General features: G+C 45.5%; 6 protein-coding genes and 1 pseudogene across 12 annotated transcripts in view; 4 read left to right on the forward strand and 3 right to left on the reverse strand.

Moving 5' to 3' along the window:
- IL19 (interleukin 19) overlaps nucleotides 1-3,668 on the forward strand; it is an 8,663-nt gene extending 4,995 nt beyond the window's left edge. Inside the window, exons 4-6 of one of the 2 annotated variants that reach the window (XM_045396116.2) lie at nucleotides 544-696; nucleotides 1,693-1,767; nucleotides 3,213-3,668. In XM_045396116.2, coding sequence (XP_045252051.1) covers nucleotides 544-696; nucleotides 1,693-1,767; nucleotides 3,213-3,308 — 324 coding nt within the window. In that variant the 3' untranslated portion in view covers nucleotides 3,309-3,668. Of the gene's footprint in view, nucleotides 1-543; nucleotides 1,016-1,692; nucleotides 1,768-3,212 lie in introns of those variants that run through there. The other variant, XM_065540944.1, reaches the window with a different exon arrangement.
- Nucleotides 3,669-27,042: 23,374 nt separating this feature from the next.
- IL20 (interleukin 20) lies at nucleotides 27,043-30,470 on the forward strand. Its single transcript, XM_045389223.2, has 5 exons — nucleotides 27,043-27,201; nucleotides 27,511-27,576; nucleotides 27,700-27,852; nucleotides 28,589-28,663; nucleotides 29,691-30,470. Exons 1-5 carry the CDS (start codon nucleotides 27,043-27,045, stop codon nucleotides 29,766-29,768), a joined length of 531 nt encoding a protein of 176 aa, XP_045245158.1. The 3' UTR covers nucleotides 29,769-30,470.
- Nucleotides 30,471-45,393: 14,923 nt separating this feature from the next.
- FCMR (Fc mu receptor) lies at nucleotides 45,394-82,055 on the reverse strand. Of its 5 annotated transcripts, XR_006699469.3 has the most exons (9): nucleotides 81,932-82,055; nucleotides 73,740-74,075; nucleotides 72,905-73,018; nucleotides 71,704-71,926; nucleotides 70,150-70,280; nucleotides 69,665-69,808; nucleotides 69,426-69,484; nucleotides 68,496-68,670; nucleotides 62,581-65,151 (listed from the first exon to the last, which is right to left on the reverse strand). XR_006699469.3 is itself a non-coding variant. In XM_045396132.2 (8 exons), exons 1-8 carry the CDS (start codon nucleotides 81,966-81,968, stop codon nucleotides 46,814-46,816), a joined length of 1,065 nt encoding a protein of 354 aa, XP_045252067.1. In that variant the 5' UTR covers nucleotides 81,969-82,055; the 3' UTR covers nucleotides 45,394-46,813. The 5 variants fall into 5 exon arrangements, 4 of the variants coding, with proteins under 4 accessions (XP_045252067.1, XP_005540711.1, XP_015304689.1 ...); XM_045396132.2 differs by lacking the exons at nucleotides 62,581-65,151; nucleotides 68,496-68,670 and adding an exon at nucleotides 45,394-46,834; XM_005540654.4 differs by lacking the exon at nucleotides 68,496-68,670.
- IL24 (interleukin 24) lies at nucleotides 59,048-63,928 on the forward strand. Its single transcript, XM_065537133.2, has 6 exons — nucleotides 59,048-59,117; nucleotides 59,292-59,524; nucleotides 60,318-60,380; nucleotides 61,524-61,682; nucleotides 62,020-62,094; nucleotides 62,998-63,928. Exons 1-6 carry the CDS (start codon nucleotides 59,048-59,050, stop codon nucleotides 63,079-63,081), a joined length of 684 nt encoding a protein of 227 aa, XP_065393205.1. The 3' UTR covers nucleotides 63,082-63,928.
- On the forward strand, nucleotides 67,602-68,232 carry LOC102133838 (large ribosomal subunit protein uL13-like; annotated as a pseudogene).
- An 8,034-nt stretch (nucleotides 82,056-90,089) lies between the features above and the next one.
- On the reverse strand, nucleotides 90,090-107,993 carry PIGR (polymeric immunoglobulin receptor). Its single transcript, XM_005540664.5, has 11 exons — nucleotides 107,863-107,993; nucleotides 102,091-102,186; nucleotides 100,734-101,078; nucleotides 98,695-99,351; nucleotides 97,083-97,415; nucleotides 95,997-96,323; nucleotides 94,546-94,726; nucleotides 94,011-94,132; nucleotides 93,222-93,353; nucleotides 93,048-93,106; nucleotides 90,090-91,965 (listed from the first exon to the last, which is right to left on the reverse strand). The coding sequence occupies exons 2-11, from the start codon at nucleotides 102,131-102,133 to the stop codon at nucleotides 91,870-91,872; spliced, it is 2,295 nt and encodes a 764-aa protein (XP_005540721.3). The 5' UTR covers nucleotides 102,134-102,186; nucleotides 107,863-107,993; the 3' UTR covers nucleotides 90,090-91,869.
- An 11,562-nt stretch (nucleotides 107,994-119,555) lies between these two features.
- On the reverse strand, nucleotides 119,556-131,924 carry FCAMR (Fc alpha and mu receptor). Of its 2 annotated transcripts, none has more exons than XM_065541002.2 (8): nucleotides 131,762-131,924; nucleotides 131,548-131,678; nucleotides 128,531-128,591; nucleotides 127,269-127,412; nucleotides 123,784-124,122; nucleotides 122,021-122,792; nucleotides 121,290-121,408; nucleotides 119,556-120,140 (listed from the first exon to the last, which is right to left on the reverse strand). In XM_065541002.2, coding segments are annotated over exons 2-8 (1,476 nt in total). In that variant the 5' UTR covers nucleotides 131,587-131,678; nucleotides 131,762-131,924; the 3' UTR covers nucleotides 119,556-120,138. The 2 variants fall into 2 exon arrangements, with proteins under 2 accessions (XP_065397074.1, XP_015304733.3); XM_015449247.4 differs by having other exon boundaries at nucleotides 119,556-120,145.
- Nucleotides 131,925-141,657: the final 9,733 nt, after the last annotated feature.

The following is a 141,657-nucleotide window of genomic DNA, read 5'->3' on the forward strand; positions in this document are numbered from 1 at the left end:
CAGCGTGGCCCAGAGTAAGGTGGCCAGAGTGAATGCAGTGTGATTACAGTTGGAGGAATGCATACCTAGCAGGATGACTGGCATGCAATAGCCCTTGTGTGTTGCCAGACAGAAGATGTAACAGAGAGGCCGACTTCAGCCCCTGTAATGTAAGGAAGTCCTTTTCCAAAAAGCTGCTCAGCCATCAGTGCTTTTAAAAAGGAGGCAACTGGTTCCTGGAAAGATTTAAGTGGAAGTTAGTGATGACACGCTAGGGATACTGCAGAGAGAATTAGTCTATGATGGATTCTGGGCCCCATCCTTGGTAAATGTATTTCTCGGCCATACAAAAGAACGGGGAGAACTGGAATCTCTTCTCACCATTTTTGTCATAAGTAGTTTTGCTGGGAATAAGAGAGGATGAACACTCTGAGACCATTACGAAGTTTTCCAAAATGACTTTTAGTTTTCTCATGTGCTGCTGACCCCACTCAAATGGACTGCCCTGGTCTCTAACATAATGAGAGAATAGGCCTCCAGTGTTTCTCTAATTTGTGTTTGTAGCCCTTAGATGTGTGCTGCGTGACCAAGAACCTCCTGGCGTTCTATGTGGACAGGGTGTTCAAGGATCATCAGGAGCCAAACCCCAAAATCTTGAGAAAAATCAGCAGCATTGCCAACTCTTTCCTCTACATGCAGAAAACTCTGCGGCAATGTGTGAGTCACTGGGTCAGGATTCCAGCATCTGCTCCCCTTCTGCCCCGGGAGAGGCCAGGATGTGCTGGCCCCCATCGGCCTCCTGATATGGTGCTTGGAGTCAAAGGAAATTCTCTGCCCACGTCCACATGGAGAACTGTTGAGAACCTCTCCCAGTGGCCATTGCTTCCCCAGGGCTCCCTGCCTGCTGACAACTCCTTAGACGGTCTCCTCCTAGATAACCCTCCTGGGGTGACCGACTTATGTCAACATATTCCTTAGTAAGAGGCATGGCAGGGACACCAGTTCTACTATAAGCATACCCCTGGTTTCTTTATTTCTGGCCCTTTGGTGTCTTTACATCAATAAACTTCTGGGTAGGTCCTTGGTATGGCCTATCCCTAAAGGTCACCTAGAAATTCATTGCAATCTATTCAAATCCAACATCAGAAACAAAACCAACACAAAGCAACAAAAACTTAGACCAGGAGAGAATCTGGGCTCTAGCCCCATTCCTGCTAATGATTTCCTGTGAGACTTTGTGTCAAGTGACTTCACCTCTCTGTGCCTCAGATTCTGAAATTGTTAGAAGGGTTGACGGTCCCTGCCCTACTTGCATTAATATGATAATAGACTCAAACGAATTCATCTAACCAGTTATTTAATTAATAATTGGTTAAATATTAATTATCTAATTAATATTTAACAAACGTTCATTGAGTGCCTACCCTGTGGGAGGCAGCACTCAGAGTGGTGATAAGACAGATATGGTGCCTGCTTTGCTAGTGCTGACAGTCCGATGGGCTCTAAATGCAGAAAAAACAAAAGGCGTGGGCAGATGCAGGTGATTCTACAAACAAGCTCTCTTCTTCCATGGCTGTTCCCACCTGAGTTTACTCATCTGCCTCTCACTGTGGGAGGGAGGAGAAATGTCACTTCTCATGCGGGCAGGTAGGAATAAGAGAGGGCCCGAGTGGAAAATGTCCTCTGATAGGAGCTTCCTCCACTTTATCACAGCAGGAACAGAGGCAGTGTCACTGCAGGCAGGAAGCTACCAATGTCACCAGAGTCATCCACGACAACTATGATCAGGTAAGATCTGGGAAGAGGATGGGGAAGATGGAAGATGAGAGGTAGATCAGGAGGGTGCCAGTCCTTCAGCCTCCTCTCCACTTAAATTCATACATTCACTCTATAAGCAGTCATTGTGGGCAGGCCTCAATTCTCTGTGTCTGTAAAGAGAGTTTTGATCTTACCTCATTTGCTAACCTCCTGGGCTCCCCATCTCCATCATTCCTCCAGCATTTTCTCATACCCTCGTATATCAAGCCTGACCTGTATGATTTGGGGAAAGTGCCCACTGCTTAAGATGGGATGACACAGAGGGAGCAAAGATCCCCCATGAAATGTGAGCTATTATGCATAAAACGTGTTACCTGCATGCTGTCACTGCGATCACTACCTGCGCCGCCCCCCCCATATTGTGTGTAGTGATGAAGACACGGCACTTTTCATGTTAATGTTGGTGTAAAATGCACATCTCACGTGGATGTAGAGGGAGAAGCAGTGCTTTTCATGAGCATCAGCAGAAGATCTTGTTAAAATGCAGATTCTGGCTCAGCAGGGCTGGGGTGAGCCTGAGTTTCTGCATTTAGATCATACTGTCAAATGATGCCAATGCTTTGAATAGCAAGGAGTTGGGGAGCCTATTATGGGCTCTGCTTCTTTGTGGAGAGCCTCTGTAAGATAATGTTATAGCAATAGCTAAGGATTACATGGTTCTTACTATAAGCCAGGTATTGTTCTAGGCACACAACAAGTATTACACATTTGTCCTTCGGAACAATGCTATGAGGCATTATTTGCATTGGATACATTAAGAAACTGAGGCTCGAGCAGGTGCAGTAACTAAACTAAGTTCACACTGCAATTGCATGGCAGAGGGAGGATTCAATCCCACGCTGGCTGGCTCTGCAGGACATGCTAAAAGCATGAACTCAGTCTGCTGGGGAAGGAGGTGGAATAAGGCAGGAGACTTGGGTTTCAGTTCCAACTCTGTTACTAACTGGCTGTGTGACATTGGGTAGGACACTTGCTCTTAGGGGCTTTAGTGCTCTAATATGTCAAATGGGGACAACATGCTCTCCCTACCCGCTGTCCAGCACCACAGGGACGAAGATGTTCTGGGATAACAGAGGCACTAAAGCAAGCTGATGTGGAGAAGAAAATCAGCAGAACTGGCCAGTAAGGCAGATTTTTTTTCCTGTGAAAAACAGAGGAAAAAAAAAAAAACACCTGAGGGAAAAGAATGAAGAATTTGAAAGTTTTGTTTATAAGGAGCTGACATGATTTGCTTGCTTGTTTGTGGGGAAAAAAATTGGTTGCCTGCGAGGAAAATAATACTGAGTCTGTATGTTATGCAAATATATTTCGCGACAAAAAACAAAACCTTGTGGGGACCAGCATGTGAAGAAAGTGACTTGAAAACCATTACACGGTCTAAAAAGGTGGGTTCTTACAATGATCTCTGATTTCAGCTGGAGGTCCGCTCTGCTGCCGTGAAATCCCTAGGAGAGCTCGACATCTTTCTAGCCTGGATTGCTAAGAATCATGAAGTAACGTCCTCGGCCTGATGACAAGGAACCTGTATAGCGATCCAGTGACGAACATCCCCTGTGCGGTTTACTGTGGGAGACGGCCCACCTTGAAGGGGAAGGAGATGGGGAAGGCCCCTTGCAGCTGACAGTCCCACTGGCTGGCCTCAGGCTGTCTGATTCCACTTGAAAATAGTCAAAAAGTCTACTGTCGTATCGATACTGAACTCTATCTGCTGAAAGGGCCTGCAGGACCTCCTGGGAGTAAACGGCTGCCTCCCCTCTAATTTATTGTGAAGTCATATAGTCCATGTCTGTGATGTGAGCCGAGTGTGATATCCTGTAGTACACATTGTACTGACTGGTTTTTCTGAATAAATTCTGTATTTTACGTATGAATGGAAGGATCTTTTCATTCAGGGAGAGTCAGTCAAGACTGAAGACAGGGCGTTTCTGACAGAGGAATGGTTGCCATGGTGACAAAGCTGAACAAGCGCAGCCACAAGTAAGTGGAGAGGCCACTGGGTAGAGGGGCCAAAAAGGGCACCAACATCCAGATGGACACCGCATAGATGATTCAGAGCACAAATGCCTGTCTTTCAGATTTCATATCACATGCTTTAATGGAAAGAACAAGACCTCTGAAGTCCAACAGATCTGGTTCCAATCCTATGTGACTTCGAACAAAGCACTTAACGTTTCTAAGACTCAGTGTCCTCTATTGTAAAGTGAAGATATTAACACCAGTCCTATAGCGTTGCTGTGAGCATCGAGTGAGGAAAAGTTCTCTCATGACCTCAGCAGGGTGGGAGACAGCACAGTGCAGTATAAACACTGCCGATTCAGGGGCCACCTTCTGGTTCTAAGGCGTCTCCTGCCATGAATTTCCCAGGGCAGGTCAGTACATTTCTTTGGTCATTAGTTTTTGGTGGTGTGGATACTGACCCTTCTGTACTACCTGCTCCATATGATTATTTATTTATGGAGACAGGGTCTCACTCTGTCACCCAGGCTGAAGCACAGCGGCATGATCATAGCTCACTGTAGTCTCAAACTCCTAGCTCAATCAATCCTCCCTCCTCGGCCTCCCAAAGTGCTGGCATTACAGACGTGAGCCACCACACCTGCCTCTATATAATCATTTAAAAGACGGAGTCATTATGAGGGCTTTGACAATCCTAATATCTGCACACACACCCCTCCTGGCTATTTCCCTCGACTGTGCCCCTGCTGCTTCCCCGGGCTCGCTCTGACCCAACCATAGTGTTTGGCTCTGTATTTCTCAAACACACCAGGCATGTTCTCACCATACAGCCTCTGCACTTTGTGTACATGCACAGTCATAAACTGAGGTAGGGTTAAAAAATAAAAGAAACCCTCCACACGTTATGCGTTAATGGGATTCATAGGCTATTAGGGAGCAGGGTTGTTTGCTGAGCACCTAACCTTTCCAAAGTGACCTTGGATGGGCACCCACCCTGAGCAGGCTGGGTGATGGTAGGATGATGGTAGTTACAGCATTTTTGATCTTTTATCACTGCCCTGGGATGTGCTTCCCCAGACACCTGTATGGCTTGCACCTCCACATCTTTCAGACCTTCACTCCAAAGGTCTCCTGTTGGAGGATAACCCACCATTTCCACGTTCAGCACACCTCATACCACTTTTCTGTTTATCTAGCATCCTATTTTGTTTATTAGCTCTTTCTCCATATGAATGTAAGCTTCATGAGTGTAGGGATGGTTTAGTTTGTTCACTGCCTGGCACTTAGTAGGTGTTAAATTCACAATTCACCCAGATTATTTATTCAAGAAATGTGAATAACCACAAACACATATATAGTGCTTCCTATAGGCAAGCTGACAGTCTAAGAAATATACTTCTTGTAATATAACATAAGTGTATATGAGATATATATATATATATATCGTTTACTTCTCACAACGATCCTATTTTAGGGTTTTTAGAATGAAATAAAATGAAAAAGGCCACCTCGTTGATTGCTAGCAGTACAGATAATTAAACCCTAAGAAGGAAACTAGGCACAGAGAGGTTAACTAACTTACCCTAGGCCACACGTTGCATAAGTAGAAGAGCTGAGCTTCCAATCCAGGCAGCCACATTCCAGAATGAACTATAATGTCCACAATAATGTCCATATGGTGAGTTCATCATGTGCCAGGCACCAAGGTGAGAACTTAACTTATGGCTCCTCCTTTACTCCTCATGATAGTTCTCTAAGGTAAGATTATAATTATAAGGTGAAGAAGTCTGCACTTTGGGAGGCCGAGGTGAGCAGATCACTAGGTCAGGAGTTTGAGACCAGCCTGATCAACACGGTGAAACTCCATCTCTACTGAAAATAGAAAAACTAGCTGGGCGTGGTGGCAGGCGCCTGTAATCCCAGCTACTAGGGAGGCTGAGGCAGGAGAATCACTTGAACCCAGGAGGCAGGTGTTGCAGTGAGCTGAGATTGTTCCACTGCACTCCAGCCTGGGCGACAGAGCCAGACTCCATCTCAAAACCAAAACAAAACAAAACAAAAACGTCTGGAGATTAGTGAGTTTGACAATATAACAACTCCGGGTGTCCTACTCCAAAGCCTGAGTCCTCCATCATGATGGTTTGTTGTGGCTTGTGCATCTTGCTCATGTGGCAAGAAGCCCACAAGAGAAGGTGATTTACTGGCAATAATGACCTGCACCTGCAGGAAATATTGTTATTATCAATGGTGATAGAAGTACTAGTAGAAGTGGAGGAGGAGCAGGAGGAAGATAATTGAAGAAGAGCTCACTCATGCTCTCTGAAATGGCTGGTATCTTGCTTGAAACTCTCCTACATCTCTTGTTTGCTTGCTTTCCTTATCTACCTTTCCTTTCTCTTTTTTCAGACTTGAAGAATATGTCCCAATGCTTTTTGAGTTCACAGTAGTTCTGGCATAGTGGTGTGTGTGTGTTTCTTCACAGAGCTGGTGCTTAAGAAATACATGCTAGGAAACCAAGAGTAATATTATCTCCCAAACCATGCTGAGTCCTCTGTCAGTCCCTAGTAGGTACCCTTGAAAAATGTGGAGCTCACTTCCACTGCTAAGGTGCAAGGGAAGGGAACCCATGTCATGTACCAGGGCCATGACAGGCACTTTACACATAGGACCTCATTCAAGCCTCAGAGGAAGCCAAGGGGGTTGGAGTTCTTATCCTCACATGGTCAGTGAAGGCATCTTAGGCTCAGGGAGGTGGGGGAGCTTGCCCAAGTCCACATAGCTTTGGGATGGCAGATCCAGAAAATGAATCCAGGCCCCATCTTCCTGGCTTTGGTGCCTTCTCCTCTTGCTGCTAGGGGAGTTCATTTCATCCTGGACAAGACTGTATAACCTAGGACCCAGGTTACTATGCTGAATGCCAGGAATGCAGATAAGTAAACCCAGATGCACCAAAAGGGGCTTGGACTAACTAGCCACAAACTTCTGAAGTTACCCACGAATTTATGGACCAACACAGAGCAAAGGAGCAGAGGCCAACTTCTGAGTATGTCACGCGATGTTCCCGGCCCAGCTGAGGCCTGGGCTCCTCCTGGGGATGCTCTATCCTCCTTCCATTTTCCAGAGCAAATTGTTAACAGCCACATGTTCATACTACTGAAACTTCATACTGCTGAAAGAGGCACTGAAGAGGTAGGAAAAACAGTCTTGAATCACTGATGTCACCCTGTCCCCAATCCCCCAGCGGTGGCAGTGTGGTGCAGAGAGCAGTTTTGTGTGCTGGGGAGAGGGAGAGCACAGCAATTGTGAGGCGTTGAAATCAGTACTGTCCTTGTTATAGAAGAAAGCAAAACTGGAACACATTCACCTGATGCCCACCCATGGAGGGAGATTTAAACCAGCCCTACCCAGAGGGGAGTCACTGACCCCAACAGTCAGAACTCGAGTTTCTGCAAGACTTACCACTGTGGGCTGAAGTGCTCTGGGGTTCTCAGTAAACTTGAAATTCAGTCTAGGCCACAAGGACTGCAACTCTTAGGCAAGTACTAGTGTTGAACTGGGCCCAGAGCCAGCAGACTAGGGTGTGAGGGCACACAATATACTGAGTCACCAACCAAGGCAGCTAAAGTGGTGCCAGCATTACCCCTCCTCTAACCCCACGCTGCACAACTGATGGTTCAAAATAACGAGACTCCTTCCATCCACTTGAGGAGTGGAGACAAAAGAGTAGGGAGGACTTTGACTTATATCTTGAATACCAGCTCAGCCACATCAGGATAGGGCAATGGTAAGTCATGAGGCCCCCTTTCCGGATCCCAGCTCTCAATTGACATTTCTAGGCACCCCGTGGGTCAAAAGGGAACCGGTTGCCTTGAAGGGAAGAACCCAGTTTTGGCAGGATTCATCACTGGCTAACTGAACAGCCCTTGGGCCTGAATAACCAGCAATGATATCCAGGTACTATGTCAAGGGCCTTGGGTGAGACTGTGAGACTTGCTGGCTTCAGATGAGACTCAGCACATTCCCGACTATGGTAGCTATGGGGTGAGACTTCTTCTGCTTGAGAAAAGTGGAGGGAAACGTAAAGGGGACTTTGTTTTTCACCTTAGGTACCAGCTTGGACACAATGGGGTACAGCACCAACTGGGCTCCTGGGGTCCCTGATTCTAGGACTTGGCTCTTGGATGACATTTCTAAACCTGCCCTGGGGCACAATGGAGGCCATGGCCCTGAAGGGTGAGTCCCAGGCCTAGAAGCATTCACTGTAAGTTGACTGAAGAGCCCTTGGGAACATTGGCAGTAGTGTGGCAGTACTCTCTGTGGGCTTGGGGTGGTGGTAGCCATCCGATGAGGCTCTCCTGCCTTTGGAAAGGGGAGGAAAGAGTGGGAAAGTCTACATCTTGTGATTTGAGTGCCAGCTCAGGTGCAGTACAATAGAACACAGAACACAGGATAGACTCCTGAGATTTTTGACTCTAGTCTGTGACTCCCAGATAGCACCTCTGGGGACCTGGGGGAACTTGTCCCCCTGATAAGAATGACGGAGGCCTGGCTTGCTTTGTTACCTGCTGATTGTAGAGCCCCAGGGCCTTAAGCAAACAGGCGGTAGCTAGGGAATGGTTACAGAAAGGGTGAGACCCAGTGCTGTGCTGGAGTCAGATCTGACCCAGCACAGTCCTTGGTGGCCACAGGGGTGCTTGTGTCACTCCACCCGGAACTCCACGTGTCTCAAAACAGAGAGAAGAGACTGTTTGGGAGAAAGTAAGGGAAGAAAACAGGAATCTTTGCCTGGTAATCCAGAGAATTCTTCTGGATCTTGTCCAAGACTGTCAAGGTGGTACCTCTACAAGTCTGCAAGAATCACACTGTTACTGGGCTTGAGGTGCCCCCTAAAGCAGATAGAGCTTAGATCACAACGCTCAAGTCCTTTTGAACATGTAGAAAGCCTTTCTAAGAAGGACAGGTACAAACAAGCCCAGACTGTGAAGATTACAATACCTAACTTACAATTAATAGCTAAATGCCTAGACACAGACAAACATCTACAAGTATCAAGACAATCTAGGAAAATATTACCTCACCTAGTGAACTAAACAAGGCACCAGGGACCAACCAATCCTGGAGCAACAGAGATATGTGACCTTTCAGAAAAAGAATTCAAAATAGCTGTGTTGAGAAAACCCAAAGAAATTTAAGATCACACAGAGAAGGAATTCAGAATTCTCTCAGATAAATTTAACAAAGAGATTGAAATAATGAGAAAAATAATGCAGAAATTCTGGAGCTGAAAAAAACACTTGGCACACTGAAGAATATATCAGAGTTTTTTTTTTTGAGATGGAGTCTTGCTCTGTCGCCCAGGCTGGAGTGCAGTGGCGCGATCTCAGCTTTCTGCAAGCTCTGCCTCCCAGGTTCACACCATTCTCCTGCCTCAGCCTCCAGAGTAGCTGTGACTACAGGCGCCCACGACCATGCCCAGCTAATTTTGTTTTTGTAATTTTTGTAGAGATGTGGTTTCACCGTGTTAGCCAGGATGGTCTCGATCTTCTGACCTCGTGATCTGCCTGCCTCGTTCTCCCAAAGTGCTGGGATTACAGGCGTGAGCCACTGCGCCCGGCCACGTCAGAGTTTTTTAATAGCAGAATTGATCAAGCAGAAGTGAGGCTATTTGAAAATATACAGTAAGAGGAGACAAAAGAAAAAGTAATAAAAAACAATGAAGCATGCCTACAGGATCTAGAAAATAGCTTCAAAAGGGCAAATCTAAGAGTTATTGGCCTTAAAGAGGAAGTAGAGGGGTAGGGGTAGAAAGTTTATTGAAAGGAATAATAACAGAGAACTTCTCAAGTCCAGAGAAAGATATTAATATTGAAGTGCAAGAAGTTTATAGAATACAAAGCAAATTTAACTCAAAGAAGACTACCTCAAAGCATTTAATAATCAAACTCCCAAAGGTCAAAGATAAAGAAAGGATCCTAAAAGCAGGAAGAAAAAAGAAGCAAATAACGTACACCATAGCTTCAATACATCTGGCAGCAGACTTTTCAGTGGAAACCTTGTAGGCCAAGAGAGAGTGGCATCATGACCTATTTAAAGTGCTGAAGGAAAAAAACTTTTACTCTAGAATATCATATCCAGTGAAAATAGCCTTCAAACATGAAAAAGAAAGAAAGACTTTCCAAGACGATCAAAAGCTGACCTGTCCTTCAGGTCATCACCACCAGACCTGTCCTGTAAGTAATGTTCAAGGGAGTGCTTTAATCAGAAAGAAAAGGATATTAATGAGCAGTAAGGAATCATTTGAAAGTACAAAACTCACTGATAACAGTAAGTGCATAGAAAAATACAGAATATTATAACACTGTAACTGTGGTGTATAAACTACTTTTATCTTGAAATGAAAAATTATGAAAAATAATAACTTCCACTTGAGGAGTGGAACAAGTTTTCAAGACAGCAAGTGTTAGAGACACAGACAGTGCAATAAGATATAAAGAGTAACAACAAAAAGTTAAAAAGTTTGGGGACAAAGTTAAGGCTTAGAATCTTCATTAGCTTTTTTTTTTTTTCTTGCTTGATTTTTGTTTCCTTGTTTATGCAAGCAGTGTTAAGTTGTTATCAAGTTAAATCAATGGATTATAAAATCATATTTGCAATCCTCATGGTAACCTCAAACCAAAAAACATACAATGGATACACAAACATACACAAAAATAAAAAACAAGAAACTAAATTATATCACCAGAGAAAATCACTTTCACTAAAAGGAAGACAGGAAGAAAAGAAAGAAGAAAGGGAAGATCACAAACCAGCCAGAAAACAAATCACAAAATGTCAGAAGTAAGTCTTTACTTATCAATAATAACATTGAATGTAAATGGACTAAATGATCCCATCAAAATACATAGAGTGGCTGAATGGATTTTTTAAAAAAGACCCAATGATCTACTGCCTACAAGAAACGTACTTCGTTTATTAAGACACACAGAGTGAAAATTAAGGGATGGAAAAACATATTCCACACAAATGGAAACCTACACTTAAATCAGACAAAATAGATTTCAAGACGAAAACTCTAAGAAGAGACAAAGAAGGTCACTACATAATGAAAATGGGTCAATTCAGCAACAGGATATAACAATTTTAAATATGTATGCACTTGATACCGGAGCACCCAGATATACAAAGCAAATATTAGAACAAAAGAGAGATAGACCGTGATACAATAAAAGCTGGAGACTTCAACATCCCATTTTTGGCATTGAGAAGATCTTCCAGACAGAAAATCCACAAAAAAACCTAATCTGCACTATAGACCAAAAGAATCTAATAGATATTTACAGAATATTTCATCCAACTGCTGCAGAACACACATTCTTTTCCCAGCACATGGCTCATTCTCAAGGATAGACCATATGTTAGGTCACAAAACAAGTCAAAACATTAAAAAAAATTGAGACACCAAGCATCTTCTCTGACCACAATGGAATAAAACTAGAAACTAATAGCAAGAGGAATTTTGGAAATTACACAAATACATGGAAATTAAACAATATGCTCCTTAATAACCAGCGGGTAAATGAAGAAGGAAATTGAAAAATTTCTTGAAGCAAATGATCACAGAAACACAAGATGCCAAAACCTATGGGATACAGCAAAAACAGTACTAAGAGGTAAGTTTATAGCTATAAATGCCTACATGAAAAAAAGAAGAGAAATGTCAACTAAATAACCGAACAATGCATTTTAAAGAACTTGAGAAGTAAGAGCAAACCGAATCCAAAATTAGTAGAAGAAAAGAAATAATAAAATCAGAGCAGAAATACATGAAATTGAAATGAAGAAAACAATACAAAAGATCAATGAAACAAAAAGTCGGTTTTTTGAAAAGTTAAACAAAATGGACAAACCTTTAGCCAGACTAACTAGGAAAAAAGATTCAAATAAATAAAATTGGAGATGAAAAAGGAGACATTACAACTGATACCACAGAAATTCAAAGGATCATTAGTGAGTTACTATGAGCAATTATATGCCAACAAATTGGAAAATCTAGAAGAAATGAAAAAATGAAAAGATTTCTAGACACATACAAACTATCAAGCTTTTGAAGAAATCTAAAACCTGAACAGACCAATAACGAGTAACATGATTAAAGCTGTAATAAAAAGTCTCCAGTGGAAAAAATAAAGCCCAGGACCCAATGGCTTCACTGCTGAATTCTACAAGCATTTAAAGAAGAACTAGTACCAACCCTACTCAAACTATTCTGAAAAATAGAGGAGGAGGTAATATTTCCAAACTCATTCTATGAGGCCAGTATTATCCTTGGCTCATTCTCAAGGATAGACCATAATGTTAGGTCACAAAACCAATCAAAACATTAAAAAAAAAAAAAAAAAAAAAAGAAAATATCAAGCATCTTCTCTGACCACAATGGAATAAAACTAGAAACTAATAGCAAGAGGAATTTTGGAAATTATACAGACACATGGAAATTAAACAATACACTCCTGAAACACAGAAATTCAAAGGATCATTTAGTGGCTACTATGGACCACTAAAGACAAAACCAGACAAAGACCCCTCAATAAAGGAAAACTACAGGCCAATACCTCTGATAACTATTGATGCAAAAATCCTCAACAAAATACTAGCAAACCGAATTTCACAATACATTAAGATCATTCATCATGACCAAGTGGGGTTTATCCGTGGCAGGCAAGGATGTTTCAACATATGCAAATGAATCCATGTGATACATCATATCAACAGAATGAAGGATAAAAACCATATGATTATTTCAATTGATGCTGAAAAAACATTTGGTAAAATTTAACATCCCTTCATAAAAATCCCCAAAAAACTGGGTATAGAAGGAAAACACTTCAGCATAATAAAAGCCATATAGGACATACTCACAGCGAGTATCATACTGAATGAGGAAAAACTGAAAGCGTTTCCCCTAAGATCTGGAACACCACGAGGATGTCCACTTTCACCACTGTTATTAAATGTAGTACTTGAAGTCCTAGCTAGAGCAATCAGGCAAGAGAAAGAAATAAAGGGTGTCCAAATTGGAAAATAAAAAGTCAAATTATTCTTGTTTACAGATGACATAATCTTATACTTGTAAAAACCTAAAGACTCAACCAAAAATTATTAGAACTGATAAACACATTCAGTAAAGTGGCAGCATACAAAATCAGCATACAGAAATCAGTAGCATTTCTCTGTGCCAATAGTGAACAATCTGAAAAAGATATCAAGAAAGTAATCTCATTTACACTAGCCACAAATAAAATTAAATACCTAGGGATTAACAAAAGAGGTGAAAGTTCTCTATAATGACGACGATAAAACACTGCTAAAAGAAATTGATGAGGACACCAAAAAATGGAAAGATATTCCATGTTCATGGATTGGAAGAACCAATATTGTTAAAATGTCCTTACTACCCAAAGCAATCTACAGATCCAATGGAATCCCTATCAAAATATAAACATTCTTCATAGAAACAGAAAAACGATTCTAAAATTTATATGGAACCACAAAAGACCCTGAATAGTCAAAGCTATCCTAAGCAAAAAGAACAAAACTGGAGAAATCATATTATCTGACTTTAAATTATATTTCAGAGCTATAGTAACCAAAACAGCATGATACTGGCATAAAAGCAGACATCTAGACCAATGGAACAGAATAGAGACCCCATAAACAAATCTACACACTTATAGTGAACTCATTTTTGCCAAAGGTGCCAAGAACATACACTGGGAAAAAGACAGTCTCTTCAATAAGTGGTGCTTGGAAAACTGGATATCCATATGCAGAAGAATTAAATGAGACCCCTATCTCTCACCATATACAAAGTTCAAATAAAAATGGATTAAAGGGCCGGGCGCGGTGGCTCACGCCTGTAATCCCAGCACTTTGGTAGGCTGAGGCGGGCGGATCACGAGGTCAGGAGATCCAGACCATCCTGGCTAACACGGTGAAACCCCGTCTCTACTAAAAAAAAAAATGCAAAAAATTAGCCGGGCGAGGCGGCGGGCGCCTGTAGTCCCAGCTACTCGGGAGGCTGAGGCAGGAGAATGGCGTGAACCTGGGAGGCGAGCTTGCAGTGAGCCGAGATCGCGCCATTGCACTCCAGCCTGGGCGACTAAGCGAGACTCTGTCTCAAAAAAAAATAAAAATAAAAATAAATAAATAAATAAAAATGGATTAAAGACTTAAATCTAAGACCCCAAACTGTGAAACTACTACAAGGAAACATTAGGGAAACTCTCCAGGACATTGGCCTGGGCAAAAATTTCTTGAGCAATATTTCACAAGCCCAGGTAACCAAAGCAAACATGGACAAATGGGATCACATCAAGTTTTTGTGCACAGCAAAGAATACAATCAACAATATGAAAAGGCAATTCACAGAATGAGAGAAAATATTTTAAAACTACCCATATGACAAGGGATTATTAACCAGAATATATAAGGAACTCAAATAACTCTTTAGGAAAACATCTAATAACCCAATCAAAACATGGGCAAAAAATTTGAATAGACATTTCTCTAAAGAAGGCATACAAATGACAAACAAGCATATGAAAAGGTGCTGAACATCACTGATCATCAGAGAAATGCAAATCAAAACTACAATGAGATATCATGTCACCCCAGTGAAAATGCCTTATATCCAAAAGACAGGCAATAATAAATGCTGGCAACGATGTGGAGAAAAGTGAACCCTCGTACATTGTTGGTGGGAATGTAAATTAGTAACCACTATGGAGAACAGTTTGGAGGTTCCTCACAAAACTAAAAATAGAGCTGCCATACAATTCAGCAATCCCACTGCTGGGTATGTACTCAAAAGAATGGAAACATTATATTGAAGAGATATCTGCACTCCCATGTTTGCTGTAGCTCTGTTCACAATAGCCATGATTTGGAAAATAACCTAAGTGTCTGTGAACAGATGAATGGATAAAGAAAATGTGGTACATATACACAGTGGAGTACTATTCAGCCGTAAAAAAGAATGAGGTTCAGTCATTTACAACAACCTGAATGCAACTGGAGGTTATTATGTTAAGTGAAATAAGTCAGACACAGAAAGACAAATATCACATGTTGTCACTTATTTGTGTGACTAAAAAATCAAAACAATTGAACCCATGGAGATAGAGAATAGAAGCATGGTTACCGGAGGCTGAGAAGAGTAGTAGGGGGTTTGTGGGGAGGGGAGGATGGTTAATTGGTAAAAACAACAAAAAAAATTGAATGAATGGGACCTGGTGTTTGATGGCACAACAAGGTGACTATAGTTAATAGTAATTTGTCTGTGCATTTTAGAATAACTAGAAGAGTATAACTGGACTGTTTGTAACATGGGAGATAAGTGCTTGAGGGGATGGATGCCCCATTTTTTATGATATGGGTGTCACACATTGTATGCCTGTATCACGGCATCTCATGTGCCCCATAAATATATACACCTGCTGTGTACTCACAAAAAATAAACATTTTAATAAAAGATGATTTTCGTATTTAATGATTCCCAACTTTATGATTTTATTTCCCACATAATAATGTTGTTTTAGGAGAGTTTTACTTGTACATTTATTTACTTATTTATTTATTTATAACTAGCAAGTATGAAGGCAAGAGACTCTGGCCCAGGGCAGCTGTACTTTCCTCGAGGTCTGCATCTCCAGATGGCTCTCTGCCGCATCCTGGCAATGGCTCTTGCAGTTTCTGCATGGCCAGCCAGGCTCCAGGTACCCTTCCTGGTTCTCCCTGCTACTCAGGTACCCCTTCTGCAGGCTGACCCAGTGCTCTGTTCTTCCTCTGTCACAGTACTCATCAGTGTAGGACTCTTCCCTTGACTCTATACGGATCCCTGCTTTGTTCAGCACTGATTGTCATGCCTAGAATAACCCTTGGCACATAAGATGCACTCAATACCTCCCATGCAGCCATGAGCAATGCCTGACTGTGGGTAGCAGGGCAAAGCAATTATTCCTGGATGTAGGTCTACAGTAGGGGTCAGCATATCACATTTGGCCAAGGCCTTTGGGAGAGGATAAATTCTTTAAAAGTTGCTATGAGCTCAAGTTGCATGGGTTTTTTTGTTTGTTTTTGTTTCTTAAGCAGCGAGACAAGGCATTCCAGAGATAGAGCGTTCTTTTTGTTTTGATTTTTTTTGAAATGGAGTCTTACTCTCTCTACCAGCCTGGAGTGCAGTGGTGTGATCTTGGCTCACTGCAAGCTCCACCTCCCAGGTTCAAGTGATTCTCCTGCCTTAGCCTCCCGAGTAGCTGGGATTACAGGTGTGTGCCACCATACCTGGCTAATTTTTGTATATTTTTAGTAGAGACGGGGTTTCACCATGTCGGCCAGGCTGGTCTTGAACTCCTGACCTCAGGTGATCTCCCTGCCTTGGCCCCTCAGAGTGCTGGGATTACAGGTGTGAGCCACAGCACTCGGCCCGAGATAGAGCATTCTCTAGAGCAGCAGTCTCCAACCTTTTTGGCACCAGCGACTGGTTTTGTGGAAGACAATTTTTCCACCAGGTCAAGGGTGGGGAGGGCGGATGGTTTTGGGATGAAACTGTTCCACCTCAGATCGTCAGGCACTAGTTAGACTCTCATAAAGAGTGCAACCTAGATCCCTCACATGCACAGTTCACTGGGGTTCACATTCCTATCAGAATCTAATGCCATCACTGATGTGACAGGAGGCATAGCTCAGGTGGTAATGCTCGCTGGCCTGCAGCTCACCTCCTACTATGGCCTCATTCCTAACAGACCACCAACCAGTACTGGTCCATGGCCTGGGAGTTGGGGACCCCTGCTCTAGAGCATTCTACAGACGTCTATATACTTCACATTCTGTTACTGAAAGATATTCAATTAGTTCAGTTTCAGAGCTCTGCCACAGAACCACCTTCAGTGAAGATTCAAGTGCTATAAATGAGGCTGGATCCAGCACTAGGGAGTGGGAGTGGGTTCAGAATCTAGCTTTCATATCAGGAGATAAGTATGACTCAGCACACTCTCGTCTGGACGCCTCTGCTGATCACTTCCCTAGACATTCTAACAGCACTCTGTGCCTCAATTTCCTTATTTGGAAAATGAAGAGAATAAGCACATATACTTCATGGGGTTGCATGAGAATTAAAGGAACTAGTATTTCATGAAGTACATAGTGCCTGGCACACAGTAAGTGCTACAAACAAACAACAAAAGAGCCTGTGGTCACCTTCTAGTGCATCTTAACTCTACCCCCATCACAGGCTTAACTTCCCAAGAACTGCAGCCCTTCCCCCAGGGCAGAAAGCAATCTTCCTCTTGCTCCTTCCTCTCTACCTCCACTCCTAGTTGTGTTCCTTGGGACCTGGAATGGTTTTCCAGTTCTTGACAAGTCAGAGATATCTCAGTATCCATTTCCTATCTCCATATTCTGAGCTTCTGAGGGCACAGCTACTTTGTAAATGGCTGCACTCAGTATATAAATGTTCATTGAATGAATGAATGCATGCATGAAGCAAAGGCAGAGCCCACTTAAAGGAAGCCTGTGACTTTGTCGTTGGTTTTGGAACCTCTCAGCCTTCCTTTTATCCTCCACTCGCATCCTTTACCTCTGTTCCACGTCCTTTGTTTCTAGCTCCATGGCAAAGGAGTCAATTTTCTGTCTGTCCTTCTTGCCTTTCATTTCTCTTTCACCCCTGATTATTGTCCTATGGTCCTTAACTTCACATCCTGAAGCCTGAAGATTAATGTCTCCACTCAACTCCTCGGCTGGCCAGGGCTCTGCGTGTCTTGCTAACTGGGGCCCTTCTCACCTAGGAGTGGTGCAGTCCCAAGTCTGCAGGCTAGAGGGCATCATCTGCTCCAACAAGGTCAGCAGCAGCAGAAGCAGCACCTTCTCACTTGGGCCAGAGGTTCTCAGCTTTTTCAGACCAGCCACCCTATGAGTGAGGAGAAAGAACTCAAGACTTCACCTCTTCTTCCTCACCTCCTCAATGGCTCCAAAATGTCCCTCACACCTGGCTCAAGAAGAGCAAGGTGTAAGTCTAGATAAGATACCCCTTAGGCAGAGTGCAGGCAGGGTCCTTCCAGTACCACTAGGTGGCTAGAAATGGTGTCTAATGTGAAAGTTGTTGGATAGTAGAGAGCTCAGTCTCTGCAGGAAACCAGTGAACGAAAAAGTACTTTGAAGGCCAGAGTTTGAGACCAGCCTGGGCAACATAGTGAGACACCATGGCTACAAAAATAAAAAATTAGCCAGGCATGGTGGTGAATGCCTGTAGTCTTAATTACTAAGGAGGTTAAGATGTGAGGGTTGCTTAAACCCAGGAGTTTGAGGTTACATTGAGCTATGACTACACCACTGTACTCCAGCCTGGATGACAAAGCAAGACCCTGTCTCTATATGTCTCTCCCTCTAAAAAAAAAAAGGGTGCTTTGAATTTGAAATTAGGGACACATGTCAGTAAGCAAGTCAGTTGACCTATTGTGATGTATGATGTTGGCCTAGATTCTGAGTGGGTTACCAAAGGAAAACAGTCACTGATTCTTAGAACGTCTCAGAGTGTAGTTTCTCAAGTTCATGCTCACAGTTCATTGCAATTCCACCATTTTTTTCAACTCTCTTCAATACCTGCTCCTGAACCCCACCCAACATCCACGAGTCACCATCCCTCAGGTACGGGAGGTAGAAGGGCTCTCTGGCCTCAGGAATTTTGTGCCATCTTTTCTTGCTGGAAGGAGTAAGCGTTCTTCTGACCCTGCCACATTCTCCATCCTCAAAGCTCACAAACCCATTAGTCTGTCAAGGCCTTGCTCAAACCAAACTTTCTCTAAGAAATCTCAGATACCCTCCTTGTCCCTCAGAAGGAATCTCAGTGCCTTTCTCCTCTCCTCACCCAAATGCCTATTATGAACATAGACTCTGAATTTTTTAGGAATGTCCTGATAACAAATTCCTTCCCATCATCCCCTTAATGTCATCTCATTTTTTTCAGACTGTGTGTCACAACTGGGGAGTTGTGGTCACCATGCCCACAGGTATTACAGCAAGGCCTCTTAACCTTTTGTGTGCCATAGATTCCTTTGGCATGCCAGTGAAGCTTATGAACTCAGAATAATATTTCTAAATGCATAAAATAAAAGAAGTAGGGTTATAAAGGAAACTAGTAGTAGTAAAATATAGCTATCAAAATATGGAAATGACAAATAGGTAATATATATGTGCTTCTTTACTAATGCATTAATGCATGATCTAGCAGTAGGCCTACGAACTGCTGACATTTCTAAGTAGTAATGACTATAAGTGATATTTTGAGAACCTGAAACCACTGTAATGTGATACAAAAATATTTGTGATTTCCATCAGTGACAAAGTCATTGGTACTGTTAATATTATTGTGGTTTGTATTTGTTGCCTATGCTTATAATTGAAGAAAATGCTGAATTTCAATTAGGGGTTAGCAAAAAGAAAAGATGTAGTGTCTTCCCATCTACCTTCTCCCAAGTTAAGAACTCCTGCCTTAGAGCGTCTGTTGCCTTCATGACGCTATGAGGTCCCATGGAGGGGGATCCCAAGAGACCATGTCTTTTCCACTTTGGTAGCCCTTCGGTCAATCCAGCTTAGTGCTCACACATGGGAGACTCTCTGTGCTTGTTTATGAAATTGAAAGGAAAAGAACTGGCCTGGCGTGGTGGCTCACGCCTGTAATCCCAGGACTTTGGGAGACTGAGGCGGGTGGATTCCTTGAGCCTAGGAGTTTGAGACCAGCTTGGGCAACAGGGTCAAACCTTGTCTCTACTAAAGACACAAAAATTAGCCAGGCATAGTGGCATGCACCTGCAATCCCAGCTACTTGGGAGGCTGAGGCATGAGAATTACTTAAACCCAGGAGGCGGAGGTTGCAGTGAGCAGAGATCACACCACTGTACTCCGGCCTGGGTGACAGAGTGAGACTCATTCTCAAAAAATAAATTAATAAAATAAAAGGAAAGTAACTGGTACATCCTTACTCTCTCAGGTGAAGAAACTGTTAAATCAAGTCCTTCTCTGGATTTTTGTTCCCAACTCCAATTCCAGAGGAGGAAATAAATGCCCAGTGTCTCTTGCTCTGCAGGCAGGGGGCGGGAGGAATTAACCAACTTTGGGGATCCGGCTATGCCAGAGGAAGTCTCAGGAGAAAGCCTGGAAACAAGTTGAGCTGGTTAAACAGAGCATGATGAAAAAACGCAGGAAAGGGAAATGACGTCACTCATGCTGGCAGCTTTGAGGACAAGGAACCGAAAATGTATGCTTTTGATAGTCAGCTACCCCGCCCATCCCACCCTGCTGTCTCCCAGGAAGGTAGCTGGAATTGCAGGCGGGGCAAAGCTCCCAGCACTACCAGCCTGGGAGTGGCAAGGGCCTTCACCTGCCCACCTTGTGAACTGAGGTTTTTTTTCCTCCAGCAGAACTGAAGGCCCATGTACTTCCCTGCAAAGTGATGCAACTGGGCAGGAAGCTCAGATGTCAGCAACTGTGACGTCCTAGACAGGGAAAACCCTGCACTGCAAACTCAGGTCTTGCTTTGGAAAAAAAGGAGCGGCTGGATTTTCTCCTTGCTGTCTAGAAAATTGTTTCCTGCCCAAAAATGGCTTGGTTAGGAAGCTAAGTTTGTTTCCTAGGAAGGGATTCTCCTTCTCTTCCTTCTGCCCGGCTTACCTTTACAATGCCACTGGCACTGATTATAGCCTGACTCCCGGCTTTGGAACCTCACTTTCTCAAGTTGGCTTGAAGTGCCCATGAAATGTACCCCTGGCTTCTCTAACACAGCTGCATCCCCCATCTGTTCCATTTGAGCACTAGCAAGGTGCCAAGCACTTGCTGCCCTTGAAGACCCCATGGTTCATGCACAGCTATTCCCACATCTCTCCCCCACTGTAAGAGTCTTTAGTGGCCCTATGGCCTTAAGGGGGAAAAGTCAAGAATTACAGAATTAAGAAAGCCAAGTAGAAAGGGGTTTAATAAATCATTTAATTTATTTTCCCATAATTTACAGATAAGGAAAGGAAGTGATTTTACCAAGATCACACAATGAGGTGAAGGTAAAGCTAGAGCTAGAACTTAAGTTTCTAGACTCCCAGGTCAAATTCATATTCCTTGGTATGGTATTCTTGGTCGTTAATATTACAGCCATATTTCCAACTTTATTCTCCATGGCTTCTCCCCATGAAACTGAGCTCCAGCCTAACAAATCTATTTGCCAGTCCTCAAGTACCTTGTGGGTCTTTCTGTCCTCTCATTTCTATTCTGAATGTCCTTTGTTCAACGTCACCCTCCTCTCTACCCCTCCCCAGCATCTCTGCTCATTTAAATTCTGCCCACCCCTCAAGGCTCATCTCAAGCTCTCTTATGTGATAGTGCCCTCCTCTGTGCCCCTTGGCACTTAACTTTCTATGCGCTCAGCAGTATTGATCTTGGTTCTGCAAGCATACCACTTATCCTCCAAGGCTGTAGGCAGGCAGTGGCCAGAGACCTGCCTGGGGCATCTCTGCAATCCTTACAGCATTCAGCACAGTGTCTTGCACATAGTAGGCATTTAATAAATATTTATTGAAAAGATGGCTTTTAAGATCTATCAGACACAAGGATGATAAAAATGATCTTTTGTGTTTATAGGTTTATATAAATATGCATATATATATATATATAAAAACTCCTGCCAACTGGATGAGCCAGACAGATGATGTAGGTGTTATCTCCATTTTATTAATGAAACTCTGAATTCCTGAAAGGTGTAAAAACTAGACTTGGGTCACCCAAGTTCACCCTGAAAATTGGTGAGAAAGTGAGTATTAGGACTGGGTCTTCTGGCTTTCGGTCCCATGTGATCTTCAGTGCTAATACCCTCTACCCTGTTTCCACTGAAGCCTCATTTCTTCTACCAGAATTATGAGATGGGAAAAGCTTCCTTCTCAGTCTCATTTTAAGAAAAGCTATTTACTATAGGAGTTTCTCATGCATTAAGAGTGTCATGTAGTGGAATGAACACTTGCTGAATACAACTTTGGGGTCTGCCTTTTACCAGCTGAATGACCTTGGGCAAGTTACTTTACCTCTTTGAACTATGGTTTCCCCATTTATACAATGAAGGAATTAGACTTGTTGTTCTTAAAACTCACTTCTTGCTCTAACAGTCCAGGAGGAACAGTCTATCATTAGATAAGGGAATTCTAGCCATTGAGGTAGAATTCCTTAATTGAAACAATCTGTGGACCTTCCAGGACTTACTGGAGAAGATGTGTGTCAGGGGAGCCCCACGGTCCCCTCATAAGTTAAAAATAGAGCTCATGCTTTAGAACAAAGCAGAAAGAAGGAAGAGTGAGAAATCAATATATTCATTCCATAGTCATCAAATGTTCACTGAGCACCTACCAGGAGCGTTTGGGTGCTGGGACCAAGAAGATGAACAAGGAGCTCTCTATTTGTAAGAGATAGAGACACGCAACTAAAAAATTGTAATTGACTGTGATAAATACAAAAGCAATATACAAGGTAAAGTTAACGTGAAACGGTGTGAGGAATCAGTTTCGCCTTGGGAAATGGGGGTGAAGAGAGAGATTAGGGTGAGGCAGGGGAAGTTTTGCAGAGGAGATGAGGTAAGTTGGTATCTGTACAGAATGTGATATGGAATGTGTGCAGTGAATTTTAAAAGAATGAAGTATTTTGAACTGGGTGTGGGATCACACCTGTAATCCCAACAATTTGGAAGGCTGAGGAGGGTGGATTGTTTGAGCCCAAGAGTTTGAGACCAGCCTGAGCAACATGGTGAAACCCCCATCACTACAAAATATAAAAAAAACTTAGCCAAGTATGGTGGCACACACCGTAGTCCCAGCTACTCTGGAGGATAAGATGGGGGACTACTTGAGCCCAGGAAATTGCAGTGAGCTGTGATTGTGCCACTGCGCTCCAGTCTGGGAGACAGAGAGGGACCCTGTCTTAAAAACAACTCAAGGCCAGGCGCGGTGGCTCAAGCCTGTAATCCCAGCACTTTGGGAGGCCGAGACGGGCGGATCACGAGGTCAAGAGATGGAGACCATCCTGGCTAACACGTGAAACCCCGTCTCTACTAAAAAACACAAAAACTAGCCGGGCGAGGTGGCGGGCGCCTGTAGTCCCAGCTACGCGGGAGGCTGAGGCAAGAGAATGGCGTAAACCCAGGAGGCGGAGCTTGCAGTGAGCTGAGATCCCGCCACTGCACTCCAGCCCAGGCGACAGAGCAAGACTCCGTCTCAAAAAAAAAAAAAAAACCTCAAAAAAAAAAAAAAAAAAGTATTTTGAGATAGGAAAAGGGGAGACTTGATGATTAAAATAGAATTGGGAAGCCAAGACGGGCAGATCACAAGGTCAGGAGATCAAGACCATCCTGGTTAACATGGTGAAACCCCGTCTCTACTACAAATACAAAAAAAATTAGCTGGGCGTGGTTGTGGGCGCCTGTAGTCCCAGCTACTCGGGAGGCTGAGGCAGGAGAATGGCATGAACCCGGGAGGTGGAGCTTGCAGTCAGCTGAGATTGCGCCACTGCACTCTGGCCTGGGTGACAGAGCGAGACTCTGTCTCAAAAAAAAAAAAAAAAAATAGAATTGGGATTTTGTGTGAATACTAAGTTTAATTAATCATTACAGGTAATTTAAAACAATGCAATTGGGTTCTTCTCAGGTAATGAAAAGGAATTGACTGACATGACTGGCTTATACAAACCTAGATTTACTGAAAATCTTGATTTCAACTATTCTCATCAGACCACATCTCCCAATTTTACTTTAATCACACTTAAGAATGATCATGAGAAATGGTTGACTTGGCACCAATGATGGAAAAAATAGGCATGAGCTTAAGTAGCTTAAGAGATATTTAGATTAGCTATTTGTACATATTTTCAACATTTATCAAGCATTACAATAAAAAGCCATGGTCTTTATTTTCAGGAAACTTTAAGAAGATATCAAAAGATGCTGAAAAGAACATTCTGATCCAAAAGGTAGAAACACAAAGAGTCACTGAATGTCAGAACAGGAAAAGACATTGCATACTGTTTAGTCTGTTCCTCTCATTTTACAGATTTGTAAACTGAGATCCAGAAAGACACAATCGTTTGTCAAAGTCATCCTTTAAACTGTGGAATCTTTGGACTCAAATATAAGACTTCAGAGTTTTAGATATTTAATTTTTAAAAAGTTGATAAAGAACATATGATGGTCTCTACCACTTTTATGATTTCCAAAGTGTTGTCTGTAATTCATCCCAGGTTCTTTGAATTTAATTTTGTCCGGGAGCATGGTCCTACATGATGGACTAGTCCCAACCTAAAAAAATTTTCCATTGTCACTTGGGAGAAAAGACCAAGTTCCATGAAACAGAGGACAACATTAGATGCTTTCACTGCCAAAGAAAAAATGTGCTATTGAAAGTCAGAGAAGGGAGGGATTGGTGTAGCTCAGAGTTGTTCAGGAAAAAAGATTTGGGTCTCCTCTTTAATGATGACTAGAGGGAAGGGTGGCCATGTTGGAGAGCAATGGTGGGGATAGCAAGGGCTGAGGAAAAACAGCAGGAATGAGCCCAAAGTGTCTGGAGTTGCGGAGAAACTTGGTTAAGGGGAACTGGGTTTACAGGAGAGGGCAAGAGAATCCCCCGAATTCTTTTTGGTTCAGTAACTCAGATCTTCTCTATCCTATCATTTTACCAAGCAGGAAGGTGGAGCCAGAAGGAGGCACATACTTTATCCACAGTACAACCAGTAATCCCCTCAGGCAGTGCTTCTTCCAGGAGGAAGGTGTTGGGGTAATCTGTCCTGCAATTAAGCTGCTGCAGCGCTTAAGGAAGAGCAATGCCACCAGAGAAATTCCAAGGGAGTTCCAGCCCTCACCTGCCTGAGCTCACTTCCTTCATGTGACATATATATATATATAGATACAAACAATTGGAAGCCTTTCAACTTGAAACAGGCTTCTAGGAGACCAGAAGCAGCAGCCCTTCCTGAGCTCAGGTAAGAGACCTTACCCTCTACTGACACTGCTCACATTGTTCTGGGGATCACCTACTTCTCCCAATCATTTACCCAGGTTTGTTCAAGGTTACATCTAAAGGACCATTTTCCATGAGGACAAAATCTCTTTGAGGACAAATAATCATCATGTTTATCTTTGTACTTCAGTACCTAGCACAACATTCAAGACAGTGGGTGCTCATTAAATGCTCATCAAATTGTTAGTTCAAGACAACTAATATCGATCTCTACTTAAAATGAATTGATCACTTACTCTGTACTAAGTGTATAAATCATAGATTATTTTATTTAAATGTCAAAACAATTTCTGGGTTAAGTTTAATTATCACCATTTTGGGGTTAAGAAAATGAAACTCAGAGGTGAGCTGACTTGTCCAAGATCACACAGAGGTAGGGTGGCCAACTCATTCAGTTTACCTGTGGCTTTTCCAGTTTTAAAACTGAAATTTCTGTATCTCAGGAACCACTCCCCACCCCCCAACCTCAGTCCTGGGTAAACTGGAATGACCCACATCAATGGGAACTAGTAAAGCAAGGATTTATTTGGACCCAGCTCTCTTGTCTCCAAACACAGAGTTCTCTCTGATTCTTTTGGGTTTGGTTCGCTTTTTTCCTTTTCCTACATTTGACAGTATCTCGAGTGGTCACAAATGTAAAAAATGTCTAGCATATTGCCTGGCACATAGGAAAAATTCAGTAAGTGATAATGATTATCAGTGCTGTGCCAAGCTATGGAGCCAGTCATATATATATGGATGTGTACATACATATATATATATATAATGTGTATGTATATATATGTCTTTATACATTTTATGTATGTTATTTCTTTCAAAAATATTAAAGTAGTTGAAAAAATTGAAAAATTAAAAAGTAGGTTTATTACAACTCATGACTTTAAGTTTAAATATTTTATTTATGCCCCAAACAAAATTTATTATAATTTTACTGTCCTGGTTTTAAGGGAAAGAAACTCATCAATAATATTTTCATTATATACTTTTGAGAAACAAAGTTAACCATTAAGAATGAAACATGAAAACATGTGAATAGCGGTACATATTTTTCCTTTTGCTTCAATATTGCTCAGCATGGCACAGTCGAATTTTGTCTTTATTTAAAATTTTGATATTTTGTTCCTCATAAACTTTTAAATTCATTTTGATATTGCATTAAAATATTTTTACCTTGATTACTGAGGTTTTTTAGTGCTCCTTTAAATTTTGCACCCAAAATGAGTGCCTCAATTGTTTTACCCTAACCCCAGCCCATTATCATTTTATCTTAAAATTCAGCAAACACCCTAACCTGCTCTCTTACTGAGGATCCTCACACAAGAATAAAGAGTTCCGTCATTGCCTTTCTTCTCTGACTTTTGGGACCATTTGCTTGGTCTAGGACCTGAGTTGCAGGGCCAGGAAAGGATGTACTCTCGAATCCACCCAGGAGTGCCTGACTACAGTCCTCCTGCAGAGGACGCTGTAGAGTCCCAGACACTTGAGGGTTAGGTGGAATCAGGCTGATTGCCCATCCACGTCTTGCCTTTCCCTGGCAGTAGGCTTGTTATGAAATCATTGACTTTCTATTTGCCTCTGGGGCTTAAGCGAATCTGTTATTCTCAAATAACCTATCTGATCTCAGACAAATGCCAAAGAGAGCTCAGTTTATTTGCCCTGTGGGTGGCCATAAAATCCAGACAATTTCCCCCCAGGTGTTTTCCATGGCGCAGCCACAGCTTCAGTGAGATTCCGTTTCTCCCCAGTTCCCCTGTAGGTCTGAGGGGACCAGAAGGGTGAGCTACGTTGGCATTCCGGAAGGGGAGGCTATATGCGTCAATCCCCTAAAACAAGTTTTGACATTTCCCCTGAAATGTCATCCTCTGTCTAGTCACTGCAAGTGCCTGCTGTTCCAGGCCTTACCTGCTGGGCACTAACGGCGGAGCCAGGATGGGGACAGAATAAAGGAGCCACGACCTGTGGCACCAACTTGCACTCAGACTCTGAACTCAGATCTGAAAGCTTCTCTTCACGGGAGGCTCGGCAGTTTTTCTTAGTAAGTTACGTGGATGGGCCACACTGCTTGAGGCCAGATAAGGCTGTTCTGTTCCCCTGTCCCCCTACCCTCCACCCCGTGGACACTTGGAGGAGGGGAAATCAGTAAGTCATGCTCTCTTTGAATTCCTAGCTCCTGTGGTCTCCAGAATTCAAGCATAAGATGAAAGCCTCTAGTCTTGCCTTCAGCCTTCTCTCTGCTGCGTTTTATCTCCTATGGACTCCTTCCACTGGACTGAAGACACTCAATTTGGGAAGCTGTGTGATCGCCACAAACCTTCAGGAAATACGAAATGGATTTTCTGAGATACGGGGCAGTGTGGTACGTAAGCGGGTATCTACCTCTCCTGGAAGCCTCTTCCTTCCTTGTCCGTTTCTCTTTCCTGGCAGTCCTGACAGTGTAATCATGAAAAGAGGCAGGCTGGGGACTCCTTACCCGGCGGGGGGGTGGGGGCGGGGCGGGGGTGTGGGTGTATTCCCAAGAAATAACTGTAGTTCAAATATGTAAAATGTTTTGGGAAAGGACACCTCCCACTAGTTCTTGGCAAGCAGTGGATGAGAAGTCTTGATATTGAAGACCCTGGCAGCAGTCACTGACTCATCCTTGTTCACTTTGTCTTCTTTTGTTTAGCAAGCCAAAGATGGAAACATTGACATCAGAATCTTAAGGAGGACTGAGTCTTTGCAAGACACAAAGGTATGCGCTTGGCCCAGACCAACTCTGGGAGGAGGTGTGGAGTGGGAGCATCTCCATCACCCTGGTCTTGTCTCTGCTCTCCCCTTTCCCCTCACCAGCACACCTGTGTTTTTTTTTTTGCAGCCTGCGGATCAGTGCTGTCTTCTACGCCATTTGCTACGACTCTATCTGGACAGAGTATTTAAAAACTACCAGACCCCTGACCATTATACTCTCCGGAAGATCAGCAGCCTCGCCAATTCCTTTCTTACCATCAAGAAGGACCTCCGGCTCTGTGTGAGTGTGGATCTTGGGTAACAGGATGCCTCTCAGCACACAGCTTCAATGGCTTAGCAACTAAACTCTCTTTCCTGCCTCCATTTAATGGAGGGAGAAACTGAGTCCAAAAATTCTAATAATCTGTGTTGAGGTTATAACACAGGTTATAATATAGGTTATAATAACTCAGTTTTATTGACTTTTGGGTATATGCTCTGGACAAAAAGTACTCTTTGCAAAGTCTAAAGAACTATAAGGTGTTACTTGATATTAATGATAACTCTATTATCTTTGAAATTATACTTTTCCTGTAGGTGAGGTATTCTACAGTATATTAGTGCATCCTCTGTCTAGGCAGTCAATTAATAGACCATTGAACTTGACCTAGGAATTCAAATTTCTTTTTTTCCTTCATGGGGACTCAAAGAGCTCTGGGATAGAGCTCCTAGAGTACAGCTGGGGGTTGTGGGGAGGCCAGATGGGGTACGGGAACGGCAAATGCCTTCAGCACTGCCTGCCTGTTTCTAAAAAAGAAGCAATGAGTTCCATGTTTGAGCCTAAAAGGTAGCTTCCTCTCCTAGCTGATGATGAACTTAATGATTCCAAATGTGAGGTCTGAAAGAGCTTCTCTATAGGAATAAGCATCCTCAGGGTTGTGGGTGAAAGAGTATAATTTCTACCTGCTTCATGTCAATGGCAAGGGCAAAAAATCAGAATCTGTAATATAATCTATTATTCTTTGGGTCCTTCCCAGCATGCCCACATGACATGCCATTGTGGGGAGGAAGCAATGAAGAAATACGGCCAGATTCTGAGTCACTTTGAAGAGGTATGTGCAATTTTGGCATTGATTGGGATGGGTGTGTTTTAAGAACTGAGATCATAGGTGGGTGGGATGGATATTGCAGACACCTCTTAGACATCCTGTAGCCTTCAGGTTCATAGCCCTCTGAAATCATGATGCCCAGCCCTTGCTTTAACCCAGGGGACACCCATCCAGGCTCTAGAAGAGTACCCTCTCTGGGTGATGCTCTGGAAATGGAAAGGGAATGGCCATGATTCCAGAAGCCACTACAGTGACATTTGGATCTTTTAGCTGCACAAACCAGAGGCAATAGTTTTTCGATGTTCACACACTTGTACGTACCTTTGAAACCTCACAATTTCACACACACCCATGCCATTCAATTTCTCACCTTCCCACCTTCTCATGTCTGCCAGGAAGGCCTGGAATTCACTCCTCACTGACTAAATCCTACTCATCCTTAAAGACTCAGCCTGGGCATCACTTTCAGGAAGGTGTTGGCTCCTTCTCTCAGAGTTAGAGGCCTCCCACATCATCCTGTGGGAATTTCATCCCTTTATTCACCACACTACATTTTAGTTGCCTGTTTTTGCCAATCTCACTCAACTGTGGATAGGGATTGTGCCATTCACCTTTTCATCTCTAACCATCAGCCAGGTGATTGGCATAATCAATATCAGTTCAACTGATGTATGCACAGTAGGCAACCCCTACACACACACACACAAACGCACAGGTGCACACACGCACACATTTCTTAAAGAAAATAGCTTGATTACTTTGATCTCTGTGATACAAGAGTCTTAGGTAGCAGTTTTGCTTCTCTATCCCTTTGCACCTCAGTTTCTGTACATAAGACCAGGGTGATGACCTCAATGATTTCCCTTCCTTGTGTGAGATCTTGAGATTCTATAACTTCTTCAAGGGCTTCATCTTGAAAAGAATGCTCTGCTCACAATTGTCAGCAGACCTATACATAAAAGAGAGAATTAACCGTGGAGCAAATGTTGTCTCATGAGTTGCTAACAACATGGGTGTGTATCTCTTTCAGCTGGAGCCTCAGGCAGCAGTTGTGAAGGCTTTGGGGGAACTAGACATTCTTCTGCAATGGATGGAGGAGACAGAATAGGAGGAAAGTGATGATGCTGCTAAGAGTATTCGAGGTCAAGAGCTCCAGTCCTCAATACCTGCAGAGGCATGACCCCAAACCACCATCGCTTTACTGTATTAGTCTAGTACTGGTCACAGTGTATCTTATTTGTGTATTGTCTCCTTTTGTGATTATCTTTATGCATCCCCCATCTTAATTGAGACCGTACTTGTATAAGATTTTTGTAATATCTTTCTACTATTGGATATATTTATTAGTTAATATATTTATTTATTTTTTGCTATTTAATGTATTTATTTTTGTACTTGGGCATGAGACTTCAAAAAAATTCACAGATTATATTTATAACCTGACTAGAGCAGGTGATGTATTTTTATACAGTAAAACAAAAACTTGTAAATTCTAGAAGAGTGGCTAGGAGGGTTATTCATTTGTATTCAGTTAAGGACATACTTACTTATTGCTGATGCTGTGTGAGATATTTGAAATTGAACCAATGACTTCTCAGGATGGGTCGTGGAATAAGTTTTGATGTGGAATTGCACATCTACCTTACAATTACTGACCATCCCCAGTAGACTCCCCAGTCCCATAATTGTGTATCTTCCAGCCAGGAATCCTGCATGGCCAGCATGTATTTCTACCAATAAAGTTTTCTTTGCATAACATCTGTTTGGAGTTTGCAAATGTTTCAAGAGCAGAGACCATGTTGAGGGTAAGTTTGAATCTCATTTCACCCCAGGTCCTCTTGCTCCTTTGAGGAAGAAGATGTAGGAACCTTCCCTCTCCTGCAGATTTCGTCCTCAGCTCTGTCTCCTAATTCACACTGCTCTGACCCCATGACTGCCCTCCTCTCAAAACGACTGTGACAGTGAGGGGCTTCAGCCATCTCTGCTTTCACCTCATTAGCTTGGAGCACTGACCTCTCTATACCTCTGTTTTCTTTCTCACCCCATACTCTTGCAACACAAATTACAATGGGCATGAGGCTCTATTATAAAGGTTAAAAACACACAGGTACAAAGTGTAGGTCTAGAGTCTTGCCCAGGGTGTATGAGCCCCCTTTTGGGGCCCTCCCATTTTGGATTCTGTCGAGCCTCAGAGTTTAGGTTGTTACCAGATCAAGTCCTTATCTTTGTGTCCAACTATTATGTCAGTGTTTTCTTTCCAGGCCCACTTCCGGTTAAGTGTCCCTGGACATCGAGAAGCCAGAGTTCTGGCCTGGCCTGGTTCCTTCCTTCTTCCCCCACCTCACTCTGAAGTGCACCCCCAGTTTAGGTGCTTAGTTTTCTCAGTCTCAGAAACAACAGTCTCAGGCTGATTCCCTGGGTCCTAAAGATAACTCTCCTTACTGCTTTAATTTCTACTCCCTGTTCTTAGTCCGGGCCCTGATATAGATTCAATGACTTTAACTTTTAATAACTCTCATTATACAAGTAACAACTGCCCAACAGAAAAAAATTTTGGAAGAAAACAGAAATATAAAGAAGAAAATTAAAATCGCCATAATCTCACCACCCGCAGACAACCACCTTTTAACATTTACACTTATTTTTTCCAGATCTTTTGTGATGGGTTCAAATCATGACTCAGCTCTCATTACCTGAGCAATTTGTGGGGGCAAAACTGAACTTTATTTGGACTTAGTTTCTTCCTTTGGGAAACAGAATGGTAATATCTACTTTACAGGGTGACGGAAGAGGTGGTCTTTTATGTTCCGTTGATTTACTCCCTTGCTTTTGTTAAGTTCTTACTCCCCACTATTGTTGCCCGTTTTTGATCAGGTTTTTACCCTTTTCACTCGTTATCTATCAGATTTTTCAGTTGCATGTTTCCTGATTCTCTCTGACCAATCTGATAAACAACTCGGCTTCAACTCTGAAGAAACAGAGTTGAGAGGTCAACTGCATGGAACTCAGTGCTAAAATTAGAACACATGTAGCATCACCTCTAAGGGATGCTACATGGCAAGGAGGAAGCTGCTTTCATCTGCTAAGGATGTGGTGTCTCCCAGATGGCCATGTCTGAGTTTGACCACAGAGCTAAAGACACAGCTACTCTATTTGCTTCCTAGGAAACCTGTTTTTGTTTGTTTGTTTGTTTTTGAGACAGTTCTTGCTCTGTTGCTCATGCTGGTCTTGAACTCCTAAGCTCAACAAATCTTCCCACCTCAGCCTCTCGATTAGCTGGGATTAGAAGTGCATACCACCACACCCAGCCAATTTTGTATTTTTTGTGGAGACAGCCCATTGCTCTGGCTGGTCTCGAATTCCTGAGCTCAAGCGATCCACCTGCCTCGGCCTCCTCAAAATGCTGAGATTACAGGACTGAAGACACCATGCCCAGCCTTAGGAAGCATTTTTGACTCTCTGAAAGTCTGGAGGATAGGAAGCCTTGGTCTTTGGGGACTCCATGTCAGTATGTTGCCACTGACTTGTTACCTCTTTGCCTGTCTATTCCTTTTCCCTGCAGAACCCATCTTCTCCTCTGAGTCATTTGTCTCTTCTCTTTGACTTACTGTAGCACTACATAAGGGAACTCAACAATGTTGAATAATGAGGAATTCAACAATGGAGACATCAAACTAGACTGGAGGTTAAGGGAAAACTGCACGAAGATGGGACCATTGAGGACAAACGCTGAAGAATGGTTTATGGTAGTCACTTCTGATTACAATAACCAAAACGATTATTGTCAAGTATTAAGCACTTAGCATGTGCCAGGCATTGTAATGGAAACTTCACATATAGTACATTATTTAATCCTTAAAACAACCCTAGTCTTATTAAAACAACTAATCTTATTACCAGTTTGCAAATGACAGCGTGCTCACAAGTGGTAAGTAATTTGTGCAAGGTTTTACAGCTAATAGAAGTCAGAACCAAGATATGAATGTGGGTGGTCTGATACTACAGCCCTACATACTTTTGGACTTTCTTGTCCTTTTTCCCAGCAATGGCATCTTGTATTCAGAAGCACAGCAGAAAGGAATAATGAGCTTTTGTTTCTTAGAGACATGAGTAAACATTCTGACTCTGACTCTCACTATCTGCAAGGTGGGGATATTACTTGCCAGACTGAATGGATATGAGGACTAAATGAGATTGCAATAGCTAATTTGTACCAGTACTTATAATGTAAGTATTCTAAGTGTGTTACAAATATCCACCCATCTAATTTGCACAAGAGCATGATGAGATATTTCCATTATTATTCCCATTTTACAGATGAGGAAATTGAAGATGAGAGGTAAAATATCATGTTCAAGTTCACTAACTACCAATGGTGGAGATAAAATATGAATGCAGGTGGGAAGAATGGAGAGCTATGCTTTTAACCCCCTGACTCTGCTGGATGGGTAGAATGCCCAGTACATAGAAAGTCCCTGACCAGTAGCAGCTCTGGCCATTATCAGAGGCAAATGACGAGGCTTCCTACCAAGCTACAGCACTAACAATTAACTTCCTGGTGCAACTTACCTCTGTGACATCTGTGCTGAATTTTGTTTCTCTATGGGTTCAAATCTTGTTTCTTCAACAAGCAGAGCATAAATTCCTTTGGAGATGACAAGATAAACATGTTAAATCTCAGGTTGACCTGTCATCTCTGGTTAATATTAGCGGTTAGACCTTAGATAGGCCACTCCCCTTCTCTGGAAGGAGTACATATTCTGCTGAGAGACTGAATACACAAACAGATAGTGGCCAGGCCATATCTAAAAATAGAACTCTGAGGCACAATCTGCAACAATCAGCCCAGGAAACCAATCCATTATCTACAGTAACCAGTCTAGGAAGCCAGCCTGCTCTCACTATGTCAGACTCGCAGGAAGTAAGATCACTGTCACCAGCAATGAGCCCTGGAAGCAATAACACCTTTAACAATTGCCCCCGAATGGGCAGGACTTGGTTAATAATTGACAGCTTCCCTGATTTTTGTCCCTGCTTTCAACTTAGGATCGGCCAGAGAGAGTAAAATATATAAACCCCAATCACATAGGATGTTCACTTCTAGTCAGCATGCCTACAACTTCTCCATGCAAACAGCCTCCAGTCAGGGGATACCTGAAGCTTTTCTTCATTCAGCTTTAAAACTTTCCTACTCCTCTGTCTGCCTTGACATCTCTGCCAAAATGCAGGTGATGATAGCTGACTCCCTCGCTAGAGGAAGCTCTGAATAAACAGACTTTGCTTGTTCTCATTTGGGTGATTTTCAATTATTTCCACACTGCATTTGTAAAATGACAGGGTTGGGACAGATGATTCTGGGTTCTAGAAACTAGATGTGTTACCACTGTCTCAGGGAACCAGATGTAGCTGCTGCCACCACTGCCTTCCATTGGCGAAAAGGAACCTGCATCGTTTCTGTATCACAGCTTTGGATTCAGAGTTCGATGAATGCATCTGATTGCACAGGCTGAGGTGAGGTCATGTACTCTGGACGACAAGAAGGCTGGACAAGCTTCCTCTGATGAGAGACAGGCTCTTTCTCAAAAGGAGAGACATCCCAAACTTAGGAATGAGGTCCATGCCCAGATGACCAAAAAGACTTAAAAAAGTCTACTGTATCCCTCATTTCCACCATGGCTTGGGGTTGCTCAGATTCCCTATTTGCAAAGATTCAGGTCTTTTCTAACATACTCCACTGTAACTTTGTCTGCCTGTCCCTCTTCATATGGACGGAGAACAAATGAACCATTTCCTCGCTGGACTCTTAAGTTCCTGGTGATAGAACTATGTTGTCTTTTTAGCTTTTTAGCCTGCCACACCCTACCCCATCTCAGCACAGTATAATACTACATTATTAATAAAGACTGAATCTGAAAGCAAGATAATGGAAAGTGTTTTTAAAAAATATATCAAATGTAATTGCTTTTTATTTGTAAATGGCTGTTAGCTAATTTTTTCATGAGTTAAAGGCCTTTGGCTTTTGTTAGAAAACAGATAAACAACCCTGCTCTGCAAACTGGGCCTTGTTCACGAGAGGCAGTACAATAAATGGTAAAAGAATGACTGAATATAGCCACTCCCTTATTTCACTGGGAGATTGGGAACAAAAAAAGTGACTTTGCCAGTTCAATTCAACTCTCAGGAGCACAGTGAGTCAATCACTTAACGGGAAGAGAGTAGGACTCAGAGGCCTGGAGGCAGGAAGCCATGAATTGTAAGAGCGCTCACACCTTTCTGTGTACACTCTTAGTCTTATAGAATGTTAGAAGTGGGAGAGAACGGTCATAGAGAATATGCAGATCTACATGGAGAATACGCAGATCATTTTCGAGGGTCCAGAGAGGAAAAGTGATTTGCCAAAGGTTATACAGTGAGTTATGGCCGAGTTAGCAATAAAATTCCATTCCTGGCTGGGCATGGTGGCGCATGCCTGTAATCCCAGCACTTTGGGAGGATGAAGGGGGTGGATTGCTTGAGCCAGGAGTTTGAGACCAGTCTGGGCAACATAGTGAGACTTTGCCTCTATAAAAGAAAAAAATATATAAATAAATAAAATAAAATTAGGCGAGAGGATCTCTTGAGCCTGGGAGATTAAGGCTGTACTTAACCTTGATCCTGCACTATACTCCTGACTGGGTGACAGAGTAAGCCTCAGGAAAAAAAAAAAATTCAAGTCCCTGTACTTCCACGTCCAGTAAACCTCAGTTCAATTCAATAAGAACTAAATGTTATCCAGATTACAAATGAAGAACGTATTTATTCATAGATGACATAATTATCTAGGTAGAAATATCCAGTAGAATTTACAAAAAGCAGCAAACTATGTGCAATGGCTCCTGCTTGTAATCCCAGGACTTTGAGAGGTCAAGGCAGGAGGATCACTTGAGCTTAGGAGTTCGAGGCCAGCCTGGGCAGCAGGGTAAGGCCCCGTCTCTACAAAAAATTAGCTAGGTGTGGTGTCAAGCGTCTGTGGTCCCAGTTACACAGGAGGCTGAGGTGGGAGGATTGCTTGGGCCCAGGAGGCCGAGGATGCAGTGTGCCGTGTTCCCACCACTGCACTCCAGCTTTGGTGACAAAGGGAGACCCAGTCTCAACAACAACAACAAAAGCAACTAGAACAAATAAGAAAGTTTAGTGAAATTGCAGAATACAAGATCAATATACCAAAACAAATTGTATTTCCATACACCAACAATACACTATTGGAACTTGAAATTTTTAAAGATTACTAATTATAATAGCATAAAAAAATGAAAATACTTGGGGATAAATTAGGGACAGAAGATTTAAAAGATCTCTACTGGAAACTGCAAACCATTGCTGGGAGAAATTAAAGATGATCTAAATAATAAATATATACCATATTAATGGGTTAAAAGATTCAACATTATTAAGATGTTCTCCCCAACTTGATATATAAACTTAAGGCATTCACAATAAAAATTCCAGAAGCTTTGTTTTAGGTAAAATTTATAAACCAATTTTAAAATGAATATAAAATGAAACAGATTAAAAATGGCCAGAACAATTTTTAAAAAGAAAAAAGTTGGAGGATTAATATTACCTGATTTCAGATTTATATAAAGCTATGGCAATTCAGACAGTATAGTATTGATGTAAAGATAGAAGATAGACAAATAGATCAATGAAACAGAATAGAATGTCTTGAAAAGACCCATGTATATATGGACAATCGATTTTCAACAGAGTACAATGGCAATTTGGTTAAGATAAAATAGTCTTTTAAAGAGATGGTGCTATAGTAGTTGGGTAGCCAAACAGCAACAAAACAAAACAAAACAAAAACCAACAAACAAAAACAAAAAAAAAACCCAAAAACCAAAATCAAAACCAAACAACAACAACAAAAACCCTTGGGTTCATATCTCACTTCATAATTAAAACTTAACTAAAAGTGGACCCTAGATCTAAATGTACAACTATACAACTTCTCAAAGAAAACCCTTGTGACTTTGGATTAGTCAAAATTATTTAGATATGACGGCAAAAGCGTAATCTATAAAAGAACAAATTGATAAGTTGTACTTCATCAAAGTTAAAAATTTCTGTTATTCAAAAGACATCTAAGAAAATGAAAAGATAATCCATAGTCAGGGAGAAAACATTTATAAATCCTGTATATGATAAACAACTTGTGTCCAGAAAACGTAAAGAACAATCAGAACTCAATCACAAGAAAACAATGCAATTTTCTAAATGAGTAAAAAGTTGGGACATCAATAAAGATAAACAAATGCCTGCTTCCACCTCCCCCCTCCCCCAAAAAACACATGAAAGGATGCTCAACATCATTTGTCAGTATGTAAGTGCAAATTAAAGCCACAATAAGATAGCACACCTATTAGAATGGCTACAATTATAAAGAATGACCACACTAAGTGCTGGAGAGGTTGTGGAAGAACTAAATGTTGGGGTCCGCGGGTTTCCTAAACAAAGGAATGAACACACAAGACAACACAAGACAAGACAAACATGGTGGCCACCTCAAATAGCGCGCTCTGCTTTATTTTATACAGTCGTTTGTGGAATGTTGCCAAGTCACAAGACACATTGTTGTTTTTTCTGACCTTTCCCTGACTTTCTGGATTTTCAAGATGTTTGCACATAAACAAGCCCCCAATGTCCTGCTTCGTTTGCAAGAGCGGGACTTATCCGGAACGCCTCGTTTGCGAGCACATAGTCCTCTACAACTAAAATTGTCTTATAGTGCTGATGATAAGAATGTAAAATAACACAACCACTTTGGAAAACAGTTTGGTGGTTTCTTAAATAACTGTATGACCCAACCATTCCACTTCTACATATTCATCCAAGAGAAAAGGCAGAATATGTCCATACAAACACTTATACATGAATGTTCATGTCAGCTTTATTTTTAAAAGTCAGCAATTTGAAACAATCTTAATGTCATTAACAAGTGAATTAACTAATTGCCTTAGATATGTGCATTATCTTGATGGTGGTGAAGGTTTTATAGGTGTATACATATGTTGAAACTTATCAAACTGTATACTTTAAATATGTGCAGTTTATTGCATGCTAATTATTGCCCAGTAAAGCTGTGAAAAATTCAATTCAAGATAATTTCTTTTCTAGGTATTGCAGATGTTACAAATGCATAAAGACAGTATGTGGTAGGGCAGTCACTGTCCAGCAATACAAGGCCCAATGTGATTAAGGCAAGACGTTCATGCAGGGAGGTCAGGGAAGGCTTTCTGAAAAATGGCTCCTTAGATTGGACTTTTAAGGTCCAATTTGATGTCAGTGAGTGGCATGGGAAAACAGAGACTTTGAAGTCCTGCTAGCCCAGGGAAGTGGCTCAATTCTGAACTAATATCAATATTCCCTATCACATTTATAGCATATAGTAGTTCAAAATACTTTTATTTAAATCATTTAATTTGCTTCTTTATGTACCATCTCCTATGAAAGTGATTGAGAGAGACTTATATGAACACATGCAATACAAAAAGAGTTAAGGCAAATAGATGAAACACTTGGAATACAGACAATATAATGAAATTGTGCTAAGATCATTCCACAAAGGATATATGATAAGGTTCTGAATCATAAGTTGGTAGAAGGATTAAAATTTGGCTCTGAACTTTCTAAAGGATGGAACAAAGAGAGAAGCATGATCATTACAACAAGTACCAAGTATTCTTTCCAACAACTTGGAAAAGGAAAAGAAAAAAGGAACAACTTACCAAGCACTTTGTCTAGGTTCTCTCATTCAAACCTCCCATACTCTGAACAGTGGGCCTATCTTTACAACCGATGGCAGAGACCAGTGATTTCTGGAGCTGTTATGGAGATGGTTAATATATGGAAGTAGCTGCATCTTTGTCTTACATAAAGGAGGGAACCGCTGCTGGTCTTTAAATGAATCTTTTCACTGAGAAGGATGCAGAAATAATCTGAAAAATTCTTTTCAGAGACAGAAAACCAGCTTTGGGGCCAGGGCAGTGGCTTGTACCTGTAATTCCAGCACTTTGGGAGGCCAAGGTGGGCAGATCACTGGAGATCAGGGGTTTGAGACCCGCATGATCAACATGGCAAAATCCCATCTCTACTAAAAATACAAAACTTAGCCAGGTGTGCTGGTGGACAACTGAAATTCCAGCTACTTGGGATGATGAGGCAGGAGAGTCTCTGAGTCTCTTGAACTGGGAGGTGGAGTTTGCCGTGAGCAAACATTGTGCCACTGCACTCCAGCCTGGGCAACAAAGCAAGACTCTATCTCAAAAGAAAAAGAAAAAGAAAAGAAAAGAAAACCAGCTTTGGATCATCTCAATCTATGATTAGATCAAGGTGATATGGAATTACTAATCCCCTAGCTTTCTTCTAGAAGCAAATGTAAATCCACCTCAGAGGAAGATACTATTACAATATGAAAAAAATCTGAAAGTATTAGAGAGGTAACAAGACAGGCATAACTATAGGGCCAAGGTTTGGGAGATGAAAACCCACAGAAGTGAGCCCAGTGTTGGGGGATGCTTTTCCCCTAGGGATGTAATCTAAATTCACAAAAATTAATGTAAGTTTGGAAGACTGAGAGGCTGTGAATAAAGGTATTTTTCTCACAGCCTGCTAAAGAAGGCTCTGGTAACCTCCTTTCCAGGTTTTGAGTTGGGATCTCAAAGTGCTACAACCTAGGAGTGAAACTGCCTTTGCAAAAATTATGATAGCGAGAGAAATCTGATAGAAAAATTATGACAGTGAAATAAATCTGACATAACTAATTCCATCTTTCTTGTAATCTTCAAGCTGCCCTTGTCCATTTCTGGGCATAAGCCAAGCTAACTATGGGAGGAATTTAGTTTACAGTTTAACTTTAAAACAAAGGTGATAATACCCTCTTCCTGAAACTAACTCACTCCTTGCTCAGGGACTGAAATTACCTGTGCAAAACTAAAATTAGCAATAAGGTTAGAATTATAGTTCAGGAGTCATGTAGCCAGAGGTCACAAAATTTGTAACCTCCCCGATTGCTCCTATAGATAACATTATGGTTGTCAAACCTAAGATTGGTATTTGAGGTATTATCCAGACCCTGCATTTTGATGGACCAGCTGATGGTCCACCTGAACCAGTAACCCATACCAAGAAACTTGCCCATTTGGCCTTGTGACTCCCACCCAGAAACTGACTCAGCATAAGAAGATGGCTTTGATCCCCTATGATTTCATCCCTGACCCAACCAATCAGCATTCTCCATTCCCTAGACCCCTGCCTGCCAAATATCCTTGAAAAGCCCTAGCCTCTGAGTTTTTGAGGAGGCTGATTTGAGCAATAATTCCTCCCATCCATTTGCTTGGCTATCTAGCCCTATGATTGTTAAACTCTTTCTCTGCTGCAATATCACTGTCTTGGTGAATTGGCTTTATCTGTGCAGTAGACAAGAAAAACCCACCTGGTGGTAACAGGAGAAATGGTAATTCATAAATAGGCTAGTTATACCAGGAACAGAAAACCAGCTTTAAATCATCTCAGTCTATGATTAGATCAAGGTAATATGGGATTACTAAACCCCTAGCTTCCTTCCAGAAGCAAATGTAAATCCATCTCAGAGGAAGATAATGTTAATCCAAGTTTAACATTATTTTCATAATTTTTAATATGCAATATCTGGAATTCAAAGACAACATATGAGGAGACAAAATAATGTGATACAAAATAATGGAAAAAATAATGTTATTTTTCAAAGAAAAACACAATAGAAATAGGTATACAGGGAGTGTGGATAATAGAGTTATCAAATATAGGCTTTATAGTAGCTATGAAAAATATATGTAAGGGAATAAAAAGCAAGACCATTTCAACAGAGAACTGGGAACTATAAAAAAACTTATTTGAAATTCTAGAACTGAAAAGATAATACAAATTTAGAATTCAATGGATGAAACTTGACAGAGATTAGATATAGATAAAGACAGAAAATATCCAGAAAAAAAATAGAGAGGCAAAGAAATGGAAAATATAGAAAATCATACAAAAAATAGGGAACACAGTGAAGAAGTCTATATACATGTAATTGAATTCCCTGAAAAAGAGGCAAAGAAAGTGGGGCAAAAACAATATTTCTAGAGATAATAACTGGAAAATTAAAAAAGCTGATAAAAGGTATAAGATCACAGATTTTAAAAATTCTACAACCCCAGCCAATCAAAATACAAAGAAAACACATCTAATCGCATTATAGTAAAACTACTGAAAATTAAAGACAAAAATATAATTTCAGAAACAATCAGAAGAAAAGAAAAACTAATTTCAAATGACTAAGATTAGCAACTGTCTTCTCAACAAAAACAGGAAAAGCCATAAAATAAGGAAATGATATCTTTGAATTGCTGGGAGGAAAAACAACTAAAAAGAAAAACAGGTACTGTCAACCTAAAGTTCTATAACCAGAGGAGATATGCTTCATAAATGATGGTGAATACAGATATAATATACTCTATCAAAATCTCAACTGGCATATTTTTTTTTTTTGCAGAAATTAACAAATTAATCTGTCTTAGTCAGAGTTCTCGAGAGAAACAGAACAAATAGTATATATGGATTGTAGAAGCTGAGATGTCTTGAGATCTGCAGCTGGAAAGCTGGAGACCCAGGAAAGCCAATGGCATAGTTCTAGTTTCAATATAAAGGCCTGATAACCAGGAGGGCCAATTTTATAAGTTCCAGTGTGAGTACAAGTCTGAAGGCAGGAGAAAACCGATACCTCAGCTTGAAGACAGTCAGGCAGAGAGTGAATTCTCCATTGCTCAGGGTTGTTTTGTTGTTTTTGTTTTTGTTCTGGAGACAAGGTCTCACTCCATGATGGAATGCAGTGGTGCAATCACAGCTCACTGCAGCTTTGACCTCCTAGCAGTTCAGGTGATTCTCCCACCTCAGCCTCCTGGGTAGCTGAGACTATAGGTTCACACCACCACACCTGGCTAATTTTTTATATTTATTATAGAGATAGAGTTTCACCATGTTGCCCAGACTGGTCCTGAACTCCTGAGTGCAAGTGATCCTCCCATCTCAGCCTCCCAGAGTGCAGGGATTACAAGCATGAGTCACTGTGCCCAGCCTCAGAGCTTTTATTCTATTCAGGCTTTCAGCAAATTGGATGAGGCCCACCTACACTGGGGAGGAAAATCTGCTTTACTCATTCTACTGATTCAAATGTTAACCTCATCCAGAAACACCTTATAGACATACCCAGAATAATGTTTAACCACATTTCTGCATATCCTGTGACCCAGTCAGGTTGACACATAAAATTAACATCACATGATCTTAAATTCATATGAAATTAAAGGAACCCAGAACAGCCAAAATTATCTTGAAAAAGATAAACAACGTTGGAAGAGTCACATTTCCCAGTTTCAAACTTATTACAAAGCTATGGTAATTAAGACAGGGTCGTACTGGTAAAAGACTAGACATGCAGATCAATGAAATAGTGTTAAGATCCCAGAAATAAATCCTTACATTTATGGTCACTTGATTTTTCAACAAGGGTGACATTACTATTCAATGGGGAAAATAATAGTCTTTCCAACAAATGGTGCTGGGACAATTGGATATCCACAAGTAAAAGAATGATGCTGGACCCCTATTCACAACATACACAAAAATTGACCAAAATGGCCGGGTCTGGTGGCTCATTCTTGCAATCTCAGCACTTTGGGAAGCTGAGGCAGGCATATTGCTTGAGCCCAGGAGTTTGAGACCAGCCTTGGCAACATGGTGAAACTCCATCTCTACAAAAAATATAAAATAGTAGCCAGAGGTGCCAGCACGTGCCTGTAGTCTCAGCTACCCAGGAGGCTGAAGTGATAGGATCACCTGAGCCCGGGAGAGTGAGGTTGCAGTGAGCTGTGATCGCGCCACTGCACTCCAGCCTGGGTAACAGAGTGAGACCCTACCTCAAAAAAAAAAAAAAAAAAAAAAAGTAAGAACCCAAAGTATAAAACTTATATAAGAAAGCAGTAATTCTTTATGACCTTGGATTAAGCAAAGGTTTCTTAGATATGACACTAAAAGCACAAGCAACTTGAGAAAAAAATAGATAAATTGGAGTTCATGAAAATTTTAAACTGTTGTACTTTAAAGGACACCATTGGCCGGGCATGGTGGCTCACGCCCGTGATCCCAACTCTTTGGAAAGCTGAGGCGGGCAAATCACCTGAGGTCAGGAGTTCAAGACCAGCCTGGCTAATATGGTGAAACCCCATCTCCACTTTTTAGTTGAATTTTTTGTACAAAAATTAGCCAGGCATGGTGGCCTGTGCCTGTAATCCCAGCTACTTTAGAGGCTGAGGCAGGAGAATCGCTTGACCTCGGGAGGCGGAGGTTGCAATGAGCTGAAATCATGTCACTGTGCTCCAGCCTGGGTGACAGAGTGAGACTCCATCTCACACACATAAATAAAGGACAACAACAAGAAAGTAAAAGGCATTGACAGAATGAAAGAACGTATTTGCAAATTATATTAGATGAGGAACTGACGTAGTTTGGATATTTGTCACCTCCCAAATCTCGCGTTGAATTATAATGCCCAATGCTGGAAGTGTGACCTGGTGGGAGGTGTTTGGGTTGTGGGAGCATTCTCTCATGGCTTGGTGCTGTCTTCATGACTGTGAGTGATTTCTTGCGAGATCTGGTTGTTTATAAGTGTGTGACACCTCCCCATCAGCTCTCTATCTCTTGCTCCTGCTTTTGCCAAGTAAAGTGCCTGCTCCTGCTTCACCTGCTCTGGATAAAAGCTTCCTGAGGCCTCCCCAGAAGCCAAGCAGATGTCAGCACCATACTTGTACAGCCTGCAGAACCGTGAACCAATTAAACCTCTTTTCTTTATAAATTACCCAGTTTCTGGTATTTCTTAATAGCAGCACAAGAATAGCCTGATACAGGAACTTAGCCTACAGAAAATATAAGGAACATTTAAAACTCAATGATAAAAAGACAATTCAGATTGAATAGACATCTCACACACACAAAAAAAGATATATGAATGGCCAATAAGCACATGAAAAGATGCTCAACATCATTAGTCATTAAGGAGAGTCAAATCAAACCTACAATGCAGTAACACTACACACCCACTAGGATGGCTCAAATATAAAAACATAGACAATAATTAGTGTTAATAAGGATGTAGGGAAGTTGGAACCCTCATACATTGGTTTACAATCCCATTGCTTGTGGGATTGTAAAATGGTGCAGAAACTTTAGAAAACAGTCTGGCAGTTTCTCAAAATGTGAAACATGGAGTTACCATATGACTTAGCAATTCCACTCCCAGGTATTGAAAGGGAATTGAAGAGATGCCCACACGAAAACATGGACACAACTGTTCATAGCAGTATTATTCATGATGGTCAAAAAGTGGAAACAATGCAAAATCCTTTAATTGATGAATGTATAATGAAATGTGGTACATACATACAATAGAATGTTATTCAGCAATAAAAAGAAATGAAGAACTGATACATGCTACGACATGGATACACTTGGAAAACATTAAGCTAAGTGAAGGAAACCAGTCACAAAAGCTACATAGTATATGATTCCATTTATATGAAATGTTTATAATATGATTCCATTTATATGAAATATGTATTGTAGGATTCCATTTACATGAAACATTCAGAACAGGCAAAACATTCAGAACAGGACAAAAAGTGAACCAGACTTCCAGCGACTAAGGAATGGGAAGAGTCGGGAATGATTGCTAATGGGTATGAGGCTTCTTTCTGGAGTGATGAAAATGTTCTGAAATTAGTGATGCTGATTGCACAATTCCGTGAAACTACTAAAAACTGCTCCATTGTATACTTTGAAAGGATGAATTTTATGGTATGTGAATTATGGCCCAATAAAGCTATTATTAAAAAATGAAGATGAAATAAAAACATCTTCAGATCATCAAACATTAGGGGAAAGTAGAAATAGTTATTTAATTTGCAATGATTTTAGAACAAAATGATTTGGCTTGTTAGAAAATGATTGCATTCACATCTACTTTCATTACTATTGTTAATCAAAAAAGAGCTTGCTCAATGAATTTGGTCCTGAAGTTTTCATGTCATATTCTCTTATGACTTGTTTTGGTATTAGATTCCTGTTATCATTTTAAAGCAACTTTACAGTCTGCTGAAACAGACTGGTAAGAACTGGGATTAACCACAGTATATTTTGTTGTTTCTATCTGGGTTACTATTATGAACATTTTATCGAGTAGTTATCTTTTAAAAATCATACAGTTACAGGGTGAAAAGTTGCTTGTGATTGTCTAGCCTCTCTGATCTAGGCTCTTTTTGTTAGGGAAAGGCATTGAATGTGGCACAGGAATACATAAAAATAAAATTAGCAATTGTTAATAATAGCTAATTTTAATTTTTTTTCTTAAGTATTAAAAAAATAGAGACAGGGTCTCTCTATGTTGCCCAGGCTAGTGTCAAACTCTTAGACTCAAGGGATCTGCTCACCTTGGTCTGCCCAAAGTGCAGGTATGAGCCACCACTCCCAGACAATAATAGCTTACTCTTTCTAGTGCTTACTAATGTGTCCAGCTCTCTTCTCTGTGCTTTGCCTGTATTTTCTCATTTAACTCTTATAAATACTTATGAAGTGGGTGATACTGTTATTCCCACTTCACAGATGAGGAAACCGAATCAAAGAAGAATCAAGTAATTTATTCAATTATTTGAATAATTGTTCAAAGTCACATAGCTAGTAAGTTGCGGAGCCAGGAATACAAACACACAGAGTGACTCCGTAGTCTGCATGTTTTCCAGAACACTGTACTGCCTCCCAAGTATTTAAACTTGGAGTCAGAGATCTGGAATGAATTCTAGGTAGTTCCATTTTCTAGTTCTATGGGCTTAGGCAAACCACCAAATTTCCCTTTGCCTTGGTTTTATAATCATAAAACAGAGATAATGATATCTACTCTATCTTATAGGGTTTTTATGGATATCAAATTGTGGAAGTACTTTGTAAAGCTCACTGGACTAGAGCTGAAACTCCCCTGCTCCCTGCCTCAAAGAAACCCAGCCAGTAGAGCTAGCTCCCCTTCCCCTACAAGTATTCATTTGCCTCCACTGAATTACAGAGGGGCTGAAGAACTTTCTGGGGAAAAGGCTTGAACTCTATTCATACTTGGGATTCAACACTCACAGACATGGCTGATAGATCAGAGAATACAGAATCCAGATTACAGGGGGTTAATGGCAACCCCTACCCCTTAAATAGGATACACCTTGAGAAATAAAGGAGTGTGACGTGGTGAACTGTGCTCAGTAACAGGAACCAATGTCACTGATATTGATGAATTCCGGTCCCATGTTACCAGAAACTCCTCCAAACCAACTACTATGGAGGTATGTGAGCATCCTGAGGCCAAGAATGGCTCAGAGTGTACATTGAGAAAGCTGCTTCACTGAACTCTGCAACACTTTGAACTCAATCTCCTTATTGGGGTGAATGTGACCTCACAAAATTTTTTGGCAGGAGCAAATTAGCACTGAGAAGCTGCTGAAGAGAATCCACTTCTCACCACCAGTGGGGTCACACATGGAGCTTGCAATAGCTCGCTCAGCCAGCCCTGAAAGCACAGACTGCATCATGGGCTTGGAAGAAACATCCCTTTGAGAATTCTCAGAACACTCTAGGGAGAGACTCTGCAAGAACCTGCTATGTTTATATGAGCAGATGGAACCACAGAATTTCAAGATTTTTCATTTCTAATTTTTAATCACAGGCTGTGGAAATATGAACATTCAGGTTATGCTATTCCAAATTATTTTTATTATTTTATTGTGGGAAAACAGAATTCAGTCAACCGGGATTAAGCAACAAAATCCACTTCCTTGTGGGATCATCTCTCTGGGCTGGGAAGAGGGATGAAGGCGTTTCAAGGCAGAGATTACTCCATGGAGGAAAACACCCTCTCTTCATTTTCATGAGTAATACGTTTTCCAAGAGGATATTTTTTGGAAGTTGAAGGCAGAGTTTAAATGGAAAGCCCCACCCACTGCTGCTGGAAGCAACTTCTCTTCATCCTTTCTTCGACTTTTGATGCTTCCCTGGATCTGATTATTTAGCGGCGGGCAAAGGCTGGAGATGAGAAGCCAAAAGATGAGATTTCAGTGTAAGAACCCAAGTCATTTTGCATTTCAAGTACCATATGTAAGCTTTTTCAGGACACAAACTCTAGTTGCTCTTATTCTGGGGCAAGCTTGGACCTGCCAGGCCTTAGCCTGCCTTTCTTTGCCAGTTTTAAAATCCATGTAGTAAGTGAGTGTGTGCTGTGAGTCTTCGTGTGTATGAGTGTGTGTGTTTGTGGCTGCTGGCTCATCCTAAAGCTTTTACTGGCATCTTAGGCTTCTGCCAGTAGAAGGCCCTCTACATTAGGGGGTCCTCAACTCCTGGACCACAGACCAGCATCCATCTGTGGCCTCTTAGAAACCAGGCTGCACAAGAGGTGAGTGGTGCCTGAGTGAGTGGAGCTTTATCTGCATTTACAGCCACTCCCCACCCCTTGCATTCCCACCTGAGCTCTGCCTCCTATCATATCAGTGGCAGCATTAGATTCTCATAGGAGCACAAACGCTATTGTGAACTGTGCTTGTGAGGGATCTAGGTTGTGCGCTCCTTATAAGAATCTAATGCCTGGTGATCTGTCACTGCCTCCCATCACCCCCAGATGAGGCTCGTTGCAGAAAAACAAGCTCAGGGCTCCTAGTGATTCTACATTATGGTGAGTTGTATAATTATTTCACTGTATGTGACAATGTAATAATAATAATAGAAATAAAGTGCACAATAAATGTTATGCTTGAATCATCCTGAAACCTAATCCCCCAACTCCTGTTTGTGGAAAAAAATTGTCTTCCATGAAACTGGTCCTCGGAGCCAAAAAGGTTGCAGACTGCTGCTCTCCATCACTCCTACCAGGAGCGAAAGAAGCTTTTCCGCAGGTCAGCTTTCAGTCTTCCATCCATCATCCCTTCCAGAGCTTTCTTCTCATTATGTGACCCCTAAGTGAACTGAGCAGCCCATTACTAAATCCTAAAGTGGTCAGCATCATGCTATAACCTAACCTCACCCAGCTGAATGCATCACTAACTCTGTGTTCAAGGAGAAAGCAATGCTTTCCATTAAAGAAGGAATTTGAGAATCTCTGTGACTTATAATGAGTTGACTAAATAGCATATAGAATCAAAGTTTTACCTATAGCAGAGTCTAAATTCATTGAGCTTTCTAGAACTTTATCCTGAGCAGTCTAAATTCATTTGCTCATAGCAAAGTCTAAATTCATTCTAAACACGTAAAGTATTTAGAATCCTTCTCCCTTCTAACATCCCTTCTGCATTAGTCAGGTTAGGCTAAGTTATGCTGTAGTAGCAAACAACTCCTTAAGGTCTCTCAGCAGCATATTACAACAAAAATTATTTCTCACTTATTTTATATATGGAATAGATGTTAGCATGGGGACTCTCCTCATCATGGGTACTCAGGGACAGGCTACAGGAAATGCTACCATCCTGTAATAATGCTGCCATCTCAACATGGCAGGGGATGAGAGAGTGTGGACAATTGTGTGCTGGCTCTTAAATGCTTCCTCCAGGCATGACACGTGTTTCTTTCACTTATATTTCATTGGTCTAAACAGCCACATGGCCATGTCTAACTTCAACGGAACAGTGTAGTGCAATTTTCCTGTGTTCCAGGAAGTGGAAGACTATAAATGTGAGGGAACAACTGCAATGTCTATCATACCTTTAAGTGGATATCCAGCCTTGAATACCTTCAGGTTTAAAAGTCTTTATTCCTGCGGTGATATTAACCTGCCAAATGCAGATTTCAAGTCATCCCGAACACTTCTCACATCGAGCATCTTACTCACGATTTGTTTATTTAACAAGCTGCTACACGGTGCTGAGCAGTGTGGCCAAAAGAGAGGAACATCAGATCTGTTCCTTTGTCCTCCCATGATCTTAGCCCAGGAGAGAAAGAGAGAGAGAAGACTAGTGCCACAGAAAAGAAGTTCAAATTCTACATTGTTTAGAGGTGACAGAAATTCCTTGCAGCTTTTGGGAATGGCTTCAAGGAATCAGCCTTGAAGTACTGCTAAAAAAAATTTTAATGTAAGTCTCAACCTCTCTTTCTAAACTGGTGTTTGTAGAATTCTTTTATTCTTTTTTTTTGCAAATACAAAACAGCTTAAAGATGAAAATAAAAGCCCGCCAAGCCTGCAATCTTATTCCTTCAAAATAAGCATCCTTAAAAAGGTGTGTGTGTGTGAGTGTGCATTACACATATGTACACACATATATGCTTATATATTCATATATACACATATACATACATATACATGTAATCTGCCTTTGACAGTCAGCAACATATGCCATGTTTCTATGTTGAAATAATAAAGGGGTGGCTAGTGTTTGGCTGGTGGCAAGATCATTACAGATCCAGTTGAACAAAGGCATAGAAGCACGAGGTGAAGATGAACTTCTCAGTTTGGCTGACATCATGGTGTGTGGAAGTGTGGAAGAGAGAAAGCTGGGAAGGTGAATGGATTGGGTCTCAGAGAATGTGCAGCGCCAGGTAGCGGAATTTCAACAATTTTCAGTGGGCAATAGTGAAACTAAAGGTTTATTTAAATTTACAATAACTTTTCTAAAAGCCTCGCATTTTGTATAACTTGGAAACTGCAGTTAAGCTATAGAGAAGGAAAACTCCCATGATCTCACCACTCAAAGATAATCTTGTTAACATCTCAGCATTTTTATTTCTAGATCATTTTCAACACTTGTGCCCATTTTATCTTTTACAAAAGTGGGATCCTACTGCATATGCCATCTGTAACCTGATTTTTTTAAACCTAAAATTTTATAAAAGTTTTTTTAAGAATATAAATATAAATTATTTTGAGTGGTGGAATAGCATTCTATTACATGGACTTTTGCCCATAGAAATAACTGATTAAGGATCACACAAAAGGAAAAGCAATTGAATTATCCTCTTCCTTAAATACACTTCATTTACCTGGTTTTGAAATTAAAAATTGATTCATGAACATTTAATGAACATGAATTTCATGAACATATACATTCTATAAACCCTTCCCACCCACCCAGTGTGCTGTGTGTGGGGAGGGTTTGCAAAAGTAGGACAAAAGAGCAATGGGTGGTGGAGAGAGGAGGAAGAAACTTTCCTTATCAGAAACCAAAAATGATTTAGGGGTTGAGGAATAATATGATCAGACTTGCGCATTTAGAAGAATCTCCTAAATGAGGGAGAGGGATTTTAAAGGGGAATGAAACTGGAAGAGAGTCTATAAGATAGATGGGATAGGGATCATTTTCCTTCTTGGACAGAATGAGGCAGGTGGCACAGAGAAAGTAAGTGACTTGCTCAAGGTAGCAGGATATGGCTGCTCTAGGGATAAGACTATGATATCCTCATCCACAGACCCAGAACTCTGTCCTGTGCTGGCCTACTCGCAGATTCTGTTTCCCTGGCTTTTTATGTCCAGATGGGTGGTCATGGCATCACTTTTGGATTTTTACTCTTACATTGGGAGCACGTGCAAAGTGGATCAGTGTTTAATATGTATGTATGCCATTGGATGCAGGCCACATCTCAGCCTGTAGCCATTGCCTGAGCAAATATGAGAAATATTTGGCAAAGATCTCTGGGCAAACAGCCTGGGAGATAATTTGACCTTGTACATAATTAGATTTGTGAACCGGTCTAATTTCATAGTAGTAATTATACTACTAGACTCACACCAATACTTTCCACCACCAAATGTGTGAGCTTTTTTCTCACACTAACCAATTCTCCAGTTCTCGGTGGACACCAAATGGATGGCTACAACTCAATTAAAGTCTGACACTGTTTACTCGGAGATAGCATCAGATCCCACGGGTTAAGGGTTCAGTCTCACAAGACTGCTCCCATTTCAGACACCAACCACAATTCCCAGTTATCACCTGTGCTTCTGACCAAACAGCTATAAATCGGAGGTTCCCATGACACTGTCTTCTGGTTTGATCATATGCTAAAATGGCTCACAGAAATCAGGAAAATAATTTACTTATCAGATTACCAGTTTATTATAAGAGGATACAACTTAAGAACAGCTAGATGGAAGAGATACATTGGGCAAGGTATGGGGAAAGGGGCACCGAGTCCCCGTGCACTCTCTGGGGCACCCCCCTCCCAGTAGCTGCACATGTTCACCAACCCAGAAGCTCTCCAAACCTCTTCCTTTATGGTTTTTGTGGAGGTTTCATTACAGAGACATGACTGATTAAATCACGGGCCATTGATCATTGACTCAGCCTTCAGTCTATCTCCTCTTCCTGGAGGTGGGATGGGGTGGGGTGGGATGGAGTGAGTAGGGCTGAAAGCTACAACCCTCTCATCTCATGGTTGATTCTCTGGCAAACAGCCCCCATCCCTAGGCTATCCAGGAACCCCCAGCCGTCAGTCACGAATTAGCATAAAAAAGACACTATCATTGGTAAGATTCCAAGGGTTTTAAAAGCTGCCAAGAAAGGGAGAGGGTTATGTCACACCAGCCAAATAAAATTAACTATTTCAACAGATGCTTACTAAGCTCCTGTCCTGTGCCAGGTTCTGAGGGGAATTCTGAGATGGACAAAACTCAGTTCTGGTGCCCAGGGAGTTCACAGCTTGGCAAAGGAGACACAACCAGGGTGCAGGGAAGGATCGCCTGGGTGCCATCAAAGGAGAACCTAGGAGCACAGGAGAGGGGAGATTAACACTGTCCAGGAATCTGAAAATCTCTTTGTAGGTGTGGAGAATGGACTTGGATAGGAGGAAAGAGAGGGTGCGATTTTAAGAGTACAGTAGTCCCCCCTTTATCTGTGGTTTTACTTCCTGTGATTTCTGTTACTGACGTCAACGGTGGTTTGAAAATATTTATTACATGAAAATTCCGGAAATAAACAATTCATAAGTTTAAATCGCGTGCTGCTCTGAGTAGCGTGATAAAGTCTCGGGCCATCCCGCTCCGTCCTGCCTGGAACGTGAGTCCTCCCGTTGTCCAGCGCATCCGACTGTCACAGTACGGCAGTGCTTGTGTTCAAGTCACTCTTATTTTACTTAGTAACGACCCCACAGCACAAGAGTAGTGATGCTGGCATATTGTTATAATTGTTCTGTTTTACTATTTGTTATTCTTGTTAATCTCTTTCTGTGTTTAAACTTCATCATAGATATGTATGTATAGGAAAAGATATCAGATACGTGGGGTTTGGTACTATTTGCAGTTTCAGGCATCTACTGGGCATGATCCGCTGATCCATGGTCTTGGAACGTGTCTCATGGTTAAGGGAGGTCTACTGTATGGATTCTGATTAATGCCTGAGAATGGGATGTTATTTCATTCACATCAAAGCCTTTTTCCTTTCTTCCATTCTTTCTTCCTTTTTAAAAAATTCTCCTTCAGGAAAAAAAAAAAAGCAACCCTGGATATGAGACAGGGGGACAGGGTGACGCAGGGGAAATGAACCACAATCCTTTACCTGGATCTACTCTGAAGACTCTGTAGCTACCATTTCCCCAACATGTACCATGCCATGTATTTATTTGAATACTCATGTCCTTGTGACTCAAAGTTGATGTTCTACAGGTCGTGGAAGGTACAGGATCCTGACTCTTGGGAGGCAGCTGCAGTTCAGAACTTGCCTTCTCTTGTGGTTCTTTTTTCCGGCAATTGTACAGGAGGCTTGGCTTAGAAAGTTGATACCCTGGCTCTTCTCCCCTCCCCATTCCTGTCTGCAGTCCTGTGGGGTCAGTAGCACCCTAGGTCTCCTTGGGACCCCTGAAGTTGTATTTACATAGCTTGTTGCCATTGATTTCCACAAATTATAACACGAAAGAACAATCAGTGGTCCTCTCTCTTCTAGCAGCTTCCAGAACCGCCTTCTCTTTGGTCCCGTCCAGTAACTATGTGGATGCTGAATGTGAAAGCTGCCGGGGTCTCCAGCAAGCACCTCTCCTGGCTTTATTTTTGCTGGTGAACACCTAGTCAGGCTTCAGACTTCAGATTGAATGTCAGTTCTATTGGAAAGCCTTTCCACAGCTTCCAGCACTGTGCCAGCACTGAGGGAGATTCTGCCTCACCTTGCTGTTGCTACAGGCTCCATCCTTCTGTTAATGGCACCTGTCTTAGTTTGCTTCTGGTTGCTTATAACAGAATACCTGAAATTCGATAATTTATAAAGAAAAAGAATTCATTTCTTATAGTTATGGAGGCTGGGAAGTGCAAGGTCAAGGAGCCACATCTGGTGAGGGCTTTCTTGTTGGTGGAGACTCTGCAGAGTCCCAAGGTGGCACAGGGCATCATATGGAAAGGGGGCTGAATGTGATAGCTCAGCTTTTCTTCTTCTTATAAAGCCACCGGTTCCATTCCCATGATAACCCATTAATCCGTGAATAGAGAAGTCAGTTTGTAAGAGTAGAACCCTCATGACCCAACTGCCTTTCAAAGACCCCACCTCTCAATACTGCCACACTGAGGATTAAGTTTCAACATGAGTTTTGGAGGGGATGTTCAAACCATAGGGGTACCCATGACACAGCATTGCCATTTATCTGTGTGCAAGTGTATCTCCACTCTACTGAGTCATTAAAGCACAAGGACTGTGTCTTAATTTATTTTAAAATAGCTTTTTAAAGATACAGTTTACATACCATAGGTTATCTGTTTAAAGTGTACAGTTCACAAACATTTCCCAGCTGAATGGGGAGATAAAAATCTGTTTTCAAGTGAAAATTAAACTCAATTCACTGGAAGAAAAATGATGATATAATTTCCTCTTATCTTTTTGCTCTCAGGAAATTCTAATTAATATGCTAATTACTTGTGTTTTGCAGGGCCTTTGCATCCATCAGAAAGGGGAGATTCAGGTTTAAGAGTGAGCTCTTCATTGCCTCACACAGAAGTGGTAGTGGAGGAGGAACTCCATGGTGGCTCAGTCCCTTTCTCTCCCTTTAGGTTTAGAAGACTTTGTAGTCTTCTAAATGTGAGTATATTTATTTAGAATATACTCTAATTCTAAATAATTATATTTATTTCTCAAATGTGAAATTCAGGCTCTACAGAGAGATATACAGGACAGAGATGGGATGAGATTATTAGAATAAAACCTCTGAATCTAATAAGGAATATTTTGGAGAAAAAAAAACGGTCTTGCATGTGAAGATTTATCTTTAGATAAACTTTTCTTCCACCCAATATTTTTGTAAAACTCCCCAAGTTCCATCCTTTCGTAGAGGTTAGTAGAGCCCCAGACCTTGGTCTGGTACAGGAGAGAGTTTGGATAAAAATATATGAATCTGGACAAAAGGGCCAGCCCCACTTCCTTCAACCTCTTGAAGTCTGAGACTTGGGGCTTCCCTAGAGGTGGACCAGTGAGCCAGGCCTCCCCACCGTTTCCACCTGGTGGCCTTTGGGCACTACCTTCCAACTTGCCACCTTGTTTTTCCCACTCCCCTGATCATCTGATCAGCCTACTGCCTTCCTTCCCAATAAAGGTCATGTTCTTCTCTTCCTCTGTCCCTATTCCAGCAATTTCCCCCATAGCCACTGCTTCCTTCTTATCCAGGGTTTCTTACCGTCAGCACTATTGACCTTAGGTCATATTGTTCTTTGTGGTGAGGGGCTGTCCTGTGCCCCATAGGATGTTTAGCAGCATTCCCAGGCCATTTCACTAGATACCAATAGCACCTCCAAGTTATGACAACCAAAAATGTCTCCAGACGTTGCCCAGTGTCCCCTGAGTATAAAGTCACCTCATTGAGATCCCCTAAACCAGTCCTTTCTCCCTTCATCTGGGGCTCTTGTTTATTAAGCATTCCACAGAGAAGACACTAAATTAAATCTTTCATGTGTTTTATGCTGATGGTTCTCAAAATGTAATGAACATAAGCATCACCTTGGAAGGTTCTTAAACTGCATATTCTAATTCAGTCATTTTTTTTTGGAAGGGCTTGAGATTCTACTTTACTTTTATTTCTTTTTTTTGAGACAGGGTCTTGCGCTGTCACCCAGGCTATAATGCAGTGGCAAGATCATGGCTCGCTGCAGCCTTGACCTCCCGGGCTCAAATGATCCTCCTGCTTCAGCCTCCCAAGTAGCTGGGACCACAGGCATGTGACATCACAACCAACTAATTTTTATTTATTTTTGTAGACAGGGTCTTGCCATGTTGCCTAGGCTGGGCTCAAACTCCTGGGCTCAAGCAATCCTCCCACCTTGTCCTCCCAAAGTGCTGGGATTACAGACGTGAGCCACTATACCCAGCCCAAGATTCTACATGTCCAACAAGGTCCCAGATAATGCTATTACTGCTGGCTCATGGGCCACACTCGGTGAGCAAAGCTGCAGGTCATCACATCCTCATGGTCATATGAGGACTCTATTTCACAGATGAGGAAGCTGAGGCTCAGAGGGCTCATATGTGGCTCGATCACATTTTGAACCCAGGTCTGCCTGCCTCCAAAGCTGGTGCTCATAACTAGATTCTCAGTTGATGTTGGGCCAAGGTGCCTAGGTTCTCTCCTTGACCTTCCTTCTCAAGTAATGATGCTATGATAAGCTCATCGGAGGCTAAGGCCCAGGCACGTGTTTACCTGAACTATCTATGTTATATGATTCCTTCCTCAGACAGAGTGAGCTACTCACAATCCCAGGTGTATCCTGAGGCCAGCCAAGGTGTATCCATGACCTCATGCCTCTGTTCCAGCCTGCCCTTTGACAGCTCATCCCACCTGCCTGCCCTCCCTGCCTATCTGCAGACGGTAGTCTAGGATTGCAGCTGCCCCGGGGGCTCATTTTCCCTCTCAGCTTCCTGCCTTAGCCGTCTCCTGCCTCCCACTCACCTATTATTCCAGCACTCTCACCTGGTCTTTTCTGTCTCATCACTGCCTCTTGACATCTTTATCTCATAGCAGTTAGTTAGGGGTTCTTGGTAATGCCCTAAATCCTTATGGCAGGCAGAGGGGAGTGGGGAAAGAGAGTGTGCTGTGCGGCTGTGCCTACTTCTGGAGGGTAAGACTCGGGCCCTCCAGGAACAAAGGATTCCGGGTGGTGGCAGCTATAGCCGAGCAGGATGCTGGCCAGGGATTACACAGGAGTATTTTGTTTGCTTAAGAAAATAAACAACACTGAGTATGAGATGGAGGGAGGAGGTGTTGGTGCCAGAGAGATTGGGAAGAATCTGCCAAGAGAGTGTTCTACTCACTCTCCTCTTTTCTTTAATCTCCACTGAGCTGGAGGCAGTTATCCTGTCCCCCACATCACATTCCTACTCCTGTTTCCCATGCCTGGACCCAGGTTGGGCAAACTCTTCCTGTAAAGAACCAGACAGGAACTATTTTAGGCTCTGTGTGCCATATGGTCTCAGTCACAACTACTCATCTCTGCCTCTGTAGCACGAAAGCAATTAGCGACAATATGTCAACAAACATATGTGACCCATGAGAACTTTATTTATGGATACAGAAACCTGCAAATAATGTCTTTCTTTTGATTTTTTCCCCAATCATTAAAAAATGTAAAAAGTACTCTTAGGTCGCAAGGTTAAGCCATTCTCAGCTTAGCAGTGGCAGGCTGGATTTGGCTTGTGACCTACAGTTGGCCAATCCCTGATTCCCAAAATGTATTCCTCAGGGATGTGGGCAAATACTTATGGGAAATGCTGGATTAAACAGAGTTAAGAAGCATCAGACATTTCCAGGACGGGCTAGCACATGCCAGGGCTCTCTAACTGACTTCATTAGGATTCATCTGTTTCATGGAGGATCTTGCAAGACCAGAATTCCTCAAGCCTAGAGTCTGAGGACTGTGCTTTGGGAAACAGTGCTCTGCTTGATGCTCTCACTGGGCACATGGTAGAATCTAGAGCTGAGTGCCTTGCTAGCTGGAGATAGGGTCAGAGCTCTTGACTGCACTGGCACTCTTGACACATCACACTCTCGGTGTCCCCTGAGTGGTTCAGAGCCACACAGGCCAAGACTAGCCCACCAGAACACCAGGCCTTCCAGCTTTCTGGGCTTGTCCATGCATACACTTCCTTATTCTTCCAGGTTTCCAGAACCTAAGGAGAGGCACATTTTGATTGAGTGATTATAACCTAAGGACCAAGGGTAGCTGCATGTCAGGAAACACTCCTCAACTTCCTGGCCCTGACGGATTAAAGGAGAGGTACTTACAGGTGATTCCTTCTCTGTGGACTACTGTCCCAGCATGAATAAGGCATCATTATTGAATTATTTTGACAGGAAGGAGACTGGTGCATGCTGCACAGTAATAATGTATTAACATGTGTACAGTTTACCTAGGACCTCTGTGTTGTTTTTGCATTTGTTTATTACACTTGCCCTTGGGGGGAGGTGGGACAGATTTTTAAAAAATTTATACATGCAGAGACTGCAGCTCAGAGAAGCTAAGAGACTTGCCCCTGCCCACACAGCCTGTGGTAGAGCCTGAACTCAGATCTAGGTCTCATCTCACCTCAGGGGCTGCTTTCCCCATCGCCCTATTGTCTTAAAGTGATGGGTGACTAGGCAATGAAGTAATTCGCTAGGAAAGCATGACCAATTTCCCTTTCTCCACCTCCCTCTTTTTCCTCCACCCCTCCCCCCTCAGCCCCCATATATATGCCCAAATCTCCACAAAGCCTTGCTTGCCTGCAAACATTTACTTCCGAAACGACTTCCACGGCTGGGATGGGAACCTTCCACCCACAGCTACGCCTCTGATTGGTGAATGGTGAGGGTGCCTGTCCAACTTTTCTTTTCTGCAAAGAGAACCAGCCCTCTCCAGGCAGCCAGCCCTCAAGCATCACTTACAGATCCAGAGGTGAGCATGGGGATTCTTGGGTACTTTTCTTTGAAGGACTAGAGCTCTGCTTTATTTGTGAAAGGGGGTCAAGGTGGGGACAGCAGAAGTCAATTTTTTGAATGTTGATGTAGGGACAAGACATGACTGTGATGAGGAGCTGCTTTTGCCAATTTAACACCAAGAAGAATTGAGGCTGCTTGGGAGGAAGGCTGGGAGGAACGCGAGACTGAGAGATGAATTTTCAACAGAGGCTGCAAAGCCTGTGGAGTTTAGCCAGGTGCGGTGGCTCGTGCCTGTAATCCCAACACTTTGGGAGGCTGAGGTGGGCAGATAATTTAAGGTCAAGAGCTCGAGACCATCCTGGACAGCATGGTGAAACCCTGTCTCTACTAAAAATAAAAATAAAAAAATTAGCTGGGCATGTGTTTTCGATATTTTCAGATACAAAAATCCCAGCTACTTGGGAGACTGAGGCATAAGCATCACTTGAACCTGGTAGGCAGAGGTTGCAGTGAGCCGAGATCATGCCACTTGACTCCAGCCTGGGTGACAGAGTGAAATCCTGTCAAAAAGAGAGAGAGAAAAAAAAAAGCCTGTGGACTTTGAAAGAACAGAATGAAAAGACATTGTGAGAGATGCTGAAGCATAGCCCCTGTGCCCTGTGACCCATAACCCAGGGGTCGCTGCCTCCCTAGCTCAGCAGAACCGGGTCTTCTCTGGTCTTCCTCCTGGTGTAGGGGTGGGAGGCAGTTTCTTTAGGTGTCAGACCAGTGCCTGGAGTAAGAAAGGTTCTTAAATGATTGTGTAAAGAAGCACAAAAGAAAGGGAGAAAGTGAGAAAGGGAGGGAGCCAGAAAGCAAGGAAGGAAGGAAGAAAGAAAGGTAAGGAGGGAGGGAGGGAGAGGGAGGGAAAGAGCAAAGGGCAAAGAAGGCAGGTGGAAAGACATTCTCTGCATCGGTTATAATAAATACATAATGGCGTTAGGTACCCCAGCTTGGAGGTTCTGCACACAGTCCTTTCCAACCGGCACTTCAGAGGAAGGATTTAGAGATGATTCATTGGGAAATCTGATGCCTCTCTCTTATTTGGTAAAAAAAAAAAAAAAAGTGAATTCTTAGACTCAAGAATGAGTGGTTAGTGGAGGTGGCAGAGTCTGTGTATGACCCTGACCTGCCCTCTGTGTCCCTCCCTGGGACCAGGATTAACCCCTTGCTCCCTTGTGATGAGGAGTGAGGGACAGCCGTCTCCTGGGGAGAAGAAAAAGACCTGCTGTCTATGTGTGCCTAGTGACTTCAGGGCAGAACTTCGACACGCACATGTCTAGTTCAGCTCTTTGTTTTCCTAGGTTTGGGCTCCCCAGACGAGGCACATTAGAACCTCCCATTTCTCCACTCTTCTGGGTCAAATTCTGACTTGTAGGTTGGAGGCTAGAGAGAACTGCGATGGAGAAGGAGGAGGTGCAGGGTGTGCGGGTGTGGATGGGCAAGGTGGGGAAGAGCAGGTGGACTGATGGTAAGACCAGCAGCTTTAAGTCTGAGGGGCAGGAAGACCCCTGCTTCACCCTCAGTGCACCCTAGCAAGGCTGCCGGTTTGCAATAGTCTCAACTTTCCCATTGGAGAGCCCCCAGGATTGGCCTGGGGACACTCTCAAAGCATTTTCCCAGGGTATGTCACTCTGGGTCACAGGGCCGGCCTCACAGGCTGCCTCCCTTTCTTTCAGCAGACCCTTCTGCCCTCCTTTGCTGGCGACGGTCTCCCAAATGCAGATGGCTGTGCTCCCTTGCCTGGGTCTTATCCTGCTTCTCTGGAGCCAGGTGCCAGGGGTCCAGGCCCAAGAATTCCAATTTGGGCCCTGCCAAGTGAAGGGGGTTGTTCCCCAGAAACTGTGGGAAGCCTTCTGGGCTGTGAAAGACACTGTGGTGAGTAAAGAGCTGTTCTGGACTCAGCTGTGGGGGCTCCTAGGGGCAGTGGGCCGGTGGGGTGAGGGGGGAAGCTATTTTATGATTCTTGAGTCCTTCGCAGCTTCCTAATCAGTTTCCAGTTTCCCATGTGATAACTCTGTGAGGTCAGAAGGCACCACAAGCCCCATTTACACATGAGGAAATTGGGGCTCAGAAAAAATGTGAGCAGAAAAAATTGGGGCTCTGTGAAATAAACAGAGCCCAAGGGAAACCATGAAGAGAGCTAGATTCATCCAGGCTTCATCCCGAATGGAGTCTTCGGCTCTAAATCTAAGAACTGGAATGAGTGGCTGGGCTGTGGAGGAAGCTCCAAGGGCAAGAGAGGCAGTTCTGGCATACAGGCTGTCCTCCCCCACATCCTGCTTCCTCGCCATGTGCAATATGGAGCCCAAATCCTGCCCGTAGTGGTTCTCAAAGCAGATAGGCTTATTTCCTCCCATGTCAAATGACCAGAGGCATCAAACCACTTCCTTATCAAATCTGTGTTCAGGCTCTAAGAATAAGAAGAACTCCTGGGACTCCATTTGCTCCTGGGGGGCCAAGCTTAGTTATTTTCATGGCTGCAACCTTGTCTCCCCTCCCCATGGGCCAGTTCAGCCCAGCCCTTCCTGGGTCCTCCTTTGGTCCCTCTGGCCTTGGAGATCTCATAGACTGGATAGATTTAGGGGTCTAGGGAAGCAGCACATATTTGCAGAGTTGGTTTCTATGCTGATCCCTAACATGGAGACGTCTTTTCTTTCTGTTTGCAAAGCAATCTCAGGATAACATCAGGAGTGTCCGGCTGCTGCAGCAAGAGGTTCTGCAGAATGTCTCGGTAATCAGACCTCGGGGACACCACCCTCTGTGCGTCTGGTCTACTGTGTGTGGGTGGGAGTGCAAGGTTTTCTTAGGGGAGGTTGATGAAAGCCCTTCACTTCTTCCCTGGACTGACCTTACACAGGACAGGGCTAGGCTGTGAGCCAGGGAAGTCAGTGTCTGGGGTTACTGCTATGTGGTATGTGTGTGCAGTGGTACTGGGAGATGGAGAGGGTGGAGGCTTGTAAACATCTTTCTCCATTTAGCCAGAGAATTATATATTTCTCTTTTACTTCTGTAGGCCCAATGGGCATCTACTCAGGTTCATATCCCCTCTTCCATTTTCATGCTTTTCTCTGTGTCCATTTTCCTGGGTCCTCCTTTGGTCTTTCTGGCTTTTGGTATCTCACAGACTGGATAGATTTAGGGGTCTAGGGAAGCAGCACATATTTGCAGAGATGGTTTCTATGCTGACCCCTAACCCAGAGACAACTTTTCTTTCTTTTTGCGAAGTGAGCTCATGACTTAAAATAATACCTAACAAAAGGATTCATCCTTTCTTTCATCACGATCAGGTAGAGTATGTTATCAAGGATGGGTCACCATCTTCTCATCACCCATCTAATGAGCACAAACCTGCTGAGCCCTGAGCCCTGAGCCCTGAGCCCTGAAAGATGTGGCACTTCAGGAGCTTGAGGGGGTTAGAGTGCAATTGCTGTGTCCAAAGATATTAGTTTCTCCTCATTTCTTCTGTTCTCAGTCATTTTCTAGCCAACTCTCTATCACCAAGTCCAAGTTCAAGCCCTTTTCAGGGCCCATCACATCCCCAAAGCTGTTAAAGAGACCATGTGGCATAGAAGAAAGAGAATATTAACCAGATGGGCAGTCAGGAATCCTGAGAGCTAGGCTGTGTCTGCCACTGACTGACTGTGTGACCTGGGGCAGGTCATTTATCTCCCTGGGTCTTGGTTCCTCCTGTCAAACAAAGATGCTGCTCTCCATGGCCCCTGAAGGCTCCTACAGATCTTAGGTTCATCATCACCTCCTAGAAGATCCCTATCTCTGCTGTGCTTATCTTGCCTTGGGTGGCATGTGGGTTGTTCCTTCAGGGGGTCAGGGTGGCCAGAGGCCTTGGCTCAGCAGTGACCCCGACCTTCCCCAGGATGCTGAGAGCTGTTACCTTGTCCACACCTTGCTGGAGTTCTACTTGAAAACTGTTTTCAAAAACTACCACAATAGAACAGTTGAAGTCAGGACTCTGAAGTCATTCTCTACTCTGGCCAACAACTTTGTTCTCATCGCGTCACAACTGCAACCCAGTGTGAGTAGCACAGGCTCTGGATACTGGCAACTCTGGGTTCAAGTCTAGGTCTGCTTCCAGTCTGCTGGGTGGCCCTCTGCAAAGTCCTCCACTTTCCTGGGCTTCAGTTTGTTATCTGTAAAATGGGGATGACCACTCCTGCCTGGCAGGATTGCTGCGAGAATTAAAGGAGGCAGCCCCTTTCACAAGGTGGGAGTTTGGAATTGGCTACCTTGGAGGTGCAGGATTCAGCCTTGGGCTCTCAGGCTTTTGGGAAAAGTGAGAGGGAAAAGTGAGAGGGAGCTTGCATCTGCTCCTACCTAAAACTTGGCACAACTTCTTTTCCCATGTTATGCAGCAGGAAAATGAGATGTTTTCCATCAGAAACAGTGCACACAGGCGGTTTCTGCTATTCCGGAGAGCATTCAAACAGGTAAGGCCAAGAGCTGAGAGCTTGCCCATCCAGTAGAATAGACTATTCTGAACCATCACATGAGGGTGCCTCAGAGACCCAATGCAGAATGTAATGCAGGGGACGCATCAGCTTTGCCCCAAAGCCCCCTGACTTAGCACGAGCACAGGTATATTTGCAGAAGCATCATAAACTAAGTGGTCTTTTTTCTTCCAGTTTTCAAGTTAAAGTGCTTTTATATTTTCCTACAAGATGATTTTGCTAGAGGAAATTTCCCTGTGTTTTGTGGGTACTTGAGCTGGGCAACTGAAGTCAGAAGAGAGGGAGACACCCCACCCCTACCCCATATTTTCCATGATGCTCAACTGGTCTAGTTGTGAAAAACAATTACGGGAAATTATATTTGCTTTTCCAAAATTATGACAACAAAGAAAAATATTTGCTTTTCCAAAATTATGACAACAAAGAAAACCCAAATATCATTCCCAGCTCCCCTCAGAACATAAATGATTTTGATCACTTTTTATTTGAGGAAGAGATGCATCAGCCTATAAATAAATGGTGAAGAGCAATAACATCTGATGGAGACTAGCCACCTGGGCTCATTTCACCTGTGCAGTGGATTCAGGTGGTGGGACACATCCACCTTATACTGGAGTTTGTGGTTCCTGTTGTTAGGCGTGCCATGTGCCTTTTCCTTGTTCCTTGCCCACTGATACTCACTAGCCTGTTTGTCCTCACCCCTGAAGCAGACAAACACATGTAGATGGAGGAAAAGTGACAAGCAGGTGAGCTCATCAGAGGCCATCCCAAAGGTGACCCATCCCATGGATTGGAGTCAGGTCTATTTTAGCCATGGCGGGTTAGAAGAAAGACTATTCTCATAGCTAACATGGTTGACCTTCAACCCTCTTTTCCCTTTAGTTGGACATAGAAGCAGCTCTGACCAAAGCCCTTGGGGAAGTGGACATTCTTCTGACCTGGATGCAGCAATTCTACAAGCTCTGAATGTCTAGATCAGGACCCCCCTTCCCCCACTGGTTCATTCCCTGTGTCATTTCAAACAGTCTCCCTTCCTATGCTGTTCACTGGACACTTCATACCCTTGGCCATGGGTCCCATTTTTGGCCCAGGATTATTGTCAAAGAAGTCATTCTTTAAGCAGCCCCAGTGACAGTCAGGGAAGGTGCTCTGGATGCTGTGAAGAGTCTACAAAGAAGATTCCTGTATTTATTACAACTCTATTTAATTAATGTCAGTATTTCAACTGAAGTTCTATTTATTTGTGAGACTGTAAGTTACATGAAGGCAGCAGAATATTGTGCCCCATGCTTCTTTACCCCTCACAATCCTTGCCACAATGTGGGGCAGTGGATGGGTGCTCAGTAAGTACTTAATAAACTGTGGTGGTTTTTTTGGTCTGTCTTTGGATTGTTAAAAAACAGAGAGGGATGATGGCATGTAAAACTGAACCTTAGAGTGTGAAAATCACACTGTCTTCTGATATCTGCAGGGACAGAGCATTGGGGTGGGGGTAAGGTGCATCGGTTTGAAAAGCAAATGATAAAATGTGGATTAAAGTGCCCAGCACAAAGCAGATCCTCACTAAACATTTCATTTCCCACCCACACTCACCAACCCACCCCATCATCCCTTTCCCTTGGTGCCCTCCTTTTTTTTTTTGTCCTAGTCATTCTTCCCTAATGTGCCACTTGAGTGTCAAGCTGACCTTGCTGATGGTGACATTGCACTTGGATGTACCATCCAATCTGTGATGACATTCCCTGCTAATAAAAGACAACACAACTCAAGTCTGGCAGCCTTTCTTCTCTATTTCTGGATGAATGTCCAGTGAGACTGTGCAGTATAGCCAGAAGAGGCCTTCTTCCCAGCAGCAAAGCTCGGCATCTAGCCTCAAGCTCTGGCTGAACTTTGTGGTCGACATCAATCTAAAGATATAATGTCTGACTATGACCTTGTTCCAAAAACTTAGACAAATAGTATATGTAGGAGGTGGGATATCTCTTCTTCCATGACATAAGTGCTACCCAGGAATTTCTTATTGCTTTCCTTCCCCACATTGTCTGGAACTGCCTAAGAAATGGGCAACATTTGTGAAAGCCAAGAAATGTAATAGTTTTGGATGACTAAAATAGATAAAAGTTAAGGTAAGTGCACAAACATCAGTGTCAGGCTATGGAAGAACTATAAAGAGATGACAAATACTTTTTTTTTTGAGGAGAGATGCTGAGGTCAGGGCACTTATGTGCATCAAGTGATGGAGACAAAGTAAAGAGAGTTTATGGATATATATGCATATCTCGCTAACAAGCTTGGTTCTGAAATTTAGAATACCTCATCACATCAAGATAAATTGCCTTTAGCATAGAACTTGAGATAAGTAGAGGTTCACTAGAAGTGCTAACTTTTGGATCAGGGCAAAGGCGTTTCCAGGAGTGTTTTTATACTAGACCCCTGCCTAGTCCATGGGGCTGAGGCATGTCCACATAATTCAGAGCAACAGCCTTCTACTTGTGTAAGACCCAAGCATGGGAAGGATGCCCAAGACAATAGCTATGCCTCTGCCCCAGCCTGATGCCATGTGGTCTAGAGTCTGGGCAGCAACAACCCTGTGGTCAAAGACATGGAAGAAATGCTCTGCAAATCCCACAGCCTGTTAGATTGGAAAAGAAGCAAGTGGCATTGGGACAATTGCTCTGCATGCCTACAGCTTACCTGTCAACCACAGGAGGCTGCCAAGGTGTGCAAGAGGACCTGAGGGCAGAGCCATGCTCAGGGCACAGATAGATGGGGATGGGAGTCAAGATGGGGCATGGGAAGTGATGAGGGCTCTAAGAACACATGAAGCAGGTACTGGATATCAGCAGACAGATGAGACTCCTTGGCACCACAGTCTGAGCCTGGGGTCGGGGGACAGCTGGGGAGTTGTCAGGCAGGAACATTGATGTAGTCATCTGAATTACTGTCCTCCATCTTGGCGGCAGGCTGGTGGTAGAGACTCACATATTCACAGCTGCTCTTCAGAGATGGGGCATGGAACCAGGGAGATTCAGACACCTGGGGACAATGAAAGAAGCATCACTGGATCTGGGTAGGGTGATTTTAATATCTCCCCAGGTGGATTTTCATAGTGGGCAATGGAGCATGGGCATGGCTGCTGAGTTCCAGAAGGCAAAGACACAGAGATGGCTCAGCTCCATCAAGTGGAGCAGCCCTGGGGATTTTCAGGGTAGTGCCTCACCCGAGATAACTGGAAAACACTGAGACCTAACGTGGGCAGGAAATGCCTTAAATAGGGCTCAGAGTAAAATCATGTGGCTAAGCATGGGCCTGAAAGAGATCCAGCTGCCAGAGAAGTATCCCCTCGGGGATAAGATGCTGTGACTTATGGAATAAATATGCATCTTCTTAGGGAGTTATTCAGAAATAGAGTGAGTCACCCTCGGCACCTCTGTAAGGGCTCAGAGATGCTGTGATGTGGGGTCGTGACAGTGCATTCAGGAGGGGGATGGGTGGTGAAGGGGATAAGATGGCAGCCCACAGGGCACACTGGTGCTCCTTCTCCCCAGAGGGAAACTTCAGGATCATCCACCTTGAGGATGGTCAGTTCTTAGAGGACAGGACTGTGCCAATGACCCCCACATGGCATAGTTACTATTGCATCCACTGAAGAAGGCCACAAGGGGGACGGTAATGTATTTAAACACAAGCTCTGAGAATTAGACTTCCAGCAGCCTGAATATAGTAGGCATTCAGGAAGCACTCATTGAAAGAAACTTTTATATATTTTGTACTTTACTAAAGAGGGAAGCAGCAGCAGCAGCTTGCTTTGAAAATACGTCTTCCATCAGTCAAGGAAGTAGGAAGTCACAAAACAGAAAAGAAGAAAAAAGAGAAGGTTGAAAAGAAAAGTAACAGTGAGAGCAAAGAAAACTAAGAAACAAAATTAGATGGTCCTGGTGTAAATGTCAGTGAGGATGAAACTCAGTCAAGTAATCAATGAAAGAGCTAAAAAGCACCCATGGGTAGCACTCCTAAAACTTAGATGATGTAAGACTGGTCAAGAAAGGCCTGGATCCCAGAACAGCTCAAGATGTCAACCTGAAGCAAATTAACCAGCACATAACAATAGGAGAAATGATACATGAAGTTGGAGGTGACACAGAGTAAAAAGAGAGATGATCAAGATGAAGTTTCCAGGGTGAGAAGGAAGGCAGTAATATCCGAGCTTCCTTTAGAGGCCAAAGAAGAGGCTGAGGATGGGGAAGAAGATGAGGCTGAGGATGGGGAAGAGGATGAGGCAGAGGGAATCCTCGATGTATGACATGGTTTTTTGTTTTTGTTAAATTAAATGAACTTTGAAAAAAGTGAGCAAACCCTTTGTTAGTTTCTCACACTATCTCTTCTATTATGTTTTAACTAACTTTCTTTGTCTGATAATAGAGATGGTTTTAGATTTGCTTAAAAAAACCCCAAAAATTTATCTTTCACTGCCTGTTATAGTTCATAATTTGAGATTAACTTATTTGGCTTAAGAAATGGAAACGCTCCCCATTATTAAAGGCTATAATAATGAGTCACTAAGCATAGGCACCTTGTTGTAAATTAGTTCCATCAAGTTTTTTGCCCCTAATAGTGGGAATGAGAGTTTCAAGTAAAAAGGCAGGGTCAGCTTGGAACAAAGTGCAGGCCCAGGTGAGGGTCTGTGTGGTCATAGGGCAGTTTTAGAGAAAAGAGCTGCTGGAAAGATGGAGTAGACAGACAGTGTCGCGCCTGTCTGTCCCTCGGACTGGTTGCTGCACCATCCTCTGGAGTCTTGCCCGCTCAACGGTCAGTACATAGGTACTAGGACCGTGCGCACATATTTCTGAAGCAAGCTGCTGCTGCTTCCCTCTTTAGTAAAGTACAAAATATACCGAAGTTCCTTTCAATGAGTACTTACTGAATGCCTACTACGTTCAGGCTGCTGAACACTGCCATGCAGGTGTGAACCTTCTCTAGCGGGAGTGGGGAAGGGCAAGTTGGAGAAGCCGGAGGGGACTGCACAGAACTGCCTCTTGTTGCTGGGTACTACTGTTCCCTTTGTAGCCAGGCCCACGATTGACCAGCTGGGGATTAAATTTCTCAGCCTGCCTGAAGGGAGGGTCACTACATGGTTAAATTTCAGCCTGTAGGATGCAAGTGGAAATGGTGGGAAACGTCAGGGTCATGGGCTTAAGAAGCAGCATTCTCTTCCTCTCTCCTGTAAGCTGGGACGTGCACACGGTCCTGGTGCCTAAGTACTGACCACGGAGCTGATAAGACTCCAGAGGATGGTGCAGCAACCAGACGGAGGGAATTTCAGTCCCGAGACGACCTCTTGGCTCACTGGCTCGGGCCACCTCTTCCTGTCCCTTTGTCTCTGAGCCTTTACTTGGGGAGGGGGAAGTAGGCTTCCACCGTGTGGGCCCTATCTTTTGGAGTCTGTGCTGCATTAGCTTAGTCTACGCTCGAATTAAAACAGGGATTTTCTTTTCCCAGGCGGCTGCCGAAGATGGCGGAAGTGCAGGTCCTGGTGCCTGATGGTCGAGGCCATCTCCTGGAACCCCTGGCGGCCATCATGGCTAACTAGGTACTGTTGGTCGTACGCTGCGAGGGCATCAACATTTCTGGCAATTTCTACAGAAACAAGTTGAAGTACTTGGCTTTCCCCTGCAAGTGGATGAACACCAACCCTTCCCGAGGCCCTTTCCACTTTCCGGCCCCCAGTCGCATCTTCTGGCAGACCGTGCAAGGCTTGCTACCCCAGGAGACCAAGTGAGGCCAGGCCGCTCTGGACCGCCTCAAGGTGTTTGACGGCGTCCCACCACCCCACGACAAGAAAAAGCGGATGGTGGTTCCTGCTGCCCTCAAGGTCGTGCGTCTGAAGCTCACAAGAAAGTTTGCCTATCTGGGGCGCCTGGCTCACGAGGTTGGCTGGAAGTACCAGACAATGACAGCCACGCTGGAGGAGAAGAGGAAGGAGAAGGTCAAGATTCACTACGGAAGAAGAAACAGCTCATGAAGCTGCGGAAACAGGCCGAGAACGTGGAGAAGAAAACTGACACACAGTGGTCAAGACCCACAGACTCCTGGTCTGAGCCCAATAAAGACAGTTAATTCTTCATGCTTGGCCTGGCCTGCCCTTCCTCCATCGTGGCCCTGGAATGTGCGGGACCCAGGGGCAGCAGCAGTCCAGGTGCCACAGGCAGCCTGGGACATAGGAAGCTGGAAGCAAGGAAAGGGGGCTTAGTCACTGCTTTCTGAGGTTACTTGAAAGCACGCGGAGAATTGTGCAGGTGTCATATATCTATGACCAATAGGAAGAGCAACCAGTTACTATTAGCAAAAGGGAGCCGGAAGACTAATTGGAGGGGCCCTACCTTGTGAGTGGAGCATCTGTTTAACTTTCCACCTGGTCATATAACTCTGCAGCTGTTAGAATGTGCAAGCGCTTGGGGACAACACGAGCTTGCTGTTGTACGATGGGTATTTACAGCAGCATAGACTGGGAAGATGTGCGACCAAGGGATTACAGGCATTGCCCGTGCTCCTCACCTGTATTTTGTAATCAGAATCAAATAAATTATTTTTAAAGAAAAAAAAAAAAAACAGGGATTTTACCACACCCTTTTAAAAAAAACTTTATTCTGGGTTCTGCGTGTTTTGGACACTGTAGGCTGCTTTAGAGAATAAAAAGCTTTCTCATCTCAATTCTTAAACAAAGATGAATGGACAAAGGCTTTCCACCCAACCATCAGTGGCCATGAATGGAAACGCGAGTTTCCGTCCAGTCTAGATTTAAAGATGAATCCTCCTCACTCAATGTGTTGAACCTTGTCTACATCTCTCCCAAGTCTCCTCTAGACCAGGCCTAACCGCCTCCAGTGAAGAGTAAATTACTTCCTCTCACCTTCGAAAGTTTACTAGAAAGTTCTCGCGCACAGGAAGGTGAAACTGTCTAGGTAGCTTCCACCTCCCTAGGACCTCCTAGAAATCTAATCTCCTCCACTAGAAAGCCTTTCACAGAACTGTGGAGCTAAGCCAGCGGCATCCAGCACGCACGTATCCCATGACAACTGCTTGGCTAGAAGCCACGGAACCAGGTCTTCCACAGTTCCCGGTATTCAACCTCCTGACACCAAAGAAAGACGAAACTAAAACAACTTGTTGGGCTCAGGGCCCAGGAGCTGCTGGGAAACCCGCTCTCCGGATCGCAGGGGCGGCGCGGGAAGCCGCACTCGGGTCCCACCCCAGGGCTGGGGCCGCCCAGTCGGGCTGCGGCTGCCAATCCCAGAAGGAGCAGAGCTTACCTGCAGCGGGGCGGGGGGCAACGGCGCTCCGGGGCCTGGAACGGGGGCCTCTCCCTTGCCTAGGGAACAGCAAGGGCGGGGTGAGGCGGTGGCCGAGGCTCTCGCCCCACTCTCGTGCTACCGCCCCCAGCTCCACCCTGCGGGAAGCCCTGACACTAGGAGCGTGCCCCGAGGCGCCCGGCCTTCCCGGTGCCAGCGCACTCTTTCCGCTTCTCCCCGTGGCCCGCCCGGCCGCTCACCTGCAGCGTCCGCCCCACGAGCGCGCCGCGGGCAGGCGCTGTAGATGTTGTTTTGGGAGCGCGGTCGCGGCGACCCGCGAGTCCTCTGGGAGCTCTCCAGTACGCGCATCATCACGGCCAGTCGGCGGGCCCGCCTGGAGAGGGCTTCCCCGCAAAGTCACAGGAAGAGGGAGGAAAATGGCATCAGAGGCCCGTGCCACCTTCCCCAAACGAAAGGCTGCCTCCTCCCTCGGGCTTGGCAGTGTCTGACCTGGAGATGCTCCAAGCGTGGGGAATGTACGAGGCACCGCCTCGCCCTGCCCTGAAGACCAAAGGGCCCAGGGCGCTGTCCTCCTCAGACCAGTGGCCTCCACTTCCCTACACCCCAGGCTGCTCATCAAAAGCTCTCTGAGTTTCCCATGGAAGTTCAAAAGAGGGTTCCGAATGCTCTGGGCTCTTTGGGCAGTTCAGCTCTCCCTCCCCAAGCCCCCAGCCCAGCCACTCACCTTTCCTCCTTTCAACAGCGCTTTTCACCACCAGCCCCAGAAGTGCCAGCAGGAAAAGGCCCAGGATGGTCGAGATCAGAATGTGAAATCCTTGGCCTTCCCTCCCAGACCGTGAGCCATAGTCCAATGTTCTGGGGAGGGAAGGAAAGGTAGAGAGGGAGGAAGAGATTATTAAAGGAGGTAGGTTCAGGGCGTGCTTCTGTGTGGCCAGCGTTTTTGGAGATGACTTACAGATTTGTCCTTTTGTTAACAGAATTCACTCCACTCCCCGCTCAAAAAGACTTGCCTATGGAGTCACGAAACTTGAATTCAAATTCATATTATGCCTTTTACTGGTTGTGTGATCTTGAATGAGTCTCCTAATCTCTCTGAGCCTTATCTCTTCGTAAATAGGTATAGTAAAATCTATTTTGCAGAACTGTTATGAGGATGAAATAAGAGTGGATATAAGGAATTTAACGCACCTTCCAATGTTCAGCACGTCAGTTTCTTCACGAGATTATTGCAGATATTGACTGGGCTAGTTCCTTATAATGGTGGGGAAAAGGATGTTTTTCTCATAGTGCTCCTTCTGCCTAGAAATTCTCCCCTCAATTTTCTCTACATATTGAAATCTTACTTTTCTTAAAAGACGTTGTGTAAGTCCTCTTTTCTTCCTAATTGTGGTAAGCCAGACTCTGTGTGTGTGTGTGTGTGTGTGTGTGTGTGTGCTTTGGGTTTCCAATTCTGTGGTCATGGCTGTTTCAGGCTTTATCACAGTCAGACTTATGTTAGTAAGATCTGGATATTGCATACTGTCATCTTCTTGTATCTTCAGGACATAGCACAATGCCCGCCACATAGTAGAGAGTAAGAAAATGCTGGTTGGACTTGATGTTTTCCCTACTAATAGGTTAGGAATCAGGAGTCCTGGTTCTATTTGAAACCACTTGGTTCTCATGACCCCAGTTTCTCATACCTATAGAGCCCAAATGATTTTGGAGGTCCTGTTTCTCACTAACACCTTTGTCTTTGCTTATGCAAAACCAGTTTTGATTATTGTAGGGGTTGTTTTTTTTTTTTTTTTTTTTTTTTTGAGTCTGCTATAATGCTTCCCCCTAGTGGTATATTGCAGTACTTCCCTGGACTGCACCCCAGCCTTTAGACCAGTGCTGTCCAGGAGACATGTGAGTCACATATAGTAATTTTAAATTTCCTAGTAGCCACATTAAAACAGTAAAAGGAAATGAGTGAAAGTAATTTTATATTACTAGTTTAATAGTTAAGTTTATTTTTATTCTCATTTAGTTCTTCCCCATCAAAATAGATTTGAATGAATCTGAGTGACAGGAAGAGCTGGGTCTCACTAGTTGCTACAGGATCAATGCTGGGACATTGACAAGTGTGTTTTTGTTAAAAGAGCTAATGAGTTAATGAGCTATATTCATAGGTGGTATATTTCACAGTGGCCTAGAGACAAAGCCAAGGAGGGTGTCTAATAATGGGCATTGCAGTGGGTTTCAGTGGATCTCCTAATTCCAGCCTACATCTAGATCCTGGACAGTGTTCTCTTACCTCTGCCTGTGCAGCCTGGTGTGGTGGTTGTAGCTGGCTGTCCGAGGCTTGAGCAGCTTCTCCAGAGCTGAGATCTTTGAGGCTGTAGTGGATGGCAGGAAGGTTGGGGGCTCGTCACCTACTACTGAAGATGCTCTGGACACTCGAGGGTGGTGGGTGATTTGGGTGGTGGGGGAGGAGTGGTGGACTGGAGGAACCTTGGTCCTTTGAGCTGGTGTGGTAACTGCAGGAGGTAGCAGGAAAAAAATGATGTTCCTTTTATATACTCTATTCTCCAACAGGATTAGGTCACCACTTCTTTCCACAACATACCCTTCCCTTTTATGCAGACTACTTTTGTTCTTGCAGTCCTCGTGGCCTAAAATCCTTCTTAACATGCTATCCAGGCCTAGTCAATTCCAAGTATATTTGCTTCAAATACCATTTCTTCCAGGAAGCCTTCCCTGACTTCTGAGGTAGAAGAGCTTGCCCCCCTCTGAGCAGAGGGAGAAGCTTTTTTGTAGTTCTATTCCCACTCTGCCTTGTGCTGTATTTGTGTGCTAATCTGTTCTCCCCCATCTCACACTTATCAGTCACAACCTTGGCTACACGATCTGTTCAATTACACTATCCCTCTTGGCTCTCAGTGCGGTTACCTAGTGTAATGTTGTTCAATTAATGTATCCACTTCATCGGCATATGGGATAATATGATGGAAATATTGCATGTCAAAATGCATTTAAAACTGGACAATGATATCAAAATGTAAAGGTATCATTAGTATGAACATCCTTAATCTTTTAGTTGCAAAATAGAGTTAAAAATCATTAGATGCCAGCAGGTAGAAGACAGCCCTACAGGGAGCACGAGACATGATGATCTCCAGCTGGGAAATGTCTGCCCAGTCTTGGTTTCCGCAGTCATTCATAAAAGAGCTGGATTTTGTGAGTGGAGCACAAACGTCATTGCTTGTGGTGCCACCTGGTGGTAGTACATAAATTCTGCAGCTAGGACCAGGTGACCTGACTGTCGGACAGGCTTGAAGGATATGGACAGCAGATCTCAGGGAGGTATGTACCCTCTCTAAAGGCAGGGAATACACACCTAAGACTCAGCTCAGCTCTGCCAGCCACTCTATGAACTGAACATAGACCCCCTCCTCCATTTTCACACTGCCACAGCATCTCACCCACCTCTCCTACCCTCACTATGATGAACTGACCTCTGGTTACGACTTTGGAAGAACTGGCATATGGAGGCATCTGGAACAAATAGGGCAGATGAAACCATTTTGGAGTCTCAGGCATTGGCTGCTCTTCCCATGATGGCTCGTATTCTATTGGAGGGAAGCAGAATGTGTTGGTGATCTCTAGGAGGAGACTGAGGCTTGGGGAAGGGTCTGTTGGTGTAAACTGAAGCTAATTCAGCCAAAGTGGATGACAGTGAGGGGATGAGGGCAGGGTCCACTGAAAGAAGCAGAACAGGAGCTGGGTTGGGGGCTTCCCTGGAGGAAATACTGGTTCCCCTAGTCCAGTCAACATTCCCTGCAAAATCAGCAGAGGTCATTGGGATTCTAGGCTGTTAAATTACTGTTGCATATGTGTGGGGAACTCGGTGGAGGAAAGGAGAAAGGCAGGATTCCAGAGAAATAAAGGATCAGGTCATAGAGTAATAAGATTGGTCTATAAGTGTGGCTGGGTAAATTAGTGTCTTTCCTTTATTTCTCATGGGACAATTACATAGGATAGTTATGTCACTTTGCTTCCAATTTCCTCCATCTCAGAGCGTCTCCTCAATCTCAAGCCCCCACTCCCCTCATGCCCTGGGTAGGATGGACAATACAAAGAGAGTGCCTATCTTGTTCCTTACGTCCATGTTGGGTAGAAAATTCTGTGGACCATGAAGTTAATTGACTACGAGGTTTCATATGGATCTCAATCATTATGTGGCTTATATGGCAACAGTGTCAGAGTCTAGGGGACTGTTACAGTTAGATGACTGTCCCAGTCTTCCCATTTTCTGGGTAGTCTAAGCCTCCAATCAGCAGAGGAACCTACCACTGTGGACATTCAGGGTGACTTTCTGGGTCTTCCCCCTGTCTGTGTTCCTGCCCGCTCCACAGGCATAGACTCCGCTGTCACTTTCGGTCAGCTGTGTTACCTCCACTAGGAACAGATTCTTGCGTGGGTATTGCTTCAGAGTGACTCGGCCCTTGTATTCCACCTTGATGAAGTTGGTGGTAGATACCACAGTACCACATGTTCCAGATTCAACCATCTCCCGGCACAGATACATCCTCACATGCATTTCAGGAAGTGGGCACTTGATGGTAACTGATCCGCCCAGCTCTCCCTCTACCTTTACTTCTGGGAGGATCCTCAGGGCCCCTGACACTGCAGGGAGAAGAGATTAATGCAGAGGGAGCCCCATCTCTAGCTATATCCCAGCCCCATCCATTTCCCAGCTCCAGCTCTCTCGCCAACCATAGCCCAAGACCCAGCCTAATCTCACATTCATCCCCAGATCTAGCCCTGTCCCCATTATTAGCCTTGCCTCAGCCTATCCTTAGCCACAGCCTTATCCTCATTTCTTTTTTCTTTTTCTTTTCTTTCTTTTCTTCTTTCTTTCTTTCTCTCTCTCTTTCTTTCTTTTCCTTCCTTCCTTCCCTCCTTCCTTCCTTCCTTCCTTCCTTCCTCTCTCTTTCTTTTCTTTTCCCCTCCCTTCCTCCCTCCTTCCCTCTCTCTCTCTCTCTTTCTTCTCTCTCTCTCTCTCTCTCCCTCCCTCCCTCTTATAGGATCTCACTCTGTCACCCAGGCTGGAGAGCAGTGGTGTGATCATGACTCACTACAGCCTCAACCTCCTGGGCTCAAGCAATCCTCCCAACTCAGCCTCCCAAGTAGCAGGGACTACAGGTGCATGCTGCCATGCTTGGCTAATTTTTGTCTTTTTTGTAGAGATGGGTTTTCATTATGTTGCCCAAGCTGGTCTCGAACTCATGGCCTCAAGTGATCTGCCTGCCTCGGCCTCCCAAAATGCTGGGATTGAGCCACTGTGCCCGACCCTTATTCTCATTTCTACCCTTAGTCTCAACTTCAGCCTCGTCCCATCCCCCACCCTACCCACAACCTCAGGCCAGCTCTATGTTCACCCCCAATCCTATGCCCTAGTGTTACCTTAATTTAACCCTCAACTGTGGCCTCACCACCAAACCCAAACCCATAAGGAACCAGACACGAAACCCTTGAGATGATAATCAAAAGTATATCTCCCACTCCAAGGAGACACAATATGCCTCAGGTGACCCCAAACAGCATACAGCCCCCATGTGACCTCAGCGTGGTGCTGGCAGCATGGTGCGGTTGTGTTGCAACAGGTTTTCCTTTCCAGTTTGGTTTCGCTCAGCCGCATCCATCCAACCATTCGTCTGCAGCTCTATTTATTAAATAATTCAACAAGCGTTTATTGAATGTCTTTCCTGTGACAGTAAACCAGCCGGCATTCCTCCCTCAGGAACAAATCATTTAGTGAGTGATACCAATCAATGGCCAGTGAGCAGTGTAATACATCCCATGAGAGAGATCGCACGGGGTTCCCTGGAAGGAGCGAACCCGGGCACCTGATGTAGGCTGTTGCAGGGGGTGGCGTGGTTGGAGGAAGGCTTTCTGGAATAAGCGATGTCTGAGTTGTGACCTGAAGGAATGGGTATGGAGGGCAACTGAGAGTGACGATGCTCATCACAGAGGCGGGGGACATAGAAGGGGAATTGAGGGTGTGTGTGCATGTGTGCATAGGTGTGCACACACTGTATGTGTGATGGGGAGGGATAAAAGATATGGTTCATGAGTCCCTGACATCATAAAGCTTATGCTTTGAGTGAGAGAGGTCAGGTCTAATGCACTTGAGTCAGCTGCAGAAGAGGGTAAGGCCATGCCTGAGTAATTGCCAACTAAGTGGATCCCATAAGTGTCTGCATATTTCTGGGAAGAAAGTTCGTAGGGTAAAGCGTGTGCGTGTGTGGTGAGGTGGGGCTGGAAGGCTGAAGTGGAAGAGAAGAGAGTCTTCCAAACAGCCGGAACAGTCCCCTAAAAGACCAGGATATGAGAGAGAACATAGCATGTCCATGGGCGGAGAGAAGTTTGCAAACGTACTGAGATTTATCCACAGGGCATGCATTAAGAAGAGCACTAGGGAGTTTAGTCAAATGAGAGTCAGGGGAAGCTTAGGAAACAGGTGGGGATTGAGACTTTGGGATAAAGACATGCTGGGCAAAGGGAAGAATTCTGACAATGGTAAAGAGGTAAAAACAATTGTGGGAGCAGAAAAGGGTGTTGGGAAGGGTGGGGAGGGTTAGAGAGGGAGGATGTACGGGAGCATGTTGAGATCTAAAAGTGTAGCTGACATAAACGTGGTAAAGACTACAGAAGAGGGTAAGGCCATGTCTGATTAATAGCCAACTAAGGCAGATGGACCAGCCAAAAACATGAACTCTGACATGGAAACCCTCACATGAAAAACCCAGCACAGCTTTAAACCCACTGGAAATCGAGTCATGAGGTAGCTTCACGACTAGACATTGCAATGGAAAGGTGACCTGTCACAAAGTGTCAATCAACAGACAAAGATACAATCAAAGGGAGGTCTGGAGGAATCACCTTTTGCATCCAGACAGCCCCCACCTATGTGGGAAGCTGAACGCCGAGGGTGGAAGCACATGGAAGTGTTTGAATGAGACTAACCCAGCCAGGAAGGAGTGTGAATGCCACTTTCCCCAGAGCAAGATGGTACAAAATGGGCAGGGGGAGGATAGCAGAAATGGGGTCATCACTTATGTAGCAACCTCCAGCAGCCTCAGGCTACCCAGGGTTGAGCTTTCGGTAAATCCCTGGCTTGCCTGTTCAGCTCCTTGTGCAGACCCTGGATGGATGAAGTGCAAGGAAAGCTACTGGCTAGGCTGAGCTCTGGTCCACAAGGAAGCAGTAGCTGGTGATGTGAAAATGACCAGACCCCAAGAAAAAGAAACTAGTTCTCCTCAAGTTCATGGTAGCTTCTAACCTATTCCCAAGACTTAGTAAAGCAGATTTTGAAAACAGAGAAAAGACAGATATAAGCTACTAGTTTAGGCATCTAAAGTAGCACAGTGTGCATGAGACTCATCTGAGGAGAATGGCTACAATGCAGACGACCTGATCCTGTGCTTGGGAATGGTGATTACATGTATCTGTGGCATGGTCTAGAAATATGTGTTTTTCAACAAGTGTCCCAGGTGCCCTTGCATTTCTGCAATCCTGGGCTATATAACATTTACAAATGATTCCGGAGAAGAAAAGGAGGAATTGGAGAAGGCTTCGAAAGGAACCAACCTGTTCAATAGTAATATTTTTGAGAGGCTGCTAAGTGACATTAATCTCTAAATTGGTGACTTGATTTTCAGTGGTTATGATAGGGAAGAGGGAGAAATGTGGCTTAAGAATCACTCTCAATATATAAGTGGATGTAAATACATGATTGGAAAATGGGAAAACATTTTCACCATACAAAATAAGGTCAAGGTTCATAGGTCCTTGGTGGCTGGGGAGCTCTGGAGAGGGACTCTGGCACCCACTTAGGGGTGATTTTCCAGTGGAAGTGCAAATGAGGACCTAGTCAACTCAAATCAGAGCAGATCTCAGGAAGAGGAGAGTTGGCCTGTGATTTTTATGTTTATCAAAAGGGGCATGGATTTTTTTTAAAAGGATGAGAAACATCCCACTCAGCTTCTTATTTCCAAATACAGTAGCCTGGGTGTGTCCAGGCCTGCAGCCTGTCACAACGAATGAAGTGTCCATCTCCTTTCAAAGGCCAGCCCCTGCACCTGTATCCTGAGTCCATCATTCACATATGTTTTAGTTCTTCTTGTCTGCAATGATCCTGTTTCTTTCTCTGGCTATTGGAGAAAAATGGCCTTCTCATCTAGCATTGCCATAGCTTACACACATGTCCTGCTATTGCCCATCTTTTCTTCTTCTTCTTTTTTTAAGACAGGGTCTTTCTCTGTCGCCCAGGCTGGAGTGCAGTGGTGCAATCTTGGCTCACTGCAGTCTCCACTTCCTGGGCTCAATTGAGGCTCCCACTTCAGCCTCCTGAGTAGATGGATGGGATTACAGCACCTGCCACCACACGTGGCTAAATTTTTGGTAGAGATGGGCTTTCACCATGTTGCCCAGGCTGGTCTTGAATCCCAGCTCAAACGATCCATCCACCTCGGCCTCCCAAAGTGTTGGGATTGCAGGCATGAGCCTCCGTGCCTGGCTTTGCCCATCTTTAAAAACTCCCCAGTTGACCTTTGCCTCCCCTTCACCTGCCAACACACCTCTTTATTCTCTTTATCAAACCAGTCATCAAATTTGCTAAATCAGATTCACTTCCACACCTCCCAATTTCTCTTCAATCCACTCCTATCAGAATTTCGTGTCCAGTGTTCCGCTGAAACTGCTCTTGTCAAGTCACTGAAGTTCTCCTGTTGCCACATGTAATGGTTGCCTCTTTATCTTTGTTTCCCCTCATCCTCTCAGCAGCGGTTGACAGAATGGAGCCGGCCCATCTTGAAACACGCCCTTGGTGTGGCTTCCCCAGTGCACACCCTCAGTGGTGGCTCCCTGTCAGCCTGCGTTCTTCCTCTCCTTCTCTCCCACCTCTCCATACTGGGCTAGCCCAGGGCCTGTGCCTTGCACCTGTTCTTTTCTCTGTCCTCCCTCCCTCTCTGCCCTCACTCGCTCATTGACTCCCATGGCTTTTATGGCTAATGCTATAGATTCCATCAAAACATGATCTCCAGTTTTACCTCTGAGCTCCAGACTTGCCTCTGACGTCTCCACTCGGACCCTACTTGAATGTGTACGATATATGCCAAACTTAGGACAGCCAAGAAAGAACTGATTTCTCTTCCAAAACCCTCACATACTCTTCCAATGATCTCATCATCCACCCAACTGCTGAAGCCTAGAACTCATCTTCATGTCAAAGAATAAAGAATAAATTTTAAGTGTGTGTGTGTGTGTGTGCGCGCGCGCGCGCGTGCGCTGGGTCCCAGCATCAAATGTATGTATGTATATATGTTTGTATGTATGTATGTGTGTATGTATGTAGTATTGGTCAAGGTAAAAAGGTTTGAAAGCTCACACTGCATGACACTGCCTTGCTTTATTAAAGAGCTCTAGACAGGGCTCCAGGCAAAGTGGCCTACAGTTTGTGCCTCATGTACTAGGCCCTAGGGAGGCCCACCCCAGCATTTGCAGGACCTGGGGTAGGAGTACAAATTAAGGCCCAAATACCGTATATCTGAATATTTTTAAGTTATAAATCAAGTGAATGAACTGTTAAATAAAATTCGCTTTACTTACCTAGCTTGACAAATGCACCCTCTTTGGATGTTCACTCTACTCCGTGGCCATGCAGGGAAAACAACCCCAAGCTTCCTGCCCCCAGCCTCTGCCCACCTTCCTTCTCATCCCTTCCTCCTGCCCACAGCACAGGGGTCCTGGTATATACATAGTAGATACCTCAGCTTGCAAGTACAGTCTTTGTCCACTCCCCACCTTCTTCCCAAATAGCCACCTGTGGCCACCTTTTATAGGCCAGGGGTCAATCTCAAGAGGAAGACCCAGGATAGAAGCTTGCACCATCATTGAAAAGGGGCCCACAGTCATGTGGACAGGGAATTCTAGTTCTAAAAGAGAGTTTGGGTAGGGCATGCTGGCTGGGGCCTGTAATCCCAGCACTTTGGGAGGCTGAGGCAGGCTGATCACTTGAGTCCAGGAGTTTGAGACCAGCCTGGGCAACATGGTGAGACCCTATCTCTATTAAAAATACAAAAATTAGCCAAGAGTGGTGGCATGTGCCTGTAGTCCCAGCTACTCAGAAGGCTGAGGTGGGAGGATCACTTGAGTCTGGGAAGTTGAGGTTACAGTGAGCCGTGATTGCACCACTGCATTCCAGCCTGGGTGACAGGAGTGAGATCCTGTCTCAAAAAAGTGGGGTTGGGTGTGGGCTTGGGGCGTATGCATCTCCCTGGCCTGTGAACTCCTCACCCTGTGGGCATGGGCATGACTGGAGGAGGGTGGGGCCCATAGTGAGATCCCTTTTGGCCCACCTAGAATGGGGGTACTTCTCAGGACAGACTGAAGTCGTGCAATTTGAGGATCCTTCATGCCTTTAGGTCTTCCACTCCCCACCAAATCCCCTCTTCCTCCTCAGGCCTAAGTTTAGTTAACCATCCACCATACCCTCCTATGTCCTACGGCCTCTCACAGTGTTTGATGTTTCATGTAAACTCCATTCCACTGGACTTTTAGAGATTTTCAATCTTCAGCTCAACAAATACCTGCGTTTCTTTCATACTCAAGACATCGCAAAGAAAGCAGACATCAATAGGAAGCCATTTCAACCCACAAGGAACTTGTCACTGAATAAACCAAATTAAGATGGACACACATTAAACATAATACAAGGCAGCTATTGGGCTCAGAAGAGGGGCCTCAGGAATGTCTACAAGAAGGAGGTGAAGTTTGAGATGAACTTTGAAGAACCCATAAAAAGTGAAGGTGGCCAGGTGTGGTGGCTCAAGCCTGTAATCCCAGCACACTGGGAGGTCAAGATGGGTGGATCATCTGAGGTCAGGAGTTCAAGACCAGCCTGGCCAACATGGTGAAACCCCGTCTCTACTAAAAATACAAAATTTAGCCAGGCACGATGGTGCACACCTGTAATCCAGCTACTTGGGAAGCTGAGGCAGGAAAATCGCTTGAACCCAGGAGGCGGAGGTTGCAGTGTGACAAGATCATGCCACTGCACTCCAGCTGGGGCGACAGAGAGAGACTCTGTCTCAAAAAAAAAAAAAAAAAAAGAATGGTGAAGGTGAGAGGAAGGGTGTTCCTGGTCCTGGCAGAAGGCACAGCATGGGCAAGGGCATGGTGGCAGGAGTGTATGGCTTGTGTTCAAGGAGAAGTCCTATTCGCCGGAGGTTAAGAAAGTGTTGGGGAGTGTGGTAGGCTCAGAGCTATGAAAGGGGGGTACAGGGAGGAGTGTACATTGACTTCAGTAGGCAGTAGAAGTCATTAGAGGTTCTTGGGAGAGGTAATCCTGTGATTAGAAGTCAAGTTTAGGAAAATTAATCTGGTGCTGCAGGCATCCTGAGTTAGAAGAAGTGGGAAAGATAGTTAAGAGGGGGTTGTGTGTTCTTTTCCTGTTCATTTCCTCTGTTACCTTCCTAATGTCAATTGCTGCTGCTTCTTATCCCGGTAGATACGGATCTAGAAACTGCACGATTTGGCCATTGATTGGATCAAGGTCTGAATGAGGATAAATCGGAAGAGGTGGTAATTAGCCATTCTGGCATTTTGTGGCTGATGATCAGAGATACTTCAGACAGGTGAAATAGCTGGTTCGGATGGTGATCAATGAGGAGTTTGAGGTAAGGTTAGGTGGGCTACATTTCAAATCTCAGTGGAATATTGAAGTAGGGGTTGCCCAGGAGACAGCTGTAAATTGAGATATGGAATTCAGGAAATAGATTAGAGCTACTGAATGGATTACAGAGTTTTCATTTAGGGTTGAAAGCTGGAAATTCAGGACTGAAAAAGATCTATAGAAAGAGCATAGAGGTAAGAAGAAAGAAGTATGGAGACACTTGCTTCAAGATCCCATAATAATACGCAATACGTTTAGGAGAGATGACATCTTCAACTCTTAAGAGTTAACACCTGGCTGGGCACAGTGGCTCACACCTGTAATACCAGAGCTTTGTGAAGCTGAGCCAGGAGGATCACTTAAGGCCAGAAGTTCAAGACCATCCTGGGCAACATAGCAAGACCCCAACTCTACAAAAAAATTAAAAATTAGCTGGGCATGGTGGCATGCACTTGTAGTCCTAGCTACTAGAGAGTCTGGGGTGACAAGATCACTCGAGCCCAGGAGTATGAGACTGCAGTTAGCTGTGATCACACCACTGCACTCCAGCCTGGGTGACAGAGTTAACACCTGACTGAAACAGGAGAGTGTCTGGAGTGGAGAAAGGAGCATTAGCAGAGCCCTGGGAATGAGTGAGGAGGGCATCCAACACCTCACGTGGCCTCCATTCTTGTCCTACCCTAGGTGTTGGTTTGCAACTGAATCCATCCAGAAACATCAGAGCTAGAGCTACCAGGCAACTCTTCTACTTGTGGCCAATTCAAACCTCATTCAGAGGTCTGAAGTGTTTCCCCATAGTACTTACCTGGCAGGAAGTAAAGTGACCAAAGCCAGAGGTCCATTGTTCCTTCTAGAGTGCAAGATCCACCCAAGAGCCCCTAGAGAGGGGGATGGAGACACGCTGCTTACTCAGGAAGCCTTCACAATCTGGAGCTAGAAAGAGATTTCTAGCCCCCACGAGGAACAAAGCTTCACGATGAGGAAATGACAACCTCCCTTGTTTGCTAACTAGTCTTAGGCTAAAAAGAGAGTGCTGACAAACCGCAGAGGAAGTCAGGAGCTGAGAAAACATGTTATGTGGAGTAAGAAAGGGTCACCCTGCTCAAAAGGCATCTAGGAAGTTCCTCCAGACTATTAGCAGATATTCCTTTGTCTTGGTGCTTTTTCTTAGCAGGGCCTCCCGTGCTTTCCTTATACTCATTGGTTTCCGAGCTGGGGTCATTTGCTTTCATTTGGCCTTCAGGATAAAGAGCCTTATCACCAATTTTCCCCACCTGAGAAAGGCTGTATGGGCAGATGCTTGGGCCTGAAGTCAGAAGATGCTGACTGTAGTCCTTACCAGTCACCAGTTAACTCATCTTTACAAACGTTTTTGAGCACCTACTATGTGGGGATACTAACTATGGACTTTGAGCAATCCATTACTTTTCTCTGAGCCTCAATTTCTTCAATCTAGGAAATAAATGAAGCTGGGACTAGATGGTCCCTGGCATTCCCTCCTGCAGAACATAGTTCCTGGGGACTTTACCATAGCTCCGCAGCACCTCAGCCATCCCTCACCCTTCGTCTCCCCCAACTGTCCCCACAAGGTGCTGCCCTGTGGCAAGGGCTCAGGCCTCTGTCCAGTGACCACCAGGGCAATACAAGAACTGGGCTATGACAGGTCATCCAGCCACTTTGCCTGAAGTCACGGCAGCCTGGTAGAGCCCTCCTCCAGGACCCCAAGGGCCCAAGGGTAAGGCCCATGACTGATGGAGAGAGATGCTGAGGCCACAGGGCATCTTGGGAAGAGTTTTGGATGCAAGTCAGAAGACCTCAGGTCTTGTCCTGCCTTGGCACTTTCTAGCTTTGGGCAAATTTCCCTGGGCCTCGGTTTTTTCCTTGATAAAGTAGGGATTGCCCCTGCCCTGCCCACCTCACATGGCTTTTCTGAGGCCCAGCAGAACCCACAGGCATGGAAGTGGTTTAAGCAGCCTTCATTGTGAGCTGCGCAGGGGTGTTACTTATAAGGGCATTCCCAGGGCTCTGTTTCTGGAAGTTTCATCCCTGGAGGTCAGTTCCCAGGGCCCAACCTCAGGTGCAAGGACCTCTTGTGCCCCTGGAGGATCCAGGTTATTCTCATACTGTTTCTGGGGAGGGTGTGACTGACAGAGCCGATTCCACAGTGGTCATGTAAGCCACTCCCTGCTCGCCCCCACACAGCAGACTTGTCACATGTTCTCCAAAACAACAACATCCGCGGTGGAAGTTGAATGTGAGGCTCAGAGCAGGTGCAGAGGAAGTGTGTGTGGGGGCGGGCAGCATGCCCTGCCCCATCCCTATCTGAGTCTCCCCTGGCCCAGAGCAGCTGTGGTTGTGATGTCCTCCAGCCCCGAAATGGGCCAAGATGGCCGAGGGCAGCCTCGGGCCTCTGCTTAGTGAGTGCCAGAGCTCCGAGCTGGGATCAGTCCCACTCTGCCCTACTTAGTGGGCTCTTCCCAATGCCCCAAAGCTGTCACACAGCTGGGCTTCACCCTGCACTGGGCTCGAGACCTGGGGCTGTCTTGGAGAGACAGAGAAGGAGAATATGAATGAATGGACATGATGTGTGTGGGGGCAAGAGTGTGTGAGTATGAATATATGTGTGAATGTGTGAGTGTGTGGTGTGTGTTGTATGACTGATGTTTGAGCGTGTGAAGTATGGGTGGTATGTGACTGAGGTGTGGTGTGTGAGGGTGCAATGTGTGTTGTGTGGTGTGTGTGTGTGGTGTGTCTATAGTGTGTGTGTAGTGAGAGTGTGAACATGTAGTGGGTGGCTAAGAGTGTGTGAGTGTATTATGTGTAGCGTGTGTGAATGTTTGATGTGTGGCAGTAAGTGTGTGATGTGTGTAGTGTGTGAGTGTGCAAATGTATGATGTGTGGCTATGAGTGTGTATGTGCTGTGTAGTGTGTGTGAATGTAGGATGTGTGGCTGTGAGTGTGTGATGTGTGTAGTGTGTGTGTGTGAATATGTGGTGTGTGGCTCTATGTGAGTGTGTCCTGTGGAGTGTGTGAGTGTACAGTATGTGAGTCTGTGAATGTGTGGTATGTGGCTGTGAGTGTGTGATGTGTGTAGTGTGTGTGAATGTGTGGTGTGTGGCTATGAGTGTGTGAATGTGGTATGTGTAGTGTGTCTGTGTGAATGTATGATGTGTGGCAGTGAGTGTGTGATGTGTGGTGTGTGAGTGTGTGAATGTATGATGTGTGGCTTAGTGTGTATGTGTTGTGTAATGTGTGTGTGAATGTAGGATGTGTGGCTGTGAGTGTGTGATGTGTGTAGTGTGTGTGTGAACGTGTGGTGTGTGGCTGTGAGTGTGTGAGTGTGCCCTGTGCATAGTATGTGCGTGTGTGAATGTGTGGTATGTGGCTATGAGTGTGCGCTGTTTGTAGTGTGTGTGAATGTGTGATGTGTAGCTATGAGTGTGCTATGTGGAGTGTGTGAGTGTGAATGTGTGGTGTGTGGCTATGAGTGTGTGTGTGTGGTGTGTGGCTAAGTGTATGAGTGTGAGTGTGTGGTGTGTGGCTATGAGTATGTGAGTGTTAGTGCTGTGTGCTGTGTGTGAGTGTGAATGTGGTGTGTGGCTGAGTGTGTGAGTGTGTGCCATGTGGAGTGTGTGTGTGTGTGTGAATGTGATACATCAGCAAAAACTTACTAATGTCCCTGTATTTAGGACAAAGATTTTTGGCTCTAGTGTGGCTATGAGTACGAGTGTGCAGTGTGTGTTGTATGTAAGTTTGAATGTGTGGTATGTGGCTATGAGTGTGTGTGAATGTGTGGTGTGTGGCTGTGTGTGTGCTCTGTGGAGTGTGTGTGGTGTGTGACTATGAGTGTGTATGAATGTGTGGTGTGTGGCTATAAGTGTGTGTGTGTTCTGTGGAGTGAGTGTGTGGTGTGTGGTTATGAGTGTGTGTAAATGTGTGGTATGTGGCTATGAGTGTGTGTGTGTTCTGTGGAGTGTGTTAGTGTGTATGTGCTCTGTGGAGCATGTGATTGTGTGGTGTGTGGTTATGTGTATGTAAATGTGTGGTGTGTGGCTGTGTGTGTGTGCTCTGTGTTGTGTGTGTGGTATGTGGTTATGAGTGTGTGTCAGTGTGTGGTGTGTGGCTATGAGTGTGTGTGTGCACTGTCTAGTGTGTGAGTGTGTGGTATGTGGTTATGTGTGTGTGTGTGGTGTCTGGTTGAATGTATGTGGTGTGTGGCTATGAGTGTGTGTGTGCTCTGTCTAGTGTGTGTGTGGTGTGTGGTTGTGTGTGTGTGTGTGTGGTGTCTGGTTGAATGTATGTGGTGTGTGGCTATGAGTGTGTGTGTGCTCTGTCTAGTGTGTGTGTGGTGTGTGGTTGTGTGTGTGTGTGTGTGGTGTCTGGTTGAATGTATGTGGTGTGTGGCTATGAGTGTGTGTGCTCTGTCTAGTGTGTGAGTGTGTGGTGTGTGGTTATGTGTGTGTGTGTGGTGTCTGGTTGAATGTATGTGGTGTGTGGCTATGAGTGTGTGTGTGCTCTGTCTAGTGTGTGAGTGTGTGGTGTGTGGCTATGTGTGTGTGTGGTGTCTGGTTGAATGTATGTGGTGTGTGGCTATGAGTGTGTGTGTGCTCTGTCTAGTGTGTGAGTGTGTGGTGTGTGGTTGTGTGTGTGTGTGGGGGGGGTATCTGGTTGTATGTGGTGTGTGGCTATGAGTGTGTGTGTGCTCTGTCTAGTGTGTGTGTGTGGTGTGTGGCTATGAGTATGTGTGTGCTGTCTAGTGTGTGAGTGTGTGGTGTGTGGTTATGTGTGTGTGTGGTGTGTGTCCATGAGTGTGTGTGTGCTCTGTGTAGTGTGTGTGTGGTGTCTGGTTGAGTGTGTGTGTGGTGAGTATGAGTGTGTGTGTCCTCTGTGGAGTGTGTGTGGTGTGTGGCTATGAGTGTGTGTGTGTGCACTGTCTAGTGTGTGAGTGTGTGGTGTGTGGCTATGAGTGTGTGTGTGCACTGCCTAGAGTGTGTGTGGTGTGTGGTTATGTGTGTGTGTGTGCTATGTGTCCATGAGTGTGTGTGTGCTCTGTGGAGTGTGTGTGGTGTCTGGTTGAGTGTGTGTGGTGTGTGGCTATGAGTGTGTGTGCTCTGTGGAGTGTGTGAGTATGTGGTATGTGGCTATGAGTGTGTGTGTGCATTGTCTAGTGTGTGGTGTCTGGTTATGTGTGTGTGGTGTGTGTCCATGAGTGTGCTCTGTGGAGTGTGTGAGTGTGTGGTGTGTGATTATGAGTGTGTGAGTGTGTGGTGTGTGGCTGTGCTGAGGCTGGGGCCTGCCAGACACGGCGGAAGGTGTGTGGGATGGGAGTGGGGAGGAGATTTTGCATCATGTGTGGCGGAAGTGAAACCTTGAAAACATCCCGTTAGGTTGTTAAGACTAAGAGTTAGGGTCTGAGGACTGCTGGGCAGGAGCTGAATGTTTGGAGTTTGAGGGGATCAAAACCCCCAGAACCGGGCCTGTTCCATCTACCTACCGTTGTTGCCCTTGGGTGATGGGGGTTGGGGCCCAAGGGAAGACTGACTGCTGGTGAAATTGTGAAGTTTACATTTCTTACATCCTTATTTTCTCCTCTTTTTTTCTCGTCTAAACTCAATTTCTCCTTTCTGACTCACAGGGCTGCCATGGTGCCCTGGCACTCCTACTCCCAGGGGAGCGTCTGCCAGGCTGGAGCACACCATGGGGCAAGGGAGTCAATGGCCCAACACCCTCTAGAGGCCAGAAGGGGTGAACCTGATGGAAAACATTCACAGCCCCCCAACAGCGGGTGGAGGGAATAAATAATGCCTCATTGGAAAGTGTAAGTCCTTGAGGTGTGTTCATTCACTCTCTATGATGACCTTTTAGCTTGGGCTCTGCCATCCTCCCTGTGTTACAGATGGGCTAAGAAGAACATTTCTCGTAAGGCCGTTGTGAGGATCACATGAGGTAAGTGTTACAAGGGACTCAACACACAGCCTGCAATGTGGTCAGAGTGCAGTGGAGATTAGCCACCGCCACTGCGGGGAGGTTGTTGTCATGGGTTCTGCTTGGTTATTGCATTTCTCTGCTTTCATCTCCACATAGCTGAGTTAGAAGGGCCATTTCCAGGGCCTTCCCAAACTGAGGGTCTCCATCCTCAGGTGGTCCTCTCCCTGACCCAATGCTGTTCTCTGCAATGACAGATCACAAAAATCTCCTTGTCTGGTGGACTCACCAAGAACAAGCCCCCGCCCCAGGTAGAGGTACCTGACTCAGGCACCCTGTAGTCCCGTCCTTCCAAGCACCAAAGGATCCCAGGCTTGCCCGTCCCAGAGTGAGCCACTCCACAGCAGTAGGGCCTTGGAGGATTTACCTTTACAACAATAAGCCCATTTGTGACTTTTTTTTTTTTTGGACAGAGTCTCATTTTGTCCCCAGGCTGGAGTGCAGTGGCGCGATCTAGGCTCACTGCAACCTCTGCCTCCCGGGTTCAGGTGATTCTCGTGCCCCAGACTCCCAAGTAGCTCGGATTACAGGCGCCCACCACCACGCCCAGCTAATTTTTGTATTTTTAGTAGAGACGGGGTTTCACCATGTTGGCCAGGATGGTCTTGATCTCCCAACCTTGTGATCTGCCTGCCTCGGCCTCCTAAAGTGCTAGTGCTGGGATTGCAGGTGTGAGCCACCGCACCCAGCCATGTGACTTTTTGAAGATAATAAATGGTAGGATTTCGGTGACTAAGATTTCTTTCCTGACTAGGGCCATATTCCTATTGGAGTTCTGAGGTTAAAACCCCAAACATGCTGGACTTTTGGTTCAACTTCAATGTGACATAACAGCAACCACCTGGATTTTAGAATATTCATGTTCCTGTATCTAGGCCAAAGATTTTTGGCTCTAGGGAGAGTGGCTTGGCTGCCCTTTTGAGAATCAGCCTTGGAAGAGAAACTCCAGAGCTGCTTGGCTCCTATACCGATGATCCTCTCTCCGTGCCTGCCTTGCTCCACAGCCTGCTGGGACCTTTGGTCTCAGTCTCACAGCCTGCCTCTCAGCGTGTCCACTGTCCACTTAGACAGGTAGCCTTTTTGAGATGATCTCTTATTTTTTGTTGTGCAGACTCCTTAGGAGAGATAATTATTTTAGGAAAGCTGGGAGGGATGGGGTGGGAAACTACTTGTTTCTCTGCCTGGGGGGCCAGTTTCATAGACCATAGCACAGTCAGTTCCTCTCGCTGCTGTTTAATGTTCTTAGGAGAGATGTTCTGTCTTGAGTTTTGGGAAAGTCTAAATCAGAGATCTATTTTTTAGCTTTACAAACAAATCAGTTGCTAGAAACGAATTCCTGGCTGGGTGCACTGGCTCACGCCTGTAGTTCCCGTGCTTTGGGAGGCAGAGGCAGAAGGATTGCTTGAGGCCAGAAGTTCCAGACCAGCCTGGGCAACAAACAAGACCCTGTCTCTACAAAAACAAAACAAAACAAAAAAAACCAATTCCTAACCACTCTTGGGCCTTAATAATGCCCAGCAGTGGTTGAGCATTAATAATAGTTGGGCCTTAATAATAGTCCTATCTTTACATATTGGACTTTAAAAAATAATAAACATGAAGATAATTCAAGAACTTGGGGAAGATTTCCTTGTCATCAAATGTTTAAATAGTTCCTTGAATGCTCGGGGCCACTGACCATTGCTAATTGGTTTATCAACATCAATCTTGCAGTTTATTGTCACTCCCCTGTACTAAGATGAATCATATCTTCTCCAAACTCATGTCCACCAGAACCTATGAACCAGCTTCCTTATTTAAAAGGGTTTCTCATGCTACACGAGGAGCAGATGGACTTTGGGCTGTATTGACAATATCACTTAGGAATAATATAAGATCGCCTTTGGCTATAGTGACATTTCTTGACCTTTGCTTCAAAGGACTGGGATAGGCTACACGAGCTCAGGACTGGGATAGGCTACACGAGCTCAGGACTGGCTCGCTGGTTATTGGCATTCATACAGAAGTTGCACCTTAATCCTCTACCATAAACATGGCCCTTTGGTGAGTCAGAGAACAGCTTCCTGAAAGGGTAAGACAGTGGTAGGTTCTGACACATCTTGTCATTTTGATCCTCCTGGAACGATTTGCTGTCATTCCAGAAGCTATGCATCCCCATCACAGAAGAGAGAAATAAACATTTCTGATGCCCCCTCTTCTGGCTGGATAGAAGCTCAAGGCTCTGACCCAGGTCAGGGCCTGGGAACTGAGACTGAGTACTGTGGTTAGTGGGACTGGAGGGGAGACCAAAAGAGGACTGAAGTCTGAGTCCAGGAAAGTGTAGACTTGGGAAGCTCATAGCATCCACAGCATTATGTTTAAGGCCTGGGTGGAGGCAAAGGTTCACATCAGGCAGGATGGCAGACTGGGGAGAACTTTCTTGCAGAGAGAACTCTCCACACACAGAAGCCCTGTGGAAGAGTCTAGGGATGAGATGGGGGGGCTAGCTGCCAACAGACAGCTTGGGCAGTCCTTATAGGATATGACATGGTTTAGCACCAGAACTTAGGAATGATCTTGACAGACAAGGGGGTCCCGGGGTGCCTAAAAGCGGGACCAAAGCAAAAGGCAGCCAGATGCAGTGGCTAGTGTATGTGATCCCAGAACTTTGGGAGGCAGAGGTGGGAGGATCAATTGAGCCCATGAATTCAAGACCTGCATTGGCAACATAGCGAAATTCTGTCTCTACAAAAAAAAATACAAAAAGTTAGCCAGTGTGGTGGTGGATGCCTGCAGTCCCAGCTACTCTGGAGGCTGAGGTGGGAGGATCACTTGAAACCAGGAGGTAGAGGCTGCAGTGAGCCGTGATTGCACCACTGCACTCCAGCCTGGGCAACAGAGTGCCCTGTCTTAAAAAAGAAAAAGAAAAAGAAAAGAAAGCCATGAAAGGGCTGTCTGGGAGACAGAAGGTATTGGGGACAAATACAGTCTGAGCCTCATTGGTGGCAATCACAGTCTTTAATTATTAATTGTCATATTTCTGATTTGTTAGCAGGTGCCAGCTTGTAGGCTGATTGAAGTACAGAACTCAGAGGGAAAAAGAAATTAATGTTAGTTTTCTGGAGAGCAGCCCCTCTCTGATACCATCAAACACTTCTTTGTTTCCCTTCAACTTGGAACTCTTCAAACACCAGGGATTGTGAGGGTTTGGCCATTCTTTTATCTTAGGTCCATGTGAGTGACAGAAATGGTGGGGCCTGGGAAAGATCTCCCTCCTTTACATTTTCTCTTCTCCCTCCTCCTCCTTACAGAGGGGCAGGGGCTCTTGTAGAGAGATCCCTGGCCCAGGAGAGAAGACGCCAAATCTAGTTTATCTCACTGGCGGCCTTTGAGAAAAATGCTTCAGGGCCGGGCACAGTGGTTCATGCCTGTAATCACAGCACTTTGAGAGGCTAAAGTGGGCGGATCACTTGAGGCCAGGAGTTCGAGACCAGTCTGGTCAACATGGTGAAACCCTGTCTCTAAAAAAAAAAAAAAAAAAAAAGCCAGGCGTGGTGGCCCACATCTGTAGTCCCAGCTACTTGGGAGACTGAGGCACGAGAATCGCTTGAACCTGGAAGGCAGAGGTTTCAGTGAGCCGAGATTGTGTCACTGCATTCCAGTCTGGGTGACACAGTGAGGCTATGTCTTAAAAAAAAAAAGAAAAGAAAAAAAGAGGCCGGGCATGGTGGCTCACGGCTGTAATCCCAGCACTCTGGGAGACCGAGGCGGGCAGATCACGAGGTCAGGAGATTGAGACCATCCTGGCTAACACAGTGAAACGCTGTCTCTACTAAAAATATAAAAAATTAGCCAGGCGTGGTGGTGGGTGCCTGTAGTCCCAACTACTTGGGAGGCTGAGGCAGGAGAATGGTGTCAACCCGAGAGGCGGAGGTTGCAGTGAGCTGAGACTGTGCCACTGCACTCCAGCCTGGGCGACAGAGCGAAACTACATCTCAAAAAAAAAAAAAAAAAAAAAAAAAAGAAAGAGGAAAAATGCTTCACTCTTCCAAACCCTAATTTTCTCATGTGCGAAATGGTAAGAATGTGGGTTTATAATTACCTGTATGTGCGCTCATCATACATGACCCCTGAGGCTTTAGGACTCGAGAAATTTTATGACCTCTCCCAACAGGGGCAGAGGTGAGCACAGCTGGTGAAAAGTTAAGACTCAGTGAGTATAAATACGCCAAGAGGAGCTGTGGCTTCTTTCACTGGTGTCCTCAGAAAGGCTGTGAGCGGTGTTGGTGGCATACCTGTCACAGCATCTAGCAGAGCACCTGAATTCTAGTATGTATTCAAATACGTCTTTTGATGGAAGGAAAGAAGAGAGAGAGGACGGGAGGGAGGGATGGAGTGGAGGGAAACTTCTGTTGACATCCCATGATAAGGGTGCAGAGGGGCATTACACGTCTGTCCTTTCTGCAATCAGCTCTCCCACCCCTGTCCCTCTTCCTTCAAGGGACCCGTGAGGACTTCTATTCTTCTCCATACCTGAGGTTCTCTCAACAGAAAGAAGTTGCAAGTGGGACCTCCTCATGCCACCCTCATCCCCAATAGGAACAATTAGGCCAGGCTTCGATGTCACTGAGTAGGGGACCAGCACACCTCTGAGGACAGTAAGAAAAACCTAGGCAGGTGTTAGAGCAGGCAATGGGGTCCCCAGGAGCTGAGGGCCCCAGGATCGACATGATTCTGAAGGTGATTGTCATGGGTGCAGGAGGCAGGTGGCGACACCATCTAGGCTTCCTGGGGGCCTTCCTGAGCCTCGGTGGCCATAGTGCTGGACTGGAGCAGGAAGTCTTTGTAGGCCATCTCGGCTTCCTCCTTGGATGACTAAGGCACAAGAGGAGAAGCGTCAGTGTGGGGGGCACTGGCTCAGTGGGTGGAGTCGGGGGAGGGGAAGTACTCAATATCCTGAATTCATGATCTTGGTCCAAGCAACACAAGCCTGTGGGGCCCACTGTTCTCATCCCAGCCCCCATGTTCACCAAACAGGACGCATTTTGAGAAATGGAAAGTTGCAGCCTCTAAAAATATCTCCTTCTGTCTCACTACCTCCTTCTAATACGTGGAGTGGAACCGCCTCTGTTGCCTGGGCCTGTCCCCGGAAGCTGCCCACACAGTCCACGGGCAAGGTGGCCTAGGCTGGGGTCAACCACGGTGGTGTATGTTTTTCTTTCTCTACCAGCCCAGAGAGGTAGCTTTTTGGCACCACAGAGTTAAAGGGGAAGGCTGTCTCCAGGAATAACTTGTTCTAACTTTGCTAAATGCCAGAGATGTTTCAAGAAAAAGTAGATATGATAAAAACAACCACCACAACAAAAACTATCACCTCGGGATTAGAGGCACGAGATGTTATTTTTCTGGGTCCCCTGAGTCCTAGGGAAGATTGCGGGGATGGTATATGGCACCCAAAGGCAGGAGTTGCCTCTACTGGGGCTTCAAGAGAAGTGAGCAGGGGCTTCTAGCCTCAAACTGCCCACAGCGAGCAAATGTCTCCTAGGACCAGGCAAAAAGCTGGTCCTGAGCAAACCCTTAAGGGAGGATGGGTGGCCTAAGGTCTTTGGATCCCCCAACCCAGGAAGAGCATCCATTTAATCACCGGGATTTGGCATTGGAGCTTCCCATCTTTTATGTACCTGCTTTTCTCATCTCCCGGCCTGCCTCCCTCTTGCCATTTTACAGCCTAATCATATAGCTCACCTCCTTCCTGGGTCTTATCCACATCAGCATTCCACCACCAGTAAGATACAGTTCTTCCTCAAAAAGTCCTGAGGACTCCTAAGGACTATTTATACCATCCTCCCTATTTTGGGATCAGCCCCCATATTAAGGTAGTTCTTCCTGAAGTCTAACTGCAGCCCCTCATGCTGCATTTCCTTGGCACATAGTGGGGCTTCCTTCTTCCTCCTCACCCTTTTTGCCTTCTTGGGTTCTTTGGTCTCCGTGGTGCTCTCAGGGGTGGCAACAAACTCTGTGTGAAGAAAGAGGGTAGGTGAGCCCTTACTAGCCTCCTTTTCCCAACCCAGATGTGGGGCCAATTCTTGCTCTCCCTAGGGGCTGTGCATTCCCTTGAGTGAGGGTCATACCATCTTTTCCTCCGAGGGATGTCTCCTGAGTGATCGAAGAGGCTCCCATGTTGTCATTGGCTCCAAATTCCCTGGAGTTCTCGAAGTCTGACATGCTAATGTCTGTCCTGTAGCTTCTGATTGAAACTCGGTCTGTCCAGAAGGAAGAGGAGTTGGTGTAGGGACAGGGGCTGGGACCTAGAAGGCCAGGTTGGGCTGCTTGTCTCTAGGCAGATCCACTGTAGCCCTGCAGGACAGCTGAGGTGGTGCACCTCTGACTATGACCCAGGGGGATGGAAATGATCCGAGTCTCCTCCCCAGTCCCTTTTCCTGGGTAATCAGGACTTGGTAATCCCTGATCTTTGTTTGTCACTCTGGGATCTTTCAATGAACAATATCTCCTTTGGTCCTCACATCAGCTCTGTGAGGTAGTGATTATCATCCTTGTCTTGAGCCATGAGGAAACTAAGGCATGGCATAAGGATGGCCCAATGTCACACAGCTCATTAGTTATCCAATTAGTCCAAGCCCAGGGTCTCCTGAAACCCAGTCTTCTCTTCCTGGCTGCCCTGCCTCTGAACCTAGACCCTGGGTAATTGCAGATGATTTTCCAGAGTTAGTATTTGGACAGCAGCTCCGAATTTAAGTTTCGAGTATGTGTGGGTTTATCTTTCCCTATCCTGCTTTCTCAGGATCCTTTGTTTTAGCCCGTGAAAAAGGAGAGACAATGGCAGCTTCCTCTATGGGTAGATGATTCAGGACTGAGGGCTCGGGTTGGAGGTGGAGGCAGGGAGTATCCCAGGGACTCACCGACGTTCTTCCTGTGCCGGGCTCTGGCCACCCCCACAACCACGGCTCCCAGTGCCAGCACCAGGCCCAGGGGCACCAGAGTGGAGACCAGCGCTTTGGAGCTCCCACCTTGTTCCTCAGAGCTGGAAGAAGGCTTAAGTTAGTTCATCCCTGGAAAGGAGATCTGGGGGCCCGAGGATGTGCTGCCAGGGTTGACTCGGCTACTTTGTCCTCCCAGGTTTATCCACCCCATCCTGCTGATGCAGCTCCCTAGCTCTGTTCTTCTAAGAAGCCTTCCCAGACTGGCAAAGGCAAGCACTGGGCCTTGTTGCATCCCAGGCCCGGAAGACTGAACTGACTTGTAAACACCTCCCCAGCTGTGGGAGAAGGGCAGAGGGTACCATGGGACCCTTCCACTTATTGTATAAGCAAGGTAGTAAGGGCTGCCCCAGTGCTCAAGAGACAGACAGGCTTTCCTCCTTGGACCTGGTGGCCCAGCCTCAGGTGCTCAGCTCTGGGGTGTTCTCCGAGTGGGGAGCCTTGAATCCTTCCTCACCTGCTGGAATCCACAGATGCTCTGCTCCCACCAGCTTGATCTCCCGTATCTGCCACGACCTTTTCCTCTGCAAAAAGCCTGGGATCCTGAATGGCTTTGTTCTCAATCTCCCGGACACCAGAGTCTAGCACCTTCTCATCAGGAGCAGCGTCTGCCTTCGCTGGGCTGACATCGCGGGACCCTGCCACAGGGAAGAGTGGGGCCTGGGTTGTGGTTTTTTCTCTATGCTCTTACTCCTCGAGGTGAAGGAGTCTGGGGAGATTTCATGAGGAATCACAGGGTCAGGGTTCAATCTCAAGGCTGTTGGGGTAGGACCCAGGATGGCATTAGAAACAGAGCGTGATGGCCTTCTTCAGCTGTCACAGATGATCTCTGCCCCATTACTACCAAACGTCTGGTGGGGACCTTCAAGCCTTCGTGTCATAGATCAGCTATAAAGGCTGACCTATCATTAAGGCTGACCCATCACTTAGGCTGGGGAGATTTTCAAGGCTCTGAGACGCTGGCCCCAGGCTTCCCGACTGCCCAACTGGGTGCGATAGTGCTGCCCCCTGGAGGTAGCCTGGCGAAGGGCCCCTCAGTGAGTCCCAACGGCAGGGTCCAGACACAATAGGATTTCTTGAGGGACTACGAAATACCCTTATTAGGGCTGAAACATTTCATGTGAAATTTTAAAAGAGGACTTGAAATGCAAATTTACTAGATGTTTCCTAATTTACTTGATCAGACCTTGTAAACGAAGGTACCCGGCCCTCTTTTGAGGGCAAGCTTTGGCAGGGGGAAGGGAGATGAACATATTGTATATGACAGTGATGTATGCATATTATTCTTCTATACAGAGAAGAATATTTCCAGATAGAGAAGAGACTTCAATCTGGGTTGAAGTGGCAACTATGGGACTTGTCTTTTTTTTTTTTTTTGAAATGGAATCTAGCTCTGTTGTCCAGGCTAGAGTGCGGTGGCACCATCTCATTCACTGCAACCCCCACCTCCTGGGTTCAAGCAATTCTCATGCCTCAGCTACCCAGATAGCTGGGATTACACCACCATGCTCAGCTAATTTTTGTATTTTTAGTTGAGATGAGTTTTCTCCATGTCGGCCAGGCTGGTGTTGAACTCCTGGCCTCAAGTGATCTGCCTACCTTGGCCTCCCAAAGTGCTGGGATTACAGGTGTGAGCCACCACATTCAGCTGGGAGTTGTCTTAATGCCAAGGTTAAATTGCAAACCCACTATTTTTATTTAGTTGGTATGTTTATTTGAGATGTCCCTTTTGAAAGGCTTAATGAGGCTATATAGGACCTAAACATCCCCTCCCTTCCCGCCCTCCACTTTCAGCCTCTTACAGCCAAACATACGGGCCAGCACTGATTGAGAAGCTCTTAGGCAGGGGCCTTCAGGAAGTCCTGCCTCTGGGTCTGAGGGGCGCAGGCCCTGCCCTTGCAGACTCACCTGCTACCTTCTTCTCTTCAACTGCCACATAGACAGCTGCAGTCTCTCCATAGAAGTGGCCCTGCTTCACTCCACACCAGTACCAGCCCTCGTCTGCCCTGGTCACTGGGTTCAGGGTCAGGGAGACAAGCCGGCTGTTCTCGTCACAGTTTACGAAGGCCTCGCTGGGGCCTTCGTCTTGGCTGGGCAGGGTCTGGCAGCCTGTGTTACTCCACTTGCACCAGTATTTCTCATACGAGGAGAATTTGCATGGGAAGTGGCAGGGGATGTTGAGAGTCTCTCCCAGCACAGCCGTGACATTCCCTGGTACCTTGAGGTTTGGTTCTCCTGGAGGAGGGAGGGAGGTAGAAATAAGCACAGAAGTTGGTACTTGGAGATGCTGCAGGAAAGTGACTCTGGTGTCGCTGTCCACATGTCATATATATGTATGTATGTATGTATCTCAACCTTTTTCCTTTTTTTTTTTTTTTTTTTTTGAGACACGGTCTCTCTCTGTCACCCAGGCTGGAGGCTAGTGGTGCAATCATAGCTCACTGCAGCCTCCGTCTCCTGGGCTCAAGCGATCTTCCTGTCTTGGCCTCCCAAGGTGCTGGGATTACAGGCATGTACCACCATGCTCAGTCTACATTTCCTCTTCGTATAGCATTAGAAATAAGTATGTTATTCTGTCTACATAAGAAATGTAATTGTGTGCCTAGGTAATAATTATTATTGATGAGCACCATGATCAATCCAGAGTCTACCATAACCCATAGATCTTTGCACATGGACTTCAGTTTGCTTTCCTCACTCTTCCTTCTCTTCTAGACTCCATACAAAGAGGTATCTGCAATCCTCAACTTCAGCTGATGCCTGCACACTGCGAAAGAGGCCCATGTTCTTGATAGTAGGAGGTACCATGTATGGTAATTCAGAGTGTAGGGTGCGTGTTACAGATATGAAAATGTGACCTCTGAATAGGTGGGCTCCCTCCTGAGGTCTGGCCCATCAGGGTGGAGGTGGGTGAAAAAGGAGGAAGAGTGGCTGGGGATGCTGCTGCTGGCTGGAGAGGTCTTAGAGCTTTCTCCCTTCCTGTTCAACTCTTACCTTCGATAATCTTGATCTCCACGGTGGTCCTCCAGCGAGTATCGCCGTTGGTCAGACACCAGTAGAAGCCGGCGTCCTGGGTGGTGAGCTGGTTGAGGATGACAGTGAAGGTGCCGTTGCCTGGCTCCTGGAGCAGGGAGAGGCGGCCCTCATACTGCTCCTGAACCAGCCCCTGGCTCTCCACCAGCAGGGGGCAGCGGCCATTCTGGGCCCCTTCCCAGAGACACCAGTACTTGAGGCTTTGGCTTTCCTTAGGGTTGTAGGGGCAGAGCACCGCCACAGAGCCTCCTGCCACCCCCTTCACCACAGTAGGGCTGCGGGGAATCGTGGACTCTGAAAGCACAGACAGAGATGGGATGGGAGGATGGCCACGCAGGAAGAATCTTGCGTGGCCTGAGAAGCCTTCTTCCTGGGGTCTCAGCCAGGATAGGGAGTGAAGTTTACATGCATCACCTTACCCTCCTCAGAAAATGAAAAGGAACTTTCCTAATGTCACAAAGCCTGCAGCTGGAGCCACCAGGGCCAGACTCCGGGGACATGGAGTCTCCCCGTCAACCTGGGCATGTTGTTCTTTTCCTCCACATTATTCTGAGCAGAGAATGGAAGGAGTTGAAGGAGAGAATATCAGCTCTTCTTCTTTGGCTTCTTACAAACTCTCCCTCTGTATAAGGTTTTGTCTGTTTTATACACTAACAAGGGTATTCCACAAAAGTGGCCAAATGGGATTATGTCCAAATCAAGAAAATATATTTAGAAAGGTATTATGTAAAATATAAAGTATGTAGCAAAGGTGAGCTTAATTGTTGGGGCCCCAAGGGGCATCTCAAAGACGATAGCCATTTTCCAGGCAGCTAAAGCCGAGGTCCAGAGAGAACCAGGTGACCAAAGATGCAGGGGGTCCTGGTGAGGACCCTAAGCTGCACATGAACATGGCGTGCAGGGAACATAAGCCCCTTTAAAAAAAAAAGTCACAAGCACAGATACTTGGAACTGCAAGTACGGGTTTGCTGCTTCTCGCGAGGGCAACTCTATGCAGGGTGCTCTGGGGTGAGACGGAGCTGGGATTTAATTCTTTCATTATGCTGATGGCTCACTAGAGTAGGGCTGAGTGGGCCAGATGGTGCTGAAATTCACAAATAACCCTACAAAATGTGGGAGTGAAACATTTAGAAGCTGGGGCACTCCTGGGAACGCATTGATACCAAGATTAGCCAATCCTTTTTCCATCTGAATGTGAGGGATGAGGCACCCCTCTTGTTCAGGGGTCAGGGGAGGGGACAGAGGACCCCTGCAGAGCCTGCCACAGCCCTGAAACACAGTCTATAAGTCCTGCCTCAATCAAGAGCTTTACTCACCTCTTACTTGTTAAGCAGGGACAGCCATCAAAAGGACTTTAATAACAGAAGAGTAATTAGGAGCTGCCACCAGGCAGAGGCTGCTTTTTCTGGCTGTCCTGTGCAGCAGCCCACACAGCCTCCACTTTGGGGCTGGTCAGTGAGTGGATGCTATTGGCTGATTGATGACTATTGATAAATAGACTCAGAGGGAGCTGAGCTTGGCTCTCACCTGCAAGACTGCCCCACCTCCTCCCTCTCCTTGTCTAGGGTCTTACCCTCATTGACGAAGAGTTGCCAGGCCTGGATGGGCCAGCCTTCCTGTAGCTGACCATCCGAGTGGGCTCCACACAGGTAGCGCCCTTCATCCTCCTTCCTCAGGCCCGTGATCACCACACTGAATGAGCCATCCTTGTCCTGGGGGTTGAGCAGGATCCTGCCCTCAAAGGCTGAGTCCCTCTTCCCCAGCGTGTTGATGACCACGTCACAGGTTTCCCTACTGTTCACTCGGCACAGAAATTTGGCCACATTTGCCACCTCAAGGCCCAGGGCACAGTGGAAGGTCACTGAGCCCCTCAGGTCTTCATAAACCAGTTCGGGCTCGGGCTCTAGCACTTGGAGGTCAGCATTCTTCTCATCACGATTGGAACCATCCCCGGCCTGGCAGAGATACAGTCCATGATCGCTGAGCCTGAGTCGGTCGATGACAACGGTGAAAATTAACTGGCCAGTACCTGGAATACGAAGGCGTATTCTGTCCTTATAGTTGGGATTCACATAATTTCTGGAGTCAATGACCAGCACAGAGGTCTGGCCTATCTTCTTGTACAAGGCCTTCGTCTTCGGAGCATTCTCAGTCTTAAAAGGGCATTTGATGGTCACTGTTCTGCCCACGTCCACCGTGTAGACTTCAGTGCCATTTGGGAGCTCAGGACCTGCAGGATGAGGGGTGCAGGGTAGGGGGCGGGCAAACTGTGATTCTACTTTCTTGCAACATAGGACTATTTGCTATTCCTAATTAGGGTGTGGGTGGACTTATAACCTGGAATGCCCTCCTTCCCAGAGGAACTCTGTCAGAATATGTCTTCCAAGGCCCAGCTTGACGGCCGTCTCCTCCATGAAACCTTCCCCAAGCTGACACTAATCTCTCCCTGCCCTATGCTTTCTTGATACATCCGCATCGCTTATTACATCCAATCTGGTGTATGGTTAATTATGTTCTCCATGGACTGGAAGTACCTTGAAGGCAGGAGCATGTTTTTCTCATGTTTGACCCCTCTGCTGTGACAAGCACGATGCCTCTGCATAGTAGGTGGCCAAATTAATGTGTGTTGAAATGAACAGAACGAATGTAAACGCAGGGTGATGGATTTCAATGCATACAATAGAAGTTTCTAAAAACTACAACAGTGTAAATGTGAAATGGGCTGTCTTGAGGAGCAGTGAGTTTCTGCTAAAGTGCTTAATCAGAGGCTGCATACCCACCATCGGCAAGTTCTTCTAAGCATCTGGACAGGGTAAACTCTAAGCCCTCTTCACCTCTTAAGATTCTGTGGTTTCGAATCTCCATCCCCACCTGAATGACCTCCTCATTTAGTCCACAGACAATAGTATGCATATTCCAAAGGAGCAGAACATGTCTTCGGGAGTCCCCCTGAATTTCTTTCCTCTGTAAGACCTCTCTTTTGAGTTGTCCTTGACTATCTAAAATGGCCTCATTGTTAAACCCTTGTCAGAAAGAGCTTTTCTTTTTTTCTCTTTCTCCAACTAGAATAGGCTTGTTAGCAACCCATCCTTTCAGGATCTTGGTCTTTGGTCAAGAACTAATAATCTAGTTTATCCTGATAATACTGAAAGACTAAGGGTTCCTGGGTTAAAAAAATATATATACATTTTACAAGAAGCCTTTTGGCAGCCCAAACCTTGATGGAAAGGTGCATTAATGATAGGAATTTAAGGATCCCTGTAAATCTCTCCCTGCCTTTTCTATCTCCTTAGCCTGATGTCAGATTTCCCTTTCTACCTGTAGCAAACACGAGAAAACTTGTCCTCCTGATACCCTTCTAAGCTGGGGTCTCCAGAAAGCCTAAAATGTTATAGGCCACCAAGTCCTAGAAGGGTTCACTTATCACCCCCAAGTAGGCCCTATCTGTCTCCTCCTCCTGTTCTAAGAAGTCTTTGCCTGGGGAGAGGGGAGCCTTCTGACCCCCGGCCGGGCTACGCATCCTTGTCAGGAAGTTCCTCCTCCAACCCTCCATGCACCTTAGAGAATTCCCTCTAACATTCCCCCAGAAACCCAAGGAGCCTGGATCCTTACCCTGGCTGACCTCCAGGCTGACATCAAAGGACAGGCCTCGGCTGTTGATGCCCAGGCCACACTTGTAGTGCCCGGAGTCATCCCGGCTCAGCTGGGCAATGTTCACCACAAATGTGCCGTTCTCCGGGAAGTTGGTCAGGTTAGCCCTGCCTGCATAGTTGCTGGAGACGTAGCCCTCTGAGGAGACGAGGGTTATGCAGCGGCCACTGGCTCCCTTCCGGCACCAGTACTTCCGGGTGTGCCGGTTGACAGAGGTGGGTGGGTAGTAGCACTTGATGGACACTGAGTTACCTTCCACACTACTCACCTCCTGGGGACCAAATACGGGACTCTTCGTGGAGATGGCTGTGGGTACAGAAGTGAGAGGTTTTCTGAGGCCCTTGGGAGGCACAGCCTGTTCCAGATAATCCACTGTGAGGAGATGTGGTTTTCTACCTGACACATAGGCCCTCTGTTGATAATTTATCATATATTACAGCTGGAAAATTGCTGAGATTATATAAAGTGACTGTTTTAATCATGATTAAATTCTAATTGTAATTCATTAATGAAAACCATTTCAAGGACAAGAGAATGACAAATTTATGATATTCCTTGTTTTTTATTTTATATATATATATATTTTTTGAGACAAAGTCTCACTCTGTCGCCCAAGCTGGTGTGCAGTGGCACGATCTCGGCTCAGTGCAACCTCCACTTCCCAGGTTCAAGTGATTCTCATGCCTCAGCCTCCTGAGTAGCTGGGACTACAGGCACATGCTGGCAAATTTTGATTTCTATTTAGTAGAGACAAGGTTTCTCCATGTTGGCCAGGCTGGTCTTGAACTACTGACCTCAAGCAGTCCACCCGCTTCAGCCTGCCAAAGTGCTGGCATTACAGCGGTGAGCCAGCATCCAGCCATCCTTTGTTTTTTCAAACAATAACACCACTTTCGTAAGGTGTTACAAGTTTGCACTTGCCATGTGTTATTTCCTTATATTTCTAAAAACACTTTGTAGATGATTTTCTTGTCTTTTTTTTCCCCAGATAAAAATATTGAGAGCCAGGAAGGATAAGTGATTTCCCTCAGATTTCACAGCGGGTTATAGAGATGCTTGGTTGAAGTTAAGGTCTTTGTTATTCTCAAATAAGATCTTTCACAGACCCCTGGCCTTGAGATTAGGAAGTGCCATTCCTGTCCCTGATTTCCAACGCTCACAGACATGGTCTCTGTATGACTCTTCCTCAAGGGAGTGCCAACTTTGAGAGGGACATCCCTGGGGATGAGTCTGATTTTAGTGTCCCCAGGGAGGTGAACCCTGGAGTCGGGCAGGCTGGAGGGGTAGAGCTTGGGGAGTAGGGACCTGGCAGACATACCTGGGAAGACCGCCAGCAGGCAGGTGAGCACGAAGAGCAGCATTGCTGGTGTGTCCTGAGCGCCGCACCACTCAGGCCGACTTCTCGTGTGCAATGCTGAAAACAATAATCACAAGGAGATGAAGCTCCCCTTGTCTTCCAAGACTGTTGACCTTAGAGTTTCTGTGACATCTGTTTGACTTTGTATCTCCAGCAATTGACATAAATCCTGTTGAATGAATCAGTGCCTCCACCTTTTCTATAACAACTCAAAGTCTTATCATCCTTCAACACTTACATTTCCTTAATAGCTATAAGTAGCTTTTGTCTTCTCAACTAAGCTGCAAGCTCCTTTGGGATAGAGATATTGTGTCATTTGTTCTGTTTCCCTGCCCATGAGACACAGTCCCAGGCACGCTGTAAGATCTCAGGAACGGCTTGCTGGGTGATTGGTTCCTACCAATATGTGGCCCCATCTTTCTGTTTCAGCTGCCCTCCCTACATTCCTGACATTCCTGGGAGGTGAAGCAGGCTGACATATTTCACGGTGTGTTCAGATGAGGAAACTGAGACCCACAGAGGAGGTGTCATGGTTATTAAGGCTGTAAATGTAATTATGATGGTCCTAACCCCATTGATTGCTCCCTTATTCTGTCTCAGGCACTGTGTTGAATAATTTATGTGTATTATCTCATATGGACTTGATATCAACCCTATAAGGTTAGTATTCTTATTCACATTCACATTGGAGGAAATGAAGGCTTAAAGGTTAAGTAGCACACAGGGGTTAAGTGTGTGGGGGTACACAGAATGGGGGTGCGGAATATTTAGGCCCATCTTTGTCTGACTGCAAAGTCCATGTGCTTAACCTCTCCACTGCTGTATGGCACCCCAAATACAAGAGCATGCTTTTACCTTATGCTTATTTATGTTATTTTTAGAGACCCTGTTGCTTATGAAAGCACTATCATTTACATTATTTCATTTGAGCTTTGTATGTTCCCTTGAAATAAGACAGAGAGGTATAATCCAACCATTTTATGGATAAAACATTGAGATCTTGAGATGCTGAATGATAGGCTTACGTTTTCCCAGCAACTTGGTTATGGAATTGGGGTTTAAAAACTTAGGTGGTAGGGTCTTTGTAATCCTGCCTGGTAAGACCTGGCAGACAAAGATGAAGAATCAAAGATAAGACCACTCAGATGGAGCAGCCCATGTGGACTTTGTCACCATCGTGGACAAAGCCCAGGGCTGAGGAGAGCTGAGGGTCCCAGGGGCCTGCCTGACAGCAGCTGTCATCAAGGCCCCAACTACAGCCTAGAGGAGGAGAGAGGAGTTCCCACTTTCCCAGAGTTTGACAGACTTTAAACTTTGGAGTTATCTTGACAAAGAGAGTGTTAAATGATCGTAAGTTTGGGCAGTAATGAGTGCCATAAAGATAAGGATGCTGTAAGCAGGAGGAAGCTGGGCATTATCTCCCAGACCTCCCTCACCACCCTGGCCCCTGCTCCTGCTCCCAGACTCCCTTCAGCTTGAGCCAAAGGCAATAGAGTTGTTTATCTTGGTTATTTCTTTGTTGCAGGGGAATTTCCCAGCAAGGAACCTTTTATTTCCTTGTGAATATAAAGGTATTTTGTTTCTACAGTTCTTTGGAAGAGTAAGGGGAGGGAGTGGGAACAGATATGGGTGTCAGATGGCAACGACGAGGCTCTCTTGAGTCCGGTTAATTGCCCCAGACCTTTCTTACCAGGTCAATGATTAATCCCTGGAGTGGGGCCTTAGCCAAATACCAGTCAGCTCCAACGTGAAAGCAATCAGGGGACGTTGGCTGGGGTGTCATCACCTGCGTAAGCACTGCAAGCTGCCATGGGAGATGCTCCCAGGTGGGAGCAGCTTTCAGGAGGCCAGGAAGTCTCGGCAACAGTTGGGATGGGCTGGCTGCAAAGACTTGAGAGATCTACCATTTGCTACTTGTGCTGGCACAGGGTGGGTGCAGTCACAGGTGGGAGGACAAAATGCTGCCTGCTTTTAAGAACCCACACCAGCAGCAGCTGTCCTTGCTTCTTGTTCCTGTCCTCACCTCTAGATAAGCAACTGCCTAATATTTGTGGGAGACAGGAGTGGTCTTCCTACAAGCTGAGCAGCCCTCTTCTGGACTTGGCCTGGGTTGCAGAGAGTCAGATGCCAGCTTCTCCAAGGTGAAGACCCTGACCTCTGTCCCAGACTTCTCATTTTGTGACATGTTTGGGTGACTGTGCATGTTCGTGTGGAGAGGGGACATGTGTGTGCACCCATTACCCTCTGCATGGTCTCAAGCCAGGGATGAGAGCATCAGGCATGCACAGGCAGGTCGGGCAGATGGCAACATGGGCGGGATGCACACAGTCCAGTCCTAGACGGGATGATTGGCAGGAGAGGATACCCCTGCTTGCAGGAACAGGAGCTCTTCTTTGCCCAAAGCTAAAACTTGAAGCACAATTTCTCTAGTAACAGTTGGAAGGATCCCGAGCTTTCAGAATCATTAGAGACCCCTTCCTCTCAAAACCAGAGACTTTCTTCCAAACCTGGGGGATTCAAATCTCAGGGAGACCCACCCCACTGGGTGGCCGGGGCTGGATTTAAAGGATTTGCTTAAGGAAGGAAGAAAAAGAACATAATGTTGGGCACCCACTTTGTGCCAAATGCTTTGCTAGGTTCTTTTCTTGTATGACTTCATCCATCAGCACAACAACCCAAGAGGTAGATGTTGTTATCCTCATGACACAGGTCGGAAATCTAAGGGTTGTAGGGATTCTTGACCCCAAGACTCACAGCAGAATCCGAATTTGAGGTCTCTACCCCATTATCACGCTTTAAATGAGCAGAGGGGCCTCCTTTATTGAGTTTTATATATATGACATTATATCATGCATGAGGGCACGTTTTCTGGTCCTTAAACTAGCAGTTGTTTTTTCACTGCTGAGGCTAGGATGTGCTAGATCGTTTTCAGTTTACTAAGTTAGTGTCCCAACATATTTGTAATATATGGCCCCACAATTGTGGATTGGGGCAGGGGTGTAAGCTGTGCCGAAGAATAGTTTTTCTTTTTATAAAATGTATTTAACAAGCTCCTATTCAGTTAAAGTGACTGCACTTCAGCTCTCATGGTGTGGAGTCCAAACCTTTGTCCATCTAATCTCAGGTTTCCCTCTTTTTCAGAGGAAGAAAGGTCCCCTGGACTTGATATGAGAGTAGAAGTCTGCTTGCTGGGCATCGTTCAAAGATAGAGTGAGCTACTTAGGTTGGACCCATGTGGATAAGAGAGGAGACAAGCACTATGGGCTAGGCTAGAAGAACGTATACTGAGTCCTTTCCAGTTGCTTTACATGTGTTAATGTGTTTCATTCTTACAGCCACCCTAGGAGATAGGACAAAATGGGCAACCCCATTTCATGAGTGAGATAATTGAGGCACAGAGAGGTGAGACATTTGCCCAAGGTTGCACAGTTGGTAAGTGACTTAGATGGGATTCTGGATCAAGAACATAGGCCCTTAGCCACTCTGCTGTACCTCGGAGGGTCTTGCTGTTGAGAGGAAGCAGTGGGAGAGGAAGGAGCAGGATATCCAATCTTAGAGAAGAGAATTTGTTCAGTTCTTTCCTCTCTGCCTTTCACAGAAAAGGCAGTTCTTATAGATACCTGGGGCCGGGCGTGGTGGCTCACGCCTGTAATCCCAGCACTTTGGGAGGCCGAGGTGGGTGGATCACGAGGTCAGGAGTTCAAGACCAGCCTGGCCAACATGGTAAAACCCTGTCTCTACTAAAAGTGTAAAAATTAGCTGGGTGTGGTGGCACGGGTCTGTAATCCCAGCTACTCGGGAGGCTGAGGCAGGAGAATCGCTTGAACCCAGGAGATGGAGGCTGCAGTGAGCTGAGATCACGCCGCTGCATTCCAGCCTGGGTGACAGAGTAAGACTCCAAAAAATTAAAAAATGAAGAGACACCTGGACCCAGGGGTAGGTGCCAACAGAGAAATTTCTTCCTGGAAAATATTAGCTGCTATTTATTTAGCACCTGCCACGTGTAGGATATGTTACATAACCATGTGTATAACCAGGCATGTTGACGCCAAAGCCTCTTTCCACTCCACCATACCGTGGAGTGGCATTGGGACCCCAGCCCTAGCCCCTCCAGAGAGAAGGAAGACATAAGCGAAGGTCTCTGCTGAGCACAGTGCATAGGTATTTTTTTTTAAGTTGGATAGTTTGCTTTGTAGGTGACATCAAAATGTCCTCATGACCGTATCAAAATGGCTGCACCAAAACCTCACTGTTCAAACTTGCTGGTGACTTTACACCACTCACATAGACTCATGCTGTCTTGGTTTCCTCAACTAGGGAATGGTATCACAAAACCAGCCCTGCCTACCTCCTCGTTTGTATCAGGGGAGAATGAGATGAAGCTGTGAAAGCCCAGGGCAAGTGGGTTTACTAAATGGAAGCCTGTGTGACCCCACTTTTTATCACCTAAAACCACAGAGGTCTAGAGGCGCTAGGAGATAGGCAGAGAGAGTTGCTTTCCTGACTCCTGGCTCAGTGTTCTTTCTGTTACATTAGCACATCCAGGGGCAGAGAGAAGGATGGAGAGAGAATTCCAGATCTGGCTCTGGGAAGACCTACGTCCAGGCACCAGACCCCTAAACCCCTGAAAGTGGCATCTCCTCTCCAGATGTTAAGGGATCTATAATTCTCCTAGTGAAGGGGGAAAGTGATGGCACAAAATAGGAGCAGCTTCAATGGCCCCAGGCACCGTGGCAGTTGCACAAAGGGAACTGGGGGTCGGGGACAGAGCTTGACCAGCTGCTGCCCTTGTGCCGGACGGTCTCACTGCTGGCTTGGGATGCTGTCAGGATGGGCAAAGGGAGGGGAGCCCATGTCTGAGATCTGCTGGCTGCAGAGCCAGGAGGAGCAGCAGGAGTTGAGTATACTGCCTGTGGGGCTCAGCCCTACCTCACTCAGTGACCCTGTGAGGACCTCATTTTTTCTACCTCTAGGAAGGGCAGGATGATGCGATGACACACACTTATGTCTCCCCTGGCAGGAATCTGCTAGAGCAAAGCGAGGTGGAATTGGAAAGGATTGCAGGGGTTCTTGGAAGCCCAGTAAAAGGAGCTGAACATGCCTTTGCCAGAAAGCCACAAGCGGGAAACCTCAAAGACTGGAAGAGGACTTGCTAGGTGCCATACTTTATGCGCATTATCTAATCCCAGGTCTGTCTGGTGTTCAATACATCCTTGATTAATTAAACTAATCTGAAAAATATGAAACAATTCCTATTTCATTCTAGAGGTGACAAAGCTATTTCACACGTATTTTCTCATTTGAACCCACATTGACCCTGAATGATAGGTGTTATTTCTGTCTTTGTTTTATAGATTAAGAAACTGAGGATCAGAGAGGTTAGGTGGCTTGCCTAAGGCCACACAGTTAATCAACTGTGAGGAGTTAGGAAATCCAGGCACAGACCAAGCTGAAAGATTGCAGCTACATATGCTGACCACAGCGGTCCCTTCCCACTTGCTGATATTTCTCAGAAAAGGATGGGGGGCTTTCACACACTTGTATCCCTACTCATCCCACTGGGATATGCACGCTTACTCCCCAACCACACACAGTCATAGTCTGCCTCCTTGTCCTTCTCACCCCACTATCTGGGAGACTGGGAGTTGGGAATGGAGGGGGTTGCCTCAGCCATCGTCCCGAGCCCTTTCCAGATAGCATCCCGTCTGGGGATCCCAGAGCAGTAACACTTACTTTTAGCCACTTCCTTCTCTCCCGTTGATCTGATTTCAGGGACACAGCCTGCTGGCCAGTTGGTAACCCCTGCCTCTCTAGGAGCTACTGGCAGGGCACTGGACGCTGCTGCCAAAACTGAAACTCTGCTCAGTGTTTGACCCACACCTGGGCTCTTAAAGGGCCACTCTCCCACAGGCACCGTGGCCAGCCAGGGTCACGTGACTTTCACAGATCCCTTGCTTTCCTTTCATTTTAGCTTCCCTGGCTGGCTCCATTTGGTTTCCTTTGACCTTGGGGAGACTCTATTACTTGGGAATCCTCCATCATTGCAGCTTCAGGATGAGGGACAGAATGTCAAGTGTGAAGATGCTGTTCTGTCACTTTCTAGCTGCAAGACCTTAGGCAAGTCACCTTCCTATTTCTTTTCATCTGGAAAAGAGGGATGGTAATACCAAATCTACAGGTAGAGGATATAGCCAGATATTAGCTGCAAAAAACCCGGACCAATGCTTGATTTGAAGTTGACATCATCTGACGGGGCACAGGTGGCAGGAGTGGCTCTCGTAATCCTTGGTCTCATATCCCCAGTTGCTCGGGAACCCCCTCTGACTCCCTAGGTTACTTAGCCTGGACTAAAAATGCCCTTTACACACCTCCTGCCAAGCCCCTTTTACCAGTCCCAGAGCTCCAGGAACTGGCAGGACTGTCGCCCTTCCTGTTTCTCTCCCCGGAGTCATGAAAGACTCTCGCTGCTTCTGGGCTCCCCTGAACATGGCTGACCTCAGAGTCTTGTTAGGACCTGGGCTTGGCTCCACAGCAAGGAGGGTGCCGACCTGCTGAGTTGAAGTAGCACCTCCTTCCCTATGTCAGTCAGTCCATGGGGGTTGCCAAGACATGACCTGGTTGGGACCCCCAGATGTTCCCCAAATGATCGTGGCAGTCCTGTGACAAAAGTGAAGCCCACTCCCCAACACACACACGTATGCCCCCCAACCCCTCACTGTAAACCCCCACTGAAATGGTGCCCCATCCTACCAGTGCAGGGCTGACCCAGGCTCTCACTACAGAGTCCTACAGGCCAAACACCAGAAGGGGAAGGAAAAATAGAGAAATAGAGCACTGGAGAAACACAAGGCAGCCAGAGCCCTGGGTCTTATTTTAGCTAACCACTGGCTCACTTGTGGGTATTAATCACAGATTTCAATGGCAAGCAAAACAACCTATAATTTCTTTATGTAGCTTAGTTTCTTTCTTTTTTTGTAGTTTGCACATTTGGATTTTCTTTTTTTATTTTAGGTTCCGGGATACGTGTGCAGAACGTGCAGGTTTGTTACACAGGTAAACGTGTGCTGTGGTGGTTTGCTGCACCCATCAACCCATCGCCTAGGTATTAAGCCCCACATGCATTAGCTATTAGTCTCGATGTTCTCCCTCCCCCGACCCCTACCACAAGCCCCGGTGTGTGATGTTTCCCCCCCTGTGTCCCTGTGTTCGCATTGTTCAGCTCCCACTTATGAGTGAGAACATGTGGTGTTTGGTTTTCTGTTCTGTGTTAGTTTGCTGAGGATGATGGCTTCCAGATGTGGCTTAATTTCAAACCCTAAACCCATAATCCGATAAAAGAAAACAAGTTACCTAGTCACTTCTAGGCAAGCTCAGCCCAATTCAATGATCTCTCAGTCACTTCACTCCAGATTTAAAATTTAGCCTCATTATGGAGTTCCCTTCCTTTTTGTCTCCCTTCTCTGCTCTGGGGTCCAGTCTGGGGAGAATGGTCTTGGGCGAGGAGGTGGTCAATGTTACTGCTGAGGCAGTGAAAGGGGGTGGCCCATTATTTTGGTCTTGCCTTGTCACGATGCTTTGCTGGCCTTGGGCTCCAGAAGGAAATAGTTTTGTCTACTGAGATGTGACTTGCCCTGCTTGGTCAGTGGGCTTTATCCCTGCTCATCCTGAGGGCTCTGTGGTCCACACTGTGCCCTCCTAGTGCATGCTCTGAGCTCTCTGGGGTGGGTCTTCCAGGCCCTGAGCCTCTCCTTGCTCTCCTTGTGGGTGCAGGGTGAGCTTGGCGGATCGCAGGCTCCTGAGGCCTTTGGAAGATCCTGTGCGGCAGAGGTGCATTTTCCTCAACACTCTTGTGGCCTCCCGTGTGCCAGTGTTCCCGTACAATTGAGGGTGCAATGGATATCAGCAAGATTGTGGACCACCAAAGTTCTACACAGGATGGGCAAAGGTGAAGGCCCCTCAATCTGGAATTTCCAAGGCCACCTGGATAACTCTATCATTGTTAATCCCCTCTCCCCTACTGTAGCCTGGACTCTGCCCCATGGTGGTGTCTGGGAGGGCACCAAGACACATCAGTAACTAAGCTCTCCTTCTTACTCGTCAGCAGTCTTTCTCCTCCCCAGTTCTGGGGTTAATGTCTAGGGGGAGGATGTGAGGGGAGACAAGATGTACAGGTCCAGCGATGAGACAAGCCTAGTTCTGTCAGATTATAACTCCCTTCAAAGGGTTCCCGGTTTACACCTCTCTCCATTTGAACTCAGTAGTGAAAATATTTGTAGGGTTTGTTTCTTCCTTCCCAAAGCAAGAAATAAGCTGCATCCAGTTGTCCTGGCTGGAGTAGAAGTCAAGGCAGGTTCACAGAACGCTAGCGTAGAAATTTGACGAGTGAAGCCTTGCAGGGAGGAAGGGGAGAACACTTATTAAATCATTGCTTCTCATGCTGCCTTGGTGGGGGTGGAGGGCAGGCGGCAGATTTCCTTCCCTGCTTTGCTATTTCATGACGGTGGGTAATTTACTAGATCATGTACTGCTGCATGTTTTCAATAGTCTCCAAAACTGTTTTAGCTGACCCATGTCAGACACACACGTACACACACACACACACACACACACACACACACACACACATACCTGGAGCCCACTGATCCTACTGATCCAATTTACAGAAAGGGGAAAATGAGAAGTAGAGCCCCGGGAAAAGGCAGGGAGTCAAAATCCTATGTCCTATTTTGGGCTGAGCCACACGCCGGTGGTGTGATTGGACTCACTCGCTTCCCCTCTCACACTGTGGTTTCCCCATCTGGAACCCAGTGGCCCTAAAATAGTGCTATTTCCCAGCTCTGTGGGAGAAGGAACAGGCCAAGACAGTCTATTGCCCAAATCAATAATAATGATGATAACACAGTGATTATGCTTTCCAAACTTACAACACTTCATCTGCTCAACCCTCCCCACTTCTTTCAAAGTAATCATACAAGAAAATACACCAGCAGAAGGACAGCTTCTCATTGGACTTTCCTGACTCTGGGACTCAGCATAAGTCACTGTGGAACACCTTTGTTTTGTTCCTGATTCTGCCTCTAATTGCTGAGTGACCTTTGCCAGATCACTTCATCCTGTAGGTCTGCAGGATTGTTTGTTTCATCAGAGGACAGTGCCAAATGCTTCTCCAGGCTCTTTCAGTTCTAGGATTCTGTGTTTTGGTTGAGCACTGTATTAGTTTCCAACAGCTGCTATAACAAATTAACACAACTTTAGTGGCTTAAGACAACAGAAATGTGTGCTTACTGTTCTGGAGACCAGAAGGCTGAAATCAAGGTGCCAGCAGGGCCACCCTCCAGGCTCCAGAGGATAATCCGTTGCTTGGCTCTTCTAGCTTCTGGTTGTGGCTGACATCCTTAGTGTTCTTTGGCACATAGCTGCATCACTCCAACCTCTGCCTTCATAGTCACATTGGCTTCTGCGTACGTCTCAAATATCTCTCTGTTTCTCTGTTATATGGATAGCATTTAGGGTCCACCCAGCTAATCCAGGGTGATGTCCTCATCTCAAAATCCTGAACTTAATCTCATCTTCAAAGACTCTTTCCCAAATGTTACATTTCTAGGCTTCACAGATTGAGACACAGACAAACCTTGGGGAGTGGGGGGTGGGGTGTGGGGGTTATTTCTCAGCCTATAGACCATGACCAGCTCAAGGTCCGGGGAGATTTGAGACATGCAGGAGCATGCACCCTTGTTCCCCAAGGGCAAGTAGTACAATTGAGGAGTCACCACTCACATGCAACACTGTCAACGAACAACACAAGCCAGGAGGTAGAACCTGTGTAGCCTTGGGGAAACAGCAGGGGCTCTGGAACTCGACTGCCCTGGGTTCACATCCAAGTCTTACCACCTGCCAGCCAAGGGACCTTGAACAAATTATTTCATGTCTCTGGGGAAAATTATACATACTGTATAAGTATGTAATAAAGATTAAGTATAGGCCAGGCTCAGTGGTTCACACCTCTAGTCCCAGCACTTTGGGAGGCCAAGGTGGGAGGATCACTTGAGGTCAAGAGTTAGAGACTAGCCTGGGTCAGATAGCAAGACCTTATCTCTACAAAAACAAAAAAATTAGCCAGGTGTGGTGGCACTCCCCTGTGGTCCCAGCTACTTGGGAGGCTGAGGTGGGAGGATTGCTTGAACCCAGGAGTTGCAGTCTGAAATGAGCTATGATTGCACCATTGCACTCCAGCCTGGGTGACAGAGCAAGACCCTATCTCCCCAAAATACAAATCTAAAAAAAGATTAGCTATAATATGTTCAGTGACTAGCATCTAATAGGTGCTTATGATTCAGCATCAAATAAATGGGACAGCAAAAGGCAAGTGTGTGTGTGTGTGTGTGTGTACATGCATACATGTCTGACACTGTCTGCTAAGGCAGTTTTGGAGACTACTGGGAGCATGTACCAGTACATGGTGGAGTAACCAGAGTGATTATCCACCGAATGATGAAGGACCAAGAACAGAAAAGTGAAAATGACTTGCCCCAGTTTGCACAGGTCATTGCATAGATGGGTCTAGAACCAAGGTTTTCCAGAAAGCATTTTCCTCCACTTCCCAAAACTTTTGCTGTCAGGATGATATTTCTACAGACAGCAAGGGATGTCCATTTATACCCTTGGTTTAGCCAGAGAATATTGGAGATGATCAAGCCCACAGGCTGACACAAATCCAACTCTTCAGACTGTCATTAGCTTCATGCTCCATGACCATGGGTTGACACAATCACCAACAGAGAAAGGGAGACTAGATAGCCCTTCTTCACTCTCCACTGATCAGCGGGCATCCCTCTGCATGGATGGTTCCTCTGAGTGTGGCTTTTGCCATAAAAATGAGATAAGAGGAACAGAGGAAATGCTGTTTACTGCCAACTCTCTGCTCCTGTGTACAGATCTTCAGCTGAGTCAATGTTTAACCCCTGTCTGGAGTCAATGTTTAATCCCAGGCCAGCCAGCCCTGCAATCCAGCATTCCTCATCAAGCCTAAAATATTGAGTTATTTTAGAATCAACCACTGAAGAATAAAATTGTGACTGAATCTGCCAAAGCTAAATAGACTCTCCCCACTTTTAAAGGATACTGACTGTTTGGAATTATTCATGCCATCTGTTCCCATTAGCAGATAGTGATATGGAGTGTGCTGACCCTAGCTGTCACTCAGTGGCGCGAGCACAGCGTTTATTCTTCCTGTTTCAGTTCTTCCTTTTGGGCTGGGGGAGAAGAGCACTGGGTGGGGACCACTGCCCTTGTTACCCAGTTGGCAATGCTGCTGGCTGGTAACATGCTTCCTTGTGAGGCTGCTACTTGGAATCCCACTAGGGGAGCTGGAACTTGAATGTTCTGGTTGGCTGCATTTAGGCATGTTTTCTGGGAGTTTCTGAGCCCAGATTTATGTCTAAAGGCCTAAACCTTTCCCCAGGTGAGTCTCCCTGTTAAGGAGCAGGTGGGAGAGGGAAGAGTTCATTAGAAAGACCCTGACTATTGGTGATTCTCTGGGGGCTTCCTAGGGTCCTTCCTAAGGAGCTCAGGGCACATGGCATCTACAAATGGGCAGCATTATGTCAATTCTAAGAACAACCTTAGTCAGGGAAGTCAAAGGATGGCAAGCTGGGTGGTGGGGTGCAGGGACGTGAAGAGGGAGGGAAGGCTGCTGTCAGATTAGCAGCTCTAGTCTTCAGTTGGTGTTGGAGAGGTGACTCACTGGCCAAACGTATGCATGCAATGCTCAAATCTTTTCACTCTCCTCTGTGAACACACTGAAGCGCCTCCTTCTCCTTGACCACCTGCTTCCCTGTGTCACTGCCCTGATGTCCCATCCTTCACCTGTTTTCCCAGCTCAGGTGCCTCCCAGTCAGAGAGTGAAAACAACATTTCTTCTGGGGCTCCCGGCGTGGGGAGGTTGTTGGTGCCCTTTCTCGTTTTGGCTGGTGAAGGAGTGAAGGTGGAAACTGTGGTAAGAGCCCCCTGAGATTGCCTGTGTCCAGCCCTAAGGAGCCTGCCCTGGGGAGTGGGGAGTGAAGTGGAACATAAAAGGCCCTGGAGGCTGGGCGGGGTGGCCTGCACCTGTAATCCCAGCACTTCAGGGGGCCAAGGGAGGCGGATCACTTGAGGCTGGGAGTTAGAGACCAGCCTGGCCAACATGGTGAAAAATACTTTACTAAAAATACAAAAGTTAGCCAGCCATGCTGGCGTGCGCCTGTAATCCCAGCTACTCAGGTGGCTGAGGTAGGAGGACTGCTCGAACCCTGGAGGTGGAGGTTGCAGTGAGCCAAGATTGTGCCACTGCACTCCAGCCTGGGTGAGGGAGCGAGAGTCTGTCTCAAAATTAAATAAATAAATAAAAATAATAAAAAAAAAAAAAAAAAGAAAAGAAAAAGGCGCTGGAAATGGAAAGTCAGCCATGGTCCAAAAGCTCTCTCAATTCTTCTTTGGGCCTAGTCCCTACACTCCAAAGAGCTTTGATTCTCTGTTTCTGAGAGGCAGGGACATATGAGCAAACATTTTTTGAGGTGACCGAACCATTGTCCTGTGCGCTCTTACCTCCACACCCTGGCTAGGGAGGAGCGGAAGGAGGAAGATTTTTGGAGTAGGCATCCAAAGTCAATAGGTGGAGTGTCAGGTGACAAGGCCCAGCCCCTCTCATAAGCCACTGGGGTCCTCCTGAAGACTTGGCTGTTTCCTTGTTCCTGGTCTGAGCCTGGCTCTCAGCCCAAGGATTGCCTGGCAGGCAGCGATTGGAAAAATAGCCCCTGTAATCCCCTGCAGCCTGTGTTCATCTGAGCCTCAATGTCCCCATCTGTAGAATGGGAGTCTGTTTCTTTTTGGGGACGTATATTGTAATTAATTTGTAGTTGTCTGTACTCCACTGGCAGAGGTACGGAAGGGAAGTGCTGGCCCCATAAAATGTTTAGATCAGTTGTATTTACTGATCAGTTTCATTTACTAATCAGTCTGATCTTTCCATGCCAGGCCCTAAAGAAGCCACATTCTGAATTTTTTTTCTTGAACTCTTGTCTGAAATGAAATGCAGTATCTTCAGTCAAATTAGAGCATTCTGAAAACACCTTTGGATACAATAGTCCTAGCTTTCTTCCTCTTCTCTAAAGTACTCAAGGTTAGGAAGCCAGAAGTTTGCCACTCAGGGAAAGAAGTGGCCTTTGTTTGACCCTCTATGCTCACAGCAGAACTGGTAGATCTGGATAGAGGTAGCAAATAAGTGAGGAGTGGGAATAAGGCCAGAGGTTGGCAGAGGCAGAACATAGAAGAGTTCAGATCCTATTCAGCAAATGTGTGTCTTTTTGTTGTTGTTGTTTGTAGAGATGAGGTCTCACTATGTTGTCCAGGCTGGTTTCTAACTCCTGGCATCAAGTGATCCTCCTGCCTTGGGGTCCCACACTGCTGGGATTACAGGCATGAGCCACGCTGCCTGGCTTCAATCAATGTCTTTGATGCAATGCATCCAGGAGGCCTGCAGGCTGGGGGCATTGGCACCGGTGATCTCCACATGCCTCTAGAGGTGCAGCATGGGGTTCTCTCCCGAGGCTGCTGCTTCTCTGCTGCCCACACATGGCTTTCATCTGGCCCATTAGAGAGCAGGCAGTAGGATGACAGCTCATCCTCCTGCTGACAGTGAAGGAAGCAGGCAGGCTCGGAAAGGCCAGCACCTGTAAACCAAGCTGTGTCACCATATGAAAAATGAAGAGCTTGGTGGTGCTGGACCCTGAATGCAGAGTTCATTTCTTTCTGAGTAGAATCTCCATTCTCCATTCCTCATTAGTCATGCTTTCAGCTCTGGGGTAGCTGTACCAGGGGAGCACAATCAAATAACCTGTGTCTACTTGGCTGAAGTGCGCTATGGGTCTCTCTGTGGAGGTATCTCCCTCTAGGGTCTGACTGAGGCTGTTATTAAACTGACTTTTTTTGTGTCAGACCACAGTGGGCTACTGGAGGAAAGGAAGAAACCTCCAACATGTTACCAGAGAGCTCTGAGAAGTTGGCTGAGAGTCAGGCATTTGCCCCAAGTAACCTGAGACAGATGGACATCCCCACAAATAAAGATCTGAGCTCCTTTTATACATATGCCAGCAAGGACCTCAGGGCTGGTGCCTGAATTTTTAGCTCTAGTTCCGGCTCTCTGAACTTTTTTATAGTGCCTCATTAGGCCGGGATTGTAATAAACTAGTTAGGTGACTAAAGAGAACCAATTCCTGGAAATGATTATGAAACCTTCCATGCACGAGCCTAAAAAAGAGAGAGAGAGGGAGAGAGAAAGAAATAAGCAAGCCTTTAGAGCTTTATACAGGAAAGGACCTGACCAGATACTCAGACCATACATCCAAGCAAGGGGGAAGGCAGGGGACACCGCAGAGATCGAGAATGAAGCTGTGGAGATGGGCTGCTTTGCATGAAGTCCCAGTGTGCCCTTTCCCGAGTAGTGTAACTTAATTTATCTGGTCCTCAGTTTTCCCATCTGGGAAATGGGAATGATCACACCTCCCTTACAGAAATGTTGCCGTAACTGCGATACGCAATGTGAAAACACGTAGGATAGTGCCTGCTGTGCAGAAACACATTAACAAGCAGTAGCAGCGTTAGTAAGTAACAGTGTAAGGAGAACTGCAGAATTGCTCCCTAACCTGAGAATCTGCTTGATCTTGTGAATATCAATGGCCTCCCTGCATCCTCCATTGGAGTCTAGGTTAGAAATCCCCAGGGAGGCTTCCCTCATTCTTGATGTTTGCCTGCCCCTCATCTCAGCGGTATAGGCGTCGTGCTAGCCAGAGGTATAAGATGAAAAACAAAAGCACTGATAATACTCTTCTCTGCCAGTTGGGCCTCTGGCCCTTTAAATCAACACTCCTGCCTACTCCATGGATCAGTTAGCCCATAAAGGAGAGCTGTAAACACTTGGGGCTTCCCCGCTTCTTTCCCTGAAAGTTCTTACTCAGATCTTATCTCTGCCCCCTACAAACTCTTGGCCCTGGGAATCTAATCTGGCTCTGCTCTGGCCTTTTGAACTCCTACCAGCTCCACCACTGGTGGGGCTTGACTTTCCCTGTAACGGCCTCCCTGCTAGAAACGCTCCTGGCTCTAGCCACGTGGCCAACACTCTTGCTGGGCTGATGGTCTCCTCTCTCCCCTTCTTCCCCCAAGATGGGGTAGTCAGACAGAACATTCTAGCTGCTGAATTTCACAGTGGAAGTATTAGAGCCATTCGGAAGAAGGAGAGGTCCTAGAGAAAGGTGGTCAGGGAAGCCCTTGAGGAAGAATAGGATCTGATCTCCAGATCCCAGCAGGAACACAGAGTCCTGTACAATTTCATGGCTTAGTGCAGGGATTGGCAGATTCTGGCTCAAGGGCCAAATCCAGCCTCCCTCCTGTTTTGGGAAATAAAGTTTTGTTGGGACACAGCTGCGGTCATTTGTTTCTGGATTGCCTGGTTGCTTTTGTGCTGCAATGGCAGAACCGAGTAGTTGCCACAGAGACTGTACGGCCTGCAAAGCCTAAAATATTTACCATGTGGCCCTTTACTGAAGAGATGGCCAACCCCTGGTTTAGGGCATCAGGCTTCCCCAAACAGTGATGTGAGGAACTCCAGCCCCATGAGACTGCTTCAATGAACCACAATAATCCAACACATCTGGGAAACACACATAATGTCCCCACCCCGAGGTGTGAAAACCCAAGGTGTTTCACAATACACCTTCATGTAGCAAAGGGTCCAAAAGATCCTGCATGGAAGAATGTTTGTGGTTTCCCAGCATTTCCAAAACTTCATTAATCTACCAAACCTCCTTTTCCTCAGAACACCTTTTCACATCCCGAGAATCTAGCATTAGAAACAGTCTGGGTGCTCGGCCCATCCCTGCCACAAATGAGAACCAATTCCTGGAAATGATCATGAAACCTTCCATGCACGAGCCTAAGAGAGAGAGAAAAAGAAGCAAGCCTTTCCAGCTTTACTTCCAGGAAAGGACCTGGCCAGATGCCTAGACCATAAATCCAAGCAAGGGGCACAGTGATCCAGAACATAGCTGCGAAGGTGGGCTGCTCTGAGTGGCCTTAGCTGAAGTACACACCTTGCAGAGCCTGCTCCCTCATTGATTGAATGGGATCCATGATGTCTGTCCTATCTCCGTTACAGGATTTTTGGGGGCAGGTCATCGAGAAAGTGAACAGGAAAATAGTCTGGAGGGATGACTGTGGTATCCTTGATTTTTGACAATGAGTTTTGCTTTGGTACAATGCTCAGCAATGGTGTAGTGAAAAAGGCCCTGAACCACGGTCACGAGTTCTCTTTGCTAGTCCTCACAGTGCTATAACTAACTGGGTTAACTGGGTGACTTTAAACAAGCGCCCCCCACCTGTACTTAACCCTGCTGGGCCTCATGTCCCTCTCTTCTAGAATGAGGGCTTTAGACTAGTTAATCTCTAAAGATCTGTTAGCTTTGAAATTCTGTGATTCCATGTGGTTAGATATGTGCAACTACCCTACTTATCCAAAACAACAGGTTTCTCTTACAAGCCATGAAACCTGCATCTCCTTGATTTTCTTAGTACAATATCTGTGTTCAGAACCAGATATGAAGAGGTATTACTGAAGGATTTCTGTGCTGCTGACAGCTTAGAAGGGAGGGCTAAGCCTTCTGGAAATGTCTACCTGGCAATTCTCAGCTTGATATTGGAGCCTATCTTTCCTTTCTGCCTCCACTGCTCAGGCTGTTCCATCCAACAATGGAGCCCAGACAGTTTGCCAGTGGATCTGGCAAAAGAAAAGAGTGGATGTGATTCCTGGAAAGGCAGTGGGGCCAAGGGTGGAGCAAAAGTTCCCTGACAGGCATGAGGTGATGTAGTTACAGGGCAGAATCCACATAAAATTCCTCTCTTTTGTCTCCCACCTCACCCCCAAAAACCATTTTCCAGCTTCACCAATAGTCCTCCATATCGAGGATTTATAAGCAGCTGAATAAGAGGGGCTTTATGAAGAAGGCAAGAATCTACTGAAAATACCCTGCTCCTCCATGAATGTAGGAAAATCCCAGAAAATCTTGGCCAGGTCAAAAGGTCTATGTCACAATGAGCCTGGGTCCAAATGGGGTGGGATGATGTGAAGAATGGGTGGTTGCCCTTTTGGTCTCAGTGTAGAAACCAGCTGCCTGTGGGGTCATCTAAGGGACCCTGAAAAGGAGGGACAGATGCCCAGGGGGACCCAGAGCTCTTGCAGAGGCAGGGTGCCCAGAGGCCACTGAGCCCCCAAGTCAGTCAATCAGCCACAGGTATTTATTGGGGTCCTACTGAGTTGGAAGTTCTCTGGGGGACATCACGAGACAGATAAAACGCAATTACTGCCCTAAAGGAGCTTAGAATCTACTTGAGAAGGCAAGGCTGGTACACTTAAATATAATTAAATGTGAGTGGGAGGCTGAGTGCTAACAATAGTCAGAAAAGGGGCCCCCAGCAAGGGCTGGGAGTGATGATAGAGGATTTGTCACTTTCCACACTTATTGGAAGCCTCTTCTATTTTCAAACATTCAGGAATGGAAATTTCACACTTTTCCTAGGTGACCTCTTCCAGTGTTTCATACAACTTTCTTGAAGTCTCCTTTGAGTCATCTTGTAACCTTCGGACGTGGATAATGCTTGACTTTCTTGGGCCCAAGGACAGCCAGCCTTTCTTCCGTGGGTGGAGCCCCGGCTTCATCACCTTCTCTTCCCACAGGTGGAGGAAGGATGATGGAAAGAGGCTGGGGTCCTGGAGGCCTTTGATCTTGGTCCTCCTCCCATGGTAACTGAACAGTTCATCTTTCTGTCCCTCAGGGTCCTGGATTCCTCTCTGGGGCAGTCAGGCTGGCCTCAGCAGGAAGAGAGTCATCCTGGAGCATCTTTCTTTCCACATGGGGCAGCTGGTCTGGTTGGAGGTTCACTTCCAGAAAATGTGTCATCTGAATTAGGGTGACCCTTTCTGCCTCCTGAGCTGCAGAGACACAGACCAGACTGTGAGGGTTCTGGGTAAGGACAGCACTGACTCTGATTTCCTAAGAACCACTCCCACCCACTGCAAGTTTTCAAGAACTTTCTGACACAGAAGCAATGGAGCCCTAGTTGGTTAGGTTAAGCCAGCCTACCCCCTGATAGGACTTGGACTTCGGGACCTGGGTCTGAGAACCTTAGCCTTCTCCACTTGCTGACAGAAAATCTCACCCTTTCTTTACTAGGTCTACATATCACAGAGCTGTCACTTTAAGAGTACTTAAACCTGGGCACATTGCTCTCAGAGAATTTTAGCAGGGCCTTGCAGAAGGGGGAAAATACGAGGTTTGATCCCAGATCTGGGCCTTGCACTCCTGCTCTCTGCTGTGAGGGTTGCTTATGAGGCTTATGGTTAACATAGGCATCACAGCCTTTGTAATCCTCCAAGAGCTTCTCCTTGTGCTCTGGGATGTAATTGACACATAAGTACAGAGATAATTTCTGATTTTATTGGTTAAAAACCAAGGCAGTTTGGGCAGGGTGGCTCACGCCTATAATCACAGCAATTTGGGAGGCTGAGGATCACTTGATGTCTGGAGTTCTGGCCAACATGGTGAAACCCCATCTCTACTAAAAATACAAAAATTAGCCAGGCATGATGGTACACGCCTGTAGTCCCAGCTACTTGGGAGGCTGAGGCAGGAGAATTGCTTGAATCTGGGAGACAGAGGTTGTAGTGAGCCGAGATTGCAGCACTGTACTCCAGCCTGGATGACAGAACAAGACTCCATCAAAAAAAAAAAAAAAGAAAGAAAAGAAAGAAAGAAGGAAGGGAGGGAGGGAGGAAGGAAGGAAGGAAGGAAGGAAGGAAGGAAGGAAGGAAGGAAGGAAGGAAAGAGAGAGAGAGAAAAAGAAAGAAAGAAAGAAAGGAAGGAAGGAAGGAGAAAGGAAGGAAGGAAGGAAGGAAGGAAGGATGGAAGAAAGAAAGAAAGAAATGAAACCTAGGACAAGAGTGGTTAAATGGCTTAGGCTAGAATTTAGCTCTTCTACACTGAAAAGTCCTGGCAGGACTCTACCCCTGCCCAGCCCTGAGGGTGTCAGGTGGGAACCAGAACTCTTCTGTTTAGCCTTGGGGCTACTGAACTCACAGATCCTCCTTCTCCGGAGCTTCCTTTGCAATGGAACCAGAGCCATAAGCATAAACAGGGCCAGCATGGTAGAGACAGGAGCCAGGGTCCGAGAGCTGCTCTCCTCTTCTGGAAAAGCACTAGAGTGGGGATGGAAAGAGCCCAGGAGAGAGGAGGTTGGAGCCGGGCAGAAGATTAAAGACCATTTGCCCATGTCCTTATTTTACAGGTGGGGGAGCTGAGGCCAAAGCAAGTGGGCAACCCTGTTTCCCATGGCAGGTTAGTGGCAGAGCTGGGACTAGAATCTCTGTCTTCAGGCTTCCAAACCCAAATCCTTTTCCCTCTTCCACCCATCTGTGTGTGGGCCCTGTGATGTCTCCCAATGAGAAAGAGGACTTGGTGGGAGCCAGCGACTCCAGCCTGAGCAATGGGCTCTGCTACAACCTTTCCTTGTGGCTTCAGTGCCACACCCCCTCTCTCTGGAGCTTCTATTCCTCATCTTTAAAAACAGAAAGTCCTAATGAAGATTCCAGCCTAAATATTGTCTTTCTGTCATTTAGATATCACTTGAAAACCACAGGGAGCGTTCTCACAGCAAGGCCCCTTGAGTGAGGGAGGGCATCTGATGTGTACGTCACTGTCTTGTGGGTACAAAGAGAGAGAAGTGAGCAGAGGGAGAGGGGCCTCCCTTGCATGCTGGGGATGAGACAGATATGGGGCCCCCTGACTGGGAGAAGGTGCCTGGGGGTTACCTCTTCACAGAGGACTCCTTGCCAGGGGGCCTCCAGGGTCCTACTGCCGGGGCCTGGCTCAGCGTTGCTTGGGGACCTCTGTCTCCAGTGGCAGCATCTAGGTCCCCTGCAGCACTTCCTTCCCCAGATGCTGCCTCTATGCTGGTCCACACACCTGCAGCTGGAGTTCCCAAGGTCCACAAGCCTACAGCTGGAGTTGTTTCTCCAACGTAGCCCAGAGATTGTTGCTTAGAAACTGGCGTTGCTTGTGGGAGGATTTCCCAGGCCAGAGTTTCTGAGACCAGAGCTGGTGGCCTAATGGTTCCTAGGACATTTTTGGCCACATCAAGAGTGATCCTGACCCCCTCTGTGTCCTCCTTTGGCCTATCAGCCTTGGTAGTTGTCATCTCCCTCCTGTCCTTGCTGGCTCTCACCCCGTTTGTCACTGAGCTTCTGGTGCCCCCCCAAACACCTTCTGTTGTATCGGACATGCTTCTGCTTTTTGCAGCTGGACTCTCTGGAATGGGAGCTGGTACTTTGACAGAACCCTCCGCCCAGCTGCCTGTCCCTGGAGCTGCTAGCCTTGTTGCTCCTGGGGTTTGGCTTCCCTCAGCTGAAGCTGTGGTCATGCTGGTTCCTGGAGTTGAAGCAACTGTGTCCCATGCTGTCCCCTGTCCTGAGGTCTGGGTGGTTCCTGGGATCCATCTATTGGCCACCGGAAATGCTGTTCCATAGGATCGCATGGTGAGCTCCCCAACAGCTGGAGTGGCTGTGGGGAGGGTGCTGGAGGGACCTGTGTGGAGAGCAGAGGGAGGCCACATGGGAAGGCTGGCAGGTGGCCTACTGGTTTTGGCAAAGGACACCAGGTTTCACATGTCTGCTAAGTGGAATGCAACCTCACTAAGAGATGCAGTCTTTGACCAATAGGATGGATAAAATAAAAAATAGGAAAATTTTTCATTATCCATTATCTGTGGCAGGCATTCTCTAGTCTGTGGCAGACACTGACATGTTATATTCCTATTTCCTTTTCCCATGCTCACATGTTTTCTATCCAGCTGTCTTGAACCCCCAAGCTGCTTTCTCCAGAGGCCCATCTTCCAGCATGTACTGGTCTTCAAAAAAGACAAAAGAAACACTGCAGTTCTAGCAGAGCAGCCAGTTGCAGCAGGCGGCTGGAGAGCAGCATCTACTAGAATTAACCTGCTCTCAGGCTGCCTCCTGTCATGCTGTCTCCTCTGCCAAGTGGCCTTTCACAGCCTGGATGCCCTTCCTATGCTCTGGGTGCCTGACTTGGGATCAACAACCAGAACCTGCCACAGAGGGCCTAGGCCTGGGATCTGTCAGATGCCTGCTGAGGGGCTCAGCAAGAGTCTGCATGAGGGACAGCTCAGTTGCAATTCTTTCGTCCTGCCTGTCACACCTCCTCTGCAGTCCTGCCGCTTCTCTGCATGTCTGAACATGTAGCTATCAGGATCCTAAGAAGCCACATTATCCCATTCTTGGAGCCATCTCCAAATATATATTTCATGACATTTGGGGTACTCGGGTGGGAGAGTGTACATGCATTCACTGGGTGAAGTTTTTCCTAAAATCTCCCTTTCTTTTGAAGGTAGCCTTCTTCTGAAATGAAAGCCTACTTCTTAAAGTCTTTGCCTTGCCCCAGCTTTTCATTGTACTTCCCTAATGTTTCAAGCCCTTCTAGGTCTCTGAGCCTTCTCTTGCACTTCCTCCTTCCTAGAATGTGCTTCACCAAGCTTGACCCATCAGCCATCAGCTCGTACCTGCAGAGATGGTCAGATTCATGCTTAAGAACAGCATGGCATTTTCACTTCCAATGCCGCAGAGGTAGCATCCGATGTCATCCGGGGACAGTTGGGACAGCCTCACCACAAACAGGCCTCTCTGTGGAAAGTCTGTGAGGGCCACACGGTCACGATAGCGATGGTGAGTGTAGTGGCTGGTGGACACAATGGTCTGGCAGATCCATCTTGGGGGCCCCAGACGGCACCAGTACTTCCTTTGGTGCCTGTTGACAGATGAGGGGGCATAATGGCAGCGGATGGTGACAGCTCCTCCAGGCTCCCCAGACACCAGCCTTGAGCCCTTCAATGCATTTGGAGCTGTAGAAAGAGAAGGAAGTCAAAGGAGAGGGAGTGGTGAGCATAGTCACTGTTTGGGGAGTCACGAGCTCTGAACTCTGCCAGAATTAGAGGTCAGGTCAGAAAATGCCACTGTGAACATGGAGCAGAATCAATATAGAAATGGCAGAACTCAGCAATTGGGAAAGCTGATGTTGCCCCGAGGTATGGAAGATGAAAATGTCATCATAATCTTACCCACTATTTAGCTAACACTTATCCTGTGCTATCCTGGTCCATCCAGAGCATGGTTCCCCTGTGCTCCAATGCAGATGTTTAAAATGATGCTATCTAAGCACATGTAGGAGGGCTGAGGCAACATCTGACACTCACTCACTCAGTCACTCCTCACTGTAGATTTAGACAACACCGTCCAACCGATGCCACCGACGATAACATTAAATGATAATTTATCATTAAAATACAAAAATATTCACAATTATAAACAAGGACCCTTTCAGGACACCAGTGATGATTCCCTGATAGAAGGACTCTGGTTTGCATGGGATGTAAAAGAGAGATGCTAAACAGTAAGAATATATCAGTGTATCTTTCATGTGCAAAAGACGAGGAGCCCTGAAACACAAGAATCCCGTTCTGCTTGCTGGGTACCTTTCTGGACCAGTGGTTGTAAAATTCTTCACACTAGTCACTTTTCCATAGAAACAGAAACAACCAAATGCCACCATATAAGCACAGATGAGCAGTACTGTGAATATGTCTGCTTGGCAACAGGCATAAGGACAATTCGTAGTTGAACCACATATATGGCCAGCTTCCTGGATGACTTAAATGTGATGCGGTGCAAGCAGAAACAAAGTTTATTCTTTCTCTCACTGCCTCTTCATATCTTCTCCATGGACATCTCTGATCTTTGATGAAATCTCAGGCACAATCTCATGTATAGTAGCTTTCATAATCTCTCCTGGATAACAAAAAGCCCCACTTAGTCTAAACTTACACATCCAGTCCAGTCCAATGAAAGATTACAACTCCAATCTCTTGCCCAGTCAAAACCTTTTCCTTTCTCCCAGCTGGGCTTGGAGTCTGTCATGGAGGAGGGGGGCATGGTTGGAGTCTCTTGCTTTGCTCTACCCCTTCCCCTATTCAAAGCTTCTGTTTGGGGGTCCCTGCAGGGTTGGGTAGAGTGGGGAGAGGAGAGGTGAATGAGACAGTTGTGATCTGCCCTTGGTGCTTTCTGGGCATGGCAGATGACCAAGGCTGCTTCTTTTTTGCCTACCAGATATATTTTTAACATATATGGCTGTCGTTTTCTCCTTATGAGAACTGCATGTTCTTCTGCTGGCCTTTGGTGGCCACCACCCACAAGCCTATGACTTCTGGCTATCTGCCCTGCTCTGTGGTCATAGTCCCCTCTGGGTGGCCCTCTAGGTGGAGGCCCTGCATTTAACACAGGAAGCACGCCTGCGTCCTGCGGTCAGAAGAAATCTGGGACAAAGAGCAAACTTGTTGAGTGACTTTCTGGAAGTTCCTTCTCTTACTTGGCTTAAAGTGAGGAAAAAGTGATGTCTCCTGTCCCCTGGGACAAGTGGAGGGGACCACAACACAGGGACAGCTCTCTGACACAGTGAGCTCTGCAGCCGCTGATGATTCTCTCCTTCCCTCATTTGGCCTGGACAGATTCCCGCGGGGCTGTTGCTGGGACTAGCTCTATGGTGTCTTTCTACAGCCCTGGACATGTGGTTCAGCATCTTGTGGTAGGATGTGGATGCCTGGCACCTATCAGTTTGTTCTGTCTTTAGGACCTCTAAACCCCAGAAAGTGCAGTTTAATATCCTTGATTTGGTTTGGATGTTTGTCTCCTCCAAATCTCATGCTGGAATGTATTTCCCAATGTTGAGGGTGGGGCCTGGTGGGAGGTGATTGAGTCGTGGGGGCATCCATCATGAATGGTTTAGCACCATCCCCTTGGTGCTAAATGAGTTATTTCTCAGTTTACATGAGATCTGGGGCCTCCCCTCACCCCTTCTCTTGCTCCCTCTCTCGCTATGTGCTGTGCTGCTCCTGTTTTGCCTCCCCCATGAGCAAACGCTCCCTAAAGCCTCACCAGAAGCCAAGCAGATACCGGCACCATGCTTCCTGTACAGCCTGCAGAACCATGAGCAAAAGTATGCTTCTTTTCTGTATAAATTACTCAGTGTCAGGTATTTCTTTATAGCACTGTAAAAATGGCCTAATATAATCCTATTACCAGGAACGGTTAAGTAGTTTGCGGGTGCCAGAGCAAAATGAAAATGCAGGACTTCTTGTTCAAAAGTTATTAGGAATTTCAACATGGCAACAGCAGAGCATTAAGCCGAGTACCTTCTGAGTATGGGGTCCTGTGTGAATGCACAAGCCCGGGAAACCTACCCTGCCTATTATGTGTGTACTCAGGTCTAATTACCGGAAGAGTAGAGGTCATAAATGTTATGGCTGTACTGATACTCACTGTAAGTTTAATTAAACAACACAACCCAAACCATGCCACTAATGGGAAAGTTAAATTACCATTTAAATTTACCAAGTTGTGAATATTTGCAACATTCACAATGACAAACAAGGACCATTTCAGGACAACAGTGATGATGCCCTGATAAAGTGTGCATACCCCGGATTTCAGGTATTCTCCTGATCTGCATGTGGCACATTTGAGAGGAGCATGGTTCCATTAATCAGCAGGACGCGGTGGTCTGACTTTACAGTAGAAAGCTGATTAAGAACCCTTAATCGACCCTTGCAATGCACATAATTTTCTATTAATACCAAAGTTAAGAACCAATACCTTAAGGATTCATTTGATAGATCACTGATTAGTAGCTCTTTGTTATAAATAATAATTAAGGTTTGGGAAATTTTATATTAACTACCGTAAGAATTCAAGACCAGGCCAGCATTTTAGGGTCAATGTGTACCCACCTGGGGGCCCTGATGCCAATTCTCTGCTCATCCGTGGAGGTGGGTGCCCTGGCTCTCATCTCATCATTGTTACTCAGCAATTGTCTATTGCTATGGCTTCCATTAGGAGAGGCTAGGGCTCCCTATAGCTGTAGGGAGCCTGACTTGATCTGAGAGACCCTGAGAGGTCTGAGGTCCATGGTTGAACAAAGGGAGGGTAGAGGTTTTACCTGCAAAGGAGCTCTCCTCCCTCCAGCAGAGGGATGACGAAGGCCTGAGTGTTCCCATGGTCCGGAGATGGGTCCTGGAGGGGAGAGAGCCCTCCCACAGCCAGCTCGGATGGGGTCTTTTTTGTGGAAGGGCGAAAGAAGAACCTGCAGCAAAGGAAGGAGGTGGGTCATCAGGGAGCTATCCATGTGTCCAGAAAGGCACCCACAGAGGAAGAAGCAAACAGCCAGCTCCAAACCCCTGCCAGGCCAGATAGCTCCAGGCCATCCATCAAGTAAGAGCTGCCTGCCCTCCTGCAGCTTCTCCCTCCCACTGCTACCACCTTGCTAGGGTCTCAGGCAGCAGCTGCCTAGAGGGGGAGGAGAGGGGGGTGGGGAAGTGGGAAGGCAGCAACCACACCCCCTTCCTGGACTGCAGGCCTTGTGGGGATGAGGGAGTATACCTTTAAATGAAGATTAAAGTGCTGACCAAAGTATTTAACTGGAAACTTTAAATGATCAAATTTAGAACGTTTGAGACTTAAAGCAATTAATTTAGGACTGTTACTTAGCAGAAAAATCATGGGCCTGCCTGAGTTGTCATTTGGGGGCAGGGGAAGCCTGCTGTTACTGAAAAATTTTAAAAGGGACAGCAGGAGGTTAAAAAGGTGGCGTGATTTTATCACACAGAGTGCTTACTCAAATATTGGCTGCTTTTTTTTTGTTTTTGCTTTTCTTTTGAGATGGAGTCTCGCTCTGTTGCCCAGGCTGGAGTACTGTGGCGCAATCTCAGCTCACTGCAACCTCAGCCTCCCGGATTCAAGCGATTCTTCTGCCTCAGCCTCCCAAGTAGCTGGGACTACAGGTGCGTGCCACCATGCCCAGCTAATTTCTGTATTTTTAGTAGAGACAGGATTTTACCATGTTGGTCAGGCTGGTCTCGAACCCCTGACCTTGTGATCTGCCTGCCTTGGCCTGCCAAAGTGCTGGGAGTATAGGTGTGAGCCACTGTGCCCAGACTTACTGGCTACCTTTGATTCATTAAAACTCTGATTTGTTTTTAAGCCAGTTGTTAATCCTTTTTTTTTGGTATTATCATAGAATTTTCTTTCATTCATTAATTTATTCAGTCATTACTTATTAAGCATCTATTTGCCATTTGTCATCTAAGCATGGTTTATACCTGGACAGTTTTACCATACCAGCCTGTGAGGAACTTTAGGGCAGCCTGGAAGACTCAGGTCTGGTTTTGTAAGCCCTGAACCTGATCTGGGTTTGGGACTCACCTTGTAGCAGGCACAGTATGAGGAAGAAAGGCATTTTCCATCCTGCCCTCCTGTTGGCAACCTGCAAAAAACACTCTAAATGAAAAGAGGCCTGAGAGAAGCTGGGTGAGGGCAGTGGGGACTTGAAAGAACAAGCATCTTCTCGCTTTGGGATCTCGGTTTGCTCGGCGCAGAGGCTGGGTTGCAGATATCTGAGACTAAGACAAGCACTTCCCTCCCTGAGAAAGCATGACTTTATCCTTAGCCTCCTAAGCATGCACATTTTGGTAACGTCCACGAGGCTAAAATGTCCCTTACCCTTAAGGGTTCTGTGTTCAGAAGAGGTGAAACTCCCTCTGTAGGATTCTAGCCCGGGCACCCACTTGCCAGCCTGGAGCTCTGAGTTTGTGGGAGCACCGTGTAATGGAAAGGCCACATTTGAAGTCTAAACTCTAGTTGGAATTGTGGGACTTTGGAAAGTTAGTCTCAGGGATTCGATTCCTTTTCAGGGGAATGAAGGAATCTGCATGGGGTTGTTGTTTCACAGCTTAAGTGAGATCGTGGTAAAGTGCCAGCAATGAGCCTGGAGTAGTCCACTTCTGTTCCTCTCCTCGCCACTTCCTGTTCACAGAAGGGGAATTGGTTTTTTCAAGGGAAGATTTCTGTGTCACTGTTAGTGTGCCTCTGGTCAGTAACAAGGAGTTAAAAAGTAAATCTCAGACCAAGCAGCTCTCTGCACTAGGGTGCTATTCTGTTTCTTCTCCACAACTTCTAGAAAGCCCTCTCTGTCCCCCGATCCACACTGACCTTCACCCCTCTCTGGTCTCTCCCACTGGCCTGGGGAGCTTCCAGAGGGTACGGCTTTGTGTTTCATCTCTCTCCCATCATGCTCTGAAAGGGGATCTAGCACATTGTAGATGTGAAATGCACAGCTATTGTGAACAGTAACCCTCCTCTTTTAACGGACACCATACTGATCACTACTCAAAGGTCTTTCACCACTTGCTGATGAAAAAGACAGATTGTGGCTGGGTGCAGTGGCTCATGCCTGAAATCCCAGCACTTTGGGAGGCTGAGGTGGGTGGCTCACGAGGTTAGGAGTTCAAGACCAGCCTGACCAACATGGTAAAACCCCGTCTTTACTAAAAATACAAAAGTTAGCCCGATGTGGTGGCACGCACCTATAATCCCAGCTACTCAGAAGACTAAAGCAGAGAATTGCTTGAACCCAGAAGGTGGAGGTTGCAGTGAGCCCATGCCACTGCACTCCCACTTGGGTGACAGAGCAAGACTCTGTCTCAAAAAAAAAAAAAAAAAAGACAGAGATTGTACGTTATACTTCTTTTGTATTCCCTAGAGGGTATTCATGGATGCTTTTTGATTGATTAAAAATCTACTCTTTGAATCTATCTACTGCTTCTGTTTCTGGGACCTATAGATTTTTTAAAAAGCAAACTACAGTTAGCCAGTGAGTTTTCTTCCTACTCTGTTATGTTCCTCACTACTGTTGAGGACAGGTGCTAACAGTCAATGGTTTGGCCCATGGGCAGAAACCCCCTCACTCCCCAAACAGTTTAAGCCATGCAAAGCCACTGGCCAGTTTGGGACACAGGCTGTACAGGAGGGAATCACAAAGAGGAAAACAGGGAAGAGGGGAAAAGAGGAGGCAAAGGAAGTAGGAGAAAGGGGAGAGAAAAGGAGAGGTAGGAGGTGAAAGAAGGGAAAAGGGAAGAGAGGGGACAGAAGAGAAAAGTAGAGAGTCCATGGGGTGGCCCTGATCTTGTTTTCCTGCAATGAGACTTGGCAAGTTGTCACCTCAGCTTGACTCTGCCCAGCCCTCTCCACTGAGGCCTTTCCCTGCTCTATCCAGTTTGAGTCCCAAGGGTGGCCAGATCTTTAAAAGTCGATAGGCTCTTTATGCATGTTTCTGTGCCTTCCCTCTAGCAAGTCCCCTAGCTTGGGCACTGCGATGGCAGTCTCAGACCCTTCCCTGCCTTACAGAGCTTCCTGTCCCCACCCGGAGACTCTCCCAGGGTGTTCTTGCACCTAATTCATAATTTGATTAATATTCACCAAGTCCTGGCTGATTCTGGGGCTGGCACCTAGACACCCGCTGGGCAAATTTTTCTAAAGCACTAAGTGCTGATGCAGCATGTGTTGGGGCCAAAGTCTCTGCATCACACCATCCAGTTCCTCTGAAGCCACCGGTGCAGCAATCTCTGGGCTTCAGGAAGAAAAGCCGGTTCCATGGGGCAATGAGGAAGCAGGAGTATAAGATAAAATGTTTCCAGGGAATTATCAGCTTTGATTGGAGGCTGGAAGGATAATATTCAACGGAATGTCTCCAAGTCACCCTCTCTGCCAATGACCTTCAGAAATCCTTTCTCCAGGAGACAGGGGGCCATAATCAGTAGCCTGGGGCCACAGGCTTCTGTTACTGCCCACTGCATTTTAGGGGATGAGACCACATGAGGGTACTCTCTTGTCCCTCTCATCTTGCTGGGAAGGGCATGCACCTCACCTCAGCTTCAGCACAGGCTGCTGTGTGACTTCCCAGATGCCTACTGGCCCTCTGAGCCCCAGTTCATTCCTATCCCCTCCCCACATCCCCTGGGCAGCAGATAAGAAGGGAAGGAGTCAGTGTGGTATAGAGGAGAGAGCACAGAACCAGGACTCAGGAGGGGCTGCAGCAGCCTGAGGCTGCTGCAATAACTTGGCCAATGTTCTGTTCCTCTCCTCTATGAAAGAAGAGCTTTGCCCACATGTTCTCCATGTTTCTTCTCTTTGTAACGTTTTTTTGGTTCTAAATTATCCAGGACTTCTAAGGAACCATGCACTCTGGTGGGTGTGAGCAGAATAATAGGGAACTGAGAGGGAGCCCTTATGTTCTGGACCCTAGAACCCTTAACTGGCCTCCTGGGAAGAAGCCCACCTGCTCTGGGAAGGGCACTGAGGAGCATGTGTGACAGCTATGACTGCAGTTCACCCCCCACATTCAGAGGCAAGATCCCAACCTCCAGGAGAAAGCCTCATTTCACCTTTTGTTCTCTGAGCTTCAGTGTGGCCTCTCCATCCATCTCAGTCCAGAAACAAGATCCAGGTGGACTTTTCTTCTTATGAGATGCAGGTGTTTGGACGTCTTCTAGTTGCTCTTCTTTAAACCTGGAGACTGAGAAGTCAAGGTGGTATGGTGGAAAGCAGCTGGAGCTAGCAACAGAAGGTTGGGGTGTAAGGCATAGCTCTGTCACTCACCTCAAGTCACTTCTTTTTGGATTTTATTATTTATAAGAGGAAGCCAGTCCTAATCCCTTGTCATTCGTACTGTCACTTATTCCTGAAGAACTTTTCCAAGGGTGGTAACAGTAGCTTCAAGAAAGAAAACAGTGATCCATGTCCTTCCTCCTCTTGTGTCCCCTCCAGTCCAGGGTCTCAGACTATTTAGGGTGCCCCAGCTTACCAGCCCATTCAGGCATCTCCCAGACAAGTGATGCAACAACTTGGGCAGGAGGGCAGGGAAAATTCAAAATTCAAGAGAGGAATTCCCCTACCATTTGGCTGGCAGCTGGTGCCCTTCAGCTGACCTGGCCCCTCCAACTCTCATAGAGAAGCACTTTGGGCAGCTTGGATCACTGACTTCAGAGCTGCATGAGCTGATGGTTACTAATTCATGTTCCGGACAAAGCATAATACAGTAAATGAGACGATCTTCATGGAAAGAAGACACTGAGAAGTGTGGCTTACCCAAATAGATGACATACTTGAAAAATACCCCAATATTTCCATTTGGAAAATAGTTTATGGGGTTTTTTTCCTTGTAAAAGATGTGATCTTCCAATCTCTGTTGGTCTGAAACTGACATTAAAATGGCTTGTACAGCTGAAGCACTCAACAATGAATGGGCACAAGGGGATGAGGGTGCTGCAAGCTGTAATTTGGGACCTTCACTAGGACCCCTGATAGATATGATAATATGGCACCTCTGAGCCATTTAGAAAGGGCAACTCTTTCTTTTTTTTTTTTTTTTTTTGAGACGGAGTCTCGCTCTGTCGCCCAGGCTGGAGTGCAGTGGCCAGATCTCAGCTCACTGCAAGCTCCGCCTCCCAGGTTTATGCTATCCTCCTGCCTCAGCCTCCCAAGTAGCTGGGACTACAGGCGCCCACCACCTCGCCCGGCTAGTTTTTTGTATTTTTTAGTAGAGACGGGGTTTCACCGTGTTAGCCAGGATGGTCTCGATCTCCTGACCTCGTGATCCGCCCGTCTCGGCCTCCCAAAGTGCTGGGATTACAGGCTTGAGCCACTGCGCCCGGCAACTCTTTCTTAAGAATAAATTCAGTTGGTATATTGTTGTGCAATTTGCCATAGCCATAGATGGCAGCATGTATTCGTGCGATTCCCCTTCCAAATTTGAAGGCAGATTGGGGGTAGAAACTGAGTCACTGAAAGCAATAGCAGAGGAAGAGAAACAACTCTATGGGTGCTTGGAGTTCGGCCATGACAGGACAATTGTGCACTTGTGTGTGCTGGTAACTGCGTGCACAGCAGTCTATGCTGCTCTCCCAGGACTTGGTCAGCAGCTTCCAGTGCTACAGCTCCAGATCTTCACCTCCATCTATAGCCTCTCATATTAGTTAAAATACATCTACAATGTGAGTGGTCTCTCCTTAGTAATGGCACTCCCGAGCAGCTCACGACCCGAAGAACTGTATACAGTGGACTTGCCTTCCGAGACTCGTTTCCAGAAATGAGTGACCTTCTTGTAGGTGGTAGAGAGGTAGCTAATGCCTCTCTGGCTAGGTTCTCCCCTTCCACTCCTCATGGAGCAGTATAGTGTCATGTTTGATCACATAGACTCTGGAGTCAGACTCCCCCCTCCTCTCAGTTAAGATCTCAGTTCTACTTTTTACTGGGAAAATGACATGGGAAGAGAAAATAGCACCTATCTCATAAAGTTATTATGTGGATCAAATGTGATAATCCATATAATTCAAAGTTCTTAGTATGCAGTTAATTTTCATTAAACATTAGCTGAGAATATTATTAGCTTGGCTTGTAGCAAAGCGAGCAGGTGTCTTATCATGATCGAACTCTCAAAAGAAAAAAAATTCCTTTGATGGTTTTCATCTATTCAAGGGTCCTCTCCCTCCCTCCTTCCCTTCCTTCCTTTATTCCTTTTCCTTTCCATTATTTTCACATTTGAAAGATTAAAAATTCATCAATTTGTCTAAGGACACTTCTGAATTAAATTTATATTCTTAAGTAAACGTTTGTCAAATTTTCACCATTTTGTAAATGTTGCTGCCATTTGCATCCTTAAGGGCATATTTTTCTGTTTTATCTACTTTCGAACACTTTGAAGACTTTTTGATTACAGAAACCAAAAATTATAGTAAAGTACAATTAATTGTAATGCACTGGTCCAGTTTCCAGAGCACTTTCTCAGAGCCATGATGTCCCTTCTCTGAAGCTTTATGGAGGAGAAAACTCCATACTGGCTGCTTCTCTTGGGGATACAATTGAATTTTCTTATGCAATACAAAGCCCCAGGGGTTCCTTTACATAGATATATGACACTATAACCTTCTGATTTTAGGCCCTAGACTCTGGAATCAGGCTTGACCAGATGTCAGATCTGGGAAGAGCTTTGTCCATTCCCTGTCCTCCAGTTCCCACCTCCAATCCCCCAGTTAGCAAATGACTTCGTTAAACATACACACATGAGAGTAAAAACCAGCAAACAGAAAACTAACCCAAGAAAGGAAAGCTACTTGTGCTGTAAAACAATCCATATGGATCTCTTCCCTCTCCAAAATGTGCTTTCTAGTGTGTAATGAAGAGCAGTGGACAGAGGTGCTTTAGGTTCCCACGTGGCTCACCCAATCCTGTCCCTTTCCTTGGTAGTCAATGCTTATCCTCCTCCTTATGTGTTATGGCAGCTTTCTGCCTGCTGTACCCACTTTGTAAGCTTTTTCTACCCTTGTTGTCTGCTGGAAAGACACATGGTCCCTCCTGGCTCAGGTAGAATACTAAGTATTAAAGAAAACATCATTTAAAAACACCTGCATTCATACAAGTCCTTGGTTACTTACTTAGAAATTCACAAAGGAAGGTGAACTATGAGACTTGTCACTCCTCCAAATGACAACGGAAGAAAGTATTTGTATAGCACAAATAATCATTTTATAATGGCATTTAGCAAGCTTTTATAACCTCAACCACCACTTACCTGATAGCAAAGCTGGCAGTTCAACAATATTCAATGCCTAAACACAGGAGGCATTCCAAAGGCAGTTAGTTGAGTGCTGAGACAGTTAAAGTTCATGTACAGGCTGTTGGCAAAAGCACAGAGTAAAGAATCCCAGGAGATTATTTCATAGATGGGAGCATTTTAGCCTAAGACTTGAGCTGTAGCTCATTCTAGAATGTTGGTATGAATTGCTGTTGGAGAACATGATCAGCACCTCTTAGCATAATCTTTCTGGAGTGACTTGAGTCTGAGAATGGAAATGAATATGTTTCTTACTGATTAAGATTATTCAGTTAGGATGCTATTTTGAATACACATTCTCCTATGATAATGAATCACTGGTCCTCGTAGGATGGAAAGGGCCCCCAAAAAGTTAACTTGCCACTAAGGAGGCTATTGGTCTCCGTCTTCTCAAAGAATGGTGCTATTTGTGGGGGCTTGGTGTTCATCTCTGTTGCTGGCAGGTTGAATGTTTGATAGCAATAGTAACTAACTCAGTGTTGATTAGTGGGAGCCTATACTGTTTGCTGGGCCCATGCATAGCCTTCATTCTTCTGATAGTGCACCTTCCTTAATGTGTACACTGTGTTAGCACCAGGGTGGCCAATGGCTGAAGCTGGCTGATGTCAGAAGACCAAGCCATCCTGTCTACTTGGCAGTTAGTGGTTCTTCCATGGTGGATTCTCTCTGGTGAGCATTAGCATGTGATACAAAGATCTTCACACATCCTGCCCACTCCCTTGTCCCTCCATGTTCCATTACCCCCACCTTTCACTCTGTATGTATTCTAACATCAGGTCATTTCTCCTTTCACACAAAATAGATGACCAGGTGCACTGTCCAAGCTCTGTCCCTTGGATGGACTTTCTCCTGACTCTGTCTTTTAAGACCATTCCTTGCAGTACACCTACTATCCACTTTCGACCTGAACCAAACCAACTTATCTATAAACAAAGCTTGGGTTTTTCCCCTGTCTGCCATTAGCTATCAAGTATGCTCTTCTGTGGCCCCTTATGAGCCCTGGGTGGGGCACTTGTGTAACAGTGGTAGTTATTATGAGGGTCTGGGCTGCCTGCTTATGCAGCTTGCTGTGCTTTCAGGTCCTTGTGCTTGATCCCAGCTAAAGTGCTTATAAGTCATGATGAATTGCTGCTGGATCTGCCTGACTTTATGACTTGGTGGGTGTAATAACTCTTAGCTCATGATGGGTAGTTCCAGACATATACTCATTTGGTGTCCTGTGTTCAGTACTGTGTCTCAACTAGGACTCGGTGTCATACTAGGAGTTGTTTTTCAAAAGGCACGTGATGCTCCCCTGCAGATGCCATGGCCTTGCAAAAGAATCTTAGGGGACCACGTGACTAGGGAGTGATTCTTCCACTAGGGCTTGCCATAAGCTCCGCACAGCATCTTTTTGCACCACCGAGACCTCCCACACTAGTGAGTGCAGGGCTGCTTACAGCTAAGCCTGGACCCGCTGCAGAGGCTTTTCCTGCTCTGGGCCCCACTCAAAGGTAGAAGCCTTTCATGTCACTAGGTGCCAGAGCAGTATTTCCAGCTGTGGAGTATGCTGCCTCCAGAATCAAAGAGGCCTGTCAGATGTGCTGATTCCTTCACTGTGGTAGGAGGCGCAAGGTGTAAGACAAGGTGTACCTTGTCTTTACTTCGGATGAGGTTTCTTGGCAGGCTCTTTATCACTGGACTCCTAAAAATATTACCATGTGACAGGTCCCTGAATCTTCATAGGTTCGCCTCCATCCTCTGATCCACATGTCTTACGAAGGCCTCCAAAATATAGCCACCTCTTGTTCATGTGGCCTGACTAGCATGAGAGCATCAAATAATGGGTCAATGTGACATTTTTAAGGATATCTAGATGATGTTGATTCCTTTGGACTATATTATGGCAGAGGACAGGGGAGTTAACATAGCCCTGGGGCAAAAATATAAATATGTATTGTTACTCACCTGTGTAGATGCAGTTGGTTTCTAACTCTCTTCTCTGAAGGGAATAGCAAAGAATGCATTCACCAAATCAAGGCTGCATACCACGTACATGAGGCTTTGCCAATCTGCTTGTAGCAGGTAAACAGACACAGTGGCTGAAAATGGGGTTACTCTTTTGTTAAGTGTGTGGTCATTTACTGTCATCCTGCAGGGTCCACTTGGTTTCTGCAGGGGACAACTATTGAATTAAATTGAGATATCATGGGAACGGCCATTCTTGTATCCTTTCGATTTTTTTTTTTTTTTTTTTTTTGAGATGGAGTCTCACTCTGTCGCCCAGGCTGGAATGCAGTGGCTGGATCTCAGCTCACTGCAAGCTCCGCCTCCCGGGTTCACTCCATTCTCCTGCCTCAGCCTCCCGAGTAGCTGAGACGACAGGCGCCTGCCACCTCGCCCGGCTAGTTTTTTGTATTTTTTAGTAGAGATGGGGTTTCACCGTGTTAGCCAGGATGCTCTCGATCTCCTGACCTCGTGATCCGCCCGTCTTGGCCTCCCAAAGTGCTGGGATTACAGGTTTGAGCCACCGTGCCTGGCCGTATCCTTTCGATTTTTATGGGTGATATTAATATCCAGAATTACTCCCAACACATGATATTGTTTTTATATCTTGGCTGGGGATGGGGCAGTTTCAGAGGCTTCACTTGGTCCTACTGTGATAGTTCTGAGCCCACAGTCCTAGGATCCAATGATCCAAGTAGCAAGTATATGAATCCCAATTATACATTCAGAGACTGCAGAAATTACCACTGGGTGTAAGTTGGACCTTGACCAGGACTTTACTTATTATATGGCTCCCACATGTCCCACTAGTTAGAACAGTAGCCACGAGGATGCTTTGATTCTCTGGGCAACATGCCAGTTTGGTACAGTTACCCAGGTAAATGACCCTGGGTCCCTTTGGGAAGGGCTTATGGAATCGTTACTCTGTATGTTTACCGGGGTGTTGCACGATTCTTTCTTCCAGAGACCTGACTGAGTCCAACTCTGAAAACTGGTTCAGATTCAGAAAAGGCCAAAGGATCATGACACTGTATTGGGGCTACTGCTTTCAGACTCCTTATTATCCATCCTTGACTTCTTCTAGTGGTCTAAGCTAAGAAACATTCTTGTTGGTCGAGTATCTATTTTGCCTCTATGGGTGCTGTGTTCCTTTAATCATCTCCTTAATTCTGTGGGTCAGATCTTCTTGGCTGCCAATCCAACCCCACTGCGCATTGTAATAACTTCAGCCACCTGGCTTCTGCAGTTAAGTGCCACCACCTGGTTTCTTTGGCGCTGGGCCTATCGTCACCATTGGTATCACTGAGTCAAATTCTCTACCTGGTCGGTCGCAGTGGCTTATGCCTGTAATCCCAGAACTTTGGGAGGTCAAGAGGGGTGGATTGCCTGAGGTCAGGAATTCAAGACTAGTCTGGCCAACTGGCGAAACCCCATCTCTACTAAAAATACAAAAAAAATTAGCCAGGCATGGTGGTATGCGCCTGTAATCTCAGATACTCGGGAGGCTGAGGCAGGGGAATTGCTTGAACCAGGGAGGTGGAGGTTGCATTGAGCTGAGATTTCACCACTGCTCTCCAGCCTGGGCAACAGAGTGAGACTCTGTCTCAAAAAAAAAAAAAAAAAAAAAAAAAATTCTCTGCCTACTTTTCCAACCATCAATCCTGGCTTATCGAGGAGATTTCCAACTGATCTTTTCAGTCATGCTATTTTCCTTCTCACTAGATCATTTCTTTTGGGTTTTGTAAATGGTATAGTCTCTGGCCCTTCTTATAGAACAGAATCATCTGGTAGGCCTTCCAGCCTCATGGTGTATCCACTTAGCATGCTGACTTCCCTGAGCTTTGTTATTTCTACCTCTACTGTCTGCTGGGGTAGTGCTGGCATTTCAATCACATCAAGCTTGGGCCATCACTTTCTCCCTGCTTTCAGGAGCCATTTGAGCAGCCAGGTCACATCACCTCCTGGGGTCCTTGCTAGGGTGTCAAATCCTGTATCTCTGGAGAGTGATCCCAAATCAGTACACTCTTCCTTGTTCTACCTGATGCTCCCAGCCCCTTGATCCGGCATCTTCAGGATCCAGTCCTGCATGAACTCCTCTGACTTTTGCTGGTGTAGGCTGGCTAGGACTAGCAGCTCATTTGAGGTCTTTTCTTCCATTATCAGACCCAGCACATACCCCTAGTTATAAGCCTAGTTACAAGGAGCAGAGATGGTGGGGAGAGGCCTGTGTATTGTCTTCGAGTAAGGTGGGGGAGGGAGAATTGGGAAGGGAGAGAGTAGTTAGCTCTTAATAGGGACAGGTGGGCAAACCCTGCAGGATCAGAAGATTTAAAACAATGTGGGAATACAACATTTGGGGTTCATCTACTCGAATGTTCCCACCCAAGTTCCAGAGTCCAAATGCCCTCCAAATGTCTCCATTGCCTTTAGACTTAAGCCTGTAAGTGTCCATGAAATAGAAAGGGCAGAGCAACCTTCCTTTGTAGAGAGATTGTTGTGTGCCTTGCCCAACTTGCCTCAAATCACACAGAAGCCAGTAACAAGGGGGTGCCCAAGGATCATTTTCCTACCAAATACTGAAAAAATCAAATCTCCAGATTTGCTGCAATGGGACAGGCTCCATAATGATGAAGAATTTCATCTTGATTTAAGTTTGCTAAGTTATAAATAAATGCTGTTTAAGCACTACATTGACAAAATTGCTTAATTTAAGAAGGCAAAATATCTTACTATCTTCAGAGATCACTACCCTTGATCTTTTATTCACTTTTTAAAATGGATCCTACACAAGAATGCCCTAGGAAATGATGAAGTTCCACTCTGACATGTAGGATCCCCAGTGTTCCTGGAGTCATCTCCTTCCTAACTGTTCAATTCATGAAGCTGAGCTTCATTTTCAAAGACAGAAGAGAAAGGGATCTTGCAGTTCTACCTACTTTGGCATGGGAGTTTTCCTGTCTAAAAGGAAGCCCTTCCTTTCTCTTTAACAAATCTTTATCAGGCACCCACAGATCACAGTGCTAGGAATATTAGGGAGTATAGTAAGACATATATACACGGTTACTGTCCTCAAAAAATTTAGTACCTAATTGGGAAGGAATAGGAAAACTCAAATATCAAAGCAGGTCTCACATATTCAAAAAAATAAAACCTCCAAAGAGTGAGAGAAATTAATGGCCCAAAGACATTAGGAAAGCATTCTCATGTAATCCTACATTGTCATAGAATCATAAAGTAGGAGACCTTAGAAGTGACCCAATTCAAGTCTCTACTCAATAAACAGTATTTTCAGAGACTTCTTTTAAAAGTAGGCATTCAGTCTTAGTTTGGTTATCTCAGGGACAGGGAACTCAAGTCAAGTCCATTTTCAAATATTTTTAATTTTTAGGAATTTCTAATTGAGAAAAATCTAATTTCTTTTAATTCCTACCTATTGGCACTACTTACATCTTCTGAAAGGAGAAATATAGGATTAAATCTACTCCCGCTTCTCTCAGTAGCCTTTGAAATAGTTCTCCAGAGTCTTCTGTTTGTTCACTTTGTTAAATCAAGTTTAGCCTAAAGCTGCCTCCTTACATATTTTAAATTTGGCCTAAGGGTTTCTCTATACATTGTGAACTCTAACAAGTGGAAGTGTAAACAGACCGTAGCCTACACTTGTGCCAATTACTGACTTTTGACCAATTAAATGTGGTCAACTGTTTGAACCGTGTTCAAATAAGGCAAACGCTGAGCGGTAACCAATCCAGTTGTTTCTGTAACTCACTTCCGTTTCCTTGTATGTTATTTTCCTTTTTCTGTCCATAAATCTTCCACCACGTGGCGGTGCTGGAATCTCTGAACCTATTCTGGCTCAGGAGGCTGCTCGATTCACAAATCGTTCATTGCTCAATGAAACTCCTTCAGATTTAATTCAGCTGAAGTTTTTATTTTATCAACCTAAACATTTCTCATTCCTTTGAACTAAAATCATAGAATATTATTGATGCAAATGGCCATCCTTTATTACAATGTCTATTTTCTGCCAGTGCCCATGCCTGCCACTATCGCATTTAAGCATTGCAATGACCCCATAAGTCAGATGGTATTACTACCCCTATCATATGGATAAGAATTCTGGAGCCTCAGGGAAGTTCAGCCTCTTCTCACCATCTGAGTTGTTCCTTCTAGATGAATTTGTTTGTCAATGTGTCTTGAAAGCCTCTGGGAATTGAGCCTGTAGGTAATGGTTTTTTTGAGCAGGGTAGTGGCGGTAGACAAAATGTACTAGAAGGAAAACATTCGGAAAAATGAAAAGCTTTTAAGAAACTGTGACAACAGCCAAAGGTGATAAGGTTGGGATGGCAGTGATAAGTAGCACAAGGTCAGGTTGATTACTCTGGTGTTGAGGAGTGAGGGGGTGGTGGGGTAGAGAATGGGAAAAGATAGGGGGTTTAATTTAATGAGCCTTCAAGTATTTATCAAGAAGGTACTATGCACCAGGCACTTTGCTGGGTTCTGGAAAGGGATAGTGAACAAAACAGACACATTCCTTGATTGATAGTCTGCTGGGGGAGAGGAACATTAACCCAATTAGCATAGCAAGAAGTATATACAATATAAGTGATTTAGAAGTATTGGTAGGTATTAGGAAGGGAAAGAATAGGGCTCTAAGGAAGCAATCGGGGATCATTCTGGAATAGGAGAATGTGCTATGTGACCTTAAGGTTGGTTGGTCATTCTTGGTCATTCTGATGGTGAGAAGCCCATCTCCCAGTTCTAAGTGATACGCTCCAAGTTTGGCCAACTGCCCAGCACCCACCAGCTGCTGACTGGACTCAGAGGGAGAATCTGTTTTTAGATGGTGCCTGACTTGAAGCACCCTCTAGTGTTAAGGAAAGGAAGGTAACAGCCTGAA

This window comes from Macaca fascicularis, chromosome 1, assembly GCF_037993035.2.
Source record: "Macaca fascicularis isolate 582-1 chromosome 1, T2T-MFA8v1.1".
Lineage (NCBI taxonomy): Eukaryota > Metazoa > Chordata > Mammalia > Primates > Cercopithecidae > Macaca > Macaca fascicularis.

Coding starts and splice junctions, on each gene's coding strand:
- IL20 (XM_045389223.2), top strand. CDS start 27,043: ATGAAAGCCTCTAGTCTTGCCTTCAGCCTTCTCTCTGCTGCGTTTTAT. Junction 27,202..27,510: donor CTGAGATACGGGGCAGTGTG/GTACGTAAGCGG, acceptor TCTTTTGTTTAG/CAAGCCAAAGATGGAAACAT. Junction 27,853..28,588: donor AGAAGGACCTCCGGCTCTGT/GTGAGTGTGGAT, acceptor GGTCCTTCCCAG/CATGCCCACATGACATGCCA.
- IL24 (XM_065537133.2), top strand. CDS start 59,048: ATGGAGAAGGAGGAGGTGCAGGGTGTGCGGGTGTGGATGGGCAAGGTG. Junction 60,381..61,523: donor AGGTTCTGCAGAATGTCTCG/GTAATCAGACCT, acceptor GACCTTCCCCAG/GATGCTGAGAGCTGTTACCT. Junction 62,095..62,997: donor TCCGGAGAGCATTCAAACAG/GTAAGGCCAAGA, acceptor TTTTCCCTTTAG/TTGGACATAGAAGCAGCTCT.
- FCMR (XM_005540654.4), bottom strand. CDS start 81,968: ATGGACCTCTGGCTTTGGTCACTTTACTTCCTGCCAG. Junction 74,076..81,931: donor GTCACTTTACTTCCTGCCAG/GTAAGTACTATG, acceptor TTCTCCCTGCAG/TGTCAGGGGCCCTGAGGATC. Junction 70,281..71,703: donor ACCAGGCTGCACAGGCAGAG/GTAAGAGAACAC, acceptor TTCCCTCCCCAG/AACATTGGACTATGGCTCAC.
- PIGR (XM_005540664.5), bottom strand. CDS start 102,133: ATGCTGCTCTTCGTGCTCACCTGCCTGCTGGCGGTCTTCCCAG. Junction 94,133..94,545: donor GCATCTGTGGATTCCAGCAG/GTGAGGAAGGAT, acceptor GCCTTCTTCCAG/CTCTGAGGAACAAGGTGGGA. Junction 93,354..94,010: donor CCGGCACAGGAAGAACGTCG/GTGAGTCCCTGG, acceptor CCTTCTGGACAG/ACCGAGTTTCAATCAGAAGC.
- FCAMR (XM_015449247.4), bottom strand. CDS start 131,586: ATGGATGGAGAGGCCACACTGAAGCTCAGAGAACAAAAG. Junction 127,413..128,530: donor CATACTGTGCCTGCTACAAG/GTGAGTCCCAAA, acceptor CCTTTGCTGCAG/GTTCTTCTTTCGCCCTTCCA. Junction 122,793..123,783: donor GAATCTGACCATCTCTGCAG/GTACGAGCTGAT, acceptor CTCTCCACACAG/GTCCCTCCAGCACCCTCCCC.